The sequence below is a fragment of the Vipera ursinii genome, assembly GCF_947247035.1.
Source record: "Vipera ursinii genome assembly, chromosome: 2".
NCBI lineage: Eukaryota > Metazoa > Chordata > Lepidosauria > Squamata > Viperidae > Vipera > Vipera ursinii.
In genome coordinates, this window is record NC_139513.1 from 137,473,082 (window position 1) to 137,617,050 (window position 143,969).

Genomic DNA, 143,969 nt, shown 5'->3' on the forward strand with positions numbered 1-143,969 from the left:
TTCTACACAACTAGCTTTCCAATGACCACACAACCCCCTCTGTCACCTAAGGACAAGTTGGAAGTGCTACTTTGAAAATATGATTCTTGTTGTCTTCCAGGAACCACAAAGACACATGGTTAAGAATAGGAGCCCCCTCAGTCTTCTGCTAGCCCCTCAAATGGATGATAGACAGGGAGTAACAGTTTACTTCCTTTCTTTCTGTTACCTCCAGTGCTTTTTTTGTATAAGAAAAAGGTGCCGGAACTCACACACGTCATAAAACCCGCCTTGCCTACCCTACAAGGTTCCATCCCAAAAAGGTGCCGGAACCCCGTTCTGAGCGTTCTATGAGAAAAAAAGCCCTGGTTACCTCCATTCCTGGTCTAATATCAGGTAACTGGTCTAATCAGGTAACTCAGTACCAGGCTTTGAGAGATACAGGCAGTCCTTATGACCACAATTGGGACCAGGATTTCTGTTGTTAAGTGAGATGGCTGTTAAGTGAGCTGTACCCAATTTTACGACCATTTTTGCCACAACTGTTAAACAAATCACTGAAGTTGTTAGGTGAATCATCTGATTGTTAAGCAAATCTGACTTCCCCCTTTGTTTCTGGTTGTCGGAAGCTGGCTGGGGAGGCCATAAATGGCGATCACATGACCCTGGGATGCTGCAAATGTCTTAAATACACAAACACCTGCTAAATGCCCAAATTTTGATCACATGACCATGGGGCTGCTGCAATAGTCGTAAGCGTGAGGACCAGTTGTAAGTCACATTTTCAGTGCTGTTGTAACTTTGAATGGTCCCTAAATAAATGGTTGTAAGTTGGAACTACCAGTATTCTTCAGGAAGAGCAATTTTCCACTTGCAGGTGATGTCAGAGGAATCTACCAACTGCTTCCCTTAATTTTTTCCACATTAAATGTGAGAGGTCATCATCAGACAGCCATTTTACCTAATACCCAAGAACCAATATAACCAAGAGTGAATACAGAATAAAATTCCCAATATTGTACATCCATCAGCACATCTGATGAAGAAAGTGAAACAAAATCCAAATCTGAAAGCAAATATTGATTGAGAAACCATTCCAAAATATTCTCACGTAAAAGAGTTTACTGAAAATCTTGATCACTTTTGCTCTTATCTAGAGCATTCTCATCCCCTATAAAACAAATCTGATTCCAATATTTTTAATATACATCTCCCCACCTGTAAATATCATTTTAAAAGCTTCATATTTGATCTTATTGCTTTTCATTTTGAAACCACATATTGTGATGCAACTGCTGCTTTTCTCTACTTGTTACTCTAGTATTGCAGCATGGCTGGCCCCTATGTTCACATGACTAAAGGGGAAAAACATCCTTTTCCCAATGCTTAGCCACACTGATGTAGCATAACTGAAAACATTCAGGCCTCACGAATCTGAGATAAAATTATTTTTAGGTGCCTGAAGTTCCTCTGTAGCTAAGGCTCTGCTAAATGAGTTTCAGACAATTAACCTAAATCAAGAGTTGTAGTATGCTTCATGTGTATGACATCTTGTTGGACATTATTTCTTTTTCTAGTGAATAAATATGGTTGGTTGCACGGTTAGCCAGATGTTTAGACTGGATTTGATATTTTGGGCACTTTTAGTCCTTCCCAAGGGATAGGGAGGGGTTAGGCAGATGCTGTTGTTTGATATTATTTATTTATCAGTAATTATTTAATATAGTAGAATTAAAATTACAATTTTAATAATTTAATTAATTATAAATATTATTAAATATTAATTTGTTAATTTGTTAATTACACAAGGACATAGTGTTTGAATCTACATATATACCATGCCAATACATTATAACATGGTGATGATGATGATGATGATGATGATATACACAGCAACCTGAAATCACAGCTACCAGTTCTTTAGCTGGTGTTAACTCTCATGCACCAGCTAAAGAACTGGTGGCTCTGATTTCAGGTTGCTGTGTATATCAAAATCACCATCATCATCTCCCTATCTAGGTCTATAGGCAGCTAAAAATGCCAACTTCAGTTTAAACATCTGGCTGACTTTGCAAGAAACCATAATAAATTAAACTTGTATGCCAGCTGACTCTGAATGACTCTTGGTGGCTCACAATAAATCGAGAAATTACAATAAAACATTTAAAATGAAGAAAAATATAGCAAGTATGATAAAGTGAGGGTTTCCTCCCTAACCGAAGGCAAATGAAGGGCAAATATCAACATACTATTAAGCTACTTGTCCTACCCATTTTCAAGATCAATTTGGATTTACCTTTGAGTTGTCATCTGAGACCGATTTTTTATTTTTCTGATCACTTGTATTTATCTGTCCATTTGTCTGTGTCTGTTATTTTGTTATTTGTGACCAGATTCAGAGGCAGATTAGACTCTTATGAAAGACCACATTTTGCAATTCAGCTTTTCTTAAACTGTCATAAGCTACAGAGGTGACAAGACCCATTTCTTAGAACTGCTGAAAGTAAACTATCTTGCTCACGTTTTCCATTTGATCTTTCTCAGTGTAATCATTTATTAAATTTTAGTTTGCCTTTTTTCTGAGAACTTAAGGAAGCTATAATTTGGGGGAGGGTCTCTCCTCATTTTATGACCATCACATTTGTGAAGTGGATTTGGCTGAAAGTATGTTTCACCGAAAATCTATGACCATGTGAGCTTTTGTCTCCCTAATCCTACTCATAAAAGATTAGAAATGTAGACCTGGAAGGGGTCATTTAATCTTGCAGATATCCAAATCCAAATGCTCAAAAAACAAATGTCTTTACTTGAACACAGATAGAGAATGGGGTGGAGGGGAATAGGCAGACATTTTCTACACAATATAATTTCAGAACAGAAAAATAACAAGGGAACAAGATTAAAGATGAGTTGTATCTGGTAGGGATGGTTGTATTCCAACATTTGGTTCAGTTTTAAATGTGCTTGATGTACTTCTTTATATTTAGTGCCTCTATTTTTTCCCCCTAGGAAACAAGTTTAACTATTTCACTTCCTCAGCGAATTGAATGCAACGATCACTGTGATCCAGATTCCCTGGGCAAGAACAGCATGGTAATTACGTCTATCCAAAACAAGCCATATTGAAAAGCATAAAAACATCACAAATAGTAAAACATTACTTCATTCTATGTACTGTGATTTCTGTAATCTTGGTGGTTTTTTACTAATTCAAGAACAGTTGCAAATCAGTTAAGACAGTTAAACTGTTTGGTTTTTTTATATATACATTTAGATCATTTCTCCAATAGTGATGTAGAGTTTCTAAAATCATCCAGTTGTAACGGTTCAAAAATAATACTTATGCAGACAGGCATTACTTAAATAATGGCTGAATGATACTAAGAAGGCATTGTAAATTATGGAGATAATTGTACAAACATAGCATAATAGTGCTTAAATTGTGTTCTAAGGAATTTTTTTGATTATGATCATGATTTATCCCTTGTTGCTTGCATGTACACTGAGAGCTTATGCACCGGAAACAAATTCCTTGTGTGTCCAATCACAGTGGCCAATAAAGAATTCTATTCTATTCTATTCTATTCTATTCTATTCTATTCTATTCTATTCTATTCTATTCTATTCTATTCTATTCTATTCTATTCTATTCTATTCTATTCTATTCTATTCTTCGTTATCAAATGTATATGATGCTCCTCTCATCGATAAGGTGATTCTGGAGATTTCCCTAAAAGATGACTTGCCTGATACACACAATAAAGTATTCAGAGTATGCATCTCATTCTCAAAGAGCCTTCATGAGAAGGTCTGAAGAATCTGGCTAATACTAAATCCTTTGTGGGATACTTGCAGGATTGTCCTTTTAGCTGATGAATGTGAAGGCTGCTTTTCTGGGAAGGGACAATGTTTATAGCTGGCAATCGAAAAAGAGAGCCAAAATGGAAGAAGAGATTTCCAACTTTGCACGACAAGAGAAAAATTAGTACATATCTGATCTCATTTCCTTCAATAAGCAACCCCAGTCAGACTTCATCATTTATATTTAGTGGAGGTCTCCAATCTTTGCATCGTTAAGACTTGTGGATTTCAGCTCCCAGAATTCCTCAGTCAGCTTGGCCCATTCTAAAAGATATGTTTTAAAAGCAGCCTTGAGTCTGGCATTTTAAAAGTAGAGGGGGGGCGGGGTGGGGGGTAGAGGAGGGAGATGATCACACAAGTTCTATTCTAACCAGTGTGAGCACAGAGTGGCGGCCCAGAAGATTGCCAGCACCTGTGCTGCTTTTGTCCTGTCTCTTTAAGTTCCCTCCTCACTTAAGCAAAGCAAGGTTGCCTATAAAAGCTGAGGGGGGGGGAGGGAGAAGGGAAGATAAGAGGGAGGGGTGTGGGGCAGGCTGAAGCAACTTGAAAGGGGTGTTTTTTCTCTAGCTGTACTCATAAGGAGTACTAGTAGGAGGAGTAGTTGTGGAGAAGAGTGTTTAATGTTTAATAGTATGTAAGGGCTTGCGTGTGTTGTCTAGGGACCTGTGTTGTTGGCTCTTTTGTGTCTTGAGCCCACCAAATTGGGGACAGTTAAAAGAACCCATGACACAGAGTTCCCCAACCACGTAAGGAGGGCCATACAAGCAAGCCTTTAGCTTTGAATAAGTTCCCTCTATTGAGGGATCTCCAAATTTGGTTGATGGATCAAATTAAAATGACCACTAGCTTTTGTTCTGTCTTAGCTGTGTCTGAGGAAGATTCGTCCAGCTCTTCACCATTATCAGGAACTTCTGACACAGTATTCAAAATCAGATACTACTACTGGGCTCCGAACTGCTGTGACTGATTTGTTGCAGCTCCTTCCAAAGGTAAAGTATGTTTATGAGGCAAAAGGAACAGATTACAGGGACGCTGCAACAATGCAAGTGCAAGGACTGCTCGTCACTTTTTTTTCAGTTGAAGACTACTGGTCAAGAAGGCACTAACAATGTTAGGAAAGGCTCTGTTTTTACAAAGAGAGAAATTATTTCCCTTCCCCTTATGGTTCTCATAGCTACTTTCATAGGGTAAACACAAGAGTTGCACACTTCCCGAAGAGGGCCTATAGCTCCAAATGTCTCCCTTTGGCCCTGTTTAGTCACCAGCTCAGATTGTGCCAAATTATTTTCTCTAACTTGAGCATCCAAACCCCATTGCCAGGATGAGCATTCACAAGGACTGACAACTTGATAGTTGGGTAAAATGCAGATCTGACCTATGTCCTTTTCTAACTACAGGGTGAAAGCAGAAGTGGAGCCAAAGAAATACAAGCATGGGAGGAATCGCATGTGGTGGATGTCATCTTACAGCGCCTACAGTTGTTTGCAATTTTGATGGCACGGGTCTTTGCCCACTGTGCAGCATTGAATAGGAACGTAACTATCTGAGCTAGAACCATGCCATGGTGGGAGAGAGAATATTTCATTACAAACCTTCACATACTTGCACATTATCCATAAGATACAATCCATTGTCTGGGAATGCAAAAATCAACGAGACAAGAGAAGTTGGGGGAAGATGACCTGGGAGAATGTGCTCTTATTTATTTAATATATATTTAATGTACTTATTTAATATATTTATTTTTATTTATATGGCTCAATTCCTGTTAAGCACGGCTGTGCTAGTGACCAAGAATGTATAGGAAAACTAAGTGCCAACCATTAATATCAAAAGTGGGGGGATCATTCAAGAATCTCTCACTTTCATTTACAATGTAAAATGTATGTTCATCCTCTTTTGAGGGATTATGAGAAGTGTTTTGTATGATCGACTGCAATAAAAATTTGTGTTGCTGAAATGTATTCAACAGTTCCATAAATGGAAAAAGGACACAGCGGTGAGAGACTTCTCCCTCCCCTCTAGTATCCTACAGCAGACATGTCAAACTCACGATGTCACGTGACATCACGCAACGTATCAGGACGGTTTTGCCATTGCCAGCAATGGGGTGGGCGCGGCTTTCATGTGACGCGTCTGGCCCATGGACCGTCAGTTTGACACCCCTATCCTACAGGGACAGGGCAGAATGCTGCCTGAACTCATCCAGTGCTGCAATATACAAAATTAGCGTAACTCAGTTGCTTTTGTTGACTTATTTCATACAGTGCTGGGACGATGGGAGCTATTGGGGCATCATCGGTAGTGGGCATTTTCCTGGAACCTTCCCTTTCCCCGGTGGTGTCCCACATTAACACTTCCATTTCAATGTTTTATAGCAAATCTGAATTTGCCAAACTTTGAGAGGGTTGTCAAAATTGAAAGAAATAGTGCTCTGCTGCATCAGTAAGCCAATGTCAATATCCTTACAATTTATTATCGCAGACCTCTACATCTGTATCTACAAACAGTGCCTCATACTTGACAGGACAGAAATATGAAAGCCAGGAATTTGACAATTACCCAAATGTTTTTATTAAAATAAAAAGATTGAATAAAAGGACAGAAATCCCAGAGTTGCAGAAGATAGTAAAAATTACACACATGTATTTCAGGAAAGGATTGGTGTGGATGTAGCTTGTATTTGCTCAATTTTCAGATTCAGATTCAGATTTATTAAATTTATATGCCGCCCTTTTCCCCAAGGACTCAGGGCGGCTCACAACAATAAAAATTAAAAAACATAAAGTACAAAATTTTAAAAAGAATTAAACAATGGGTGTAATAAATAAATGACAATTTAACCCAATAAAAGCCAAATTTAAAACCATAGCCAGTCCAGGCCCGCTTGTTGGAACATCCATGTCTTCAGGTCACGGCGGAAGGACCGAAGGTCAGGGGCCGTCCGCAGCCCCGGAGGCAGTTCATTCCAGAGGGTCGGGGCACCCACAGAGAAGGCTCTTCCCCTGGGGGTCACCAGCCGGCATTGCCTGGCCGACGGAACCCTGAGGAGGCCGACTCTGTGGGAGCAAACCAGGCGATGGGAGGTTGATAATGGCAGCAGGTAGTCTCGCAAGTACCCTGGGCCTAAGCCATGTAGGGCTTTAAAGATAATTACCAGCACCTTGAATCGCACCCGGAGGGCAACCGGAAGCCAATGCAGCTCGTGCAGGAGTGGTGTAACATGGGAGTATCAAGAAACTCCCATAAGCACCCGTACGGCCGCATTTTGCACCAGCTGAAGCCTCCGAGTGTACTTCAAGGGCAGCCCCATGTAGAGACCATTACAGTAATCCAGGCGAGAAGTGACAAGGGCGTGGGTGACCGTGCATAGGGCATCTCGGTCCAAAAAGGGGCGCAACTGGCACACCAGGCGAACCTGTGCGAAGGCCCCCCTGGTCACAGCAGTTAGATGATCTTCCAAGTTAAGCCGTGAATCCAGGAGGACACCCAAGTTGCAGGCCCTTTTTGAGGGGGGCAGTACCTCCCCCCCAACAAAAGAGATGGAGCATGCAATCCGAGATGCCGGTATCCACAGCCACTCGGTCTTGGAGGGGTTCAGCCTGAGTCTGTTCCTTCCCATCCAGACCCGCACCGCCTCCAGGCACCGGGACATCACGTCAAGGGCATCACTGGGTTGGCTTGGGGTATCATCCGCATATTGGTGATACCTCACCCCAAAGCCACAGATGATCTCACCCAGCAGCTTCATATAGATGTTAAACAGGAGGGGGGAGAGAACCGACCCCTGAGGTACCCCGCAAGAAAGGGGCCTCGGGGTAGATCTCTGCCCCCCTGCCAATAAGAACTGCGAACAGCCCAAGAGGTAGGAGAACCACCGTAAAACAGTGCCTCCCACTCCCAACCCCTCGAGCCGTCGCAGCAGGATACCATGGTTGATGGTATCAAAAGCCGCTGAGAGGTCAAGTAGGACCAGGACAGAGGAGCAAGGCCTGTCCCGGGCCCGCCAGAGATCATCTACCAGTGCGACCAATGCCGTTTCTGTGATGTAACCAGGCCTGAAACCGGACTGGTACGGGTCCAGATAGTCCGCTTCATCCAGGATTTGCGGGAGCTCACGCGCCACAACACTCTCAACAACCTTCGCTACAAAGCGAAGGTTGGAGACAGGACAATAATTATTCAGAGAGGCCGGGTCCAGGGCAGGCTTCTTGAGAAGGGGCCTCACCTCCGCCTCTTTTAAGGCAGAGGGGAAGACACCCTCTATCAATGAAGCATTGACAACTGCCTGGAGCCTGCCCTGTCACCTCCCCAGCAGCCGAAACTAGCCAGGAGGGACATGGGTCCAATAAACAAGTTGTAGCGCTCAGTCTACGCATAATCCTGTCCACATCATCCAAAGAAACAGGGTCAAACTCACCCCAAATGGTATAACCAAGACGTACCCTCTCCACTTCGCCGGATTCCACCCAGTCGGAGTCCAAACCAGTCCGGATCTGAGCGATTTTGTCCAGCAGATACTGTACAAATTCCTCAGCCCTACCCTGCAAGGGGTCATCCATCGGTCACTGTTTAAGCAGTGAGCGGGTCACTCTAAACAGGGCGGCTGGGCAGTTATCTGTGGACGCAATGAGAGTGGAAAAGTAAACATGCTTTGCCGCTTCCATCGCCACTAGGTAAGACTTAAGTTCTTAGCTGTGTTTGGTCAGATTCGGATCTGCTGGACCTCCAACAGCTCTCTAGGTCAGACATGTCAAACACAAGGCCCGGGGGTCAGATCTGGCCCGCGAAGTGGTTTCATGTGTCCCGCGAAGTCATCCTGGAAACAGTGAGGGAATGGCCAGGAGCCAATGTACAATTTCGTGGTGGTCATCTATGCTGAAATACATTCAGTCTTAGCTCCACAAGGCCACCTGAAAACAGTGAGGGACCAGCCCCTGCCATGTCGGCACTGCCTACTGGGCACACGCTTGGGGAGGTATCACCCTTTGTGAGGAATGAAGAAATGCACCATCGCCTGGAAGTGGCCAGCACATGGTCCTGCCTACTTCGGGCAGGCTAGGGGCTGGGCAGCGTTGCGCTTCTCTTCAGATTCGTGCCCCCCGACCCAGCTTCTTGGCACTGTGAGGAGAACACCCTGCTGCCTGCCAAAACCGGGCAGGCTGGGGGCTGGGCAGCATTGGGCAGGTAACATCGACTCTCACGCTGCTCATGGCATCCCCTCTCCCAGTGCCCACCAAGCAAGTTATGTGAAGTAGGCCATGTGCTGGCCACTTCCAGGTGACGGTGCATTTCTACTTTTCTCACGAAGGATGACACTTCCCCAGCTGCGTTTCTTGCCTGTTTTTTTTTTATTAAAAAGTTTTAGCATACAATTTTTCCCCTTACAAATCCCCCCTCCCCCTCCCTTCTCCCTCCCCCCCTTCCTCTCCCCCCTCCCCCCTTCCCCCCCCCACTTCCCAGAGCTAAATACAAGGTATATATATAAAAAAGCAAACATAAACAACCATAAGCCAACAACCCTAAACTCTCAGATCTATCACTCTCTAGCTTATATAGGATAAAACAAACGTTAATAATATTAAATATATATTAAAAACAAAAAAAACAACCCCAACATAGAAAGGAAAAAAAGGAAAAAAGAGTTGTTCAAATACTATAATACTTCTTAACCCTATACTTATCCTAAATAGACTCCATCCCTTTTGTCCATTCCATAATATAACATTCTTACAAATAATCTTTCAAATTGACCAAAATCTTCGCCACCTCAACCAAATCAGAAAACTTTAAAGTCAACTCTTCTGTAATCGGCAGTTCCTCTTCCAGTAGTGAGCTATCAAAAGTCTTGCTGCCACATCTATAATTATTCCAAAAAAAAAAAAGATTGCGAACAAAACTTTAACCTCCATTTAAGAATCTTCTGTATATTCCACCAAACTTTCATCCAAAAAGCCTCCACCTTTCCACAAATCCACCACATATAAAAATATATTGCGTCTACACCCAAATCTTTTCCCACCTCCCATTACTTGACTATAAGTACGTTGTAAAAATTCCATAGACTTCTGCAAATCCTGCTATTTTCTCTTTTTGAATCGTTTTGAAGCAGCACGCGTCACCCTCTGTTCTATAGGATCATCCAACGAAGTTGTAACTTGATCTCCTCCAACACCGTTGTCTTCTATCTGACCATCTTCGGCCTCTTGATGTACTCCTTCTCCAGAACCCTTTGCAGCTTCCAGAAGTGTTAATGGCGTTGCTTTTAAAACATTATTGTAGAAATCACGCGCTTGCATCACAGTAACCAGACGGTACCTTTTACCTTCGTGCGTCACCATCAACCCAACTGGGATCTCCCATCTGAACCTTATATCTCGTTGCTTGAGCTCTTGCACAAGAAATGTAAAATCCTTCCTTCTCCTTAAAATCTTTGGAGGAATTTCTTTTAGGACCAAAACTTCTTGATTAGCAATCACAACTTTAGTATCATAAGCAGCTCGTATAACTTCATCTCTAGTTTCCCTTTTTGCAAAATAAACCACCACATCTCTAGGAAACTTTCTCTGTCTAGCAATCCATGAATTCACACGAAACACTTTATCCATACCTCCTTTTATTTCAGATGCTGGCTGTTTCAATACTACTTCGAAAGCCTCAGAAACCAGCTGCTTTAGATCTTCCTTATTATTCTCCTTTAAGCCTCTAATTCTAATGGCAAACTGCATCTGGTAATATTGAGCAAGACTCAGTTCCTTATCCATTTTGTCTTCATTCTCCAATACTTTTGCTTCTAATATAGCATTCTTTTGATTCAAGTCTTCTAGTTTTTCCTCCAATTCTTCCACACACCCAGCCACTTTATACACTGAAGACAAGATGTCTACCTTCATCACTCTAAACTTCTGTTCCATCCTCTCCTCCATTCTCTTCTCCAATTTCTCCAATTTCTCCTCCAGTTGTGCAAATCTATCATTAATTAATTCCAAAATTACCTGGGTGTGTTTTTCAAGAGCATCTTGTAAGTCCTTCGATGTCAATACATCAGGAGGATGCAACGCCTGCAATAATGATTGTTGCACCGGAGAAGTTCCAGCACTCCGAAGAGTTTTAGGGGGTGGTTTAGCCGCCATCTTTTACTTTCAATTGTGACGCACTTTCACTTCAGATTTAAAATTCAAAAAAGTCCATCAAGCTGGAGAGTAAAATATAATAATCCTCTTCACCTTTTCCTCTTGTACCGCTCTGCCTGCTCCTTTAATCCATAGTCATTCCTTCAAGCAGGGGTGGTCGCAGACGCCTGGCTCTGCTCCAAGAAATCAGGAGCAGAGGCGCTGGCCAGCTGGGAGCAGCCCAGGCTACGGGGGAGTTCAATCCTTCAGCCGCCCAAGCCATAAGCTCAGGCGGCTCCGGAGAACTCGACCCCTACCTGGGGGCTCACCCCCTCCTCTTCTCCCGAGGAGGGGGCTTCAAATTCACCCAAACAGCTGATCGGCGCTGTTTCGGGCGAAAATAACTCAGCTGAGCCGCGGGCAGCCCGGGAAGGCTGTCTCCGGCGCCGCGCAGCCACCGGAAGCCCTTGCCTGTTTTTCTTCCTCCCTCATCTCAAATATTTTCCCACCACTCTGTTCTAAGGAAGGAAGCAAGCAAGCAAGCAAGGGAGAGGGAGGGTCTCAGGGAAGTCCTGCCTAGTCCTTCCCTGCTGCCCTTTCACCATCCCCTTGCCCCCTCCTCCTGGCCTATCCTGGGGGGGGGGTCTCCCATCCTATTGCTAAGGAAACTTTGGATACAAAGCCAGGTCTCCTCACATGGAGAGGGACTGGGCCTCCCTCTTGACTTTGCCCTCCTACCCATCATGAGCAACCTGGCTAAGGAGAATAAGCACAGCAGCAGCAGCCTTGAGGAGGAGGTAAGTGCAGTGGGGCGCCCCCTTGGGGAAGTGGGGCTGGGCTTAGTGCCGCAGGTGCTTGATGGATGGGCTGGGCATTTGACCTCTGCACCACCATCCAGGACCCCACACACACACGACCTGAGAGGAACAGTGAGGCTCCTCCAGTGGACAATGCCTTGGCACTTGCCCCGGTCCCATCTCCTGCCAGACCCTCAGATCTGTCACACTCCTGACCAGGCCCCCATAGGCACCCTTGACACGATGTACAGCTGGCCATGCCCACCCAGTAGGCCACACACACTCCAGTCACGCCTACCCAGTAGACCTCACCCACCCTGATCACACCCATCTGCCCCCCCCCAAGGGCAACTGCAATGCTGATGTGGCCCTCAATGAAATTGAGTTTGACACCCCTGCTCTAGGTGTCTTTTCCAAAGTACAGTTTGATCTGGTTGATCCTTGCCACTTCTCCAAATGAAGGGAAATTCCAGAGCAGCTTGACTGGGCCAGCTTCCCATAAAGGATGCAGACAGAAGCCATATTTTGTAGCATCTTTTTATTTACAAATTTACAACTGAGAGGCAAGACAAACAGAAATGAAAGCTCAGTATTACGTCATTGATTACTGTCATGGTAACTCTAATTCTAGCAAACAACAACTATGATATGTTATTTTTCAAACAAACACACCTGCTAATAAACTGGATGGATGCTGAGCCATTAATTCAAAAGGTCCCCAGCTTACCCAATTAACTGAATGAGCACATCGTTTTTATATTTCTGGGTATCTTTTTTCCACTACTTTTCTAGATTCTAGTAAATTATATTTCCTTTTCCCAAACTGGCTTTTTGCAAACCCCTTAAACTCAAAATGAAGATTTCTTTACCTGGTCCAACTCTAATCAAGAGTTAGTCCAACATGTAAGCCTTTTGGAAGTCCAAGTATTTTTTTCCTATATGAGTCAATGCCCTTGATTGTATATTATAGGCAAGAAAGAATGGGGGGGGGGGATAAAAAACATGTAGAGAATTAAGTGTGTGTGTGTGTGTTTATGTGTCTGTCTTTGGGAAATAATCTTGGCATTTCTCTCAGAAGCCACTTTGAATATATTTCTGCTGGGCAGTAGAAACTCTGCCCAGAGATGGGCAGACATATCAATCTGATGAATAAAAAAAATAAAAAGTAAAAATACAAAACTATGGCTGCCAGCTAAATTCACTTATGTTGTGGGTCTTCTGCTCTTTTTATATTCATTTTACAACTAAAACCTAATTACTCTTTGGTTTACACAAAAATATGAAGGGATCGGACCTACAGACCTATATCTCTACCTTAGCATAATCATTCATTAAATCCTCAATATCATTTCCAGAAATGCCATTGCTTGTATTGTCGAGAGGAAGCAGACACTGGAAAACTGGGTCATCCACACGCAGCTGTGGAATCTCAAGGAAGTTGGAAGGTTCCTGGAGCAGTTGCTGCTCTTCATTTAACTGGAAAAGAAAAGGATCTAAGAAAAAAAAAGAAAAGAAGAGAGAGCAAATCAGCCGAACTAAAATCAGAAAGACAAATGAGAGAAATCCAAAAGGAAAGAGGGAAAATGGAAATGAACGGACAAAGAGAATCCTGCAACCATAGTCTCAAAAAAAAAGGATTACTTCTGGGATAACAGTTGCCCAACTTAAGAGGGCCCAGATCCATTACTTACCTTCCTTGGCAATCAGAACATCCTCCAGTTTATACTCAAGATTCCCCGGTTCATCAGCGACCAACTCATTGCTTCTAGGGGGGAGCTCCTTTACATCTGGTGTCTGACTCTCTCCTGGTTGCCTAGACGGAGATGAATTAAAGGAGAAAGGGGAAAAAAAGAAGCATTCCACCACCTTCAGCAACATCCATAACTGGGATGAGAGGACAGCGTGTTCTCTGCCACGGCACCCAAGTTGGGGAACTCTCTCGCTAAAGAGGTTCAGCTGAAACCTCTTAAAATCTTTTTTTTTACATAAGACTGAGGCAATCAGCTCAGATTTCATTTCTCCAATTTTTGAAAGCTGTACTCAGGTGTTTGACACCCCCCCATCAACCAGTTTTCATAAAAAGACTTTGAGATAGCCCCTCCCTGAGTGGAAGGCACAAGCAACAATAGCTTGATAGGGGAACGCCCCGTTCCATTCCGAAGGTGCCCACCTAGCTAGGTTTAAGGACAGAAGGGTTAGCTAAGCTAGGGAAGAACACAACTCAAAGGCTGTGCAGGACATATAACATCAGGAAGGAGTTCCATAAACAAGAAGACCTATTTCCTTTCCTGAACTTTCCTTCCCTGATGATTCTCTCCTCTAGTCAAAACTGCCTCAAAAAGCTGAGGGATGGTTTATTTTTATTTTTTTATTTTAATCCCATTTAATCCCATTTAGGAGTGGGAGGCAAGAAGAAAGAAAGTAACTCCATGAGAAGCGCTGTCTACTTGCATTACTCTGGATCCAAGTTAAGGCCTTTGTAAAAAGGCCTTTAATCCAGCGAGAGGAAACAGGATTCCCACTTTAGCCCAGCGTCTCACATCTATCGGGAGATACAGAGCCCATGAGAAGTGGGACCGCACTAGAATGCTGGATTCAGATGAACCAAAAACAGTTGGGGAGTGATGCACGAGACAATTACGATCACCTGCTTAAAGCAGGAAAGAAAGAAAGAAAGAAAGAAAGAAAGAAAGAAAGAAAGAAAAGAAAGAAAGAAAGAAAGAAAGAAAGAAAGAAAGAAAAAGAAAGAGAAAGAAAGAAAGAAAGAACGAAAGAAAGAAAGAAAGAAAAAAAGAAAGAGAAAGAGAGAGAGAAAGAGAAAGAAAGAAAAAGAAAGAGAAAGAAAGAAAGAGAAAGAAAGAAAGAAAGAAAGAAAGAAAGAAAGAAAGAAAGAAAGAAAGAAAGAAATTAAGAAGGTATTGCTCACGCAGAGACTCTGATCAGGCGACGGTTCAAGTATCTTCTTTGTTCCGTCGTGCTTACTGGAAAGAAAGGACAGGCTATGAAGGACAGAGAAGCAGCAACAACTACCAATACTTTACAATCCTTGCACCAGATTTCACAGAATTTCCTTCATAGCTTCCTTGACAGAGAGCTTGTTCATGACAGTGGTTAAGTCACCAGGCTAGAAACAAGGAGCCTGTAAGTTCAAGTCCCGCCTTAGCCATGAAAGCCAGCTGGGTGGCTTTGGGCCAGCCTCTCTCTGCTTCAGCTGAACCCAGCTCATGGGCTTGTTGTTCTGGGGGACACAAGAGGAGGGAGGTGTCTTTGGTATGTTTGCTGCCTTGAGTTTTTTGTAAGAAAAAATAAATAAAGGCAGGATACAAACAAACAAATATATGAAATGGACAGTGAAATGCCCGAACACTGCACAACCATTACCCGATAGAATACTGGAAAGAATTCCTCAAATGCATATCCTTATGATGGAGATAAATGTTTGCACTATCATTTTATTCAGGATAGCATGAATACTTCAGAAGAACTCTGATGGAAATGCCACGTGGAAAGGTGAATCTTTTGCCTCCACTGTTGAAATTTGCATGACAAAGAAAGAGCCCATATTTATTACTTGTTTCCCATGCCAAGAGAGCATCGCTTGTATATCTGAGGCATCATCTGTCTTTGCCTCCTTGAAATAGTAAACCCTCCGGAACAATTTAGGTTGCTCTGTAACGTATCATCATAATCCATCATCATCACCATCCATCTGACAAAATGTACTTTAAACCTTCCCTATCCAAAAAATTTCATTTACTAAATATCAACTCCCATATACAGCAATTATGGAAATATCAGAATACATATAAACTCATCCATGGAAAAATGCAGCTCAGCTAATAAGAGTCCTGGTGGAGAATGCCTAAGGAGAAACTGCCAGCCGCTAATACCTTTCTGGCGTTTTTTGTAATAAGAGCCGAAAGCTTCATCCCGTGGAGTGTCAGGATACAGGTAGAGGAGTGGATTGTCTGGGATGACCTCCTTAGCCAGGAGTTGGTAGTCTCGGATGATATCAGGTAGGGAAAGGAACTCCAGCTCTTTCCTGGTGTAGGGCTCAACTGAATAGAACTCAGGAGTACCTGCAAAAATGATATGGAGAGATTTCTGTTACCATCCTGAAATTTGAATCTGGGAGGCTGTGCGCTTGATGAGAGGAGGGATTCAGGATAACAGAACAGAGTTGGAAGAAGGGACCTTGAAGGTCTTCTATCCAGTCCAACCCTCTGCTCAAGCAAGAGATCCTATACCAGACATGTCAAACAAGCGACGCCGTGTGACGTATCGGGACTGTTTTGCCATTGCCGGCAATGGGGTGGGCGCGGCTTCCACGTAAAGCGTCTGGCCTGCGGGCCGGCAGTTTGACACCCCTGTCCTACATAACATTCCCAACAAATAGCTGTCCAATCTCTTCTTAAAAATCTCCAGTGATGGAGCAGCCACAACGTCTGAAGGGAAGCCATTCCACTGGTTAATTGTTCTCACCTTCACGAGGGCTTTGAAGATTCTTTTTGTTTTGGAGGTTACCTGTTAACTCTTTTCTTTTAAGTGAACAGATGGTGGGTCGACTTGATAGATGGACAAAAGATTTCCACCTTAGTGACATCTTTTTATGTACCACAGTATTTCAGTAAACATAGATGAGAAAATAATAACTAGTTGTAGACCTGTTATGCAAGTGGGGTGGGGAACGTATCAGATATTTGAAATATATTTTTCAGCATTCAATAAGGCCGGACATTTTAAATTGAATGTTAATGTTAACGATATATTTATTTGTTATACAAATATTATTTATTATTGTTTTTTGTTTGTTGTTTTGGTCTCAGTTGATGTCTTTTTTTTTCCTTTTTTTCCTGTATTTTAACTTTGGAGATGATTTTTTTTTTAAAAAAAAATTAAAGGGACAAACGTCTAATGATAGAAAATTGGCTGTTTCTGAGTGACTTCTTTTTTTAAAAAAAAATTGCCCTCAGTCTTTTACAGAACCCCATCAAGTTTTAAGGAACCCTACGATTCTTAGTGCAGTTTGAAAAATCCTTGTCTATTTTCAGGCCAAAGCTTAATAAACTGGGATAAGCTATTTTCTAGGGCATCACTGAAGATGATGAAAGGTAAGATAGGAATCCAAAAACTCACCCTCCTTGTTAAAGTCTACCCAGGTAAAGGTGATGCCACCACTGGAGGTGCTCTCACTGAAACGTATTAGGAAGGTGCCCGCTCTTTTCTTCTTCAGCAAACGCTGTTCGTATTTGCGGCTCACAAATCCCATGATGAGTCTAGTCAAATTTGGGAATGGGAAAGATATATATCAGGAAAAGCTACTGATTCTCCCTTGCTTTCTAACAGCTTTGGTTTCATCTCTTCCTCACTGCTTCTTTTCAAACCCTGTTTCCTACTTGCAGAGTCACGATGTTTTTGCTGTTCCAGGCAAAAAACCCTAAACACTGTGCTCTTTTCCTGGCTTCTGCAATCTCAGTTAAGGTCATAAGACAGGTTTTTGTTTTTTTTAATAACTGGCAACTTTAAAGTATGTGGACTTCATCTCCCACAAGCCCCAAGCCAGCATACTAGCTGGGGAATTCTGAGAGATGAATTCCACATGTCTTAAAGTTGCCAAGGTTGAAAAACAGTGGTGTTGAAAACCATGGGAAAAAGCTGTATCCCCAGCCTTCCAAGATAGAGTTATGAAATTCTCTTCCCAAATCCAGGAGAGATGCTGCTACCACCCCAGTATGTGGGACTGTCTCCCAAACAAGTAATACAGATAGTCCTCAACTTACAACCACAATTGATCCCCAAATGTCCGGTGCTAAGTAAAACAGTTAAATGAGCTTTGCCCCACTGTATGACCTTTCTTGCCTCAGTTGTTAAATGAATCACTGCAATTGTTAAGTTAGAAAGACACTTGTTAAGTTAATCTGGCTTCCCCATTGACTTTGCTTGTAAAGAAGGTCCCGAAAGGTGATCACTTGGCCCTGGGAGATTACAACGGTCATAAATATGAGTCACTTGCCAAGCATCTGAATTTTGATCATGTGACCATGGAGAGAGTTGCCAGTGTGAAAAATGGCCATAAGTCACTTTTTTCAATGCCACTGTAACGTCGAACGGTCGCTAAACTGTTGCCAGTTGAGGACTATCTGTGTATGATTTGGTGTCTCCCCCAAAGGCTAGGAATAATCCAGATGTCCTCATTTTTATCACTTTCCCTTTCTCCCCAATCATTACTCTTTGTTCCAGAGCTGAAGCAGATGCTCTTGAATCAGCAATAGGATTCCATCAATCCAGGTCCAGAAGCTGAAATTATTCTCCTTTGGGGTGCTGGGAGTTGCTTCCTGGAGAAAAAAAAAGATGACAGATAAATGAGGAGGCTAGTAGCTGGACAGCAAACAACCTCTGGGAAGCTGTTTCGGGAAGAACTGCTTACCTTTGAGAACTTGTCCCATGTGATGGTACTCTGTGAGTTCACACCTGGCCCTTTGATGGGAAGAAAAAATGAGAAAAACCATACAACTAACTTGATAAGGATATGAACCTGAGCAGAACGTTATTTCTTACAACAGTGCTATTCTTGTCTCACTTTACAAGGAGAATGAAAACTGCTGGGAAGCAGAATTGAAGACCTTGGACACAGTTCTCCAATGAATCAGGCATGAATTAATTCTGATTTTACATTCCCAGCTCTTGACCATTTATAAATGCCCATTTTGCCTAAACCTCTCTGCTAAAAAGTCAGAGACAGAATAAGCCCTGGCAGGACTTTCAACCCAGACCTGTCCATGTCAGTGAAATCCCTGCTTCATCTCCCTATGGACAAAATTTCCCAATTTACCATAGAGTTTTTCTCCCAGCATTTTGAGCTGTTGGATGTTCAGGCCTTGCTCAGTGGCTGCTGAGAATTGCCAGGACAATACAGTGGAAAGCTGGGCCCAGGTGGCAGCTGGTGGGTTGGAGAAAAACAGTTGGTTCTAGGAAGGGGGAAAAAAAGCATTAATCGGGCACTTCGTTTTATTTTAAATTGTTCTATGCGTGCAAAGGCTCCCCATGGAATACATACGAGGAACAGTTTTAGAGACATAATTCATCCCCTTGGGCTGTCCAAAGAAACTGGGATTACAGACTAGCTTTTTGCAACCTTTTCTTATCAGTTTCTTCTAGAAAGTTCTGTGACCTCAGCCTTATGAGACCTTTCTCTTATATGACCGGGGGAAAATTAGATTAGGAGGGTTGCTTTAAACCCAGACTTTGGAGAGGTTAAATGTTGTGAGATAAAAATAGATGTTACTTTCCACCCCCAAAGTGATGGTATCCTGCCATATACTGTATGTCTGGCACAGTAGCTAGCTGCTGGAGGACAAGTGGACATCAACAAAGAATGAAACTTGCCCTCAAGAACATCATTCTTCTATTAGGCTCCCTACTCTCATTTATATGATTCTAGAAACAGAGATCCTGAGGGGAGGTGCTACCAAAGAAAGTTTTCAGACGTGGAAGTTAAGCAGAAGCTTTTCAGTTGATTTCGGTGTTCTTGAACTGCATACAAGAGGGAAGCATGAGAGAAATGATTCCTTCAGAGAACACCTAGAACTAGTGATTTATGCAAGCAGAATGAGAGGCCTTCCCCATCCAAAGCAGAGAAAAGTTGGTTCCAATACAAGTGGTAAGAAAACAATAATGCCCACTTCCGAGAAACAGCTGTAAGAAAACAGGTTCTTACCTTAGTATCTGTGCTGAGCATAATAAACCATAAAATGGAAGCCCAAGCGCTGGAGATCTGGTTGGCATTGGAAACAATCACCACAGGCAAGGTCGATGTCTGATGATGAAAAAAGGTTGGAAAAGAAGGAATCAATACAAACGCACCGCAAAGATACTCCAGGGCATTGTACACTACCAAAGACTTATTGCTGTATTGGTAAGTCCATTCAGTGGCAGGAAAGCAAGATGTGCAGACACAATTCCAATCACAATGGATTATAGTCATCCCAGGTTCTTAGGTACCGTATTTTCCGGCGTATAAGACGACCCGGCGTATAAGACGACCCCCTACTTTTAAGAAGTTTTTCAAGGTTTTTTGTCTTATATGCCGGAAAATACTTACATGCCCTGCCCTCCCTGTCCGTCATAATCCAAAATTCCGTTTGGATCAATCAAACACAACTCAGTGATGCCAGACTGGATTTGCAAACAGATCCAAAATTGTCACATTCAGAATCACCATGGTATCATGTTCTCCTAGAGTCCTCCATTGAATTCAACAGACTGAAGTAATGAAGGAGAGGTTTGAATGAAAAATATGCTAGATAGTTTTAACTGGAGTGTTAAATCACCACTCTAACACTCACGCCCACCCTTTCAAAGGATTGTTTTTATGGTCCTGTCTTTCGATGTTCTTATCCCATGTCTTTCCATCTGCAATTTTCGGACAGCTTTTTGTTTAAATAAAAAACGTATCCCAAGTGTCCGACAGAAGCCCGATTCAGCCCCATCTGATGCAGATGGTGCAAAGCCAGACTTACGGCGGGCTGGGGAAGAGCTACCTGTTCCTGGGCCCCGGCCCTAGCTGCGGGCCAGCTCGCCAGCGACCAGACCGACGGACTCCCGGCCGCCAGACGCTGCGCTATGGGAGACGCTCCCCGGCGGATCGGGGAGGGAGCGCCCGCCCGCCGCCAGGCAGTTCCAAGTTTGGGGGACTTCCGGCGGGCCGGGGAAGAGTGTGCCTGCCAGCCCGTTCCAGCCCCTCACCCTCACCCAAGCGGCATCTGACCATAAGCAGAGCACGCCCTGCTACCCGCTATGTCTCCCGGCAGACGCCCGCATCCGGCCTCACAACCAGCCGCAGAAGCCCGCGCCCGGCTTTCCTTACCCCCACCCGCACCCGGCTACCTGTTCCTGGGCCCCGGCCCTAGCCGCGGGCCAGCTCGCCAGCGACCAGGCCGATGGACTCCCGGCCGCCAGACGCTGCGCTTTGGGAGACGCTCCCCGGCGGATTGGGGAGGGAGCGCCTGCCCGCCGCCAGGCAGTTCCAAGTTTGGGGGACTTCCGGCAGGCCGGGGAAGAGCGTGCCTGCCAGCCCGTTCCAGCCCCTCACCCTCACCCAAGCGGCATCTGACCATAAGCAGAGCACGCCCTGCTACCCGCTATGTCTCCCGGCAGACGCCCGCATCCGGCCTCACAACCAGCCGCAGAAGCCCGCGCCCGGCTTTCCTTACCCCCACCCGCACCCGGCTACCTGTTCCTGGGCCCCGGCCCTAGCCGCGGGCCAGCTCGCCAGCGACCAGGCCGACGGACTCCCGGCCGCCAGATGCTGCGCTTTGGGAGACGCTCCCCGGCGGATTGGGGAGGGAGCGCCTGCCCGCCGCCAGGCAGTTCCAAGTTTGGGGGACTTCCGGCAGGCCGGGGAAGAGCGTGCCTGCCAGCCCGTTCCAGGAACTTCCAGGGACTTCCGGCAGGCCTGGCGGCCCTCTCGCCCGCAGACCACGCAGCGGTCCTCGCCAGCCGGCCTCAGCATGGCCGCACCAAGCCCGCCTCTCCAGCGCGTCTTCCGAGCCCACCTGGCTGACCGCCTCCTGGGCAGGGCTTGGCTCCAGACGCGCGGCTGCTCCGTCTGCAAATGTGCTCTTCCACCCACCCATTTGAGAAAACTTCCTGTCGCTGGGGAAGGACGACGAACAGGAAGTTTTCTCGAGTCCCTTGCTGCCGCCACGGCCGCCGCCTCTTCGCAGAAACATGACTCCCGCTCGGCTGGAGCCCTGGGCTGAATGGAGGCAGGCGATGGCGACCCGTGGTTAAGCGGCCGACGGCGAACGGGTGATGGAAGGCAAACTCGTCAGCTTCTGGGGCGGCTACTGTAGCTGCTGCCGTTGCTCGCTCAAGGACTGGCCGTGCTAGTGCCTCCAATGCTTGGCTGTCAGGTCCCCGACGAGAGGACGGGCAGGCGGTCCCCAGAGGCGCCCCGCTCGACCGTAGGAAGGGAGAGCCTTTGCTCCCGCCGAGGCACCGCCTGACTCGCGCTGACCACAAGAATTGCTTGCTCGGAGTGCGGAACTGAGAGCAGTAGCGCAGCAGGCGAGAGAGCTCAGAGACAATAAGGCGAGGCGCCCCTTTGGTGGGAAAGGAGCAAAGCTGGGCCAATCACAGAGCAGGCGGAGCAGGGAAACAGGGAGGGAAACAGGGCAGCGGCTGCTCAAGACGACGGGCGCGGGCTAGTCCTGCTCCTCTCATCAGGGACCTGTCAGCCAGCATTGGAGGCGCTAGCACGGCCAGTCCTTGAGCGAGCAATGGCAGCAGCTGCAGTAGCCGCCCCAGAAGCTGACGAGAGTTTGCCCTCTATCACCCGTTCGCCGCTTAACCATGGGTCGCCATCGCCTGCCTCCATTCACCCAGCGATCCCGCCGCCCAGCAGAAAAAAGATCCGAAGGTGTGTTTTTTCCGGCGTATAAGACGACCCGGCGTATAAGACGACCCCCCAACTTTTGAGGTGATTTTCAGGGGTTCAAAAGTCGTCTTATACGCCGGAAAATACGGTACTCAGCAGTCTTTTGGAGAAGGGGCAGTGTAGTGGCAATGCAGAAGATGATAGTTATTTCAAGAGTTAGTAAGATATTTTAATTTCTCCTTCATATTAAAAAAAGTCTAGAAATTTAGATTCATACAGAAAATAGGTGATAATGTTTGTTTATACAGGTAGTCCTTGAGTCACGAACGTAATGGAGCCTGCCCATTCCATTGGTAAGGATTCGTAGGCATGAACGGTGTACCTGCTTTCGCCCACAACGCATTTGCTAATAAATGCGCGGTTCGTTAAGTGCACATGAGGTATCTAACGGTGGGGAAGGCCATGGGAGCCTAGTGATGGAGCAGGCCACCTGCTTCAGACCACCCAAAGCCTCCCCCCCACTGAGATACCTCATGCCCCCCACAATTGCTTCCCCCCCATCCTACCGCGCCGGGTCACTTACCTTGCGAAGATCTAGCAAGCTGTCTCCTCTTCAGCCTCTCCACCGCACAAGATCACAGCGCCCAAAAGCTTCCAGTCTCCATGCAAAATGTTTGCAAGCTGACGGGAGGCTTTGGGTCAGCGAAAATTCTACCTCAAAGCATCCGGCCAGCTTGCAAACACTTTGGGCGCTGAGACTGGAAGCTTCTGGAAGCTGTGATCTCGCAGGACTTCAGGCTTCCAGTCTCCACACAAAATGTACTTGAGGAAAAGCCTTTGTGGCTGAGAACGGAAGCAGGGAGTAACACGGGCATCAATCTGGGACTCTGTTCTCGGCATCAAAGACTTTTTACAAAAATGGCAAAAGGCTTTGCAAATGGAAGGTAGGCTTCGAAGTTTCAAGCCTTTCCTCCGTTTACAAAGCCCTTTGCCGCTTCCAAGCCTCTGTTTGCAATGAACAGAGGCCTAAAGTACCATGAGCTCAAGTGAGATCAGTAGTGTGAGATTTCGTGCTACTGTTCTCAAGTGATCTTGTGGTACTTTAGGCCTCCATTCTCTGCAAATGCACCAAAGGCCTGAAGCAGCCAAACAGGCCAAGAAACAAAGGCTCTCTAGACCTTCACAAGGTGAGTATCCACAGTGTCTATGGAAACCTGGCGGGGGGTGGGGGGGGAAGAAGGGTATAGCCAGGGTGAACGTTGCAGTGCCTCTGTGGTCGTTAGTAAGGGTGAACAACTGCCATGGTGCTGCAACATTCATAATTTCGAGACTTGTTCGTAAACACTAAGGGGGCGTTTATCACATAATTTTGAACATTCGCTAAGTGAACGTTTGCAACTCAGGCATTATCTGTACATCAAGTTTATATAGCTGCCCATCTCATAAGAAGAACAAATGTTGAGTCATTTGGTTTTATAACCACTGAGTCGAAAGGATGCATCTTATGCCATCACTGATCAGAAACAGATCAGAGGAGAACCTAGTTAACCAGGGTCTCCCCAAATTCAGCCTACGTCGCCCCCATGCCACATGAAGTAATAATAATAGTACAGCTGCCTTCCCCTCCTATGTTTAATGGAATTAGCAAGATTCTCTTACCTGCAGCTGGCACTCGATACCTTGATAGCAGTAGTCCATGGTGAAAGTGATAATGTGCAATTCTTCAGTGACCGGCAATGATCCCTATCAGCCAAACCCCAGGAGAAAATGAACAAAGGCTGATCAGAGCTGCTGAGACTACTGTGTGCTATGCTTTCAGGTTTTACTGCAACACAAACTTACAAGAATCCCCTTTATAAGAAATATGTTCTGTTTAGCGGGTGACACGTTGTGTTTATACATTCAAATAGGTAAAGAAACCAGTATAGGGATTCCTCACCTTATAATGGCAATTAGAAGCACAATTTCCATCGCCAAGCAAAGTGGTCCTAAAGTGCAACTACATTGCTTAGCAATGCCAATCCCTGCAATCCTGGTTGGTGTCCTATCATCGAATGCCATGGCCATTAGGTAAGGCAGTTTCTTGATGGTTTCCCACCACCCAAGTAAGTGGGGGAGTTGGTAAAAAGTTGCGAGTTGGTAAGAAGTTTACCAGGCCTGCAGGCAGGTAAAAATGGCTGCTGCCAGGTGGGAGGCACAGTTTAGGGAGGGTATGCGTCAGGTCCCTGTTGGAACGTTGCCATTCCAGGGGGAAGGAGGATGGCTAGTTGGGGTTTGAAGAATTTGTTGCTTTCGTTTTGATGTATTAGTCCAGACATGTCAAATTCGCGATGTCATGTGACGTCGCGCGACATATCGGAACTTTTTCCCCATTGCCGGCAACGGGGTGGGCGTGGTTTCGTTGTGATGCGTCTGGCCCACGGGTTGGCAGTTTGACACCCCTGTATTAGTCAATGTGGGAAACAGGGAGGGGGGAATGGGCTGCCAGGCCCATCTGGATGGACTCCTTTCTGGCCGGTTTCAGCCTGCTACCAAGGTTGCGGTGCCAAGAAGACACTTTGTTATCACCTTTTCGTCACGGAGTTCTCAAAACACCTTCATGCCTGCGGATTGGTCCCTGATGGACTGGGGTGTTGGGATGGGGGTTGAACAATTCGGAATTAGTTTAACGTTTTCATAGGGGAACTGGCTTCTCTGCAATCACATTCTCTCAGTGAAAGATCCTCCTGAAATAACACTTGTTTCAGGAGTCATGCTTTCCTGAATAGATAGCTGAGGCAAGACCTTACAGCATTTGAATGACTGGTGTAAGCACAGAGATGCTGAGGGGAAGAGGTGGGGGTGGTTGAGCTTATCCTGGTGACTTGTAACCTTCCCTGCTAATTTCTCCACTGACTTTCTAGGCAGAGAGAAGCCAGAAGAGAAGGCTGCAAATGGCAAACATGTGATCATAGGGTGCTTGACAACCAATTTTAAGTGTGAATGGATTGCCAAGCACCCAGATCATGATTATTAGGCTACTGCTAAGCTTGTAAGCCGCCCTGAGTCTTCGGAGAAGGGCGGGATATAAATGGAATTAAAAATAAATAAAATAAAATAAATGTGATCATGGGGTATTGGGACAGCCAGAACTCTGAAGACTGTTAGTAACCACCATTCTTTCTGTACCCTGGTAGCTTGGAACAGTTGCTGACTAAATGGCCATAGATCATGGACTACCTATATACGCAGATTTATACATCACCTACTCCAGAACCTCCAAAGTAAGAATAAATAAGCTTCCCACAGCATAAAAAACAAAGCTTGGTTTATATCTGAATAAGGGACTCCCAGGCCTTAGGATATATTGGGAAGTTGAAAATCAACCTGGAAGAAGGCAATACCACTTCCAAGAAAATTGCATGAAGGAATAGAGCCTTATTTGAAGGGAATTTTACTTTAGCGAAAAATATTATACACAAATGAATATAAATAAACAGAAGTGCAAGCAATGGGGCCAAAGATCAGTGAAGTACTGGAATTTGCAATTATTCCTCATTTTTAACTTGAGACGTATTTTCCAATCTTTAAGCTTGCTCTACCACCTCGAGAAGCAGATCCTTAACATTTTCTGGGGATAACACAGCCTCTGGGTATTATTAAGCCCAAATCTATGGTCAGGTCCACAAGTAATGTAGGGTATCTTTACACTAATAAACCATCACCTGTTGTCTAACTGAAATCTCACCTCGCTAATCCCTTTGTTGCCTTTCCCTGCACCAGAGACTTTCTGCTCTTTCAGCGTCTTGAAAAGAGAAGAGAATTTTTATTAATAAGACTGAAAAGGAACAGAGAGCACATCAAACCAAATCAATATATTGCTGAATCTTCTCCAATTTACTGCCTTCCAAATGCATCACTTCAACAGGTTCTTTTCAAAGAGATACTTATCATCCTACTCAGTTGTATGAACAAAAGGGCTTATCAGAAAACAAACCTAGTTTCTATGATTGTGACCACTTAGAAAATAGTTTTTAAAAAACGCTGGACTTCTTGTGCAAGCACAGCACCTCTCTGCTGTTCACTGAAGCATCCTGATCTTTTTAGTCCTCCAGGTAAGCTTGAAAAAAAATATGCAGCTGCTTTAAAATAAATGAATCACTGATGCTGAACATCTTTTAATGCAACTTTTGCAGCAATGGGGTTTCTCTTACAGACTAACATAGAACATCTGGAAAAAGATGTCCTTACTTTAATGAATAGCAGAAAGCTGATGTGCTTGTGTGAGATCAGAAGCATGTCTTTCAAAATCATTTTGGGTTTTTTTCACCAATTTCAGCTTCTCCTCAACTTCTACTCTTGCATGTTGAATGTTCAACATTGCTTTAAAAGATTACTTAAATAAAAGGCTGAAGCATAGGAAAAAATCACAGCACCATTCATTTATGCAGATGGAAAAGCAAATGTTCTCTGGGGTTGCTTTGTATGCTCCTGACTCACAACTTTTATCAGAGCATCATTATTTTAACACCTTTTTAGAAGAAGGATTGTAGATTATTTGGGGCTTTGATGTGCAATGCCACTTTGCTTCCACAGTAACAGATACTGGAACAGCATACTTCCTGAAATAGTTAAACACTAGATTTTTAATAACCAGATAAACAATAGGTCAAAATTTTAGCCACCTGAACTCCCTACTAAAACAAGCAACCCGGATGGGTGGGGGCCTGACAGGACCTAAGTTGGGAAATCAGTACAAGAGGAAGGGAACAGCTACTGTGTTATCACCTCCTCCCAAACTGCAGCTCCCAAGTCAGCTGTCGATTCAGTCCTTTTGTTATGATCTAGTTCAGTGGGTCTCAACCTGTGATGTCATCACAGAGCATCTGTAAAGGCTTGCAGAAATGTTACGATTTAAATCTTGACTTAAATCTTGTGAGTCTGTGGCCCTGGTCCGTGGCTACAAAAGATACAGGTAGTCCTCGACTTACAACAGTTTGTTTAGAGACAGTTCAAAATTACAATGGCACTGAAAAAAATCACTTAGGATTATTTTTCAGTGTTACCGTCTTTCCAGCATCCTCATGATCACATGATCAAAATTCAGACGCTTGGCAAACTGGTTCATATTTATGGTGGTTGCAGAGTCCCACGGTCACATGATTCCCCTTTTGCGGCTTTCTGACAAGCGAAGTCAATGGGGATGCCAGATTCACTTAAAAACCAGGTTACTAATTTAACAACTGCGGCAATTCACTGAACAACTGTGGCAAGAAAAGTCATAAGATGGGGCACAACTCACTTAACAAATGTCTCACTTAACAACAGAAAAGTTGGGCTCAATTGTGGTCATAAGTCAAGGACTACCTTTATATGATTCTTAGGTTGCGTAACATTTCAGGTGTCGCAATGCTGCTTTGGTTAGCAGGCTCAACAGCTTAGACAGAAGAAAAGAAAAGGGAGAGGGGATGAAGTGCCTCCCAAAAAGGAAGCTATTGCCATTTTTAGTTTGTAGAAATGTGGTTTTCTTTGATCTGACGTGTCATTTATTATTATTGTGCTATGTGCAGTCTCTTAGATTCAGTCAGCATTTTAAAAGCACGTACTAACTTATCAAGTGCAGTGTTTCACTTAACAATTGAGGCAAGAAAGATTGTAAAATGGGCCAAAATTCACTTAATGCCTCACTTAGCAACGGAAATTCTGGCTCAACTGTGGTTGTAAGTTGAGGACTACCAGTATCTAAAGGGGATCCACAGTGAAGAAAAGACCCTCACAGGTCTGAGATCAACTGCAGTTGTGGTTTGGAAGCAGCAGGAGCCCTTTCCTCCTTTGTCCCTGCTCAGCTTCAATTTTTATGGCTTTAGCACCTGAACTCCCCTGGCCCTTTTCACTCAATAAGGCTGATTCACAGGATGCATAAAAGAAATACAAGTAAACAAAATCTAATTTTCACCACGCTTTCGTCTCCCCCAACTAAACTGTAACTATGGAAAAATTAAAATCTGCATGAAGACATGGGGAAGAATAAAAAGGAGAAACATGGTAATATTTTAGGTACGTGAAATGGAAAAAAAATGCGTCCCACATGGAGAACCACTGAATATAGCTTACAAGAAATATAAATAAGATTTCTTATCTATTGCCAAAATTAAGTAGAGTGGGATGACAAAAAATTTGGTTTCTATGTCGGCAATGGTCAGATTTCCCCTTTGAGGAGCAATGTTTGTGGTCCCCTTTTCTATCATTTAAATGGATCCCCTTGCTCCAACTATCTTTTCTCCTTCATATACACACACACACACACACACGTATGTATGTATATGTATGTGTATATATGTATGTGTGTGTATGTATGTATATGTATATGTATATGTATAAAAAAAGATTCAAATCCTCTCCCAATACTCCCGTACAATGTACTTAAAATCACAAACGAGTCCTTTCTTTTGGGGATCGTCCATCATCAAGGTTTTGGTATTGGATGTCAAAATATTGAACCTCCGGAACCTTCAAAATGAGAGACACAGAGTGAGAAGACAGAAATACAAGGATCAATCATAACACATGCCATTTCCTGCTGGTCAAAGATAGATATAGTATGTATTTAGATATAGTGTCTTACTTTAACAGAGAAAATAATAATCTTGTTGAACAGCTGGCAAATTTGGAATTCTGAAAGTAATTTGTGAATGCTTTCCCAAAATGGCTATAATGATTAATCACAAAATGGCTGCCATGTTGAATATACGACTGTCAGAAATACTACTTTTCCAGAAGACAAACTGGGGAGGCTCCTTACCATTCCAAGGAACCTTTCTTCCTGTTGTCTGGGCACCCTTTCAAATGAAACACTGAATTCTAGATACCCATCTTTTTACGTTCAAAAAATGCCCACTGAGCCTATGAAGGATCTAGGGACATTTTTGGGCATTAAAACAGCCCTGGAGACTGGCTGTTTGATTTGTAACATCATCTCATTTAGCAGCGTATAATTTTTAAAATATTCAATAAAGAAATCAGACTGGGAACTGGATAGGAACCTAGACGAGAGCTTATCTACTTCTGCTTTACTCAAATTATAGGGCAAGCACACTACTGCCTTCTCCAAAAGTCTCCCCTTCTCTGTATCCACTGCAGTTTTCCAATCTTAGGGAACTGGAGGCTAAAACATGTAAGGAACGGTTGCTGGAATTGGGTATATCTACTCTAATGAAGAGAAGGGCGAGGGGGGAACGTGATAGCAGTGTTCCAATATCTCAGGGGCTGCCACAAAGAAGAGAGAGTCAAGCTATTCTCCAAAGCGCCCGAAGGCAGAACAAGCATCAGGTGGAAACTAATCAAGGAGAGAAGCAACCTAGAACTAAGGAGAAACTTCCTGACAGTTAGAACAATTAACCAGTGGAACAACCTGCCTCCAGAAGCGGTGAATGCTCCAACACTGGAAGTTTTAAGGAAGCTCTTCAAATCTCACATCTACCAATAATCTATTTATCTCTTTCTAAGTAGGTAGCTGAAGGGTCCCCCTATGAACTCCTCCTCCATTAACCATTAACCAGATAAGTAAAGCTTTACAATCTCCAGATTAAGAATCATGGTCCACTACCCTCCTAGATAGGAAAGGCTCAATATTCCCCATTGCTTTTATGTAGCCATTTCTTACCCAGTCAAATTAGTATCATCCCTGCAAAAGATAAGAACAAGGAAGATCAATCAACGGGTGATGTCCCATATCTAGTCCCCCTCCCACCACAACGCTACAAGCTCCATTAGTAAGTATGGTAAGATCTATAAAGCCTACTACAGCATGGGTGTCCAGCCTTTTGGCTTGCATGAGCTGCATTAAGTGAAGAGAAATAGACTTGGGCCACTTATAAATATATTTATTTATTTATTTATTTTATTTATTTGTTTTTATAAACCGCCCTTCTCCCGAGGGACTCGGGGCGGTGTACAGAGTAAGGTAGGCAAACATAATGAAACAGTACTGAAAAACAATAATCAAAACAAACTGGGACCCCAATTAGAGCTATCAGGCCAGGCCGGACTGCTGGAATAGGTAAGTCTTTAAGTCGCGCCGGAAGGTGCGGAGGTCGGGGGCCATCCGGATTTCAGTTGGTAAGCAGTTCCAGAGGGCTGGCGCACCCACTGAGAATGCCCTCCCCCTGGGGGCCACCAGCCGACATTCCTTGAGCGGTGGCACCCTGAGGAGGCCCTCTCTGTGGGAGCGCACAGGGCGGTGGGGTGTTGACATTGGCAGAAGGTGCTCCCGTAAAACAGTTATTGTATATAAATCGCAAAATAATGTTAACAGTTTACAATCTTGTGGGGCTGCATTATGCGGCCCATGTGCTGCAGATTGGACACACCTGGCCTAGAGGGTTTTTTCTGTTTGTTTTTTAAAACTACTTATTATTAAAGTGTTTTAATAACAACACAAACTGAAATCAGGAAAAAAGAGAAAAGAATAGAAAAAAAGAAATACAAAATTTGAAAGAAAAAAGAAGAGGGGAAAAAAGAAAAACAGAAAAAAGAATATTTAAAAAAGCAACACCCAATCTTCCTTGCAACAAGTACAGGCAAATAAATATCACTAAGATATTAATTTATTTACTTATTTATTTTATATGCCTCCCATTTCCCTGAAAAGGCAACTCTGGGTAGCTTATATTACATACATCTCACTTCTTCCCATAACCTTCCCCCACCCTGGGATCTTTTCACAAATTCAAAAACTGTTGTCATTTCTGTCCCAAGTATGGCAAAAAGTTCATTTAAGGTTTCTAGAATTTTATAAAAATATTTCTTATTTTAACCCTGACCAAACATGTCATTCTTATAAAAGCTAGAGTTTCAGTAGAAGAACGTACCGGTCAATGCCAATCTTCACCTCCACTGAGTTATTTCGATCCAGCAGTTTTACCAATAATCTGAATCATGGAAATAGCAACCAATTAAAATCCATGTGATCAAAACAAAAAAGGGGGGGGGCAGGTATTTATATTTTCAAATTGAATTGTTTTTCTACTAGTCAAAAGTGTTTCTGCAACATCCTGTTTATTAATATTGCCTTGAGGTGTTTTTGCATATTTTTCCTAAATAACCAAACAATATATCGCAGTCTTATTTCAAGTGGAAAGACTACTTTTTCATGATCTTGGCACTAAAGTTTCATGGAGCAGAGCAAATTAATTCTGTTTTACTGTCTAATCTGCAATTAGATTGTCTCAATCAAACACTTGTGATCATAAGAGCATTTAAGAACTGGAAACAGTAACTGTTCTTCAAAAAGCTTGTTGCTACTGAGGTTTTTTTTAATATTTAAAAAGAGGAAGCTACTATTTTTCAGTTTCCAGTTAAAGCTTCTAATGTTAAATGCAATCCTTATCCATTCCCACCATGGATACCGTATTTTCCGGCGTATAAGTCAACTGGGCGTATAAGACGACTCCCCAACTTTTGAGGTGATTTTCATGGGTTAAAAAGTCGTCTTATACACCGGAAAATACGGTATTTGGAAGCTTCAACTGGTTCAAAATCCAGCACACTGGCAGTTATGCATACTACACAATTTGAACATGTCACATCTTTTGTCTGTGAGTTGTAAAGGCTGTCAGTTTGCTTCCAGGCTTAATTCAAGGTGCTGGTAATGATCTACAAAGCCTACATGACATGGGACTAGCTCAGTGGCCCCCAGCTCTTTGGGCACCATGGACTGGTTCCATGGGGGGGGGAATTCTGCAGATCGGAGAGGGCGTGGTTTTGCACGCTGTCTGCATCCCGCGGATGAGGCTTTGCTTGTTTACGCAGCCCAGTTGCTGGCATGCCGTGACCCAGTGCTGGTCCATGGACTGGAGGTTGGGGACCCCTGGACTACCTTATTTGAGAGACTATCTCTCCCTAGCTACATCTACCTATCCCATGAGATCCAGCAGGAGACACGTGCTGTCGATAGAGATGGGTGTTGTTGTTAATTGCGAAGTCGTGTCCGACCCATCACAACCCCATAGACAACGTTCCTCCAGGCCTAGAAATGGGTAGGCCTGGAAAAAAACTGGGGGAAAAACCCAGTTTTTTTTTCTTTTTTTCCAAATGGCTTCAGGGGGGAAAATCCAGAAAAAAACCCTCTTATTCCCCCCCCCCCAATGTTCCTGGTTTTCTTCCAGCCCTTCCCATCCTGTCCACTAAGGAGTTGCCACCTGATGAGGCCTGGGGAAACAGCCTTTTCTGTCATGGGGCCTGCTCCTTAGAACACCCTGCAGAGGGAAACTAGGATAGCCCTGATCTTGCTAGCCTTTCCAAAGACTCTGCAAACATGGTTTGGCCAATGGGCATGAGGACCAGAGAATTGTAGCAGAGCTGGTCCAATGTCGCATTAGTGTGATTGCTAGATACAATTATCTTAGCTAATAAGTTTGTGGAATTTACTACGATGGGAGGTTTTATGTGCTTTTATATTGGTTTTTTTTTAAAAAAATAGTTATATTATTTTTAAATTTGTCTTCATTATAACCCACCCTGACTCATCTTTATGAGACTGGCAGTTATATAGATCTGAATAATAAATAAATGCTAAGTAACCTAGCCCTGTTCTGAGAGAAAGCTGTTTTCTTTAAAATGATAACAATAACAACCCCAACACTGAAAATGTTCTGTGACCCACATGCTTTGATCTGTTCCCTTCTAAAATTTTGTTTTCTGTCCAAAACAGTCTCCAGGAACAGCCACTGTTGGAGTGACGATTCTCTCACCTGGCCCGGACGGAGAACTTGTGACTGGTTCTCAGCACCAGCGGACGTTGATTGGGGACTTGCATCTTAGGCTGTACCTCCACCACAAAAGCACTGGCAAGAGCAGAGTAACATTAGTCTTCCACAGGCGATCTATTCCTGCCCGCCTCCCTGCATCCTTTCCTTACTGACAGAATTCTTCCCCTCCCTTGTCACCTTTTCAAGAGGAAGATTATTTGCTCCTGAAGGCTCTTGAACAGAATGGATAACTGGTTCGGGAAGGGATCATTCGAGTAAGTCAGCTTTTTATGCATCTCAAATAGCATCGTTAATAGGTGCAGCAAGCGGAAGAGGATCTCAGCATTGCTAGTAAACCTGCAATTCAGGGGGAAGATCAGTGGATAACAGGATGCTCCAGGAACAGGCTGTGAAGAGGGGTGCAGAGATCTGCAAGAGTCAAAAAAAGCCTAACTAGTAGCCCTGAGAGGGAAGCCTGAAATTAAACAGACTGCAAGTTCCTTTAATAGGGATTCAGGGAAGAAAAACAGGAAGTGTAGTATAGTACTGTAACATCAGACCACAAGGCACAACCTACCTTGTTATTTTCAACAAGTTGCCTTCTAACAAATCAAAGTTACTAGGGGGCTATTCGGAAAACCAGCAAAGTACACAAATGGCCCTTTAAAGAGTAAATTCACAGGCATCCTGTTCTACTAGAAACTGGGAGATAGTTAAAAACTGGCCTAATTGCTTGGTTATGATCGTGACTGCTTCTGCATTTACTCTTGAAAACTACATGAAATACTGGCTGAGTTTATTCATCAGACTCAGAATTGATAGTTTGCTTAAATTTGTATTAACCCAGCTACTATGGCTTGCAAACCATGGTTTGTTTACTGTGTTGCATGAACCCAACCCAGCCAATTATGCTTCATTCAATAAAGCACAATGGGGGGGAGGGCAGGAGAACCAGCCCAATAAGAACGTGTGTCAGCTTGTCCAGAACAGCATGAAGCCAACTTGCCAGGTGAGCAGAAGATCGGAGAAAGGGAGGGGGGGGAGACAGAGGGGGAAGGAGGGAGGGGGAGGGAGAGAGAGAAGGGAAGCACAAGTGTCTCTGTGTCTCTCCCACACAAACACACACAAAAATAAACTGAGTGGGGGAAGAGGACTGGCAGACCAAGGGCGGAAAGGGAGAGAGAGACAGAATATGAATATATGTGGTTGTCCTTACTGGACTTGTAGTAAAGAATGTTTTAATGAAATATTTTGATGTTTTTTTTAATTAAGAGGTGAGGTATGGGGATAATTATGCTGTATTTAAAGATGATAGATAAGCTACTAAAATTGTTTTTACCTGTTGGGATAAAGGAGAAAGGTTTTTTTCCCCTCTTTCTCCTGTCCTTTATTTCCTCCCCCCCCCCGCAATTTTTTTTCTTTTCTTTGTAGTTTTTAAAGTTTGCACCGGCTTTTTATTTCATAAATATGAGCAGGACTCAAATAGACATTTGAGTATTTTATTTGAAAGTAACCTTTGACTCAGTGTCTTTTTTTTGGAGTTCAAAATGCTTTTGTTGCATGCAGAAATAAAAATTTGTTTTCTTTGTAGCAGTTCATTGATTTCATAAATGCAGCACACTATAGTTTTTTTATACATAGCATAAAGGTAAAAACAATATATGCAGTATTATCTTCATTTTAGATGACAAAAGGGTTTTAAGGCTCCCAGTGTTTTCTTTTTGGTGGGAAACCGGTCCAAGTGGCTCTTTGAGTGTTTTAGGTTGCCTACCCCTGCTCTATAGGTCACTGACTCGGGACTACCTTCTAACTAAAGATCAATGATTCAGACAGATGTAGAACTAGCAATCCTGGCATAATTCACTGCAGTTTGCCTTGCCTTATAAAATGCCTTAAATAGCCATGTTACTTACCACCAAGTACAGGTAGTCCTTGACTTATGACTACAATGGAGCCCAAAATTTCTGTTGCCAAATAAGGCATCTGTTAAGTGAGTTGTACCCCATTTTATGACTTTTTGTCACCGTTGCAGCTGCAATCACTGCAGTTGTTAAGCGATCCTGGCTTCCCCCAATGATTTTGGCTTGTTCGAAGCCAGCTGGGAAAGTTACAAATCATGATCACCTGACACCCCGCCCCCCCAGAGAGTGCAATGTCATAAATAGATGCCCATTGCCAAGTGCCCAAATGTTGATCACGTGATTATGGGAATGCTGCAACAGTCCGAAGTGTGGAAAGCCATCATAAGTCACTTTTTTCAACGCTGTTGTAACTTCAGACAGTCACTGAACGAATGGTAGTAAGCCGAGAACTTACTGCAATGCATTTCTTCAAAGGGATCATTTTATAGAAACCCATATTTATAGAAATGTCTCATTAAAAACAAGTAACTGGACCGATCATTACCACTTACCATTTTTCCAGATGCCCTAAGCTGGTATCACATTTCTGTCCAATGCAAGCTAAACGCTGACGCATTTGCCACGCTGCTACCTCCTCCAGAAGTAAATCTCTTAGAGTAGCAGAGCGTCCAAGAAATGCACGGATTTGGCTCAGCATCTCCTGTTTAAAAACATGCTGAATATATAACTTATTTATTTTATTTTATTTATCAATTTTTAAAGCAGCTTATCTCCCTCACAGAGCAACTCCGGCAAGTGTGCGGATATAATACCAAAATGGGAAAAACAGAATACAAAATTGAAAAAAGGCAACGATGAATTAATATGTTAATAGAAATTTTTTTGTTATCAATCATTAACAGGTGGTCGTCAACTTAAAACTGTAATTAAGCCTGATGTTGCAAGTTCTTTTACATGAACCCAGGACAGTGGGCTCCAAACCCCTCGAGATTCAACAAAAGCACACCTGGCCTCTAGGCAACACACTATCAAGCACTCAAAGGCTAGTACCCACTCAAGCACTACCACTCTTCCCCAATTCTACTGCAACTCCTGTTCCTCCACTACTTCTCTTTATGAGTTCTACTTCTGGAGAACTATAACTGTAACCAGTGCTTTTTTTGTAAAAGAAAAAGGTGCCGGAACTCACATGTCATACAACCCGCTTTGCCTACCCTACAAGGTTCCATCCAAAAAAGGTGCCGGAACTCCGTTCTGAGCGTTCTATGAGAAAAAAAGCCCTGACTGTAACTATTTGCATTAGGCTTCTTCAGGCTGTTTTAGTTTCCCAAACATATACAAACCATCTTCCCTCTCACTCCTGTATCAACCACCACAACATCCACCTGCCTCTCTGCTCAGCTTTTATACCACATATTACAGATATTCCTCAATTTACAACTCTTCACTTAGTGACCGTTCAAAGTTATGGCAGCACTGAAAAAAGTGGCTTATGACCGTTTTTCACGGGTACAACCTTTGAAGCATCCCCATGATCATGTAATCAAAATTCAGACACTTGGCAACTAGTTCATGTTTATGATGGTCGCAGTGTCCTGGGGTCATGTGATCCCCTTTTGCGACCTTCTGACAAGCAAAGTCAATGGGGAAGCCAGTTCCCCTTAACAGCCGTGTTACTAACTTATCAACTGGAGTGATTCACTTAACAATTGTGGCAAGAAAAGTCATAAATGATGCAGAACTCACTTAACAAATGTCTGACTTAACAACAGAAATTTTGGGCTCAATTGTGGTCGTAAGTCGAGGACTACCTGTACTGGATTGGCTAGGGAGAAGTCTTAAAAGGGACAGGACACCAGCAGCTCAGGCGCTGGACGTTTTGCAGCTGCCTGTCCTCTCACATCTGGCAATTACAGTTGTAAGTTGTGACAGTCATAAAGTGGATGACAGGACCAGACTTGATTTTATGACCTTTTTTGCAGTGGTTGTTAAGCAAATGCCAAGGTCATTAAGCAAAACTATTTTTTGCCAGAAACCAGAACTAAAAGACAGTTTCCAACAAAACTGCTGTAGATCAGTCATGTGTCCTCAGGGTGCTGCAAACTGGGTTGGTTGCTGAACACCCAAAATGCAATCATGTGACTGTGTGCAGGGGAGACGAGGGCTACACTGGAACTTGAAAACCGGGTTGTAAGTAGCTTTCGGGGAGGTCTGTCGTAACTTTGAGTAATAGTTAAGTCGTAATGAAGGACTACCTGTACATTTCCATGTATGGTTCTTGTTAAAAAAAAAAAAGGAATTGCATCTTTTAAGACATGCAACATGTTTTTGCATTAGTAAGTTCAAGTCCCATGCTTTTGCATCACTTGAAATTTACTGAAATTAGAAGTTCCTTTAAAAAAAAAAGCTATGAAAGAGGGGAAAAAAACATGCTACTGTACTGGCCAGTACTTATACTCACGCGGCGGAGGGAGTCCAACTTTTTTAACATACTTTCTAACTTTTCAACCATTCTGGTCCGGATAGGCTCACTAGCGGGAGTGGTTCTTTCTGCAAGAAAAGAGGGCCCTTTAGAGGAAGACTCTAACCTTGAACCTGTTCTCATATGAGTGTTGATTGCCAAGAGTGCGGATTCTCCAGGTCAAAGCTGTCTATGATTTTGAGGGAGTCACTGACTCCCTCTGATCTTCCTGTCTGGAAAAAGCAGGCAGGAAGCAGGATTCATATCTAGTAAGGAGCTCTTTAGGATGGGTGATTTGACTATCTAGGCAGGACCTACAGTAGGACCGAAGTATGACATCCTCTAACAAATTTCAAACATCTGGATTGTGGTGAAGCAGCATCTTTCTCTACCAAGCTTAAGTATAGAATCCCAATTTCTGTAATTAGATTCATTTCAAAACTACTCAGCATTCCAGTTCATATATTGGCAACTGGCTGGCCATGAACTCCTCTAAGCCAGGACTTTTCAACCAGTGGTACGAGTACCACCTGTGGTACATTGGCACCTGGCAGGTGGTATGCGACCATCCTAGAAAAGTGGTAGCGGGGGGAGGGAATGAACTGAACTGGTGGCAGCACCGCACAAGCCTGAGCGAGAGACGGCTGGAGCTGCAGGGCTGTCAGAGCTCAGCAGAAGCGCCAGGATCAGTGCTTCTTCAGGGCTGTGGGGGCTCAGTGGAAGCACCAGGTTAAGCACCAGGCTCCAACTGGAGCTTGGTGCTGATCCTGGCACTTCTGCTGAGCCCAGAAGAAGCGCCAATCAGCTGGAATGTTACAGCATCTCCAGGGTCTCCTGATTTACATTCAGAGGCTTGGCAACTGATTCATATTTATGACAGTCACAGTCTCCCAGGGTCATGTGAAGTGACCAAAACCTGCTGCAACCACCCAGCAGACGGGGGGGATAAAAACCAAACAGCCCCCACCCCACCCCCCGCTACCAATCCTCAACAGAAATGCTCACAAGAATGAAAACCTTGGACAGGAGAAAGAGCGCCGCCGGGCAGGCAGGCAGGTGTTTTGCTCAGCTCTGGCTTGGGGGGCACTTTTTTCAGTGCAATTGTAACTTCAAACAGTCATTAAGCAAACTGTTGTAAGTTGAGGACTACCTGTACTTCATCACTTTTTTTTTTTTGGTCATCAAGTTTTTGACAGCTTCCTAGGCGACTGGTGGTACTCGGATGTTGCCATATCCTAAAAGTGGTACAATGGGTGAAAAGGTTGAAAAGCCCTGGTCTAAGCCCATAGATTTGAGCTGGGAGCATGTAGGTGAAACAATGCATATGGTTGCTTGTTAACACCAGCTCTGAGAAGCTTTATGTTGGTAAGTGAGTCTCATCCTCAATCCAAAAGAGCTGCCCAATCTTTCCTTTCCCAAGGACCAACATGGGTCTGCCACAAATGCTTAACTGAAAAAAATCCATTGAGATGGTTGGACTCTCATTATTTATTTATTTATTTATTTAATAATATTTCTATACCGCCCTTCTCCCGAAGGACTCAGGGCGGTGAACAGGGCAAGAATAAAAATACAGGATTACAAAAGTTAAAAAATAATTAAATACATGCCCATATACTAAAAATACATCTTAAAACCCCAATAAAATAACAATAACAACCCCCCCAGTCCCCCATCAGGCCAGGCCAGCTTGTTCAAAAAAGTATGTTTTTAGCTCGCGGCGAAAGGAGCGAAGATCGGGCGCCGTCCGGAGCTCAACCGGTAGCTGATTCCATAGCTCCGGGGCGCCCACAGAGAAGGATCTGCCCCTGGGGGCCACCAATCGACATTCTCTGACCGGTGGCACCCTGAGGAGGCCCTCTCTGTGGGAACGCACATGGCGGAGGGAAGTTGATGCCGGCAGCAGGTGTTCCCTAAGGTACTCCGGACCCCTGCCATGTAGGGCTTTAAACACCATTACTAGTACCTTGAATCTCACCCGGAAGACAACTGGTAACCAATGCAGCTCACGGAGCAGAGGTGTAACATGGGAGTATCGGGAGACTCCCAACACAACTCTCGCGGCTGCATTCTGTACCAGTTGGAGCCTCTGGGTGGTCCTCAAGGGCAGCCCCATGTAGGGAGCATTGCAGTAGTCTAGTCGAGAGGTCACGAGCGCGTGAGTGACCGTGCATAGATCATCCCGGCTTAGATAGGGCCGCAACTGGTGCACCAGGCGAACCTGGGCGAAAGCCCCCCTAGTCACAGCCCCTATGTGATCTTCCAAGGTGAGCCGTGAATCTAGGAGGACTCCCAAGTTGCGAGCCCTATCTACGGGGGGTAATAGTTCACCCCCCATAGAAAGAGGTGGAATATCCGAATAAACCCGGGATGAAGGTATGCAAAGCCACTCAGTCTTGTCGGGGTTGAGTTGAATGTTCCTCCCCATGCAGACCCGAACCGCCTCCAGGCAACGGGACATCACGTTGAGGGCATCACTGGGGTGGTTTGGGGTCGAAAGGAAAAGCTGATGATACCCAACTCCAAAACCACGAATGATCTCACCCAGCAGTTTCATATAGATGTTGAACAGGAGAGGCGAGAGGACCGACCCCTGAGGAACTCCACAAACGAGAGACCTCGCGGTCGACCTCTGCCCTCCTGTCAACACCGACTGCGAACGTCCCTGGAGATAGGAGAACCACTGTAAGACCATGCCTCCCATTCCCAATCCCGAGACGCCGCAGCAAGATACCATGGTCGATGGTATCGAAAGCCGCTGAGAGGTCTAATAGGACTAGAACAGAGGAATGTCCCCTGTCCCGAGCCCTCCAGAGATCATTCACCAGCGCGACCAATGCCGTCTCCGTGCTGTACCTGGGCCTGAAACCCGATTGGTACAGGTCTAGATAATCCGCTTCATCCAGAACCAGAGGGAGCTGATGCGCCACCACACTCTCAACAACCTTCGCAAGAAAGCGAAGGTTGGAGACGGGACGAAAGTTGTTCAATACAGCTGGGTCCAAGGCAGGCTTCTTGAGGAGAGGCCTCACCACTGCCTCTTTCAAGACGGCGGGGAAGCTACCCTCGTTCAGAGAAGCCGATATAACTGCCTGGAACCAGCTGCGTGTCCTCTCCCGGGCTGCATAAACCAGCCAGGAAGAGCACGGGTCCAATAAACATGTGGTGGAGCTCAGCCTCCCCATGATTCTCTCCACTTCCTCCGGAGTCACAGAATCAAACTCCTCCCAGGTAATATCGACAAGACCGCCCGCGTCCTGATCGCCAGACTCTGCCCAGTCAGAGTCCAGACCGGTCCGAATCCGAGCGATTTTGTCCGACAGATGTTGGTTAAACTCCTCGGCACGACCCTGCAAGGGTTCTTCCCTCACCTCTTGATTCAGGAGGGAGCGAGTCACCTTAAACAGGGCGGCCGGGCGGTTATCTGCGGACGCGATAAGGGTAGCGAAGTGGTTAGACCTCGCCTCCCTTATCGCAGCGAGATAAGACCCTAGTGTAGGCTCTTAGTCGCAATCGGTCGGATTCGGATCGGCTGGATCTCCAACCGCTCTCTAGGCCCCGTCTCCAACGCTTCATCTCCCGGAACTCCGCGGAGAACCATGGAGCTCGACGGGATCTGCACCGGGTCAGGGGCCGCAAGGGTACAACTCGGTCAAGAGCCTCAGTGGCTGCCCTTTCCCAGGCTTCCACTAAGGCATCTGCCGAGCTGTGAGCAAGGGAGGCAGGTGGGGACCCCAGCGCCGCCTGGAACCTTTGGGGATCCATTAAGCGTCTGGGGCGGTACCATTTAATTGGTTCCACGCACCCACGGCGGGGGGTGGCAAAATGGAAGACCAGCCGCAGGAGATGATGATCGGTCCATGACAGGGGCATAACAATTGGGGAGCCCCCACCAAGATCATCTAACCACCGTCCAGATAAGAAAGCTAGGTCAAGGGTGTGGCCTCCCTCATGAGTCGGTCCCGAAATTACTTGCGTCAGGTCCATGGCCGTCATGGAAGCCATGAACAACCGAGCCAACTCAGATGATCCTCCCAGCGATGGTAGATTGAAGTCCCCCAAAACCATAAGTTTCGGGAACTCAATCACCAACCCAGAGAGGACATCGAGAAGCTCAGGCAGGGCTGCTGCTGTGTGACTAGGCGAAAGGTACACCAGCAGCAAGCCCAACTGTGCACCAGGGCCGCATCTCAAAAAGAGAGACTCACACCCGACTATCTGGGGAACGGTGGCCTCCCGTGGACACAAGGTCTCCCTCATAACAACAGCCACACATCCGCCCCTACCCTGAGCCCGAGGCCGGTGTAGCACCCGGAAACCTGGTGGGCAAAGGTCAACCAGAGGAATCCTGCCCTCTGGGCCCAACCAAGTCTCCGTGATGCAAGCCAGGTCCGCCTGCTCACCCTCGACCAAGTCGCGGACGAGAGGGGCTTTATTAGCGACAGACCTGGCATTCAAGTACACCAGCCGGAGCTCAGGAGGCTGCACATCCTCACTCCCGGGACCTCGGGGCGGAGCCAGAGGGTCGGAGTGCCTCACCGCTTGTAAGCAGCGGAGAGGCATTCCCTGAGATCGATACGGCCCTCTGCTCCTACACCTGCTGCCATTCCCTAACGTCGTGGGACTAACAGTAAAGCATAATGGGAACTAATCTCCAACAGATCAATAATTTTTCCACTTGTAAAACAACAGTCTGGGTGCTCTTGATAAGGGGCTCATCAAAAAAATGAGCTACCCTTTCTTCCTAAATCAGGTATGTATGATAGGTATAAGCGTAATAAATAGCTTTAGCTATTTTCAGGTAATCTTCAAGGGAGGAGTGTATCATTAAAAAGCTGTATCCTTGGACAACCTTATACAGTATATTGCAGAGCTCTTTAAGTGACTTGTCTGGACAACAAGTCCCTCAAGGCTCCTGAGTGATTTCTTTGGAAAGATTTCACCATCCACCATCATCCTACAAAACACCCTGCCCTTTTCCCATCGTGATTTCCAAATAAAGAAGGTTCACATTAGTTTCCTCACCTAAATGCGAATGTGTCCGATAACAAAAATCAAAATTGTCCTGCAGATCATCATGTTGCTCAATCGAACATTTCAGGCCCTGTGGAATACAGCCAGACATCAAAGGACAGGCCAAGCAAGGGAGGTTTGAAGAAGTACACAACAATTAGTAGGACACACTGAAAAGATAGGACCTCAGGATGAATCTCCATTCTGTGATGCACAGCTAGAACCAATAGCAGGGATGTAATCAATACAAAGGAGGCCAATCAGGAACAGCACTTCACTCCATTTGGAGCATCCCAGTATAAGTGTGTGCCAGTAAAATGTGCAGTTTTTTGGCTTCTTATTCAAAATCAAATGCCTCTTCCCATTTCCACTCTTAGTAACCCCTAAAGAAACCCCGAACTGTTCAGGAGACTAATTTGGACGCACTTCCTGGTATATCTTTCAAAATGCAAATGAGAGATTTCTGGGAGACAAGATGCTCCTGTCTTTATCCTTAAACCCTTCATTCTTCTCTCTGGGCAGGATTCGATTTATAACAAACACAACTAAACAATATGAATATGTCTTTCTAATACATAATTTGAATAGGTGCAAAATTAATTTCCCTTCCTGTATCTATTACATAAATGGAAGTGCAAATGTAATTGTTGTGTTTCCTCGCCCGCCAGTGGATCCGGCAGCTGAGTCTGAGGAATCAGATGAGGAGGAGGGGTCTGGAGTGACATTAGAGTCAGAGGAAGGCTCTGAGGAGCTCCAAGCCTTACAGTCAGACGAGGAGCCTGGCCCCTCTACTTGTGCTCAGGCTGAGACAGCTGTGCTGGGAGCTTGAGTTGGACGGTGATGAAGAACAGTTGGGACAAATCCAGGATGCATGAAAATACAGGCAAGACAAGCGAGTAGGACAGAGGAATGCAATGGGGCAGCTCCAAAGGCAAAGGAGAACGCATTAGGAAGCCACGCCTTGGCTGAATTATAAAAGGGAAGGTGTGGGAGGTGCTGGTTGCCGAAGGCACCCGTTCGTGTTGAGGATCAAGTTTCTGTGGACTGTGTTTGTTTGCCTTGGACAGTGACTCACGTCTGTGAGAATAAAAGAGGTTGTTTTTTTCCTTGCGATTCCTGCCTGTTTCCTGGAAGAGGGGTTTCTCCTTGTGAGCATAACAAGGACTCACGTAGGCTGGGACAGAACAGTGGGAATAGAATGATAATAAAATAAAAATGAAATAGCTTACTTCAAACATCACACACGCTACCATGTTTTGTTTTAACCATGGTTGGTTGAAAAAGCCAGAGGTCTAGTGCATATTATCATAAATCATAATATTTGCAGAGTACTTGTGAATCCAGACTGTGTAGTTTAAAAGCCTTGATTTAAGGTTTAGCATTACATTAACTCAGCCGCTGTTAACTCGAGCACAGTTCAAGCAGACCATGGCTTAATATAAAGTATGATCTAAGCCATGCTGTGGCTTGCGTCAACCTGACATGACATTATCTAGCAACCTAGAATTTTGCGGGAAAGAGTTAAAAAGCACTGCCAGGCTTCCCACTCTCACCTGAATTGTCTTCCGCATCTCCGTTAGCCGCTCCTCAATATTATGCTGATGGGTGGTAGGCACAGGAGAATCACATGGAGGATCCACACTTGACTGAAGAGAGAGGAAGAGAAAATACACAAAAATTGCTAATTCATTTGTATGGATCATCACTGAAACAGCTTTTTCCCCCCTAAGTGGCTGTTGATAAAAGAGACATCATGTATCTTGCTCAAATCCTCAGATCTGTCTCCCTACTTTTATAGCACTGCTATTTTATTTTATATTTTTTTATTTTAATTCCATTTATATCCCGCCCTTCTCCGAAGACTCAGGGTGGCTTACAAGCTTAGCAGTAGCTTTCATTCTATGTATATGCCTGCTTATTAGGGCTTTCACACACACCCCAAGCGGCATTATTACAAAGTCAGCTTATTGCCCCCAACAATCTGGGTCCTCATTTTACCTACCTCGGAAGGATGGAAGGCTGAGTCAACCTTGAGCCTGGTGGGACTCGAACCTGCAATAATTGCAGGCAGCTGGTGTTACTTAAGGAGGCATTAGCCCACTGCTCCACCAAGGCATTTTATATCATTCTTTTATTCCTATTTTTTTTTCTTTTTCCTATCACAGTACACAAGATTTTTTTTCTCTGTCTCTGGATTTTTCCTTGCAAATTCAGTGAATTGCCCAATGAAAAAGTTCACCGAAAGCAAACATAGTCTTCTTCTCAGAGAGGAGAATGTACTAACAATATGCTAGAAGTGTGATGCTGGTGGTATAGAAAATACAGCATTAGTGTTTGTAAACTTCTCCTGTCCTAAGTCCACATTCCCATGAAAAACAAACTCTTTCCAGAACTACAGAAACATTTGGCCATAAAGAATACTGATTAAAACATAGGAGATAAAACTGAGCACCCAGCCAAGTAACACATCAATTCCAAGAAGGCAGCCCTTGATTAATTCAAGAAGCTATTGTCTTTGTAATGCTAGCCTCATGACCTCACCATTCCACTCTCACTGAACACATGACAAGTCAAATACACTGCTATAAACTAACTCCTAATTTTACTGAATTCATCATACGTATACTGTAATTTGCATACAGTCTGTATACAGAGGGAGATGCCTAACCCTTTCCAGGTTTAGCAACAGCTGTCTTCACCACAATAATAACCAATTCACACATTAGTAAAATTAAGGGTTGGTTACTGATATAAAACAAACTTTGGGGGAAATTGTCACCTTGTGACAATTTGTCATCAAGAGTCATCTTGTAGGAGAGATGAGCGGCATAGAAATTTAATAAATAAATAAATAAAATAAATTGGGAGGGGAATTTTTTTCTTTCAACGGGATGGGACGGAATTTAGCACAGGTAGTCCTTGACTTACGACTACAATTGATGCCAAGATTTCTGTTGTTAAATTGAGACATTTGTTAAGTTTTGCCCCCTTATGACCTTTATTGGCACAGTTGTTGTCACTGCAGTTGATAAGTTAGTAACCCGGCTGTTAAGTAAATCTGGCTTCCCCATTGAGTGCTTGTCAAGTCACAAAAGGTGATCATATGCCCCCGGCACACTGCAATCATCATAAATATGAGTCAGTTGCCAAGCGTCTGGATTTTGATCACATGATCATGGGGATGCTGCAAAGGTCGTAACTATGAAAAACAGTCATAAGTCCCTTTTTTCAGTACTGTTGTAACTTTGAATGGTCACTAAATGAGCTGTTGTAAGTCAAGGACTATCTGTAATAAACCAGTTCATATTTCAGTAGAGCTATGGGTTGGTTACTGGTTTAAAACAAACTCTTGGGGAAATTGTCACCTTGTGACAATTTGTCATTGAGTCATCTTGTAGGGGAGATGAGCAGCATAGAAATGTAATTAATAAAATAAATTGGAAGACAAATATTTTCCTTTGCTGGGATAGAATGGGCTTTTAGTAAATCAAGGGGGACCAAGTATTGCCAGATGGAGAAGACTGTTTTGTGACTGCACAAGGCAGGCAGAAGAAGACCAAGCAGGGTTTGTTTGTTTGTTTTTACCTGAGAGGTAGAAGAAGCTTCAGACAGAATTGCTTTCTCCTGTCTCAGTAGAGTATCAATAGCAATGGCTAGTTCCTGGGGATGGTCTTGATACTTGCTCTGGAAGGCAGGGCACAACAAGATAGAAAAGCGTAAGGCTGTAGCTAAATAAAAACTTTTTATATCCTCTGCTGCCAAGAACACCAGACCTTTTTGGAATCACCACCTGCAGGTGACCTGGGTGGCTCTAGTGAAAAAAGAGATATAGTCTTTAATTCTTTGTTTCTAGGTAGATCTCCACTGTCACTAGGTTATTTTTTCTAGCTGAGATATGAAATCTCACCTGGATAGCTATCATGGCCATCATATCAATGTAGGAAAGGTCCACAGGGCAACTAAGAGAGTCCCAATACATGCACACAGATTTTGTCTCTCTTGGCCAGCAAGGATAAGGTTCTAAGCTACCATGGTCAATGCTTCTCAACCTTGGCCACTTTAACATGTGTGGACTTCAGCATGACTGGCTGGAGAATTCTGGGAGTTGAAGTCCACCCATCTTAAAAGTGGCCAAGGTTGAGAAACATTGACATAGGTGGTTGCACTTAAAAAATGTCAACTTCTTTTAACCTTCAGTTCTTCCTCCTGCCTTGGTGTCTTGAAGGGAGGCTCCCATCTCATCCTGACCCTTTCCCACTGTGCAGGCAGCACACACACATACATGTTCTATGCATACCTGTAGATGCAATTTTGAACGGCGCAAGTTGTGCTTGAGTAACAAGTTAGCATTGTTCTCTTCCCCCAATGCCAGACGTCCGATCTGATCATCCAGTAAAGACAGCATGGTATGGAAAAGACAGCTGGCTTGTGATGGGTCCAGTTCTACTCCCTGGCTCCTAAAAGAGCACAATGGAGAAAATGCAAAGCAACACTCAGATGGCCTTGGCTGAGAGAAAGTCATTGCCAAAAAACCGCATTCCCATGTAGTATTGGAGGTGGTAAGGTAACGAGACTGTTGATAGTCAGAAAATGGAACCACAGCAAAGCTGGTCTTATGGCTCTTGGGTCACAGTTTAGGTAATATAAGTCTCTGAGAAAAAATTGGCATCATGGTTAAGACACTGAACAAGAAACTGGGCGACTATGAGATCTGGTCTTGCCTTAACCCCCAAAGCCAACTGGGTGACCTTGGGCCAATCCCTCTTTCTCAACGCTGGGAAAGAAGCAAGGGCAAACCACACTTCTGAAATCTTGCCAAGAAAACTGTTAAGAACTAGTCAAGTCAATTACCAGGAGTCAAGGTCTGAATCATCAAACCCATAATTACGGAATAGCTTTATGAATTTTCTGAACTTATAGCTAAGATAAAAAAGTCTGCCAAATGTACCACTAGCCTGCTTATTTAAATGAATCATAATATTCTTATAATTTTTATATTTGCTCTTCCTCTGACAATGGTGAAGAGAATATAACCTACCAGATTTTTAGATTAATAAATGTTCTTAGATCTTGAAATCCCCATTTTTAAGGATCTATCTATCTGACAGAACTTTTGGATGGGCTTCTCAAATTACTACTGTACTGTGATTCTTTCAGGTGACTGAATAAATATGTAGTTGTTACAACATCTAGGTAGTGCATTTCATTTAAACCAGGAAATTGTTTCCTTTCCTCTGTAAGTGCATGCATTTAATAATGTTAATACAATCAGTAGACTTCAAAATTTTGTATAGATAGTCCAACTTACGATCACAATTGAGCTCAAAATTTCTGTTGCTAAGTGAGACTATTGACTTTTGCCCCATTTTACGACCTTTCTTGACAAAGTTGTTAAGTGTGTCACTGCAATTGTTAAGTTAGTAAACACAGTTGTTAAGTGAATTTGGCTTCCCCATTGACTTTGCTTGTCATGTTACAGAAGGTGACCACATGACCCTCAGACACTGCAACCGTCATAAATGAGTCAGTTGTCAACCATCTAAATGTAAACCATGGGGATGCTACAACAATTGTTAAGTGTGAAAAATAGTTATGTCATTTTTTCCCCAGTGTGGTTTTAACTTTGAATGGTCAGTAAATGAACTATTGTAAGGCAAGTAATATTTAACATTCTATCAGGGTCTATCATTTCAGAGTTAGCTGATACCACACGATGTATGTCAGAAAGACCTTCACACATAGTTGGGGGGGAAACATTGTACAGAAAGCGACGTTGATAATAAAAACCAGCAGATCAAAGACAAATTGCTTTCATGGAAATGACTATGACAGAAATAGCATTACCAGTTCTGCTCCTCAATCCAGTAGGCTAAATACTGACGCACTTCCATTGGTAAGCAGTCATCTGTGTAGAGACAATCTATCTGGTTCATGTGAATCTTGTCCAGCGTTTGAATTTGTTGCCATTGGGACATGTTGGAAGATGCTGCTGAACTCCACACACCTAAGCAAGCAAAGACATCAGGAACCCTTTGCTAGCACACCAAGCAACTGGAAAAAGTAATCCTTTTGTATCACAAATGTTCTCGTTCAAAAGAGAACATTTTTATTTTTATAAATACATTTTGCATGGGGTTGTCATATATGACAGCTTGTACGTGGCATAAGTATGAAAAAGATTCAAAGGAGTTGCTAAACTAAAGCCCCTGATAACCCTGGAAAAAAAGGAGAAAATAACAGAAATGAGACCGTGATTTTTCCTTCTGTGTGAAGGGAGGCAATAAAATACTGTAAATGCCATTGCGGTTAATTTCTGTAATTAGGATGGGTAAGAGTCCCATTAATAGGAAAAATGTAGACATGCTGAGGTAGCCAAAGTAAGGTCATCCCACTGCGTTATCAGATGCGACATTCTAGCTGTAAAGTCATAGTATGATTTAGTTTGCTTTATCATTCCTATGTAACCTTTGTAAAGGAATATAATAGCAATAGCACTTACTTACATACCACTTCAGAGTGCTTTACAGCCCTGTCTTTAGAGTCAGCCTATGGCCCCCAACAATCTGGGTCCTCCTTTTACCGACCTCGGAAGGATGGAAAGCTGAGTCAACCTTGAGCCTGGTGAGAATTGAACTGCTGGCAAAATGAGCCTGTAATAAACACTGCATTCTAACCACTGCACCACCACCTGCTGCCGGCGTCAACTTCCCTTCGTCCAGTGCGCTCCCACAGAGAGGGCCTCCTCAGGGTGCCGTCGGTCAGAGAGTGTCGACCGGCGGCCCCCAGGGGAGGGCGTTCTCTGTGGGCGCGCCAGACCTGTGGAACCGTTTACCGGTTGAGCTCCGGATGGCTCCCGACCTTCGCTCCTTCCGCCGTGACCTAAAAACTTACTTATTTGAACAATCCGGCCTGGTCTGATGGGTTTGGGGTATTTTAATATTAATTTTATTAATTTTTACTGTAATTGGGCTTCAATATTTAATTTTATCTTAACTTTTGTATACTGTATTTTTATTGTATTTATTGCCCTGTACACTGCCCTGAGTCCTTCGGGAGAAGGGCGGTATAGAAATTAAATTATGATGATGATGATGATGATGATGATGATGATGATGATGATGTAACCCATAACCTTGCTTAGTTCTGGGCTCTCTCGCATTCTTTTGGCCCAGTGCACAGTTCATACTGTAGCTGTGCATGCCAGTGAAAATTTACTTTGCTCCGTCTATTACTTAAAGTTTTGGTTCCTTATGCAAGCGCCAGTAGCTTTTTCCTTTTTTCAGGAAGTTCTTTGTTGTCTTTTCTGTGACTGAGAATAAGAGAGCAAAGAAAAGAGAGCAAAGAAAATCAAATGAAAAAAGATTAAAGAGAGCAATGCAAATCAAATGAAAGCCTCATGAATGTAGGAAATACAAGGTTTGTTCTCTTTCCATATGCTGTCAGCATAAGGCTAAAATAACTGCGAGTTTCATAGCTGAATGAAAGCAGAGGGGATGTGAAACAAAGGGGGGAAAATGTCAGAATGAATCAAATGTTGTAAACAAACAAAGCAGGGACGTATCAGTACAGTTTTAAAAATCAGGAGGTCTTGACAGCATAACTCAGCTCAGTCCCCAAAATAGTGAAAAGCAGAAAGCCTTTGCAGAAATACAGGGGAGATCCTTGGTGCGGTTGAACTTAGATTTTAGACTTAAGATTTTACTAAGGAATTCCCATTTTCCTTGATTATTTAAGGGACTAATAGGACCCAGATTGTTGGGGGCAATAAGCTGACTTTGTAATAATGCCGCTTGGGGGCCCCCAAAAGCCCTAATAACCAGGCATATACATAGAATGAAGGCTATTGCTAAGCACATTGGTTTGTGCTTAAATTGTAAGCCGCCCTGAGTCTTCGGAGAAGGGCGGGATATAAATGGGATTAAAATTAAAAAAAAATTAATCCTATAAGAATATTGCACACAGGCTATTGGAAATTGCAAACCTCCTTCTTTGTAAATGGAAAGAAAATCTAACTAAAAATATTACTTCTGGAATGCAATAGGCTTTCCAATGTTTCTAATGGCAAAATAGCAAAAAGAAATATTGGTTGGAACATGATGAAATCATTGAGAATCTACACAGGATCCTTCTGCTAATATGCCCCTACAGAACTGTTAACTGTGCCTGGTTTAGAGCTACGATACATTATCATGAACTTTGGAAGTAATATTAGAACCTTTGGGTTCTATTTAGATTAACAATCAATTAACAGAACAAACCTATATCTATTTAGCTAGATATAATTCCTCTTGAGTTCAAAAAGGTTTTAACCAGGACTTTCCTGTTTTAGAATTTTCTCATTTCTGCCAATGAGATAATTGTCTTATAATTGCTTTTCTGTACAATATTCTGATGAAGTAGAGTCTTAAATTGGGGGGGGGGGGTTGAGTGATCTTTGATACTTATTTAATTTGATTTTAATATAATCACCTACTCCAGAAAACGAATTTTATTTTTAGATTTTTATCCTGCTTTGATAACACAAGGCAGCTAAATACATAATATTCCATAAAACACAATATTTTAGTTGATGAAGGTAGCAATCGTGTTTTTAATGGATTTTGAAATGTCATGGGTGATTGGGCATCCTGTTTTCCCTTATGAATAAGTCTTTAAATCTTGGCCTTATTTGTATTATTATCAGGGCTGGAAACTTTTTTATGGTATAACATTTACAGCATAAAAAGATCTTACGTTGGAATTTTTATGTGTCACATAAATTTTCTGCTTTCTTGCTTCTAACATTTTTGTTGGTTGCTTACAAAAAAAGAAAAAGTAAAGGAACAAAGAAAGTGCACAAATGTATCAAGTTTCATTGTTGTTGTTAGTTGCAGGAAATCCTGTCTGACTCATCATGACCCCATGGACAAAATCCTTAGTGTTCATACCGAACACTAAAATATATATTTACTGTAAGCCATTTGAAGAGGATTGTATGGGAATCAATATTGAAATATATAGAATACCATACAGCCCACATGGTGTCTTGGTGATGGTATTGAACTAAAAGCACAGAGATCCAGGTTCTAATCTTACCTCAGCTCCAAAAGTACCCTGGTGTCAGGCTCAAGCTCAGGGTCAAGACAGTGCAATCCAATTGAATTTAGCCCTTTATTTGCTTATGCCTAATGGACAGAATCTTGCCAAACTAAAGCTATAGCCTTCTAACCTACTAGATATACTCTGAAAATTCTGAACCTCTTCTGCCCTCCCTCCTCCAGCTCAAACACAAAAACAAATAAATAAGAAGAGCTATTGTGATGCAATGGTTGAGGCTAGAAACCAGGAGATCATGAGTTCTATTCCTGCTTTAGGCACAAAATTGGTGAGTCCTTAGGGCCATCCCTCTCTTTCAGTTCTAGGAAGAAGCCAAAGGCAGACCATTTCCTAAATCTTTCCAAGAATAACTATGTGGAGCCCAGACAGTTGTCAGGAATCTGACTGGACAGTCAGAATCACTAATTGTCCTATTTCCCACTGGGCTCTAATGTGGACATTGTTAGCAAAACTGCTAAGTTTACAGACAAGACAGTTCAGCTAAGAATCTGAAGAGACTGGGGTACTGTATAAAAGCAATGCATTTATCTAAACATTCTTTTTTATTTAGCACATATGTATTTTTGTTATTGTATTTCCTGTTATCTATTTTATCTTGCAAATAGACCTCATATTTTATTTTATTGCTTTTGAAACGGCTCTGAGGCTAATCAATGATAAACTAAAGCTGACTCAAAGGTAAACAGACACAAAAATTAAATACATTAGTAGATGTCAGAGACAGTCTGACTGAGAACAAGCAGAGAATGGGAAGACCAGTTAAATGGAACTGCAGCTCAATGTTTTCTTTTTGAAAATTAAATCTGAAAGCCAGGAAAAGTGTTTAATATTGGATTAACTGGCTCACAACACAAGTCTGATGCAGTTTGCTGGCTCTGCCCAATTTCTTGAAAACGAAACTTAAATTCGCCACAGCTCCAGCTCCTCGTTGAAACAATTCTTTTTGATCAACCTATACCAGGGGTAGGCAACCTCGGCTCTTTTATGACTCAGGGACTTCAACTCCCAGAATTCCTGAGTCAGCATAGCTGACTCAGGAATTCTAGGAGTTGAAGTCCCTGAGTCATAAAACAGCCGAGGTTGCCTACCCCGGACCTATACCCACCAGGAATATCAATCAGACAAATCCCAATCTTTTTGTTAGTTTCACCATCAAACTCGTCTCTGGTCCTTAGGATCAAGCAAGCTTGTAGCCCTGCCTTACCCTCCCCACATCCAGAGGCTCTATGCAGCATCCTACAATCGTGGTTGAGAGTAGCCGACCTTTCCAGCATCCCAGCTAGCAGGAGCTTGACTGAACTAGAAGGGAGGGCGCCTTCACAACCCCTGGTTTCCCGACTTCAAACTTCCGCTTTACTGCGTCGGCTTGCATCTTAGTCAAGCAGAAGCATACCCACGACGTCGTGGAACTGTGGATGCAGGAAGCGGGAAAAGAAATGGAAAAGCAACCAAGCCCCCACTGAAGCGGAACCGATCAGCTCGATCAAATAAGGAAGCCGCCAGGCGGGCGGGAGACGGGATATTCAGGGAGAAGCAAGCAGCCCAACTTCGAAAGAAAAGACAGGGCGGTTTTCATCAGCGAATAATAGCCTTCGTTTGCCGCTTTTCTCGAGAATTTTGCAAAGGCCTTCGGGCTTAGCCGAGATTTAATTCCACAATCTCTTGCTCCCTCGAAGGCGCACGAGGGAGGGGGTCCAACTTGGTTTTCTACGCCGGATTTTCGATCCCCGCGTTTTTTCTTACTTTATATTGGCTGTTTCCCTCCGAATGGACACACCTTCCTATACACGCATTCACTGCCCACGTTTAACAACCCCAGAGTGGCCACAGATCTCTTGAGCCCTGCAAGTCCCCGCCAAAACCGCTACCTGCCAAAGGAAGCCGCCGCTCTTCCTCCCGGGAGTGTTATCGCACAGCTCGCAATTAAAGCTCTTTGCGGAAAAACTGACACACAAACACACAAACACACGCCCCGCTTCAGCACCCAGGGTAGCCCCGCCCATCCTTTCCGTGATTGGACGAAAGTCTGAGCTTTCGTCTAGAAGCGGAGGGAGTAGGTGCTGTCAGAAGAAGAGCCGACTTTCGGACCTCGGAGATTTCGATTTCCCAGGACTGATGTCAGAAACGGAGGCGGGACCTGAAAGGATTATGTAAATGAAGAGGACGCTGGCTATTGGCTGACGGAGTGCAAGCGTGTTGACTTTCCGGGTTGAGTCTGCGTGGTTGATGTTCGGGGTGTCTGAGTAGTGGGGCGGGGGGGGGGTTCGCTGACTAGAAATCTATCGAATTCGGGTCTAGAGGAAGGTTCCTGTTCTGAAAGGAATTAAATGGGTATTTTGGCTCTCTTCCCTCATGTGAGCATAGGATTCCCTGGTGTTATATAGGCTATATCACCGATATATATATATACATATTTGGGATTGCTATTTGGGATTGTGTGTGTGTATATATATATATATATATATATATATATATATATATATATATGTGTGTGTGTGTGTGTGTGTGTGTGTGTGTGTGTGTGTGTGTGTGTGTGTGTGTGTGTGTGTATATGTATATATATATATATATATATATGTATATATGTATGTATGTATGTATGTCTATGGAGATTCAGCCATCCAGGTCATGGTTGTCCCAAAGAGGCAGCTGGACTTCCTTGTTTTTCTTTGAAGACATTTCACTTCTTGTCCAAGAAGCTACTTCAGCAGCTGCTTCTTCTTCTTCTTCTTCTTCTTCTTCTTCTTCTTCTTCTTCTTCTTCTTCTTCTTCTTCTTCTTCTTCTTCTTCTTCTTCTTCTTCTTCTTCTTCTTCTTCTTCTTCTCCTCCTCCTTCCCCTCTCTCTCTCTCTCTCTCTCACACACACACACACACACATACACACACCCTTAAGAGCAATAAAGGCATTGACAAAGAAGTTAGCATCGTAGTGACTTGCATGGTGTGCGCTATCTTTGTATTCCTACCCAAGGAGGAGGACTTTAGGTATAACTGCACTAATGCAAACTGGTCATATTTTTGAAGGAGAAAGTGTAGGGTCTAGGGCAGGGGTCCCCAACCCCGGGTCTGTGGCATGCCAGCAACCGGTCGGCACAATTAAGCAAAACCACATCCATGGGATGCATTCTCTGGTCCGTGGAAAAACCTTTCTCCACGAAACTGGTCCCTGGTGCCCAAAAGGTTGGGGACCTCTGGTCTAGGGCATGTTTCGCCACTCTGAGATTCATCCACAAAAATGAAGAATTCCTGGAAAAAGCAGATGTCTTGTCTACAAACTGAACACAGCAAGGAAGAAACAACTACTAGAAGAAGTGGGGCCCTAGAAGAAGAGAGATGGCAGCATGTCACTCAGAAGCAAAAAAGAATGAGAAGACTATCCTTGCCACTGGAAGAAAACAAGGCACTATCCCTTTTGAGAGGATTTCTGGTGAGATTCTTGATTAATTGTCAGTCTTCACATATAACATTATATAAACTTTTATACACATTCTCCCTCCCCTTCCCCCATTTTTTGTCAAAGATAGGAGACCTATAATAAAATATTCTGCATGAAGCTCAGAATTCTGCTTGGGTATTCATTATGTATATCCCTCTGAGGATTCCCCAGCCCATCCAACTACAAAATGCAAAACCCCTATGCCCAGCTGTGTTTGACACAGTGATTTGTAAAAAAAATATCACCCCATGCAACTGGGCATCTAAAAGCCACTGGTTTGGAAAAAAGAAAATAACAAAGCATCTGCCATTTTCTGTCACTTAAGTACCAGCACATATTTTTAAAATACTGATATAATTTGTAATATCTTCAATAAAGAGTTCTCAAACTTAGGGTTGTGACATCCCCACTTTGGGGGGCTGGGGACGTGGGAAAGATGTAAATGAAAGGTGTTGGAGTTTTGTTTGAGAAAAAAAACTATTCAGACTTGGATAAGCAAAGGTTGAGGGCTGTGAAAATTAATATATCAGTCTTTGGTCCCTGTTCTGGTCCTTGGTTAATTGCCTGAACCTATTGTTGGGAGGAACTCCCCAGTTCAGGCTCTGCGCAGAGAACAACAATAGAACGTGAAGCCAGCTATTGGAAAGAGAGGTTTAATCAAGGAGATTAAAGTGGAGTAACAATTCAGCATGAATCCCTGGCTAGCTAGACAGAATGGCCCTCAAACCTTTTTATACCTTTTCTTGGTTTTCAAAACTGTCATTTCTGATTCATGGGTTTAAAACTCTCATTTCTAAATTTGTCGAAGAGTGTCTATTGATGGGTTGATTTCTTTTATCAAGTCTGCCTAGGGAAACATTAATCTTAGCACCAGGAGGGATCCCGTGTAATTTATTTTATTATTATATACTTCTTAGTGTTTCTGTTTTAATCCTATCAATCTTAATTGTTGATAGCCGGTTCTGCATTCCTGTGTTTTAGACTTGATTCAAAAGCAATAAGACTTGATTCTTTGTAGCCTGGTTCTTCCTGTATTTGCCAAGGATTCTCCCTTTGGGGTGAAGGGTGGTGGTGGTGGTGTCCTGTTCTCATCACTATCTAGTTCAAGAATCATAGTAATTATATAGTAGATTAAAATTTAATTATTTAAGTGATATATTTATTTCTTGCTCAGGCTTAACTGCAACAGCATCAATACAGAAATTTTATTGGATGGGTTGCACATACTCATTTGTTATTTGATCATACCAAGTGCAAAGTCTGAGAATGCCTGGATTAGTTTTTGGCGACCGGAGCAGAGACGTTGGTGGGGACTGGACAAGGTGGTTGCTTTTCCTTCTGATGTTCGTCAATTAAAGCCTGTATACCTTTTTTGAACACTGGTTTCACTGCCATAGCAACCCCCATCCTAAAGGGAGTCGCAGCTCCCCCAGACAGAGCAACCAAGGAATCAAAACCCAGGTCTGTGGCCCCCTCTACAGCACGCTCCTTGGCCAAGTCAATGCAGTCATAAGCATAGTAGTATATGCTGGTTGCAAAGTTATATAGAGTGCTGACTCCAGGTATGAACCCCAAAGCGTTGTGTACATTTTGCTCTGTTTCATTTACACACTCTTTTGGTGATGAACGTTGCATTCGTGCATGCCTGTGGCACTGATGAAGCCAGGAATGAGAACCATGCTGTGGCCAGAAGTAGCTGCCATTTCTAAGCACCACTTGGAAGAATCTGCTGCTGTTGGTGACCACTCCACCACAAACATTCCCCAAATTGTGACAGGCTGCAGCAGCTGTTGGAAATGATTTGTATTCATGGTACACCTGGCCATGCAAGACAGCTCCATTGACCTGCATCAGGCCTCGGCAGTACCTAGCTTGTTTCTGGACTAACTGGTCCAAATTGTACTGCAGGGCAGCAAAGCTTGTATTTTCACCTGTAGATTTAGCTGTGTCCAGGACCTTTATCATTGTCAACAGGAGGGCACTTGCATCTTTCTGCCCTAGTTCCTGGTAGAGGTCTAGCCCAAGGGTTTCGGCATGTTGGCTGCAGCTTGCATTTTGCAAGGCAAGAGTCAGGGCAGCTTGAATCAAAATCTGGGCTGGTCGAGGCACACTGTTAAAATGTTCGAGGTTAGCAGGCATTAAGTCGCTGCAAGAAAGCTCCTTTCCAGGCAACTGGATGGAATTAGAAGAGATGGAAGTGAGCAAAGTGCGGAGAGAAGCAAGGCTGGAATCTGAGGCGGAATTTTCAATATTGTTTCTTGAATCAATTGTAGTCACCAGATGCCCTCCCAATCCATGATGTGGCAGGAGGCCAAGGAAAGTCAAGAGCATCAGAGACGGTGATAAATTCATGTCAGCTTCTCTGGGCACTGCTACAATGGGAAGAAATTTATTTGTTAGTTCATTTAAATAATATAGAAAGCCACCCACCCCTGGGCAACATACAAACATTTAAAAAAAACAGCAGTTAAAAACAATAAACCACGATCCTTGAGTTAAATGATACATTCCAATGCTAAAATCCCATCTACAGTAGAAACGAGCCTTATGAAAAACTAATAGGGTTGTGGCCATCCAGGCATAGAAGGCAAAGTTCCTGAGTCCAACGAGATGACATCATTTAATGGAAGGACCTGGAAGCTGCGCTATCTGCTAGATTGATGGAACAAGCAGAAACAATAGAAGAATGCCAAGTGGTGGAGGGACAGATTTATAGATAATGACCAGCACATTGAATTGTACCTAAAAGCCTCAGAGTACTGCTGTTATATGGAAATAGTGAGAGATACCAAAAACCGCTCTCAGTGCTGCTTTCTGGATCAATGGCAGCTTCCAAATGCTCTTCATGAGCAGCCATATGTGAAGTATGTTGCAGTAATCCGACTGTAAAAAAAAATGACTAAGGGCATTGATTGATGTGAGCAAGGACTTCCAATCTAGAAATGGGAACAATTGATGCACAAGCTGAAGAAGTGCATCCCAGGAAGAATTAGAGATGGAAAAATAACCAAATCATAACCACTCAGCTTGGCAGGGTTGAATCGTATTCTCCCCTAGGTAGATCATCACAGTCTCCAGGTATTGGAAAGCTCTTTGAGAGCATCACTTGGTTGGGGTAGAGATGTACAACTTGATATCTCCAGCGTATTGATGATCCTGCACCCCTTACAAATGGATGATTTGACCCAATGGCTTTATGCAGATATCAAACAGGACTGGCAAGAGTTTTTGTCATCCTTAAATTCCTCAGGACAAGAGGGGGTCACTACATTCCTGCAGCTCCAAGCCAATAGAACAACGTCTCTTGTATGGTGCCCAGATTAGCAATAATGGTTGGCCCCTTTTCCAATTTTGTACCATTGGAACTTGTTCAGGCCAAATTTCCAAGATTGGCCCTTCAAGTCCTAAAATGTGTCTCCAGTGTCACCCTAAGACTAGAGACAGACCTCATGAAAATGGAGGCTAGAGTGTGGGTGACCACGTTTAACTATGAGTTTAGATTACCCGTTTTTCCCTTTTGTTTTGCCCCACTAAGGGATATGAAGGATAAATTTTAGTCCATATGGAAAAAGTCAATGACAACTAAAACATCATCCTTGTGATGGAATGTAGTCTGGATTCCCAGGAGGAAGAGTGTATTCCAGTGGAGAACTCAGTTCAGATAGATGTGAACTCTCACACTAAAGGTGTGAGAGAAAGAGGGAGAAGATTACTCCTCCCTAATAGTTCCCAGAGTACATGCTTTATGAAGATGGTAGCTTGCTTCAGTTTGCCAAGATTCTGTTCATATGTGAGGAACAAAACAAAACAAAAACCTGCTTGAGAGAATCACCTATCTTTCTTTGTCTGGGGAGCCTGAATTCCTTGAGCTTCTCTCCAGGTCTTCCACTCAGCATGGGATATGATTAGGCCAAAACACTCATTAAACAGTGAGTAGCAGACACAGGCCTAGTCAGGTCTCCAACCATTATTGCCAATGAATCCAACAGATACTTGGCATCCCCTAAGGCCTACTTAACTAATCTTGAGGTATTTAACTATTAGAGGGCCTTTACTCTAGCACATTGATATGCCCTCCCTTCAGCTATCCTTGAAGGTCAATAGAGGAAGATCCCCCACCCAGAGAGACAATGCCCTGTGATTCTCAACTCCCAGAAACAACAAAACGTGTATTTCTCTAAAACAGAGGCATTCGTACCTGCCTCATCTCACCATTATTGCATAAATACCAAGGTCCACAGGACAATTTTACACCTCTCTCCTGCTTTCAGGTACCAACCCTTCTACAACATGTTGCCCGGTTCTGCACAGCAATATTTAAAATCTGTCAGAAAATTTGTGCCATAAACCAGTTTTAATGAAGAGCTAGTTCACTATTCCAGAGTGCTCTATACTGTGATAGGTCTAGTTTGCCATGCTCCTTTACTTACATGCTTTTAATGCTCCTACCCCTTCTTTTAGATTGTTCTGGTAGATTTTTTTTAGCTTTTTATATTTACTTTTTTCCATACCATCCCGACCTTCTCTGCTCTCACCTGAATGGAAGGGAAGAGCTTACGGGGCAGATGGTTCCATACCTGCCCACCCCTCTCTCACCCAGGAGAAAAACAATAACAATGCTCCAGAAAACAACCTCTTTGAAAATCCTCACCAAAAACCTCTTAAACCAAAGAACAAAGGCCCAACTCTGTACGGATACTAATTCTCCAAATAACAAGGGAAGGAAAGTCCTGAAAGTCCTTGTAAATCAGTTTGTTGAGCTGTCATGGCAGTCTGCTAAGATGGACGAAACTAGCATAAAAAAGTGAAGATGACAAAAAGGCCTCTATTGCATGTGGGCAGTCCAGTGGCAACCACAGGACTAATCTAGGTGGAACTTGGCTTGATACAGTCAAGTTGCTTCCTAGCCACAGTGAAAATGCAAATTCAATCGATTTCATAAGCTGAATTCAGTTTAAGGGCAGACTTGCACACTCAAGAGACATTAGGCATCTATCTTCATTTAGTTGGCTGAGAACTTACTCTTCCAGGCCATCAGGCTAAAAAGCAGGAGACCATGAGTTCAAGCCATGAAAGATAGCTGAGTGACCTTGGGCCAGTAACACACTAGATTCAACACTGGTTAATAGGGTTGTTGTGGAGAAAATAGGAAGGTATGATGCATATGTTCACTGCCTTCAGTTATTTGTAAAAATAATAAAGGCGGGATATAAATGGATAAAACACTACATTTTCCAAAATAAGGAACCATAATCGTCATGCTCAAGCAATGAACATGGTGCAACCTTTCACAAGATTGTTAATCTACCAATCTAGGGTCACCCATTCTAGGGCCCTCTTACCCTAGGTAAGGGTTGGCCAGCCTTGGTAAGGGATGGCCAGAACATCTACAGAACTCGATTGTGGAAACGGTGGGCTTCCCCCAAATCAGAAGTTAGGATTCAGTTGTCTGACTTGTGCCATAATTCAAACAAAAGACCAAGTTAGTGCAGCAAGAGCCAACTGGCTCACCGCATTTCAGCTGCTTTCTTGCCACTACCAACTATGTTAATGCGCCAGCATGGTTCTACCTTTGATGCTGATCTCCCACTAAAGAAACACAGGCTTGACAGCGTGACACATTATTCTTACTTCCAAATTAACCCATTTCTTTGCTCATATTGACACCTATTCTATGCCTTGTCTCCCATTCCTTCCCCCGGGAAAGAGAAACTTACCTGCTTTAGGAGGCAACACAAACAGAAAATGCTTCAGAGTGAACTGAGAACTGATTAAAGTTGGTCTTTATACACCCTTATCTCTGGCAATCAGTCTTATCTGCAAACCTCATTACAACACTCTGTGCCCCTGTAAAGTTCTGGCCTCTTAGTCTTCTGCCAAAGCCCTCAGGGTTACTTGTCTGATTAATGCCTATGTTTCATGCAGTTTTCCTTTATTTTATGGTGAATGGGGTAGAAATTCCTGAGTAGCCCACAGGTAGAATCATAACAAGAGGGAGAAACAGGTAATGCTGAGTAATGCATTAAGGGGAGAAAAGAACAGCATATCAGTTGCTTTGTTTGTATAGAACAAACATTTATGTCTACACATCTGGAGTTACAATGGAATGAGCGATGGTCAGCCATCCTGATCTCTAATCCTCTATCAGACATTTTTGGTTAGTTCATTCAGTTAAGAGCCTCTTGTCCGGCCACCCTTCTCTTCCAACCTCTCCCATCTTAAGACTGATGTATCCTACTGTCATTGCATTTACAATTAGGAACCTGAATCGCAACCCATAGTGGCTTAAACTCTGCATCAGAATAATAATCAGAAACGGCAGCAAAGAGGCTGTTGTTTTGTCCTGGCAGCAAAGTTCCATGTGACGTAGCACAGAGCCTTTACAACATCCGACACAGCCTGAAATCTAGACCACCTTTGTTGCTTTAATTAGAGTAACTCTGTTTTAACAAATTAACACCAAAGTGAGCCAATACTTAAAACTGTGGCAGTTTGGTTTATTGATTTATTCATGTGCCTGTGGAGGTCAGCTACAAAAATGAATGTCCCCTTTACCCTGAAGGGGCAAAGGAGTGAGCTTCCCTCCACAGAAAAAGAAGCATGGGATATAGGGCATGGGATGGGGAATAGTTTCTTAACTGCAATGCTAATGACAGCATGCATGCTAACTCATAACTGACTTGCCAGTGTTACTGAGAGGAGCTAATTGAACTGGGAGTAAAACAATCCAATTTAAGGAACATAGGTGGGCTTAGAAAAAGGCACAATGCCAGCAACTGCCTCCTCATACTTGTTCCCTAAGTAGGAAATAATGCTCACAATCGCAATAAGGACAAACCCTCCCGCGCCCAAACATACACACTTTGAACCTGAAAATACTAGGAATTACTACAATCACCCTGTTTCTGTTGAAAGCAAAAGAGAAATATCAGTAGGAGAATCCTTTACAATATTCTCTCATGTCTGGCGAGCTCCCAAATCTTCTGGCTGTTTTAAGCAGTCACGCCCAGGACAAAGGCAGAGAAATCTCATCAGGATATTTTATACTTTATTTTTTAGAATCAATCAATGTTCTTTTTTTTAAAAAAAAAAATCAAAAGTACAACAAAGACGTGCACAAATGTCCACCATTGTTATATATCATCCAGCTGACACTGGGCGGATTTCAGAAGGATAAAATGTAAAAACAACCCTTACCAAAGGAGGCAAGGCAGAAATATCAGAGATGCATGCAAACTACAACTTTAATATCTCTTGTATCATTATCCCATCACTATTTTTTTTAGCAAGGTTTGGTGATGGTTTACTTCCAGTTCCTTTTTTTTTTTTTTTGTTTTGGAGAAATTTCACAAAAGGAAAAAAAGCAGAGGAACGAAAGAAACCAATACTGATGTGTTCAGGTAATTAAGGCAAAATGTGACATATGTGCCCATGATCTCTAAGCCGAACCGGAGACAAAAGAGGCAGATCCACAAACAGACCAAACACTGTGAAAAGCCAGTATGTCACATTTTTGCTTGGCAAACCAGATGGTAAGGGCGATTCTTAGTGACTCTAAGCAAAACGAGACTAAGGAATGCCAGGAAAGCAAGGGCAGGCAGGCAGGCAATAACCCGGAGCGGTTTGAAAAGTGATTTATCACATCAGCATTAACAACAACCGCATCTAATCATAGGGCAGAAGTTATGAGCTGTTTACTCTTTTTTTTTTTAATTCTACTCCCTTCACATGGGTGATCATACAGATTTTTATTGCTATATAAAAGTTTAGTTTCTGTATTCCTTCCCTAATGTTTTCCCTGGGGATGTTGCTGACTGCTCTCAATCTTGCCCAATCCGGCCCCAAGGCTTGGTTTCACTGGTCATTTTGACATGCTAAGGGAGGTGTCTTCAATTCCCTCCGTCTTCGTCGTCTTCTTCAATTCGCAGGCACTTCCTCTTACTGGAAGGACGTGGTCCATCCTCATCACTGGAATCTGCAGGGCCGAAGTCAAATGTGAAAATAGGGATAGATTAAAAAGTGGTGCTTAGAAATACTTGCTGTCACTTATTCCTATATTCTAAAATCATAAAGCTTATTGAAGGTAAGGCACAGAGCTTCTCTATGGCAGGGCTTTTCAGCCTTTTCACCCATTGTACCACTTTTAGGATATGGCAACATCCGAGTACCACCAGTCACCTAGCAAGGTGTCAAAAACTTGATGACCAAAAAAAAAAAAAAAAGGAAAAAAGTGATGAAGTACAGGTAGTCCTCGACTTACAACAGTTCGCTTAGTGACTGTTCGAAGTTACAATGGCACTGAAAAAAGTGCCTCCCAAGCCACAGCCCAGCATATCTGTTGAGGATTGGCAGCAGGGGTGGAGTGGGGGTGTTTGGTTTTTATTCGCCCCGTCTGCTGGGTGATTGCGGCAGGTTTTGGTCACTTCACATGACCCTGGGACACTCTGACCGTCATAAATATGAATCAGTTGCCAAGCATCTGTAAATCACAAGACCCTGGAAATGCTGCAACATTTCAGCTGATCAGCGCTTCTTCTGGGCTCAGAAGCTCCAGGATCAGCTCCGAGCTCCAGCTGGAGCCTGGCGCTTGTTGTGATTCAGGGTCAGCCTGTGGGTTCGGCAGTTGGGTCGGATGACTCAGAGGAGGAGGAGGGGGGTGTTGAAGACCTTGCTGAGGGGGTTGAAGATCTTGCTGATGAGAGCCCTCAGCCAGACCCCTCCCACTTGGTCACCACAGAGACCCAGCTGTGTGAGCCTGACAGCGTGGATGAAGATGACCCACAGCTGGCCCTGTTCAAGGACGCCCGACGCAGGAGGCAGTCAATTAGGACTAAACAGAGGAAGGCAATGGGGCTTCTCGGAAGGAGGCAGAGAGAAGCCACGCCCTGAACTCAATATAAGGGGAATGTGTGGGGAGGGCTGGTTTGCTGAAGGCAACCGCTTGGATAGTTCGTGTTTCTTAAAGCTCCTGTTTCTTGGTTCGTGTCTTGTTTGTTTTTGTAGCTATAAATTTGGCAGGCGTAATTCCAGCCTCTTGCCGTTTGTAAAGGGGTTGTCCCTGCCTTTTCTGCAGGGCCGGTAGCAGGCTGGTACAGAACAGCGCTGATCCTGGAGCTTCCACTGAGCCCTGACAGCCCTGCAGCTCCAGCCATCTCTCGCTCAGGCTTGTGCGGTGCTGCCACCAGTTCAGCTCATTCCCCTCCCCCGCTACCACTTTTCGAGGATGGTTGCGTACCACCTGCCAGGTGCCAATGTACCACAGGTGGTACCCGTACCACTGGTTGAAAAGCCCTGCTCTATGGAACACAATTCAATCTAGGATTCAACCATGAGAAACTGGAGAGACTAGGCTTATTAAGAAAGGTATTTCAGGTAGCAAAATGTGTGACTAATTTTGTTCTATCTTTGGAGGCAAAGCTTATGCAAACTTAAAACCAATGTATGGTTATGTGGACCCAGATAATGCCACTTTCAGCCTCAAGGTCTGATATATCTTAGGCTGACAGATGATCTTCACTCTTCTTGAAAACATCAAGTGAATGACAAATAACACAAATTGGGATTCTCAAGTATGATGCTAATGTACCTGGAAGAAGAGCTGGCAACAGTAGTTCTTAAAAGAATTATTGACATAGAATTATAAACAGAATGTCTTTTATTTATTTTTTAATGTTTTATATTGCTGTTATGAGCCGCCCAGAGTTGCTTGACAGTGACATGGGCTGCATATAAATTTATTAATAAATAAATAAATATCAGGATGTCATTTAGAGCTCAATTATGGCACAGCAAATGTCCTTTTAAACCAGCATTATGTTTGATCCAACTTAACGAATAGCCAACATTACATTTGTAGCTTGTAGGACTTGGGCACTGTGACAGCAAAATAGGCTATGCATGACTTCAGGTCTTTGTCATGATTTTTGATCTGACCCATCGTAGTCTGCATTGCATATTGGCTTTATTTTCTAAACAAAATCTGGGTCGGTGACTTGTAACAGTTTGATTTGACGCATCACGAAGACTAGAAACAGATGTTTAAAACCCCAGAATTAGAGCCAAGCATACCTTGGCCATGGTTTTTCTCTTCATCAACCAAGCGGCTTCTTTTAGGGCCCAAAGGATGCTGGATATGCTCTTCTCTGCAAATAGCAAGAAGAAACAGCTTGTCAGGACAAACCAAGAGAGGGGGATCAAGAATACAAATTGCTTGCTACATCCACCAAGCCCATTTCTCTTACACTTTAGTCCTTCCCAGTGCTTTTTTTGTATAAGAAAAAGGTGCCGGAATTCACTTGTCATACAACCCACCTTGCCTATCCTACAAGGTTCCATCTAAAAAAGGTGCCGGAACTCCGTTCTGAGCGTTCTATGAGAAAAAAAGCCCTGGTCCTTCCATCCTCAGAACATTCTATAGAAAAAATCATTTCTAACAAGTCTCTGCTACCATATTTCCATTTCCCAAGTGCAGACCAGTGTTGAAACCAAAGCTGACTCCAAAGGAAGAGACCACTGAACTGATAACCAATTGATTGTGTGCCATCAAGTTATTTTCAACTCCTGGTGCAGCTAGGCAGATTTTTTTCTCTATGATGATCGATTCCTAACCGGTTCTTTCAAGTCTCCCAAATGGCGCATTCATGTCTACCGTAACTCATAAATGTAAACTATCAGGCCAATGTCACTCCTTAATAATGACTACAAACTTTCACATCTATTCTAGCTGAAAGACCTACATTTTTTTTTTACAGGATTATATACACGAAGACCCGCGTGGCTTCTCACCTAAAAAGACAACTAAAAGGTAACATAAGGGTAATTTTGAATATAATTGAACATTTACAACAACGTAGTGACAAAGAGGTTGCATTAATTTTTCTGGGCGCAGAAAAAATGTTTTGACAACTTGAACTGGGCCTTTATGATTAAAGCAGTGGAAAAGATGGACTTTGGATCAGGCTTTATACAAGGTCTGGAGTCCATCTATACACTCCAGAAAGCTCAGATTATGGTGAATAGAGATTTGACAAAACCATGTGAAATTTAGAAAGGAACAAGACAGGGGTGTCCTTTTATTATTTATTCTGGTGTTGGAACTGTTAAATAGAGGTATTAGACAAGGCAACAGAGCAAAAGGGCTACAACAGACATGTCAAACTCGTGACATTGCATCACATATCGGAACTTTTTCCCCATTGCTGGCAATGGGGTGGGCGCGGTTTCCTCATGACGTGTCTGGCCTGCGGGAGTTTGATACCCCTGGACTACAAGTTAAAATGCACAATTACAAACTTAGCACATTGGCTGATAACATGGTATTGATTGTGCAAGACCCGCTAAAGACCTTTGAATATGTTATGAGGAAGATCAAAATGTTTGGAGAAATGGCAGGTTTAAAAATTAATTAATTAAAGATGGCGATATTGCCTAAGAATATAAATGTGGAAGATCAGAAGAAATTGGAATTTAAAACTGGTTTTAAAGTTGTGGAAAAGATACAGTATTTGGGGGTGACTCTTACTGAGGAAAATTCTAAGCTTTACAAAATAAATTACATTAAAATATGGAAGGAGATAAAATTGGATTTAAATAGATGGCAAAAATTAATTTGTCATTAATGGGAAGGATTTCAGTAATTAAAATGAATGTACTACATAGAATGTTATTTCATTAGAGATTCTTCTTTTAAACAGTGGCAGAAAGATATATCTAAATTTATTTGGCAACATAAAACACCAAGGTTTAAATAGAAGCTGGTACAGGATTCTAAAGACAGAGGAGGTTTGGGTTTGCTGGATCTTAAATTATATTACAATGCTTGTTGTCTAGTATGGCTAAAAGATTGGGTAACTTTAAAAAATTCAAAGCTGTTAGACCTTGAAGGTTCTGATTTGAGATTTGGGTGGCATGCTTATCTGTGGTATGACAAAGTAAAAGTTAACTCTGGTTTTTTAAGATTCATGCTATTAGGCAATCGATTGGGCATGTATGGTGGAAGTACAAAAGAAGATTAGCTGATAATATACCACTTTGGCTATCACCTCACAAAGCACTACATAGAACAGGGATGTATCGGAATGTAAATGTATGATATATCGGGACTTACTGATATTTGGAAAAGAGGTATTCAAGATAAAAGACAAGAGAACAATTACTAAGTGAATGGTTTTTGTTTGTGATTGGTTTAATTATTATAGTATTTTTGAAAGATTTAAACTGGAGAAAAAAGTTTTGTTTTCACAGGAACAAAATCTGAGCTGGATATCCATTTATGTTCTGGAGGTGCCCACTTGATTGCTAAAGAATATAAAATGTTACTCGAAATGTAATTAAAATCCAGGTTCATTTTATCATATGTGGTGGTCTTGTAAAGATACTGGATAAACATACTGGATAAACATAATTATTATAATAAAGAAAAATATTTAAGAAACAAATATTAATGAAACCTGAAGCTTTTATGGACAAACCAATTGAAAAACAATTTGGGGTTCTATTCCTTCACATGGTGACTTGCTGTGAAAATCATACCTACCAAGCACTGGAAAGAAAAAGAGATGCTGACTATTGAAGAATGGATTTAAAAATTAACTAAATTAGCAGAAATGGCAAAATTAACAGCTTTGATTAGAAATAATGGACTAGACAGTTTTATAAGAGACTGGAAGCTGTTGTGGATTTTCTACATGTTACATACAAGAACAGATGGTTAACACAGGAATTTGAAGATTAGTGTAATATTTAGTTTTAACATGTTGTCTGTATGTATGTAGGTAAAAGGGGAAGAGATTTTTTTTCAGCATCCAGCCAGGGTGGATTCTATATTTAATGCTAAATTTACTTGGTATTTGGGACAGCTTTTTTCCTTTTGTGCACACCAATTTTTTCTTTTTTGTTGTTGTTAGTGTTGAATATACGTCTTTTTAATTTTGTTTGGTTTTGTTTGTTCTTCTGTTTGTTCATCTGCAGGTTTTCAAGGCCACTGGCTGATCATTACATGGCAGAGTTATATATAGCTGAGTTACATGCTCAGTTCAGTAGTTCTTGACTTACGACCACAATTGAGCCTAACGTTTGTGTTATTAAGCGAGACATTTCTCATATGTATGAACCAGTTGCCAAGCATCTGAATTTTGATCACATGACCATCGGGATGCTATAACGGTCTTAAGTGGGGAAAAACAGTCATAGGTCACTTTTTTCAGTGACGTAACTTTGAATGGTCACTAAATGAAAATTGAGGAGTGACTGTATTGGGCAACAGGTCAAAATCTCACAGCCAAAGAGGAATCCCTTTCCTGTGACTGCTCAGGATGTAGTCACTTTCCAGCTGTTGGTTAGAATTGTGGGATGGGCTGAGGATCCTGTCTCTACAAAGTGGATATGTAATTCTGAGTTTGAGGGGCAGCCCTGCCCAGTTCCAAGATCCCCTAGAAATAGGGGAAAAAACAAAGCTTTGGTAAATGCAGGTCATAGTTGTCTCAAAGGTGGGTTTTTTCCCCCCAAAAGGCAACTGGACAGTTTTTTTCCTTGAGGAAGAAGAAAACCTTTTGCTTCTCATGCAAGAAGCTCCATCAGTTTCAACAGGAAAGCTTTGGCAAGAAATAAATACTAACAAAAACTCAAGAACATTCAATTTCTTCTTGCCTATCCAGCAACTATTTACTCTGAAATATGTAAGATTGCTTTAACCCTTCCTGTCACTTTCTTCCTTCTGCAAGACATTTTCCCCTCATTCTGAACTTCTCTTCCCATCTCCCTGTTCTTACACCCAATACTCACGTTTCTGCTTTCAGCCCTCTTGGCTCCATTCCTTCAGGATGATCTTCTTCTGAGTGATCTTCTGAAATCAACAAGAGGAAGAAAGCACATCAACTGGGAAAGGCCAAAGTACCACAGGAAAAGGCTGGACCAATTTAGTATTAATGCTGGGCAGAGTAATTCATCTTTGATGCTCTCTGTCTGTTTGGGTAAGAAACATCAAGCATTTCTTATGGCACTGAAACATTCGGTTATAGCAAACAGTCAACCATTTACAATATTCTTTCTTATGGCTGCAGAAAAATCTCACTACAAGAATGGATGAGTATCATAGTTAGGAAACATGGAGAAACACCACCTCCCCCTTTTAGGCTACTTGCACATCAAAATACTTTGTACTACTAGAGAGACGAACAAACAGAACTGTTTATCAGTTTGTGATTCACTCTGCTTAATCTGTATTTTTTTAATAAGTAGGACTTTTTAACTGGGGTTTTATTGCAAGGTCTATATAATCTTTTTAATTGATTTTAAGTTTTGTAATTGTTTGTATTATTTTTTAAAAGAAAACCTTGTGAACCGCCCTGAGTCCTACGGGAGACGGGTGGTATATAAATTGAATAAATAAATAATAAATAAATAAAATCATTGACTGCTTGTGTTCCCATCAGCCACATGCTTGCCAGCCTTCTATGATGCAGAATGAAAATATATCAAGCCACCATACATGTCTGGGGGTTTGTTTGACAGCTAAGCAGGCCCAGGAATACGCCACATCCCAATGTGAGATTTCCAAGCTGAGAATGAGGACCAGAAATCTAGTTTGAACTATGTGCCTGTGGGTGGGATTTGGCAAAAGTTTTCCTGAATAGGAAAATGGGATAGTATTAGAAGACAGCAACCTATTTCCTACAGTCATGTGTTTTTTGAGAAACGAAAGTTAGCAAACACCACTCCATACTAAAAATGTTTTTGAGACAGCAGGGGAATGACAAGATGACCTGAAAAGTAAACTGGGCAAGAGATCAGCAGTAGTGAGAAAATGTTTCGGGTTTGATTTTGCAACAAGAAGAGCTGACCTTCGGTGTTAATATGTAACCCTTTTTTGTCTACTGCTTATTGAAGTTATAGATACCTAAATACAAAAACAAATAATTCAAACCAAGTATGCACAATTACAAAGGCAGGGACAGACAAAACGGCAGCGTATAAAGATACACCATCTTACAATTGTTCCTGTATATCACTGTATTCCAGGGATGGGCAACTTTTTATCTTATTGGTGGAGGTCTTCTGAAGATGACTAAGATCTGGTAGTGACATCAGCAAATGAGACCAGGCCAACATTCTTGTTCCTTCGGGCCTTTTGTGAGAATGGATGGGTTGCTTAAACTCAAAAGGGAGGTGCTTATCAGAAGCTTATAGTACAATTAGGGGGGGCAGGGGAGAGGGGAAGAGATGGTATAGAATTAAATAATTAAAAATAAAAAAATGTACTTCTCAGAATTGGAACCTGCGTGAAATTCAGCAGTATGAACCTGGGGATGGGGGATGTTAGATGGAAGCCAGCTGCCGCACACAGTTTGCCCATCTGACTTGGTGAAGTATCAATGAATGATTCCAAACCCTTTTAAATTTCCCTTCTCTTTACACAGAACTTACCAGCTTCCTGTTCTTGAGTCTCCCCCTCCATTTCTTCCGAAGCAATGAAAGCAGCCATGTGGCGTAATTGTTCTGGGTTGAGTTTAGCAGGGATGCGCCAGAAGGATTCCTGCAAGAAAAACAAATGCAAAGAGGGATCATTCCTGACCAGGAGATTACAACCTGCATCTGCTACTGTTTTTTTTTATTCCCTTGCAAATATTTTACCACACCACTACTAAAATCAAACTTTAAGTTTTAATTTAACATTCTTAATTTTTTACTCTTTTTAATTCTGTTCCTAATATTGCTTTAGCTTTGTCTCTTTTTGTGATTTTTATTCATAAACCACCCAGAGTCATTGGGATGAAGATGGATGGTGTAGAAATATGATCAATTAAATAAACTGCAAATGAGAACAGTTAAATTCACATCAGCCTAAAGGAAAGAATATCATCACTAGAAAATGTCATTGGAGGTCCAAATGAGAAAGAATAGATACAGTGGTACCTCGGTACTCGTCATTAACTGGTTCCAGGAAGCCCAACAAGCACCAAAAATGACGAGCACTAACAAATTTATCCGTAAGGATGACCCTTTGTTTTGACTGGAAAGGATAGCGATTCAGGAGGCAACTGACATTGACAAGTTCTAGCTTGCGCGTCAAGTACCAACAAACGAGTACTAGGACATTTTTGTGTCAAAATGCACTGAGTACCAAATTCGACATATTTCACAGCAGTCGACTATCAAGGTATGACTCTAGTAGGATAAAGAGCTAACTGCTCACAGAACATATACAGTAATAAAGATGTTACCAGCCATTTTAGTGTAAAAAATGGAAATTGCTGAATTACCCTATTGTGAAGGTGAGATCAGTATATAGCCAGACCCTATAACCCCAACCATTTTGGTCCCGTGAACTGGCAGTGGCGGGGCTTCAGCAGTTTCGGCTGCGGTAGGGGAATGGTTTTGTGCACACAACCTAAACCCTGCGCATGTGCAACTGAAGCTTCGCACACTTGCCTGCCACTTCGGCGGCCAGGTTCCAATGGGCCATGGCCCGGTAGTGGGCTGTGGCTCAGGGGTTTGGAACCCCTTCTGTAAGTATTTGAAAATGTTGTTCTTTGGAACTGAGGAAGAAAGATTGGTAAGTTATTCTCTTTTGCTTTTTCCAGCATCTAGTTCTATATATATTTCAACACATGCAAAAGAGTTTCTCTCAACAGAAACTGATATACAGTTAAACCCAATTGAAAATATGATTGCATCAAAATAATCTAAGCAATTCCTCTCTACTGAGCTCTGTAGTTTATCGATTTAATAAAGAAGAATATTAATGGTCAATAAATGGAAGATCTATCAAGCAGATGAAATCTTTCAAATATTTAGGCATTTACTTTAGTTCTCTACCAGCTGGGGCACTCAAGCAAGGGAACTAACTATACAGGCCGAAGGAGTATTTCTAGCAATTACAAAGTTTGCAAACTGGCCTGGGAATAATTTTGTCCTAGTTGCTATTAAGCTATTCAAATCCAAAGTTCTGGGTATGCTGCTTTATGAAGCCCAGATGTGTGTCTTCAGACTAAGTTTCTAAACACAATAACGTGCATCTCCCCTTTAATCTCTAATGTTGCATCACCGTTAGAACTGGGTTTACAGCCTACGCAACACTATGCCACTTTAGATGACGGCCAAGGGGAATCTTCTGACGGAACCTCCTTGGTTCATCTGATCCTGAATGACAGTTTTGTATCCACTTGAAAAGCCAAACTGAACAAAACCCAATATACTGTAGTTTGTCAAGAACAGGTCTACTTATTTTAGGCCTTGATAAAATCTTAGCAGATCTTAAATGGAAGGCCTGGGACAGATGCTTAATAAGGCCGGGGTCAAGTCTCCCATCTTAGAAAAATTACCCCATCTTTCCTATTTTTTAAGATCATGCATGCTCCATATAGGCAGCCTTTTTTTTCTGACCCAAATTGATAACACTACTTTCAGTGACAACTGAAAGATATTTCAACCTCCCATGTGAAAATCATATTGGTATATATTCAGATATGGAGATTGAATCAACGCACACTATGATCTATTAAAATATCCACTTTAAACATACTGCATAACAGCATTTATACAAAAGTTTAATTTCCCTCATAATGAAGAGGTCGTTGCTTTCCTTGTGGCATAATATTTAGGCAAAAAAAAACAGAGGTGGGAAAAAAACCCCTGAGTTTTCCCATTTAGAAAAAATAATACAAATAACACAACTGTTTCATGCCATGATAGACATTTCCTATAGTCTCTCCCTTTAAATTGGGAATGCCCAACCTTCCTTGGGCTGAGGGATTCATTCCAAAAATGAAAGGGGCCAAGACAAATAATTGTCTGATTTAAATTAAATTAAATTAATTAATTATGTGTCACATGATTATTCCCTTTATATTTCATTTTTCCTTATATATCAGAAGAGATACTATTCTCAGCCCAACCCATTCACATGGTTGTTGGGGGGGAAAATAGGAAGATGGAGTTATGTTTGCCACCATGAGTTAATTATAAAAATACTAAAAGCAGCATAATAATTATTTTTTTAAAAAAATGGTGCAACTTTTGGAAGCATCTAAGATTTACACTGAAGGCACAGAGAGGTCAGCTGTAGTCCCTCACATCAAAATCCTCACCTGCTCATTGGCTGGGGATCGCACCCCCAACTTCCACAACAGTTTCTGGAAATTTTTGTGCTCCATGGCATCCTCACTTTCTTCAGTCAAAGGCACCAAAGGAACAGCCTGGGCACATCCTGGGGAAACAAAAATCTATCCAGCTATAACTAGAACAAGTGAAGATTGCCCTTCTCTGTGCTGAACTTGGGATAAGTAGTTCTTTCCTGCGAAGAAAACTAGAGCGTAGACCTGAGCATTACTTTATGAAGATTGGCTTAATTAGTAATATGAAATAGCAAACTTTTCATGCTGGATGTAGGAATGACACTTCCCAAATGGACTAGTGTAGAATACTCTACATGGGCCTGCCATGGAAAAGTATCCAAAAGCTTCAGCTGGTGCAAAATGCGGCAGCTCAGGAAATTATGAGCTTCCCTAAATGGACACATGTTATACCTCTGCTCTGTGAGCTGCATTGGTTGCCAGTTTGATACCAGGTCCAATTCAAGGTGCTGGTTTTGACGCTATTTGGCACTGGGCCCAGATTATCTGAGGGACCACCTTCTCCCTATTACAGTGACCTGTCCCATGAGATCTGGCAGGAGAGGCATGCTGTGCTTAGGTCTGTGAAAGAGTTCCATCTGAAGGGACCTAAGAGGTGAGCCTCTTCTGGAATATCTTTGCTCCTGAAGTGAGGCTATCCCCAGCCCTTATGGCCTTCCAGAAAGCCTTCAAAATGTGCTTCTTTCAGCAAGTCTGGGGATCTCTTGATAATAGGGAAGCCTGCATGCTGATGGCATTGTATGTTAAATCCTCCCTCTCGTGATTTCATTTTATCTCCTCTTATTGCTTTAATGCGTTTGTAAAATGTTTTAATTCCTGGTTTTATGGTCAGAGTCACTTTTGAGTGAAAGGGGCAGCCATGTAAATTTGTCAAATAAATAAATATGACAACCCAGTTTGTTTCTATTTACCATCCTCTCCTCGGGCAGCAGCTGTTCTGTTCAAGCAGTTTTGAAGCCAGAGCAAGGGGCCAGCAAAACCTGTGGGGCGAAATTGCATGGGAAAATGAGCAAGCCCAGAGATGCAAGCAAACAGCAAAATAATAATAATAATAATAATAATAATAATAATAATAATAATAATAATAATAATAATAATAATAATAATAATAATAATAATACAGGCTCAATGATCTAATCTTACAAGATGCCCCAATTACATACTGACTTCAGGATATCAGACCCCTTTGCACGAATATAATCACACAAATTGAAAATCCCTCTTCCCCCTTCTGATATCCATCAGCAGTCCTCCTATACCAAAGATTCACATTATCGTATTCCTGAATACGATATTCCTGTACACCGAGAGAAGGAAAATGTCACGGAACAAGGCAGTCCCATTTCAGAAGAACCCGAAAACAATAGCACACTTTAACATATCAAAGTTCTTAGAAACAGGAATACCAGCAAAACTAGAAAACAGACTGTTGTAGAGTTTCGTGACCTGAAGCCCATCACAAAAAAAGCTCAATTTCAAAAATTGCTCCTAGGAGTTGGGCTTCTTATTTGCAAGGATAATGGGGAAGGAAAAAGTGAAAAGCAAATTCAATCAGAATAGAGCTGGAAGGGACCTCGGAGGTCTTCTAGTCCGGTCCTCTGCTCAAGTAGGAGACCCTTACAGAATCACAGAGTTGGAAGGGACCTCGGAGGTCTTCTAGTCCAACCCCCTGCACAAGCAGGAGAACCTTACAGAAGTACAGTGTGGTTTTTTTTTTTACAAATTATGAAATTACAAGAAGGAACGATAATCCCACTTGAGTCCAAGAAATAAAATACATCTAACAGATGTGGCTTAGGCCCCTATCAAAATATGGATAACACATGGGGATTATGGGAGAAATGCATAGGAAAAAAGTCCCCGCTACGTCAATTAGTGATCTCCAAAAACTCCCACCCCGTATCGGATTACTTATTTCTCCTGGTAAAACCCTTCTACAGCCACAGTATGCAGAGTTATATAGTTTGGAAGCTAGAGAATTTGGTTATCCCATGCTCCACACCATTCTGGGTGGTTGTGCAGGCATATACATAGAATGAAGGCTACTGCTAAGCTTGTAAGCCGCCCTGAGTCTTTGGAGAAGGGCGGGATATAAATGGAATTAAAATAAATAAATAAATAAATAAATAAATAAATAAATAAATAAATAAATAAATAAATAAATAAATAAATAAATATCTGGATAATTTTTTAAGAGATCATTTGAAGGGGGAGAAATTCTCCCAAGTTCAGAAAGCTGAGTAATTTGTGTCCCAGCCCTATAATTTTGTGACACTAGACAGCACTGTAGTTCCTCCTTTTGCAGCCAGGGAGATCAATTCCTCACCTTCTTGTCTAAGACTTTGTACAAGTTTTCGATCTGAAGCGCCTCCCCACATTTTCTCAGACCGCCCGTCCCAGGATTTTTGGTCCTTGTCATTTCCAGGATCCTCCTTGGCCAGTTCTTCTTCTTCTTCTTCTTCTTCATAATCCAAGTCATCCTTTTCCTCTTCATCTTCCTCTTCCTCTTCACCATCTCTCTCAGCCAGGTCAGGCACCTCAGAATCTTTGGGGAACGAGGCTTTATTCTGAAAGAAAGAAACTAAGTCCATCTCTTAAGAGTACAGAACAGCAGGAGATGCTAAGTTAGGGTGTTCCTCCTTCGATAATCCACACTAAAGAGAAAAAGAACCATCACTTCAGATGTAATAATGGCAGTCTTATCAACCCCAGTATTTTTGGCTGACTCAAATTAGTCTCTTAGAGGACATTTAACATAAAAAGAAAGATAAGATTTTGGAAATCCCTTGTGCTACCTTTGTTTTAACTGATATTTTGAAAGGCTCAGTTAGAAAAGATTGACAGATTGAAGGAAATGTCAATTTGACTAGAACAGGGGTCTTCAAACTTGGCCCTTCCTTTTATGACTTGTGGACTTCAACTCCCAGAATTCCTCAACCAGGTACACTGGCTGAGGAATTCTGGGAGTTGAAGTCCAGAAGTCATAAAAGAGCCAAGTTTGAAGACCCCTGGACTAGAACAACAATTCTGCTCTTGGGGGAAAGAATGGATGTTCAAAGAAGTAGAGCAGAAGGAAAGAAGAAAGCTCAAAGATCAACTATGGAGATTCCTAGTCATCCAGGTCACAGTTGTCCCAAAGGTGCTTTTTCGAGAGCAACTGGACTTTCTCTGTTTTTCCTTGAAGACGTTTCGCTTCTCATCCAAGAAGCTTCTTCAGCTCTTGACAGTTGCCTCTTGAAAAAAGACCTTTGGCAGAAAACTCAAAGATCATATCTGAGAATCTGCATCCGTGAGAGCAATATATATATATATATATATACATCCCTTCCCTCCTACTATTAAATAAATCAAACTAGCCCAGGATTTATCATGCTGTAGATGGATATATGTGGGCGTGCTCAAATTGTCAAAGTGAGGTGTGCAGATAGAAAAAAGGGTGGTGTGTGTGTGTGTGTGTGTGTGTGTGTGTGTGTAGCATACCGCTCTAAGGGAACCAGATTTGCGCTTGCGCTTCTTGTAAAGTTCCTTGCGATCAGACACCAGCCCTATGCTAAGCATCTTCTCAATAACGCGGGCTTTGGATCGTTTCGCTGTGATGTGCTTCATTACATTGGATAGGATATCTACAGAGGGAGAAAAGAGGCAAAGGCAGTGTGAGCAAACAGAAGGAGTATAGCAGCATATTCAGTTCCCCATGCTGGCTTCAAGAGACTACCTGTAATTATTTCAGAGAAGCCAGTTCAAAACTTGGTGATGGGGAGACAGAGACTGACAAATAGAGATGAGTAACTCTTAGCTTTAGGAGGCTCACTGGAAAATAATCCCTCCGCAGTAGAGAATTCACCACCAAAAAAAAAAGTGTGTGGGTAGCCTTAAAGAAGTTTCTGGTCCCAGCTCCTTCATCCCCAGCCAGCTTATCTCATTCCTCCAGACACAAGAGCTCTACTGTGTTGGCTGTAGATGAAACTGCTGCCAGCCAGCCAGGCACTCTCACCATCGGAGTCGCGGAACTCCTCAAAGAGCCTGCGAAGCTCTAGCTCCTGATCCTCGGTCCATAGCACAATGCGAGCCCCTTTCCTGCTGAAAGAAATAAACTGGGCTTGTCACTACAGTACCGATTAAAACAGCCTGCCTTTGCAACAAAAAATGCCCAAGAGTTGGGTTCATCTGTCAAAGTGTAGAGTCTTGTTGTTTTTTTCCCAAAGGTGTCTCTAGAACGCAATCTTCTAATTGAGAAAGGCAATATTTTGGCTGCTAAGGGCCCGTGTTAAGTTTGTTGGGCAACATAAGCCACACTGGACAGAATGATAATAACAGCCAAATGAACGGGGCTAGGATTTCTAGGGAGGAGGCAAAATGGGGAGGGGTATTATGGTCTGTTTTGTTTTCTAAGTCAGAGGTCCCCAATCTTTTGGGCACCAGGGACCGGTTCCGTGGAGAGAGGTTTTTCCGCGGAGCGGACGGGGGTGTGATTTTGTGTGCTGCCTGCATCCCGCGGATGGGGCTTTGCTTCTTTGTTCGGACCGGTTGCTGGCATGCCACAGCTCAGTACTGGTCCACGGACCAGGGGTTGGGGACCCCTGTTCTAAGTGGGTCAAAATTAGGGTAGTTCTCATTTAACTAATTTCCAAAGCAATAATGGCACTGAATAAATGGTACTTATGATTTATTTATTTATTTATTTATTTAATTAAATTTTTATACCGCCCTATTCCCGAAGGACTCAGGGCGGTTTACAGGGCAGAATAAAATATAATATAAAAATAGTATAAATTAAAATAGATTAAATTTCATAAGCCCAACAATTAAAACAATATTAAAAGCTAAAACCCCTTCAGTCCAGGCCTGATAGATCAAAAAACCAGGTTTTCAGATCCCGGCGAAATGAACGCAGATCGGGGGCGGTCCGAAGTTCCACCAGTAAATCATTCCAAAGGACAGGCGCGCCCACAGAGAATGCCCTCCCCCTGGGGATCACCCGCCGGCACTCCTTAACCATCGGCACCCTGAGAAGGCCCTCCCTGTGGGAGTGCACAGGACAATGGGAAGTTGATGCCGGCAGCAGGTGTTCCCTTGATCAGTCCTTGAAGTTCCAGTTGTCCTAGCATCCCCACGGTCACATAATCACAATCTGGGAGTTTGGCTACTGCCTCACACTTACGATAGCTGCAGTGTCCTATAGTCACATGATCATCATTTGTGATGTTCCCTGGCAGCTTCCCTCAAGTAGTCAATACGGAAGCTGGCAGGAAAGGTTGCAAGTTGCTCTGCCATGTTACTTGCCTGCTATCTTGCTTGGCAGCTGCCACCCCTGACCCGGCTGCACTGTAGCTGCCTGCAAGTCACTTGGGATTCACTTAACTACCCATGATCCTCATTTAACAATGGCAAGAGGGATTGCCGGGATTGCCGTCACCAAGTGATGCAGTCCCACGGTGTCACTCTTTATGACCACATTGCTTAACAATGGAAATTCTGGTCCTAATTACCATCGTTGACCAAGAACGATCTGTATCCTACAACTCATACTGTATATATCCTTGTTTTATTTGTAAAATACATTTTAGAGCCATCCATCTCAAGAACATGACTCTGGAGGGCTCACGATAAAATAAATAAATAAAAATGTATACAAATACAAAATAGGAAATAAAACACACAGCAGTTGAAGCATCATTAAAACCCATCAGCAAAACCAGGAAATGAGCTCCATCAATCCCCAGGACACCAGGCCTAACTGCATGTCAGGAAATTACACCAATTTATTGTCTTTAAAGCACTCGAATAACTTGCAAGCCAGGATGCTTATCCCTATTCCATGTACGTACTCAGGAGTTAAGCCCTGAATGAAACTTTGTTTGGAGTATGTGCTAAGCTTGCAGCTCCAGTGTTAAGTGCGTTAGTGAAATATGGAAACAAAATCAATAAAGTTCCACGGGACTGTTCTTAGATATACTTCCCACATCTCCCTCGCCATGTTTGGAGAGGCCAGGGGCTGAGGACAATGCTGTCCCAGGCCACTCAGGCACCGGGGAGGTGGTCGACCAGAGGGAAGAGCTGCCTGCCCTCACAGACGCGGGGGAGGATCAGCCGCTGACAGGCGGTGGTGCTGATAGGCAGCTGGTCTCCTCTGATAAGGGACAACTGCCTCCTCTCCGCTTGATCCAAAGGCAAGGAGAGCAGAGCAGAGGCAAGGCCAAAGAAGGGCTGCAAGGCTACTCGGGAGGAGGCCGCCCCACCCCCCTCCTCACAAGGAACACCAGGAGGGGATTAACTTAAGGAGAAGCCACGGGGAGTTAATCTTTGCCAGGAACAATTGTTTGCTTTGGCTTACACTCCCCTGACTTCGACTAGCATCTGTTGCCGTTTGCCTTGCCTTGTTTGGAAGATTGCTCTTTGCCCTTTGCCTTGGACCTGGCCCGTGTTTTGTGGACTGCTTCTAGCCTTTCCTTTGCTGTGCCCTTTGAACTGCTTCTTGCCTTGGACCTTTGCTTTGCCCTGAGCACGGCACTGTCTTGTACCTGGATTCCGCCTTGTGGTCTGGACTTGGAACCCTGGGCCTTGCCCTGTGATCACACACTCCTGCTCTGCAGACCTTATTTGTACTACAGGAGCTGTTGTCTGGGGGACTGAGGGTGGCTGCCCTGGAGGTAGCATGGTGGTGGAGCCGTGCCGGTTGTTGGAGGGCCGTTTGCTGGATCATTTGTTGAGAGAAATAAACAATTTTCTAGAGGCTTGCCTTGCCTTGACCACCTGAGTCACAACACGTCCATATGCATCCAAATTGATTCATGCCCATCATTGTTTGTTTTTTTAAAAAAATCTGTTTATGAAGAGCCTGAAATCATGAGAAGTGTTAACGTGACCTACCGCTCCTGAGGAAAGTCTCGCATGCTGCTCACCAACCCCAAGCGCACAAGTTTCCTGGCCACCTGCTTTCGTCCCCGGTGATGAGAGCTGAGATGTGACAGGATGTTGTCAAGCACATCTTCACCTGGGGTTGAAAAACAAGACTTGAGAGGAACAGAAGGCCTGGTGCTTGGACTTTGGCTGAGGTGGTGGAGAGAAGGAAAAGACCTGGGTTGGGCACTGAAAAAAGTGACTTATGGCCACTTTTCACACTTACAACTGTTGCGGCATCCCCACAGTCACATGATCAAAATTCGAGCACTTGGCAACTGGCGTGTGTCTATGTGGTCCCCACTTGTTACCTTCCTAGCTGGCTTCCGACAAGCAAAGTCACTGAGGGAAGTTGGATTTGCTTAAATGAGCATGATTCACTTAACAGCACTGATTCGCTTAACAGTAATGGCAAAAAGGTCATAAAAGTAAAGGTAAAGGTTCCCCCGCACATGCGAGCTAGTTGTTTCCAACTCTAGGGGCCGGTGCTCATCTCTGTTCCAAAGCCGAAGAGCCAGCGCTTGTCCGAGGACATCTCTGTGGTTATGTGGCCGGCATGACTAGACGCCAAAGGCACACGGAACGCTGTTACCTTCCCACCATAGTGGTCCCTATTTTTCTACTTGCATTTTTACGTGCTTTCGAACTGCTAGGTTGGCAGAAGCTGGGACGAGTTACAGGCGCTCACTCTGTTACGTGGCACTCGGGATTCGACCCGCCAAACTGCCGACCTTCAGATCGACAAGCTCAGTGTCCTAACCCACTGAGCTACCGCGTCCCTCAAAAAGGTCATACAATGGGCAAAACTCACTTAAGAACTACCTTGCTTAGCAATGGAAATTTGGGACTCCATTGTGATAGTAAATCGAGGACTACCTGTACACAACATGTGCCTAGTTATGGCTCCGAGAGCCATTTGTAGCATTTATAAGGATAATCCTCCTTGGTTAATTCACTTTCAGTCACTACAATCATTCTTGCTGACCAGTAGCTTTTAGGTTTTCTGCAATACAGCACCAGTTTCAAAACTCCACCTCCCGTTTTTACACACACACACACACACACACAGAGAGAGAGAGAGAGAGAGAGAGAGAGAGAGAGAGAGAGAACAAGAACAAGAACAAGAACAAGAACACACACACACTTCCTTTCCCTTATTTTCTTTAGGAGAACAAAATGTGAATGATACCTTCATGTTTAAAGGTGCATTAACAGACCATACTCTGACAATGCAGCCTGACATGCCAAGATAAAAGCATCATGCTAATGCTGCCTTCTATTCAACTATGGAAAAACATTTATTAATTTAGATTATTTATACAGCTTCCCATCTCATAAAGCGACTCTGGGAGGCTTACAAGATTAAAAACAAACCCAGCAGAGAATCTAAACCCACAGGACCAGCACTCACCTGCACCTTTAGAACAGTGGTCCCCGGCTTTAGAGCAGGTTGGAATTTGAGAACCTATCAACTGAAGAACGGCACCTTGGGAGATCAACCCAGAGATTGCTTCTGAAAAAGTTTGGAAATCTCTTCTCTCAGAAACTTCTCTTTCATTTCAAAAGTAGGACTCCAAAAAAAGAGGAGTCAGGAATACACTGGAGACTGTTCTGCAGTGGGCCACCAAATAAGTGTCTTCCTCATGGGGTCCCAAATTTTTCTTATAAAAGTTTCAGCTCACCCCAAGCGCTCAATTACATTTTCACCCGCCACAGAATGGAAAGGCCCTTCAATGAGCTTTGATCTTGCACGCTTATTAGCTGGCTTTTCTTCCCTGCAACTAGGTACCCACCTTCCATTTCTTTATACTTGTGGTAGAGCTCCTGAAGTTCTTCCTCCTCCTCTTCAGTCCAGTGGGAGGCCTTGCGCGCATTAGAACTGCGAAGGAAAAGGATATCCTAGTGAGAAAATTTCCCCATGAAATATTATCTAAAATTTGAACATTTCTGTAGACAGAAAAAGCATTCACTGGGTTTCTGATTTATGTAGAACTGATGGCATCCAGCAAAAATAACTTAGTGATTGTTTGATATGGCTTCCTATATGTTGATATAGAGGGACGCGGTGGCTCAGTGGGTTAGGACGCTGAGCTTGTCGATCAGAAGGTCGGCAGTTTGGCGGGTCGAATCCCGAGTGCCGCGTAGCAGAGTGAGCGCCTGTTACTCGTCCCAGCTTCTGCCAACCTAGCAGTTCGAAAGCACGTAAAAATGCAAATAGAAAAATAGGGACCACTACGGTGGGAAGGTAACAGCATTCCGTGCGCCTTTGGCATCTAGTCATGCCGGCCACGGAGACGTCTTCGGACAAGCGCTGGCTCTTCGGCTTTGAAACGGAGATGAGCACCGGCCCCTAGAGTCGGAAACGACTAGCACGCATGTGCGGGGGAACCTTTACCTTTACCCTTTACCTATGTTGATATAAAGTTAACCTGTCGTCTGCCAGGTAGGGTTTACAGGTGAAAACCAGCACCCTGATTTGCACCCATAAACCTATCACATGCACATCCACACACGTCCTTATATCCTGAAAGCCTGTTTGATCAAAGAAATTAGAGAAGCTGTCTTTTTTCCCCATCACAACTTTAGCATCCTGGATATGAGGTAGCAACTCCTGGTTTTCCTTTCTATTTTTCTAGGTCAAATCAATGGCTGAAACAAAAGCAGCTTTTGATAGGACTCTGGCTAGCCAACCCCCCCAACCCCCGGCCTTTAAAATGCACAACTTTCTTAAACCATGGTTCCCCTATTTTGAGAACAATGTATAAATGGCTGAAGGTACTTCCTTCTGTTGTTCAATTCTTAACTACAGACAATACTATGGGGGTAGCAATCCAGCATCCAGTGCAACAGTTCTCAAAATGTCCTCCACCCCTAGAAATTAGGTGCTAACCAAAATCCCAAAGCTCACCTTCCATCTTCCTGTAATACCGTGTAGCCTTCGGTCATTTCTCGAACCACAGCTGTGCTTTTCCAGAATAACAGTTCCATGTAGGCTTTTTTATTGGTCGATGCCAATGCGAAAAATTTGCCCACAATGTATTTGGCAAAGGTCACCAGCTCCTAAAATTTACAGGTATTTTGTTTTGTTTGTTGTAAGTCCAAAAGCTCACTTAACGTTTACTCTTTCAGTGACAATACAAAGTTTCAGTGAAGCTGAATAACGGGGACTTAAAATAAGACCTCATAGTTGTAATCATTGGTGCATCCCCACATTGTAATCATTGCTGTATCCCCACAGTTACATGGTCATGGTTCATGTGCTTGGCTACTGGATCGTAATTAACAATATCACAGCATCCTGTGGTCATCTGGTTTCCATAGGCCAGACATGTCAAACTCGCGATGTCACGTGACATCATGCAACATATCGGGATGTTTTTGCCATTGCCAGCAATGGGGTGGGCATGGCTTCCGGATGACGCTCTGGCCCGCAGGCCGGCAGTTTGACACCCCTGCCACAGGCAATCTTCACTGCCAGCTTCAGATAAGCAAAGTTAATGGAGTTGTAAATGCTGTTCACATGATTACAAGATGTTGTGACCACATGGGATTCACCTACCAATGGCAAGTGTCATACAGAAAGTCAGAGAATCACATGACATTGTGCCTTATGATCCTGTCGCTTAGCGACAGAGTCCCCAGTCCCAGTTATTCTTAATAAGGGAGGGCTAACTACATTTCTACAGTCAATATTTGGAATCATTTCATTAAAGAAAATTCTTCTTTTCTAAAGGATGTGGGCAGTTCAGAAATGTGAATGAGTGAATGAATGAATGAACGAACAAAATGTTCCCTTGCCCTCCCAGTGAAGCAGATTGCTGACCTGTATTCTGTATATTTTTTTAGTTTTGCTGAGGGATATTGTACTAGATGGGAGAAAGTAGGATGCATGTCCAAATTAAGAATACAGAAAAAGGTTTTTGAAATTTGGAATATACATTTATTTATGTGTGTGTGAGGATTCTGGATTAAAAAGACATCTTTTCCACAGGTGTTGTGGTCTGATTTCCATATTCAAATAAGGCTTTGAAAAAAAGCTGCATGGTTAGGAATTCTGAAATCTGAAATCCCAATATACCTATCTTTCTCCACTGGAAGAAGCTTATTAGGACTGCAAGATTCTGTGTTCTGCCCTTCTTAAATCAAAGATGGTATCCTGCAGCTTCAGAGCTGCAAGTAAGCCCATGATAGCATGGTTCATATATTTTAAGCTGCAATTGAAGTCTTGAAATATCTTTATAGTTTTTTTAAAAAGCACCCACTTTGATCCAGGCAATTTATATTACAGGTAGTCCTTGACTTAGAACTATTCATTTAGTGATTGTTCAAAGTTGCAATGGCACTGAAAAAAAGTGACTTAAGACCGCTTGGCAACTGGTATGTATTTACGATGATTGCCGTATCCCAGGGTCATGTGATCCCCTTTTGCATCCCTCTGATAAGCAAAATCAATGGGGAAGCCAGATTTATATCTGCGTTACTAAATTAACGACAGCATCACTTAACAACTGTGGCAAGAAAGGTCATAAAATGGGGCAAAACTCATTTAACAACTGTCTTGTTCAGCAATAGAAATTGTTTCATGTGTGTGTGTGTGTGTGTGTTTATTTAATTGGTTTATATGGCTGCTTATCTTGTAAATGAGACTCGGGGCAGCTAACAATGCATTAAAAAAATAAACACATATGCAAAATGAAAAAACCCCACAAATATGTCATTAAACATGAATACAACAGAACAGAAAAATAGAAACTACTCAACGGGCCATTTAACTTCCCAACCCTCCAAGCACTGGAACATATCCAGGTCTTCAGCGCTTTATGAATCACTGGCAAAAAAGACCAGCTCTATGGAAGACCAGCAGGGGCCAATCCGATCTTGGAGGTTGTGGGTTTTTTAAGAGCGCAAGCGCTGCTACAGAAAACACATGCGATACAGGTAGTCCTCAACTTACAACAGTTTGCAAAAACTTACAATTCAAATCTAATCTCTAATCAAACTCATAACCAACCACATCCTATTCCACCTCACCTTATAAGCTCCAGCGGCAGGGTCGCTGAGAAGACGGTTGAAAAGGCAGAAGACTGACAGCTGAAAGAGTAAGGCCTCCATCTTGAGGTCATAGGCAATGCGGTGCAACATCTTGACCACGCAGTGATTAGTGTGGGGAGTGTTCTGTTGGTAATTTCTGAACAGCAGGATGTAGGCCTTGACTACATTAGCACTAGCAAACCTGCACCACAGGATACAGACATGAAGTCATGTTCTGGGAAACAGCAGGGGAAGATTATTTGTGCGCACACAGGCTGGAATTCAGAACATCAAGGGAATAACAACATTCAGCTTCTTCAGTAGTTTCAAATGCATCAATTACCGTTTCTAGTAGTTGTCGACTAACGTCGCTTAGCAGCCATTCAAAGTTATGACAGACCAGGCAAAGGGGGCCTTAAGATCCGATTTTGAAGTTCCAACAATTGGGCTCCTTCCATGGTCACATGACTGAACTTCGAGTGCTCAACAACAGGGCCGCAGGTATGCTCATTTGCACCGTCCCACGGTCCCATGACCAAGCTTTACAATGGTTTTGCCAAAACGGGATACATACTTCCAGTTTTTGGCAAAAACCGCACCCAGAGAAATCCTGCTTCGCTTAATGAGCAGTGTTCATTTTACAACAGTGGCACTCCCTTAACGGCGGCCGCAAAAAAGGTCACAACATACGACTGTAATGGGCAGACTCCATTACGGTCGTTTGTCAAGGGCTGCCTGTATTATGGGTAAGGTAAGAATGCACAGACAATTTTTGTCATCTGAAATACTCCTTGCATAGAAAAGAGGGAGAGACGGAGAAAGAACTTACCGCTTCACATAGTCTAGGAAGCTGAACTCTTTTTCAGAGACCTGCACAGATGCCAACTCTTCCTCAGCAACTTCCTCATCCTCAGCAACCTCCTCAGGCTCATCTGGGTCAGTTGCTGCTTGCCCTGAATACACGCAGGAGGTTTAAAGGAAACTGTCATTAATCCAGCTCAGAAACACAGAAATCTTGCCTGAGAAATTGTGTGTCTGTGCGTACATGCATGATACATTGTTGTTATAGCAATATGAGAAATGCCACCTCAGGGATCTGTAGTGTTGTGTTGCTGTTTAAAAAACAGTCCGGCCAGAAAAAGACCAAAGTAACCTAAACTGTTGAAAGAATCCATGAAGAGCAAGTGATGATGATGATGATGATAACTTTATTGTCACTTTGAATGTACACCAATCGGCATACATCAAAATGAAATTTCGTTGCATACAGCTCTCAAAGGGTCACCACCTCCAATATATACTCCTTGTAGAATCGTGGCCCGCTCAAATTTCACATTGTCCATTTTAGTCTCTAGGGAGTGAACGATGGCAAACAGGACAGATGGAAATGGGGCTTCATGTGGATTAGCCCTCAAGTTAGCTTGTAAGTGTAAGACAAAGTCTTAGCAATACCACTAGCAATAACACTTAAGACTTATAGACCGCTTTGCAGTGCTTTACAGCCCTCTCTAAGCAGCTTACAGAGGTCAGCATATTGCCCCCAACAATCTGGATCCTCCTTTTACCAACTTCGGAAAGACAGAAGGCTGAGTCAACCTTGAGCCGGTCAGGATGGAACTGCTGGCAGCTGGCAGAGTCAGTCTGCAATACTGCATTCTAACCACTGCGCCACCAGGGCTCTTTGAAAGTCTTAGTCTGAGGGAAGTGGCCTACTCATGAGGAAGTATACTCACGAGGGAGGTTGGCAAAGAAGATTTGCTTCAGCAGATCCATTTCTTCAACTGGATCAACGGTGGATGATCCAAACACGTCTCCTTCAGGCCACACCTCCCTTATGGAGCAGAAGAAACGAAACTTAGCTAAGTGCAGGAGATGGGATAAATTTCTCCTCAACATCAAGCACTGCAGATACTGCAAGCAAGGTTAAACACAGAGCTACAAATATCTATCTACTACTTAGCAACTATTATTGTAAAAGTTCAGAAAATGTAACTGATTTGGGGGTGATTTATAAATCTCACATTGATACTATTGAGAAATGCAATATGTTATGAAGAAGTGGCTTCTGATCTTCTTAATAGCAATTATCAGTACATTTATATTTTATCCTGTTTCTGAAGCTGTATCTTAACTTTTTTATTTCTTTCCACAATCTACCCTTTCAAATCATCAAATCTGTAAATCATAAATTCATTTTTCTTTTTTTCAGCAAAAAAGTCCATAAAGCTTTTCCACTCACTGATAAATTTAGTAGTTGTTCTTTCTTTAAGCAAACAAGTTGATGTTGCCACTTCTGCTAGTTCTGTCATCTTCACCAACCATTCCTCCCATTATAGTACTTCACAGTCTTTCCATTTTTGCACATAAAGTAGTCTCACAAAACTGATCGTATATAAAATAATATTCTATGGCTCTTTGCTAATTGTCTGTCCATTAATCTCAATAAGAAAAGTTCCGCTTTCAGTTGAATGTTAGTCTTTAAAATGTTTTGTGTCCCTGTATGCATTTGGACCCAAAGTTTTCTAGCTTTTGCAAATCCACCAGGCATGATAAAATGAGCTTTTATGTTTTTTCACATTTCCAACATGGATAGAAGTGCCTTTATACATTCTAGATAATTATTCTGGAGTCACATATTAATGGTACACCAATTTATAAAATTTCTCCTTTTAAATTATAACAGTGTGGATTTTATTCCTTTCAACGACATGCTACCCCACTGTTCCATCAATATGTTATATCCAAAGTTCTTTCCCCATTTTAACACACACTCTTTAACTTGTTCATTTTTATAAATGCCTCAAGACAGGGAACATAACTAATACTCCATCGTTCTCCTATTTTCCCCTCAATAACAACTCTGTTAGTGGGGCTGGGATGACTGACCCAGTCATCCAGATGGCTTTCATAACTAAGGCAGGACAAACTCACAGTCTCTTGGTTTCAAGGCTGGTGCTTTTACTACTACAACAAACTGGCTCCTCTGTTTCAAATTTCAACAAAGGTTTTAGCAATTATATGTACATCATTTGTATATAATGCAGCGTCAAATTCTGTCTCCTGCTGCTCAATTGTCCTAATGTCTACTTTATATCTTTCTTTTAACTGTGCATATAAAAAAAACCATTGAAAGTTACATCCCTCTGCAGTCAGTTGCTCTCTTGATTTCATCTTATTATAATAGTCCTGTTCCTTAAATAAGACTGTCAACAGGATTATTTTTTGAAAAAATAAATAAACAGTCTTAGAGGATGATGTTTTGAAGAATCATGAAGCTGGAAGGGTTCGTTTGAGACCACTGAGAGTCTCTTCAGTGCAGGAATTCAGAAAATTTGCTTATGGGTTGATGAGCAGACTCTCCTACCCAGTCATTCTCCTGGTCCCATTTCCAGTTGCAGGAGAACAATAACCTGGCTGAATCAGGATAAGATGTTGCTCTGAAGTGTTGCGTGCAGACCTACAGATTTTTATCTGCAAGCTAAAAACACACCCACAGATGCATCTTTGAAGTCGCTCTCTTACCTTGCCGAGCGCAAGAGTGAGAGCGCTTCTGGTGCCTGGCCAGTTAATAAGCTGTCCTGGATCCGTATCATGGCCTCGGCTCGCTGCTCCTCTAATGGAACCTCTGATGTGGCATCAAAAGGAATGACGTCATCTGGAGGAGACTCAAAACCCTGGCAAGAAACAGATATTGTATGGAAGCCTGTGACAGCAAGATCCCTTCCACACCCCCCCCCACTGGAAAAGAAAGAAATTTCAGCAGGAAATGTTACAGATCCAGACAAAAGATTCTGAATTTTGCTACAGCCAACCCAAGCAAGCTTTACACAGGTGTAAATTAATCAAAGGCTAAGCTGGAAAGGCATGGAATCCACATGAATGACTTGAAAAGGATGGAAAAGGCAATTCCAAGAACCATCATTCCTTCTAGCCTGCATTCTGCCCACTTTCATGAAGTTTTGAGAAACAGGGCTACCCTGTAATTATTAGGAGGAACCATTTTAAAAGATCGGTTTGTTGTCTCAAAATGGGCTTGGAGGATAAAAAGAAGGGAAGAAAAACCTGGCGTGGAAAGCAGACTAGCTAGAGGCTACTAGAATGAACTGTGTGAACAAAAAGAGTAATACCACCACCCACCATCCCGTTGCTTTAGAGAAAGGAGAGAAAAAGTGCTATTGATCTGGTGTTCATATTCCTTCTACAAAGGTTGACCTGGAAACAAGGTATCACAACCTGCAGAATCAGCAAAAAAAATAAAATAAAATAAAGATATCCAGGAGAGCTTTTCCTTTGTTTCACAGGGACTGTGTGCAATTGAAGACTTTTTTTTTCTTCCAAAGATGTCACAATGGGTCTTTTTCTATACCCCCCTTACGAAGAGCTCATACAAGGGTTTGTGTGACTTTTTAGGCGAAGGCCATAGCTTAGCAACAGAGTATTTGTGCTTTGTACACAGAAGGTAACGAATTTCAGCCCTAGGTACCTCCAGGCAGAAGAAAACTCTTCTCTGAAAAGCTAGCCTTTACCAATCACCTCAAGAAGTACCCAGATGGCACTTTCTGCAACACGAATCCTATCTTGTTTTACAAGAGAACATGCCGGAGAGAAGAAGGACTTCTGCTCATTGTGTGCAAGATGGAGCCCAGAAGTCCTGACTTCTGCACTCTGAAGAGCTTCCTTCGCCTATCCGGTTGGCAGGAAGCCCTCTTCCTGCCAACTAGATTCATCTTACCTTTATGCACTTATCAATTTGCTCCACCAGCTTTGGCCACACCTTCTCTAACTCTTCGGGAGTTTGGGGTTGCACACCAGGCCCAGCAGAATGAGCCTTGGATTTCTTTTTCCTCCTGTATTTCTTGCCCTGCAGCAAAACAAAACAATTTTTGAATCATGCTTTGAGAAAATAAGAGCCTTGGTGGAGCAGTGGGCTAATGCCTCCTTAAGTAACACCAGCTGCCTGCAATTAGTGCAGGTTCGAGTCCCACCAGGCTCAAGGTTGACTCAGCCTTCCATCCTTCCGAGGTAGGTAAAATGAGGACCCAGATTGTTGGGGACAATAAGCTGACTTTGTAATAATGCCGCTGGGGCCCCCCCGCAAAAGCCCTAATAAGCAGGCATATACATAGAATGAAGGCTATTGCTAAGCACATTGATTTGTGCTTTAGATTGTAAGCCGCCCTGAGTCTTCGTAGAAGGGCGGGATATAAATGGGATTTTAAAAAAAGAGAATGCTGACTATAAGCATTATTTGCCATGTTGATTGGGGTCACTGAAAACTTTACTTCAGCAGCACCTAGAGGACCAAAGATCCTCCAGCTTTAATCTAGTTAGATTCAAACTCAGCTTTCTACATGACGTTGGCTAAGCTGCTCTCTCCTAGACCAACCTGCCCCAGTTAGGAAAGAAAGGCCCTCCATTCCATTTGGGTGAAGTGATAGTTCTTCTACTAAAGGTTGCTGGCTGTAGTAGAGTCAGGCTAGAACTAAGATTCCTGCGCAAAAGGTTACAAATTTTTTCCCCTTCCTCCCAGCCCTCCCCCCTTGACCAGTTAATCTTCATCCAACGAGGAGCCGCATAGGTGTTTTGAGAATCGCTGAAATGTTTGGGGCAATCCACATTCCATTCTCAGGGTGCGTGGCCTTGAGGACTGGCACATAACTGGACCCATGCTTTCGTGGTCTTCATCAAGCTGTCCTTCCCCCCTCCTTATTTCCCATCACATCCCCATACATGTTTATTGCCCATTTGTCCCCCCTCGTCCCTCCTCCCTCCCTCCCCATCTTTGATGGCAGGATGGCGGCAAGGCGCCGAGCCAAAGATGGCAGAACTGACACCGACCACTTATGGGGAGCATAATAACGAAGAAAGGAAGCAGTTAGCATCTTGAAGAAAAAAATCGGGTAACAGTGAAAATAATAAATATGTGCACTGACCAAAAGATTCCTAAAGAAATAAAATGGAAATTCAAAGGAAAGGAACTCAATTCCCATACCCCAAGATACCTGCACTACTAGGTTTTTCCTCCCTTTGCAAAATTTCTCCAGCATCTTCAAGAAGAGATGAGTTGTCTCCACCAGATCTCTCAGGAATGACCTGGGTTGCTTTTTCTCATCAAACTTACGGAAAAGAGTGAGGAACAGCTCCCGATATTCCATCAAATAGAAAATGTTATCTGGAGGAAGGAAGGGCTTGGCATTAGTTTCATCCAAGTAAAACCAACATTCTCTAAATAATGGAGAGGGGAAGTAATAATAAAGTGGGTAAGATTCCCCCCCCCTGCCCATGTAGTTTAATTTTGGGAGCTGAAAGGCCACTGTTGCTTTTCTGTTTGTTCCTTATTTGCTCAGCAAATAATACTTTTATTTAGCCTTTCTGATTAAATCTGATAAGAAAAAGATGGAGGCTCACTACAATATTTAGTGATATTTAGAACAGACTATCTGTTCAGAAGACTGCAACTTCAATTTATAGTATGGTCAGGGATGGTTGGAAAACTACTCAAAATACTTAACATGTTACCCACGTTAACAATTCTAGACTAGCCAGACCAAAGGTTTGTCTATGATCCTATCCCTCCAAGCAAATGTAATTCTAAGCCTTTCCCTTGGAATTGGTACAGATTACAATTGGTTTCTCCTTCCAGCAGGAAGCCTAGAATGTTATCCCGGGAAATCACTTGCTATATAATGAAAAAAAATCTTTACTTTTAAGGATGTGGCTGCTGTTGCGCACAGCTTCTTCCTGGGAATGGTCCATTTCATGCATAGTCATCAGCAATTCCTGGTAAGCCTTGAGAGCCAGATGCATCCTGAGAGACAAGGAAAAGAAGTTGAGAAGCAGGAATTCCTCTGACTTTCCATAGGAAGGTGAGATAAATGTCATTATTTAAGTCTGCGCAGGCAAAAAAATAAAATAAAAAATAAAAAATTCCACAGAATACTCCATTGTGAGAATGTCCTCTCACCTTTTAGACCAAGAGGTGATATCCTTCTTATCTACCAGGCTCATTTCATAGTAGTTGGTCAGACTCTGTTCAATGAAATGGAAGGTCCGAACACCAACCGTCTCAGAAACCAGCTGAGGCTGGAAAGAAGAGGCCCGGTTGAAGGCCATGAAGAAAGCCATAGCCCATAAGTAGTATGTCTCATCATGCTGTTGGGCCTTTTCCCTGATCAAGTGATCCTGGGGGAAAAGAAAGAAAGAGAATGTCCAAGGCCATCTATGATCTCGTAGCCTCGGCTCTTTTGGCTCCCTGTCAGATGCACCCAGCTTCAGAACACAAGCAGATCTGATAGGCCAAGGTAATTTAAAACCCTAAAATGCAAACAGTGGAGATTAAACATGCATAAAATAGCATTTAAGAACTTAGAGCAGGGCTTTTCAACCAGTGGTATGGGTACCACCTGTGGTACATTGGTACCTGGCAGGTGGTATGCAGCAATCCTAGAAAAGTGGTAGCAGGGGAGGGGAATGAGCTGAACCGGTGGCAGCACCGCACAAGCCTGAGCGAGAGATGGCTGGAGCTGCAGGGCTGTCAAGGATCAGCAGAAGCGCCAGGATCAGAGCCAGGCTCCAGCTGGAGCTTGGTGCTGATCCTGTCACTTCTGCTGAGCCCAGAAGAAGCGCCGATCAGCAGCATCTCCAGGGTCTTGTGATTTACATTCAGATGCTTGGCAACTGATTCATATTTATGACGGTCAGAGTGTCCCAGGGTCATGTGAAGTGACCAAAACCTGCTGCAACCACCCAGCAGACGGAGGGAATAAAAACCAAACACCCACCCCACCCTACCCCTGCTGCCAATCCTCAACAGAAATGCTCACAACAATGAAAACCTCGGACAGGAGGAAGAGCGCCGTCAGGCGGGCAGGCAGGTGTCTTGCTCAGCTGTGGCTTGGGGGGGCACTTTTTTCAATGCCATTGTAACTTCGAACAGTCACTAAGCAAATTGTTGTAAGTCAAGGACTACCTGTAGTTCATCACTTTTTGGGGGGAGGGTCATCAAGTTTTTGACACCTTGGTGGTGCAGTGATTAGAATGCAGTATTTCAGGATGACTCTGCCCACAGCCAGGAATTTGACCCTGACCGGCTCAAGGTTGACTCAGTCTTCCATCCTTCCAAGGTTGGTAAAATGAGGAGCCAGATTGTTGGAGGTAATAGGCTGACAATGCAAAATACCCAGAGTATGTTGTAAAGCACTGTGCAGAGGTATATAAATCTAAGTGCCATTGCTATAAATGAATTTGAGCCAATTGAATCACATATTCCTTCAATAGTTGTTTAAAGGAATGGCAGAATTGGGGGAAAAATATTTGATGCCCTTCTAAGAAAGAGAATTTCTCATAGGAGGGAAATTTACAACTGGGCAATGTCATCAAGAAATTCCACTTTTTTAGTCCCCAAACCTATCTCCAAAGATGGCAGAACATATAACACAGCCTTAGATATTGAACACAATGTAAATGGAAGGGATCCATCAAATATGCTGGTCTTTAACTTTAAAGGGAATAAGCTGCATTTTAATAGCATCCAAGAACTTTCCACCGTGGATAGGGAGTAATAATGTTCTTATTCTTCCCTTTGGCACCAGAGGAGGAACAAGAATCATTGAAAAATTTGACTTGTAATATCTCCAACCTGAGTGCAAATGGGCTAGGAAAAGCCACCCTAATCCCAACGAATCTGACTGCTGCCCAGTCCTATAAACAAGGGTCATAGATGGCTAAGACATCTCCCTCTTATGGTATCCTGCAATTGGCCAGCTCCACACCTGAAACTCCTTCTCACCTTGACCAGGTACATGAGGCGATTGTAGCAGTTCTCCAAGAACTCCACACAGAACTCCTGGAGGAAGCGCCGCACATTTAGGGCAGAGCGGCGAGGAGGTCCTTCACCATCACTGGCGAGCTGCTGCCTTTTTGGCACCCGCCGTACCTCCTTGCACAGATCATGGCTGTAGTTTTTCACCTGTCCAGGAATGGGGCAGAATGTGAATAAGATGGAAGTGGGGGGGAGGGAGAGGGGGGGAGAGGGAGGTTGGAACGTGGATTCAACTCCTACCATCTTAGTTCCAATACCACCAGATGGAAAGTTTACCACAGCTATATGGTTTCCTGCAGAAGTTTCCATTTCATAATAAAGTGCAGAGATAACATTAGACAAACTGGTCAATCACACTGTTTTTCCAGTGATTGTCTCCAGTGAGCATGCAACATATATAAATGTCATTAATCAGAACATTTTTCTAACACACATTACACAGTTGCTGTAAAAATTAGCTTAATCTAGAGGGTCTAATCCAGTGGCCCCTAACCTTTTGGGCGCCAAGGACCGGTTCTGTAGAGGATGGTTTTTCCATTGAAAAACCGTGAATGTGTGTATGTGTTTCGCGTGCTGCTTGGAGCTCAAGCATGTGCGGATAGGGCTTTGCAGTCCATGGTCTGCTGCTGGTTCGTATCCTGGGGGCTGAGAACCCCTGGTCTAATCTAAACGTATATGGTCTACTGGGCCTGGAAAATATGGTTGATGATGGTGCAATTACTTCTTTACAATTGTGGATTGATCTACATTATAATCTGGTAGTTTTATGAGCTAGCGAAAAGAAGCTCTCAAAATTGACCTCAACCAACTATGATATGCTAAGAAAACCGGAAGCCAGCTTACGAAAAAGCAGTGAGCTGCTCTGTCAGAGGCCTGCACTGGTAGAGGATGTCCACCAACACCGGCCAGGATTTTCTGAAGACATAAATGATGGCACAAGGGTCTAGGAAACCCAATAGCCATAGTAGTCTTTTATTAAACTCTTCAGTGACAAAGACAGGCAGACTTGAGGACAAATAAAAAAAACTACATGATTCATGTGCCCATAACATCCCATGCTTTCCTTTCTCCGTTTCCTGTAAGTGCAGAAAGTAGCACCACTCCTTTGAAAAAACACCCTCAACACTATACAGATGTGCAGATGCTGCATCCTGAAAAAACCCACTCTCTCCAACCTTGCACACAGTAACTTGAAGTGACTTACATTGTGTAGCCCCTTGTGCATCACTACATCTCTTTCCCCAATAGCTTTCAAGCCCTGAATAACATAGCAGCCACCAAAACGAGAGTGTCTAAGGGAAAACAGAAAAGTGTGGTTTCACATGAACAAGTCCACTAATTTATGAATCATAACATCAACCATTTGTGAAGAACGATACCTATCTACTTATTTCAAAGATAACTCCTCAGTAATAAATAATTTTTTCCCAAATACAATGGATTCTGCTGAAGTCTTAACATATACAAAAATAGGACTTTGGATGTCAACTTGAATGAGTCAGCTTAGAACTCCTTGTTGAATAAAAAATAATTTTGGATATTATTTGGGAAAGCCATCAAAATTAGATTGTAAAAATAAATTGCAAAAATATTGTAAAAAAAATGATTAGCGACAGCAGCTGTTCTAGATTAAATTTATGAATTTAGCCAGAGAACTAAAAAGTTACACAGACTAAAGAGCCTTCTTTTGTAATGGAAAGCATAATTCACACCCCTTAAGCTGCATTGAAACAATTAAAGACTTTCTAAATTGTACAGGGAGAGTTTTAATCAAATCAACACTTATTTTCATCTTTAATGATAATGGACACTTATTTTGGTCTAAGGCCTTTTTGGAAAGTGGAAAAATTGTACAATTTCAATAACTAATGCTAGTGCTGCTTTCCATCCAATTTTTCCAGTTTTCTCAAAGTTTGCAATATTTTCTTTAATGTTTCATTTTCAGTGTCATTCTTGTGTTCAAAAAGATGCAGTGTTGTTTGCAATGGTTTATACACCATAAAACAAAGGAACTCAGAATCTGGATCAAGTAAAGGGTATTTGATTCTGGCACGTGCATCTTTTTCGTTGTAAGAGCCGCTCCTTGGGTTTGTTTTTTTTTGGAAGGGGTGGGTGGGTTTGTAGTAAAAAAATGATTGCACACTGTTGTTACCTCCTTAGCTCAAATACACATTTCTGTGAGCCTCTGCAACTGTTCATTGGAGGATAAACTGCTAAGTTCCTTTGCCACTGTGTATTTTATTGTTCTATTGTTTTACTTCTGTTCTGTTTACACTCTTTTCATTTTTCTGCCTTTTTATTATTGTAAGCTGCCTAGAGTAGCCCCATGGTGAGATAAGTGGCAAATAAATTTAATAAACAAACAAACAAATAGGTAGAAGGAAGATGCCCCGAACAGATGGAAGCATCCCTGTCTGCTCTGAATCTGAATATTGTGTGAGAAATCATGATTGGGATAGTAGTAAATTATCTTTGCAAGAAAGAAATGTTTTTTGGAAGGTTGCCCAACTTAAGAGACAGTATTTACAAGGAAGGGGAATGGCTTTCTTTGTTAAAGATTACAGACTCAATTCTTGGCATTTAAAGGATGACATAACTGGGAACAGAGAGGATCCTTTTCCCCCCCAAATCATCGTTAGTGACAGTGATTGGCTGGGAAAGCCAAGTGGAAGACCTCCAAGTTCACTTCCTCACCTGCTACTTCGCTGGAATATACGAGTCTTCTTCTCAGCCTGTTCCTTCTGCCTCAAGATTTCCAGGCCTGCCACATCTATGCTCTGCTCCTTGGCTGAACGGGTCTGCCCTGTGGTTGCCAACAGCTCTGGATTCTATTGGGAACAATTTTCTTCCAGCAAAGAAAGCTATGTTTATTCCCTCCCTTCCCTTAAATCCGTGCACCCCAGCAGAAAGTAAACCAACAGAGACTGCACTGGGTAAGGAAGCTTTTGCCTCCCCACAATGCTGAAACTTTAAATGTTAATTAAAAGTTTAATTAACGTTAAATTAAATGTTAATTTTAAAAGGGTTAATGACAAAAACTCTTCTTCGTTAATGAACCACAATATTCCGACTCTGACAGAGGCCAGCCAGAACCAGAGGATAAAATTATAACATGGGCTAAAGAGCCACATTTTCTAACAAAAGTACAACTGTCGATCTTGTCAACAGTTCAACCATCTCTCAACCTTCCTTTTTCCTCTTCTACTTTCTGAAGCTGTATAGGTAAAAAAGTAAAAGTTTATCTGCGGGTTTTTACTCTGCTAGTCATAACCGACCTTAAGGCATAGTGTTCACCTCTATTTCTTAAGCCAAAGAGCCAGTGTTGTCCGAACATATTTCCGTAGTTGTGACATCACCGCAGCACAGAGTATGCGGTGAAACACAGAAGTCTGTTACCTTCCCACATGCTTATATGCAGTACCTATTTGTCTATTTTGCATCTGCATCCTTTCAAATCGCTAGGCTGGCAGGAGCTGGGAGAAGTGATGGTAGCTCACTCCATCTTGCTGTACTCGAATTGCTGAGCTGTAGACCTTTAACAGTCTAAGGCAGGGATTCCCTAACCCACAAGCTGTGGCCCACTACCCAGCCGCAGCCTATTCAGAACCGGGCTGTGCAGGTGGCGGGCCGGCGTGCGCAGCTCAACTTGTGTGAGCCGCAGGCCGATGCATGTGCACATGCATGCACAGTTCAACTTACACAAGTTGAGCTGTGCGGGCCTGTGCCTGCATGCCAGCCTGCTACTTGCGCGGCTCAGTTCTCTCCACCACCCCCAGCCAAGCTGCCAAGGTTATGGACCGCTGATCTAAGACTCAATGTCTTAGCCACTGAGCCAATGCATCCCCTCCTGAAGCTGTAAGTTTCAGAATTCCTGGAAATCTCTTTGGAGTCCCAACTTAGAAACATTGCATCCTTTGCTTCTTTCTGCCACCTGCTGATATTTCCCACGCTACCCCAGCGTTCATTTCTGACCCAAACAGACTTGCTTGCTTACCTGGTCACGGAACATAAGGGAGATTATCTCCAGCACGTGTAGACTCCACTGCTGTTCACTTGGGGAGCTGGCCAAGAATTTGAGCAAATCATCCATCCCGCTGATGTGCATAGCCCAGAGTACCCGGTCATGGATGTTGGCATCATCGTCAATGTTCTATGGGAGAGATCAGATGGGATTAACCATTAGAATATGGGTAGCCCTCAAGTTATGACCACAACTAAGCCCAAAATTTATAATGCTAAGTGAAATATTTGTTAAGTGAGTTTTGCCCCATTTTATGACTTTCCTTGCCACAGCTGTTAAGTGAATCAGCGCACATGTTATGTTAGCAACACGGTTGTTAAGTGAATCTAGATTCCCCACTGACTTTGCTTGTCAGAAGGTCGCAAAAGGAGATCATGTGAACCCCAGGACACTTCAACCGTCACGAACATAAGAGTCAGCTGCCAAGCTTCAGAATTTCGATCACGTGACCATGGGGATGCTGCAATGGTCGTAAGAGAGAAAAACGGCCATCAATCACTTTTTCAGTGCCATTGCAACTTTGAGCGATCACTAAACGAACTGTTGTCCATCAAGGACTACCTATATGGAATTTTAAATCACAAGAAGCTATAATATCCATTTTGCTCAGCCTCATGTCACACTACACAACAGGCAAAGTGTCCCACTGACACACTCATATTCTTTGGGAATATCGTTGATAAACAGGATGAGGAAGAGCCACAGCCAGGCAATAGTCATATAAAAGGCCTATCAGTCCACAGAAGAGATTGGGGGGGGAGGGGAGAGAAGCATCTCAGAAAAGTCCCTCCCTAATTCTCTGGAAAGTTCAGGCAAGGGAAGAGAGATGTGCTTGCAGACTTGCAAGAATTTATTACTGTTAATCTTAACAATAAGTCCTGAACTACACTGAAGGGCTGACAGAACAGACACCTCCCACGCCTGTCAGAATCCATTTATATCACATTCATAAATGTATGTTTAAAACATTATCCCCGCCCCCCCCCCCCACTATGGATTCTGCCATCTCCCGAGGAAGGTGGAGCATATGTGGATTCAGCCTGCCTTAGGTTATTTCAAAGGCCAAGGGAACCTTTTGAACTGGGGGGAACAAAAGGGAGGGTTAGAGAAGAAGGCATCTGGCCTGTGTCTTCTTTTAATTCTGGAGAGGAAGAAGCCAATAACCATAAAGATTCGAAGTTCCTTTTTTTTCTTTCCCACGAAAGGGATGACACGAAGTAGAAGGATGGGGGCTGACCAAATGGCGTTGAGGGAAGGGGGGGGGTTGAACCGGGTACCCTTTATAAAATTTCAATTTGTAAAACAATACTAAGTCCTGTCTTGTATTCCCACAACCGAGCATGTCCTAGTAAAGATTCCTTTTGGACTAGAACTGACTCCCAAGAGTTTTTGTCTTCCCAAGACGTGGATTGGGGTGGGTCCTGACAACGTCCTAGAAAAGAAGAGCTGGCAAGACAGACGTAGCAGTAAAGACCAGGTTCCCCTCAGAATGTAAAGAAAAAAAGGGAAAATCACAGTGAGAGTGTTCTGGACAGGAGCAATGTATCCCACGGTTTTCTTTGATTCTTCTGCTGTATCACTCAGCTGAAGTCTATTGGCTCCCTAAATAACAATATCGAACCCATACTGGAAGCAAGGCATCATTTATTAAGCTTAAGACATTCCCACCCCCTAAAATAACCACGGAGAGTTATTCAGCAGTACTGCAGTGAGTTGTTGAGATAAAGCAGATGAAACACTGAATAGGAAACTTCCGATTATCTGAATATCGTTAATATCCCTGTCAGACCTGCCCCCACGTCTGCCCTTGCTAGTCCCTTATTGTCCAATTAGATTTGAATAAATTGTTTTGGGAACTGTCTCTTCAATGGGGGGCTGATTGGTGGGCTGTTATATTCCATGCCCAGCATTTTGACCCAGAGATGGTGTCTCTGGAAGGTATGATGAGTAGTTAGCCTTCCCCCCCTGCCTCCCGACCAGCTCCCTCCCCCCATAGTTCTTGGCAGACTGGCAGCTAGCTAATGCGAAGCTTAAGTGAAGGATGGCAGTCCTGACAATCACCTACAACAGTACCAGTTAGTATTAACTCAGTGGGGGAGGAACTTGGGAAGCCCAGCTTCCTCTTATCTGCAGGTATATGCTTGTATGTTTACTCCATGCATCATTCAAGGCTGGCATTTACCAGCCCAAGGCCAGCCTTTCACATCAATACCTTCTCTTCATCAGGATCAGCTGGCACATGCAGCACATTGCGCACCAGAAGCAAGATGCGCTCAATTAGCAGGTTATCTTCTTCCTGGCGCTGCTCCCAGTCCTAGGATGAGAAAGGAGAGCATACACACACACACACACACACACACACACACACACACACACACACGTATTGGAAGCACATGAAAGAGATGAACTCAAGGAGGAGGCTGTTGTCTTCACTGCTCCCACCCTAGTCTTGTTTGTCCAAATCTTGTCTCTTTTCGCAACCCTTTCTTGTCCTCAAGCCGCCACCCCCACCCCCACCGCCACCCCCTTTCGATCTGGGAAATGATTCCAAATGAAACTCACCAGCTGCAGCAATTCGTACAGCTTCTCACTCAGCACCCCAAAGACCTTTTCACTGGCAAATGCCTAAGGATTGGAAAAAGAATGTACCGTATTAGGGTCCCATGAAGACAGAGCAACCCCTCAAAGCAAGCTACAAAGACCTGGTATTGGAAACTACAATCTGCTTCTTCCCTTCATTATCTGCCTTTTGTTTATTTTTTTTTTTAAAAAAGTTCATCCCCTTGTGGTGTTCTTCAAATTAGCTGCCATGTGGTGGCGAAGATGCAACGTATTTTCATATATGGTGGACCTGTAAAAAGGTTAAGGCTTTTTGGATTAAATTCTGGTGGAATATGCAGAAGATATTTAAGCAAAGGATAAAGTTTTGTCCGCAATTGTTCTTATTGGGCATAATTACAGATACTACTGTTGTGGACACCAAGTTGATGTTGAACCTAATTACAGCAGCAAGACTTTTAGTAGGTCAATATTGGAAGAAGGAGGAACTCCCTACTATAGAAGAATGGACTCTAAAAGTTTCTGACCTGGCGGAAATGGCAAAGATTTTGGCTTATTTGAAAGATCATTCGCAACAACGTTATATTATGGAGTGGAAAAAGTGGATTGATTATATCCAGAACAAATATGGGACTAAAAAGTTTCACTTAGCATTTGAATAAGTTTTTTTTCTTTTTTTTTAATGTGATATTAGTATTGCTTGTAGTCATTTCATATGAGCTAGAGTGCGATAGACTTAATAGTTTATTGTTGTTAGCATATGGTTGTTTATGATTGTTTTTTGCTTTTATACCTTGTATTTAGCTCTGGGAAGTTGGGGAGGGGGGAGGGGGGAAGGGGGGGAGGGTTAGGAAGGGGCGGGCGGAGGGAGGGGGGGATTGTTAAAGATAAAATGTATTGTAAAACTTTTCAATAAAAAAAATAGCTGCCATCCCAGAACCAACAGTCAGTTCTTCTTACCTTCAAAGATCTTTAGTTTAAGCCCAGCAAAACTTACTGTGGAAAGCTTCAAGCGTAACTACAAAGAGCACCCTGGCTCAGAAAAGCAGAGTCTATTTCCTCGTAATCCTGTTATTCCCCCAAACAATGGGACAAGGACTAGAGAGCACCTCCCAACTCACTTCTTTATAAGCCTGCAGGTAAGAGACAATCTGCAGAAAGTGATGGCGGAGGTTAATGTCCTGGGGAATTTTTCCAAAGCAGAGGATAGCTGGTTGAGTTAAATTCACCATTAATCTAGGAAAATAAGAAACAGAGACTTTGTCAATGATTATAACATAAAGCCAGCTTGTGTTGTCATTAAACCACTTCAGTATTAAAATACTTCACAAACATCTTAAAGTTATACTAACTTCCCACTGACAAATTTAAGCAATGAATATATTTCTACACTGGTATATTAGTCCTTAGCTAATTCATTGTGATGACTTCACCAGTATTTCATTTTTGGTAAGTATTTTTCTGTAGTGAATTCCTAATTGCCACCTATATTACATATAGTTCCAGTTCAGGATTTGGTTCAGGTTTAAATTTAAGTGGATAATGGTTTGACCTAGACTCAGATCACCATGTGAGACAAGCATGGGATTTAAAAATAATCTGGAGATTCTTTCTTTAAACCCATACTATATAAAGAGTTTAATTTTCTAAATAGGCTAGACTTCTTTTCATTCTAACATTCAACCTAGATTGCCTTCACCTCCAGAGATAATAAAAATTGTTGTAATAGCTGCATTGTACACATTTTAAAATTTGGTTCTTTGAAGGATATTAGTTCCTCCTCCCAGCACAATTAAAGTATTGATTTAGCTAAAATTTAGCTAAAACTCTCAAGTCATATATTTCAGAGATATGCACATTATTCAAACTGACCGTGTTCAGATATTTTAAAATTGCCAGAGCATAGACACCCATCACTCTCATTTATATCTAAAGTCCTCAATTGTTTCAGACTAAAATTATCATAATCTCTTGCCACTGATCAGAGAGTTAGGTCTTATGGGATAGGACAAGACCAGGGCAGGGACTGTTCCCTGATCTCTGTAACACACACTCCTTCGTTGCTGTCACTGATATTCTTCATACTTAAAACCTATAACCGATACTCTTTCCTTCCACCTTCTTCCATCCTGCCATTCCTACCTGATGACAGCATCAAACAGCTGTTTGTCTTGGGGGTACTGGGTGATAATAGGGATCAGGTCATTTTGCAGAATCTGAGCAGCTCCCAGCTGTTGCCGAATATCCCGGGTCTCATCCTCATGGCGCAGATAGCGGATTAAATCTTTCACACTCTCTGGAGGAATTCGAGCCAAGTAGAAGACAAAAATTCAATGGGGTGCAAAGCTAGAGCTCACAAAATTGCTATCTCAGGATACATATTAGTTAGGCCAATATACCAAAGGAGGAATGGACTACAACTCTCATCACAGCTGGCTAGGACTGATGAGACAGATTGATAAAGTTGTAGGAATAGAGAATAAAACTGTTTTGTTGTGCCCTGGAACCATCCAAGGAAGGATGACAAGAAGATACAGTATCTCCAACTTTTTCAAAACTAAAGCAAAAAGTTAGAAAGTGCCTTCACAGAACTCAAATGTTTCCTACTTCACGATTTAGTTGCCTCCATCTGACAATCAATAGCTTGAGACATACACAGCCCTTACACATCCTCTAATATATACTTCCCAGTCTTGATCACTCACCTATACAGTCTGGTTCTTTATGGTAGGTGTCCCCTTCTAAGTATCCAAGGGCACTGCAAGTTGCTAGGAGTTCACAATTCATCATGTACAAGTCCATAAATCTCAGACTAAGAAAAAGAATGGAGCCTGCAGAGAACAGACAGTTTGGTTGTACAGTTGAATATTCATAAAGTAATAGTCATCATTTGATGAAACAAATGAGTACTTGCTTACTATCTCCGATGGAAGTCTGAAAAAATCCAAAGCCGTTGTAATGTTAGTTTTTAACTAAAGTCAAGGTATTTTAAGATTTTACATAGGTTTATCAATTGTTGGTGTTTAAAATTCCACATCTGGCCTTAAAAGAAATGAGGGAGGGCTAAGCAAACTATCTAGTCTTTTAACTGTTTATTGCTTAAATTAAAATTATTTTATAAGATTACTTTTTAAAAAAATGTCTGGGATAGGCTGCAACAAGTTAGTCAGTTTCCCATGTTCATGGATTGCAGACATGATTAGTTACTACCACATATACCTTCTGCAAATAGAACAAGTTCATAAAAGAAGTTTGAGGTACCTGGAACACGTATTTGACCTTGAAGGAACATTCACTTCTGGTAGAAATCCCAATTTGCAGTTAAAATACAGTACTGCCCAAACCAAAATATCATAAAAAAACCAGCTTCTTTTATGTCTCTACGTATAATCCAGTTTCCAAATTATAGAGGCAAACAGCAATGTGAGATGTATCCTAGTCTGGAGGTCTACACTGACATTCTTACCTGAATTTATCCAAGCACATTTGCTTATTCTGACTCTAGCCACTGACTTCAAAATCAAGTCCCACTAAAATTAACCTTTAAAAATGCTAACTACTGTACAGGTAGAATTGTACAATACAGCTGAAAACATGTGAATTTTCTGGAAATAACTACCATTGTAAGTCAAAGATCTAGAACAAGGGTTTTCAATCAGTTGAATCCTAGATTGAATTGTGTTCCATAGAGCAGGGCTTTTCAACCAGTGGTACGGGTACCACCTGTGGTACATTGGCACCTGACAGGTGGTATGCGACCATCCTAGAAAAGTGGTAGTGGGGGAGGGGAATGAGCTGAACTGGTGGCAGCACCGCACAAGCCTGAGTGAGGGATGGCTGGAGCTGCAGGGCTGTCAGGGCTCAGCGGAAGCGCCAGGATCAGTGACCAAAACCTGCTGCAACCACCCAGCAGACAGGGGGGAATAAAAACCAAACACCCCACCACCCCACTCCTGCTGCCAACATTGCTCACAACTGTGAAAACCTCAGACAGGAGGAAGAGCGCCGCCAGGCGGGCAGACAGGCGTCTTGCTTGGCTGTGGCTTGGGGGGCACTTTTTTCAGTGCCATTGTAACTTCGAACAGTCACTAAGCGAACTGTTGTAAGTCGAGGACTACCTGTACTTCATCACTTTTTTCCTTTTTCTTGGTCATCACGTTTTTGACACCTTGCTAGGCTACTGGTGGTACTCGGATGTTGCCATATCCTAAAAGGGGTACAATGGGTGAAAAGGTTGAAAAGCCCTGATCTAGAAACTAAATCAACTGAACCTACAGATGGGGAAAAATCAGAACTCATTGGATTTATCCAACCTGATTTTCTTTTCCCCAAAGCATGTTATTAACAGCAAACCTTTCCATTCAAGAGACATAATACGATCAAGCAATAACGTAGCTCCATGCTGTTTTGTAGAATTCTTCAATGTCTTGGGTTTGATTTCAATAATGCCCTTTGAAGTGTATAGGAACAGGAAGGCAATGCCTGTCTCTAATTTTTGAAAGCAGTTCCCTATTCCCCCTGCACCTACAACATGACCTAGGAACAAATGCAGCTACCTTCAAAAGCTTCAGTGTGTTATCTTTGTGCCCCTAAATGCTCAGAATTATACTTTGGAATCCAACCCAAAGCATGCATATCTCTGCACTTTTATTGTCATATTAATGCAGAGCAAATTAGATAAAAACCTAAACACTAATTCATTAAATGTGCAACTGGCTATTTGATAAACATGATGAAACTCCTTCTTTGAATTAAAACTATACATGAAGCTTATATCTTCTGTCCACTTATTGTCCTAAAAATTAATTATGTGCCAGATACAACATCCTTATTCAAATCCCCTTGCAAGTGACAAATCTCAGAAGGCAGCTACTGGATTTGTGTAACACATCAAACCAGAAATGAAAGATTTGCATTTTAACCTTACATGACCATAAATACATACAGTTGGTCTATGATTCAGTGTATCATCATGTGAACACAGAAAACTATAGGTAAGAATGACTTTTAAACGCAGTCAATACATTTACTTTTTTTTCCCCAAAAAATAAATTGTCCCTCCTAGTCTTTGGAGAGAAAAGGGTGCATAATACTTACTTTTTCCTGAAACAAATAAGCAAAATCTCTCCACTTCCAAAGATAAAGGCTGATTATCAAGCCAGCTCAGCCCACCACCAGTTTAATGAAAACATGTCAAGGACTAAGGAAATCCCGTTTCAAGTCTACTTTCAACCTCGGGTCTTTATTATAGCAATTACAAATCAAAGTTAACAGTCTCAGCCACTGGAGATTTAGGACCATCATTCTCTCAATGCAGCTCTTCTCTCAAAACTGCTATTATGGGGGGGGGGAAATGGAGGAGGAAATACCATGCTATGTATGTCACCTTCTCCTGGAGGAAAAACAGGATATAAATCTAACAAACAAACAGATACTAAAGCAGACATCACCTGCAGGACCCTAACCCCTGCGAACCTGCCACTCCGGCTGCAACAAACAATGGCTCCTCCATTCTCTGCTCATAGATTCTCTAATGAACAAAATAAAATGAAATCAGCAAACTAGGCTTCCATGCTGATTACAAATTACCTGGACTTGCACAGATAGTAGGATAACTAAGCACATATATATACGTATTTACATTCTATGTCAAGCAGCTCAGCCAGGATCCCCAAACAAGCCTGAAATTTAGGGCAACCCACAGCCTAAAGAAGGTTGCAAGACAGCCAATCATTATTGAGGGCTGAAGACCATAAGCAATAGACTTTCCCCCATCAACTCCAGAAAAATCACTGCACAACTTATTTACCAGCCAAATCTCCCTCCTGTGACTTTCATGCACACAAACTCCTCAGATAAGGTATGGCAGCAATCCTTTCAAGCTTCCAGGGCCTATGAGAGAGGGCAGCCAAACAGAGAGAGAGTACTGAGGACAAGAGGTTTGACTGCATCTAGCAAAACCCCGACCCCTTAAAAAAGGCTGTGTGGAGATGGGGGAAGGGGATTACTTGTTTTCTCCACCCACCTTTGACAAGGCAATTCACTATTTCCTACGTCTTAGCTCCTGCTTTGTTCACACTGCTCTCAAGACGACAGCATAACCTGGTTTATATAACTGGTCCACTTACCCAGCCGGCTAAGGGGATCTAACCTACTTTCCAACAATCTTGGAGGTAATGATGACCAAGGTCACTATGCACAAATGTTGGGAGTACGGTAAATGCACAGATATACAGCAGAGTGTCTTGTTAGAAATACATGAACATTTGGAAGATGAGATATTATTAAGAGGTTAAGAGGTTGAATTGGGAAACTAAGATTCAAGACCCTCTTAAATCAGGGGTGTCAAACTGCTGGCTGGTGGGCCGCATGCATCGTGCGGAAGCCGCGCCCACCCCATTGCCAGCAATGGCAAAACCGTTCCGATACGTTTCACGACCTCACGTGACATCGCGAGTTTGACATGTCTGCACCAAATAATTTTGGGCCATTTCTCAATTTTAAAAAAAAAACCCTCAACCATTGTGAGGGAAAAATCAGGATACTGCCATTTGTTTAGCGACCGTTCAGTTACATCCCAGAAAAAGTTACTTACAACTGGTACTTGCAATTAAAATGGTACTTGCATCAAAGCCTCCCTATGGACACATGGTCAAAATTCAGGCATGTATTTAAGGCAGCTGCAACGTCCATTTGCAACTTTTACAGCTGGCTTCTGACAAACAAAGTCAATGGGGGAAGCCAGATTCACTTAACAACTGCCCTAAATACATGCCTGTTGTAACTCAAGGAGTATCTACATTAGGCTTGCATACTCCTTTGTAAATCATTTGGAATATAGGCTCAAATGAAGGCAGGAGCAGTGATGTTTTTGACCAGAATCATGCAGCTGCTTTAAAGAGTTGCAGGCAGGATATAGTACAATACAGATGTGGCACTAATTACCCCTTTGACATCATCTTCTAAAACCTGTGTATCATAGCCATAATCACCAAGAGGTTCGTAAAACTTAGCAGCACTGTATTTTTCTTCACAAAAATGCAATCTATTGGTACAATCACCTTGGTTTTAATATTTGACAGGCTTTCAAGATTTAAAATAAAGTAACTAAACTAGTAGACCAGCGAAATGCTGTGGATGTAGTATACTTAGATTTCAGTAAGGCATTTGATAAAGTAGACCACAACCTACTCCCTGGTAAGCTAGAAAAAGGTGGAATAGATAACATCACTACCAGATGGATCTGTAGCTGGCTGGCAAACTGTACTCAACGAGTAGTCCACAACGGCACTACATCCACATGGAGAGAAGTAAACAGTAGGGTATCACAAGGCTCTGTCTTAGGCCCAGTACTCTTCAATATCTTCATCAATGACTTAGATGAGAGAATTGAAGGGGAACTCATCAAGTTTGCAGATGACACCAAACTGGCAGGAGTAGCCAACACCCCAGAAGACAGACTCAGGATCCAAAAAGATCTTGACAAACTTGAACAACAAAATGAGTTTCAATGTGGAGAAAAGCAAAGTTTTACATTTAGGCAGGAAAAAAAATCAAAGGTACAAGTACAGATTGGGTGGGACCTGGCTTAAAAACAGTAACTGTGAGAGGGACCTTTGAGTCCTAGTGGACGATCACTTGACTATGAGCCAGCAGTGTGCAGTAGCAGCCAAAAAAGCCAACACAATCTTGGGTTCTATAAACAGAGGCATAGGATCAAGATCACACAAAGTATTAGTACTGCTTTATAAAACCCTAGTAAGACCACATCTGGAATACTGCAGCCAATTTTGGTCACCTTATCACAAAAAAAGATGTTGAGAGTTTGGAAAAAAATTCAGAGAAGAGCAACTAAGATGATCAAAGGCCTGGAAACTAAAACATACAAAGAACGGTTGCATAACTTGGGTTTGGTTAGTCTAAAGAAAAGAAGAAATAGGGGAGACATGACAGCAATATTTCAGTATTTGAGGGATTGCCACAAAGAAGAGAGGGTCACGTTATTCACCAAAGCACCAGAGAGCAGGACAAAAAGCAATGATTGGAAACTGATCAAAGAGAGAAGCAACATGGAATTAAGGAGAAACTTCCTGACAGTCACTTGTCTGAGATAGTATGGGTTCTCCTGCTTGAGCAGGGGGCTGGACTAGAAGGCCTCCAAGGTCCCTTCCAGATTCTATTCTATTCTATTCTTTTCATATTTGGAGGGAGCTAAGTTAGGAAAGATTGACAGAACATATTGACTAAGAGTCTGGGCTGTGAACCATCCAAAACACTGGCTGGTAATGAAGGTTTCTTGGTTAGTTTTTCCTCTCTATGGAAAAAAAAGGATCACCTTGCTTTATAATTTGCTTTTAAGATCACCAAGAAAATGTATTTCTATGTGATTCAAACATTATACAAAAGGTTAAAAGCAAACAAGTAAACATCAATTCAAAGCAATACCTGCAACTTAGAAGAAAGAGATAACTAACAGGAGAACAATTAAGAAAAGCTGAGATGTTTTTAAAAGGCATTGTATTTACACAGTAAATGCTTAAAAACATATGAACCCTTATTTTTCCTTTGCTGGCAGGTGAGGAAAGCGAAAACCATGATGAAAATGCTTTTCGGCAGTAATTGGCCTCAATCAGAACAATGCAGCTGCATTGATCCATGACTCTCCTGTGAGCCCCCAAGTGTTCAGGAAGGACAACAATTCATGTGATGTGCAGGAGGTTGAAACCCAGTTCCATTCAAGCTTCTGAGAAAAGAGGTCCTCTGGAAATGAATGAGGTAGGCGAGAGCCTATCGGAAGACGTAGGACTGAGTTACACAACAAACCTCATTCTCAATCGCACACCACAATGCTCTGCACTAACAATGCCAGAGAAATTTTTTTAAAAGTGGGTCAAGAAAGAACCCCTTCCCACAACATTTCCAGACTGGCATCATATCTTTGAAGAGGAGTTTACAAAGTGCTAAAAGAATTTACAAAGTGCCTAAAGAATGTTTTCTTTTGGGTCCAAATTTGACCAGGTGCAAGAAACTCATAAAGCCTGGACACTGCTCACTTGTGCAGTTCTTTACTTTCTATAACAAAACTTTGATTTAATGAACTATTTGGGGCGGGGGGGAGGATATCCACTAAACCTGAATTTATCTTTTATATAATTTATATAATTTGTTTAATTACAGTTCATAATTTAATTTATGTAATTATATAAGTGACTAACTTAATCAAATGATATAAATAAATTGTAGCAACTACTTCGTTGCTTTGGGATGAAGTCCAAAGTAAAATTTTATCCATTGCTTCTGAAGTCCCCTGTACGGATCTTAGGACCTTTCATGAATATTTTCCATTAGCACAACAATTTATCTTTCTGCAAATCAAATTCTAAAATAAGGGATTAAATTCAAAATGTTTCTCTACTTATAAGATATACAAATGCACACACTCCTACACACAAAAGCAAGAAATCTATTTTACATGTACTAATCATGTGAATAATTAAATTAATAACATGTTTTTAGATGCTTTGAATTTTTAAATGTTATAGATATCAAATATCATGGTTGCAGCACAGAACCCTGTGAATTGCAATGATATCCAGAAAGTAAATTGAATTATATGAAGACACTCTAATAACAATATAGCTAATCCTCCTCGTGCAGAATCCTCTCAGACATGTCAAACTCGCAACGTCACATGACGTTGTGCAACGTATTGGGACGGTTTTGCCATTGCCAGCAATGGGGTGGGCGCGGCTTCCGGATGCAGGCTGGCAGTTTGACATCCCTGCGTGAACTCCCTAAGTCAAATAGTTAACCTAATGACTTTGCATGATGTCAATCACTGCCAAACACTTCCAGGGTGTATAAGATTGGATACCAAAACTTTTATTCTGACATGGATACGGTCAGAATGAAAAAATATTTTTTCTAGTGCAAAAAAGATTGGTCCTTCTTCCTTCCAAATGCAGAGTAGAAACTCAATTCCATTTTTAAATGCGGGGTATTATTATATATCAAACATTTAGATGTGAGGTAATTCTACTTATCGGAATAGCTAGAAATTCTAGCAAATGCTCCTGTCAGTTCTGATTCAGCAGTCTTTTCAAATGTCGATGATTGTCTAAAAACCTAGTTAGTTGACTTATAATTACATGTACATAAGCATCACTTAACCCTTTTTATAATATTATATTCTACAATATTCTTGTGATACTGAATTTTTAAAAAAAAACTAAATCAGATCTTAAAATAAATTGATTCAAATTTATCTATTAATAGTCTCCTAATCCCATGGACATTTAAACTACCAACAGTTTGGTTTCTCTCACAGATTATCATTGACATTTCAGGGTAAAAAGTGTACTTGGAAACCATGAATCAATTACTCTGACCTAACCTCTTTTAATGATTGAAAATCTGATAAACATTACTAAGCTGATTGGCCAGCACAAATTGTGCTATGGCTTTCAAACATGCAATTTTTTCTGTATTCATGCTGTGTAAGGAATCAAGCAAGCAGAGCATGCTGTAGTTTTCTGCTAACATTCTAAAAAGATAGCTGCATTAATCTCTATTTTTAATGAAAAAAAGGAGGTCTGTGGATCTAGCTTTTCTGGGCTAGATTATACTTCCTAAGAAAGCTTGAATTACATGTGAATAAGTGATACATGCATATTTTTCAGGGTGTGAAAAGCATATGCAGAGACATTTGGGGAGGTTGCAATACAGGATACAGTACTGTAATAACATAATGGTGATTTAGATGTACTTTTATTGATGACTGATACATATTTAACCCTACTGAAGATACCGGGAGTATGAAAAGAATCGAATCTCTCGATGAGTTTTACTTTAGCTCTTTCGTGTTGGAGCCTTTGTTCTAAAATTGCCACCAGAAGGTCAATGCCCAAAAAAAAAAAAAAACCTGGGAGGGAGTTAATATCTCACCAACTCTTTCTTAACATTGTCGTATTTCCTTGCAGTCTATTAAAAAAGACACAAAACTATAAATATGTCCGCTAAACAATTCAATGTGGTATATGCCATAATTTACCAGAATAAAAAGTACCATCCTGTAAAAACCTGTTCATATACGAGTTGAAACAAAATAATTAGGAGCTGGTATGCAGTAGTGTCAACTTCCATCATCATTGTTGAGATCATATCTTTGTCTACATGACTGTATTTTACCTGTGTTCATTTCATTACATATATTGAGTTTGACTCCCCCCCCATGTTAATATTTTATTTCTGTGACTGAATACTTCTGAACATAAACATTTCTGCCTTTTCAGAGGATAAAGTTTTGTCCGCAACTTTTTTTGTTGGGAATAATTACAGATGCTACAGTTGTGGACACCAAGCTGATGTTGAATTTAATTACGGCAGCAAGACTTTTGATAGGTCAGTATTGGAAGAAAGAGGAACTGCCGACCATAGAAGAGTGGACTTTAAAGGTTTCCGACCTGGCAGAGATGGCGAAGATTTCGGCCTATTTGAAAGATCACTCGCAAGAACGCTATATTATGGAATGGAGAAAATGGATTGAGTTTATCCAGAACAAGTATAGGGTTAAGAAGTTTTATGTCGCATTTGAATAAGTCTTCTTTCTTTTTATTCTTTTTTTATTTTAGTTTCTTTATATATATTTAATATTACTAAGGCTTGTTTTATCCTATATAAGCTAGAGAGTGATGGATTTTAGAGTTTATAGTTGTTAGTATATGATTGTTTATGATTGTTTTTTATATATATACCTTGTATTTAGCTCTGGGAAGTGGGGGGGAGGGGGGGAGGGGGGAGAGGTAGGGGGGGAGAAGGGAGGGGGAGGGGGGTTTTAAAGAAAAATTGTATGTTAAAACTTTTCAATAAAAAAAAACATTTCTGCCTTTTATGATAGGGGAATGGAGGATGACCTAAACTTATTACTCCCTGCAATAGAAGGCTCTCAGCAGTTCACAGTAAAAACAACCACAGTAAAAATTTGAAAGTACATATTTATAATATATGAACACTATAGTATAGTCAGCCTAAGTGTCATGAATCACTCCATGGCTTTTAGAGCAGCCCTGTTTTCAATATTTACAACAAGGACAAACTATGGCAACTTTAATTCATGTGAGCAGCTGTTTCAAAGTAAAAGTGCTGCCATAAAATAGCTCCCTGTGGAACATCTTGGTTCATAGATATAGAGCAATTAATTAACATATTGTTTATGATAATTAACCATTATCTATTATTTCTTGTTAAACACATGAACCCAGACATTATGCTTTTTGCTAAATATTGAGAATGTATTTGGAAAAACCCTAACCCCAACCCCAACCTCAACCCAAATCCCACCTCATTCCTAACCCTATAAAAACTAATAAAATTTATACAATACATAAATTCCCTATACCATGTCAGCAGTTTGTCTCAGACTCACATATTCAGCAGGTCAATTCTAGTTGGAGAAGGTGGTCCTGAAGATACTTTGATACCAAGTTATATATTCATGACTAATGTCATGGTTCCAACAAAGACAATTAAAACAGAACTCTGAGGTTTGCAAATTCCTCAAAGAAGATGTTTATTCTTACAATGTATCGGCACTTCAAAAGTGAAACCAAGACTAAAGAGATACATAACAATTCCCCAATACAAAGTTAGAAAACCCAGCCCCGATTCTATGCAAATAACTACGTTTCTCCATACAGCTTGTTGGCAGGCTTTTCATGGCACGCCCAGCCAGCAGTCCCGGGAGGAGAATATAATCTTGGTCGGGGTAGACAACCTCGGCTCTTTTATGACTCATGGACCAACTCCCAGAATTCCTGTCAGCATAGCTGACTCAGGAATTCTGGGAGTTGAAGTCCATGAGTCATAAAAGAGCCGAGGTTGCCTACCCCTGACCTTGGTTCTCACCAGAGAAAGCCCAAGAATGAGAAAGTTTATTTTGACTAGCGAAACACCTGCAACCCCCCTCCCTCCGTGCTGAGTGTGTCAACTAAAAATGAGAAAGGAAAATGGCCACAGCCATGCTCATTCAAAGTTGACAACTAGCAGCTTGAATTGCACTTGGAAGCTATATGGAAGCCAGTGCAGAGCTCAGAGCACAGTTTTAATCTGTTCATGGTTTCAAGTGCCAGCTAATAAATAGGACATCATATTCTGGACTACTGAAACTTCCAAGTAGTCTCCATGGGCAGTCCTATGTACAGCGCACTGCAGTAATCCAACCTTGTGGTGATGAGGACATGAGTTCCAATATTGTGAGGTGTTTCCACTCTAGGGCACATCCTTGTTAAACCCTGTCACCCTATTCAAAACCTGAAAAAGACTATTCTAGCCACCCAACTATAAGCCCTGAGGGATTCCAAAATTATGGATCTCTTTTTGGGGATACCATTATTCCCTACAGAGAGAACAGCGCTATTAGACACCGCAATGAACAAATAACAGTTCTATCTTGCTAAAATTCAGTTTCAGCTTCTTTTATTACATTCACACCCCATCACCTCTAACTACACAATAGGTTTTTGGCTAAATTATTGGTCTTTCCCCTTCCATCAAATGTATGTTTGCTCAAATGACTGTCCTGAAGTTTTAGAAATCAGATACCCCCTCTGCCTTGGGTTCCATTCTTAGAGAAGTTACTTTTCTTTCAACTTCAGGAAATGGATATTGTGGATCAGGCAACTGCAGCACAAACCTCTGAGCAACAAATGACACTTCCACCCCCAAGAGCCTACAACAGACATGTCAAACACAAGGCCCGGGGGCCGGATCCAGCCCGCAAAGTGGTTTCATGTGGCCCGCGAAGCCATCCTGGAAACAGTGAGGGAACGGCCCCCACTGCCTTGGCTCTGGCCCAGAGACCCTCCTTCTGCCAGAGACCCTCAGATCTGTCCCACTCCTGCCCAGGCCCCCATAGGCACCCTTGATGTGAACGATGTAGAGCTGGCCATGCCCACCCAGTAGGCCATATGCACTCTAGCCACGCCCACCCAGTAGGCCACACCCACCCATGCCACGCCCACCCGGCCACTTGAGGGCAACCGCAATGCTGATGCGGTCCTCAATGAAATTGAGTTTGACACCCCTGGCCTACAACATGCATATAAAATTCCAAGCGGGCCCAATACACTGAAAAGGCTGGGGAAACCATTTACATTAGATGTTCTTTAAGGCATATCTCAAAGTTCTTCATGTTTTTTTTGTACTTAACAATCAGCAAATGTCAAGCATTAATCCTACAATTCACCAGTTTCTCCCTCAGACTGCCACTTGGTTGCTTTTTCCCTGCCTTGCTATATTCCTTGAAAATAATTAAGTTGAAAGTATTTTATTAAATATTTTATGTTAGTAATATAATTACTACTTGACCTAATAGCACTATATAACAGTAGCAAACAATGGTAATACTGCAATTAAAATATGAAAAAGATTTAACATGCCTTTACTTAAACTATTGATATCCACTTCACCCTTAGGACCAAGGACTAGAATGCAGCCATGCAGCGACCCCAAAAGATAAATTGACCCCAAACAAACTTCCATCTTTTATTGACCACCTATTGGCCCCCATTTACTGATCCCTCTTTGACCTCTAGCCATTTGACAGTTGAGAGTCAATATTGACCACTTTGAGGAACCCCACAATAGTTTAATGGATTGCAGATGATGGATTAAGCCCCTGATTTTCTTGTGTTTGCTTTTATTATTGTTGTGACTTGCCCATACTGTTGTTTTTCTTACGAGATTGCTGGCCACATAAATCTTATAAACAAATTGACAAACCAATAGCAGTTCAGATTAGAAATTGTAGGAGTTGTAATTCAGATACCTGAATGGCACTGGTCAGGGGGAAAAACTATAATTGTTTATAAACACTAATTTGTTTATTTATAAACATTACTACAATAAAATTCCCCTCTCTCACTTCAATACTATAGTTCTACACCAGAAGCTGAGAAGATGGAAGAAATGGTAATTGGCTCCGATGTAACACAATGACTAACATCAAAGCTAATCCTGTGGGTGACAGGGACAGGCATCTGAAGTTGCAGGGATAGGAATGATTGATGGGTAGGAGGCACCCAACACTTCTTAAAAGTACTTGGAAATAAGAATTGAAGGTTTCCAAATAGTAAAGGATTACAACTCACTCTATTGGTTCAGCCAAGTTTTAACAACCTCACTGCGATGTGTTTCTATGGGGCCCACCCTAAACTCGGCACCTCGTAGAGCCGGGTAAAAATCAGCTATCCTCCTCGTAACCGTTTCCACACAGATTATTCAGCAATCACTCAATTTACTCAACCCGCACCCTCTCACAAAAAGCCAGTTTTTCTAAGCCACGTGTGGCTCACCCTGCTCACATGGCCCAGGCGGGGTTCTAGAGTCCCCAAAACTGTTCCCAAAAGAATCATGCAATGGAAATACCCAATCCGCTTCCTGCCGTGCACACAAATTGAGGGTTTCCCCTCCCCCCACCACCGCCGCCGAGGCAAGCTCAGGTAGAAGGCGCGGATCCGACCCGAAACAGCCGGCAGACCCACTTGAGCAGCTGAGAACAGCCGGCAACGCAGCCGGGCCAGAGCAGAGACAAAGGCGGACGCTGGCCTGCGATCACGCGCACCTCCTGTCACGAAAAGGAGGGAAAGGGTGGATACAAGCCGGCTCACATGGCCCCTGCAGGTGTCGAGCCCTGAAAACAACGCATTAAGGATTAATACCATGAGAGCACATGCAGCGTTGAGGAACTGGAGCACAGTCTCGCTTTAAGAAAAACATCCGCCCCGCCCTAACTAAATGTCAGTGTTGTAGACTGCTGCCGCCTTCTCAATGCAAGAATCCAAATTAAAGCATCGTCTCAGACAGATGGCTGTGTTGCAGCAGGGGGGAGCACCTCGTGGATCGGGCTAATCTCAAAACGCTAACGCTAAGTTGCAGGGACGGCAAGTTCATGGGGTAGAGACCATCAAGAAACACCAAGGCTCTTGGAAGCTAGAAAAACACCGGAGGAGAGAGCAGCAAACTATTGTCATCTTGTTGACAAGAAAATGCAATGTTTAGATCCATTCAGGCATCAGGCTCAAGTTCCACCCAGGTTCTTACTGCTGTGGCAAATGGCTATGCAGCCTTTGTCTGAAGACATAAAGTGAAGGAAGGCGTGCTTGTGTGCTCCTTGATAATGGTGCCACTGATGAACCGCTATTACTGTTTGAATGTTAGGAGAAGATTTCTAGCTGGCTTCTTGTAACTTAAAAGATGATTATCTCGTGTCCTGGAAGGATAGTGAACAAGTCAGGGCCTCTATAATATTCTTCCGTGTCCTGTACTTAGAGGCTGGGTTCATACAACACGCCACTGGGTTTTATAGTCTGGTCTATGGATCAGTACAGACAACGAAGCAACCCAAAATGAACCAATCTAAATTATGAAACCCTAATTATGGGGAGATGGGTACATAATAGAGTTATTAAGTTACACTTTCTCCCAAACTTTCAACACTTTCCTCTATACTGAAAATGACAATTTCAATTGAAACTATTTGTGCTGTTGGTCTCATGGAATACAAAGGCTTATGAATGCCGGGAGTAGGATATAACTTCATAAATATTTCCAGTGTTATAAATAATCAGGTCTGACTCTAAAGAATAAAATGCAAAGTGATATATATATATATATATATCTAGATTGCCAGTGTGGAACTGCAATAAGTAACATTATTTGAAAACACACTGGAATCTATTTCCTTCAATAATGTACCACTGAAATGCATTTAGCTGCTAAACTATTACCGGTAACTATTGTTACCAACTGCACATTTGTTAAAAACAAAATATGTTTTGGCATTTCTTGGTAACTTTTTCCTAGACAGCATACTTAACATGCAATTCCAGTTATAGACTCTAGCCAACATTTTCAGGGTGGATTAAATGAGAGAAACGGGTAGCACTACAAGCAACAGTTCATACAATAGCAGAAGCATGTTATCCTTTACCTCAGAATCACCTTGAATATAGTACCCAATTGAATGGGAAACCTAATTTCCTATACTGAATCTATCTACTATTGCTATTATTGCTGTTATTTTTATTATGTTTATTACTATTAAACATATATCTTCCTGGACTCTGCAAGAGAAAATACCCCACTGAGAAACTGTAGAATCAAAACACAGAAAGTGGGGCTTTGGATCTTAAAACAGTCATCGCTGTGTCCCTCGAACTTAACAAGCAGAGTGGCAGCCAATGAAAAGCTACAGGAGCTAAAGCAAAGAAGCAGAAGGTTCCCTCTTCCAGGGTAATGTGTAACTCGGATAAGGGTGGAGTTCCACCTTTCCATTACTCTGACATTTGGACTGCTTTGACACATGAAGGAGCACCAGCAGCATTGGAAAGGTCTCATCCTATACCAGGGGTAGGCAACCTCGGCTCTTTTATGACTCATGGACTTCAACTCCCAGAATTCCTGAGTCAGCTGACTCAGGAATTCTGGGAGTTGAAGTCCATGAGTCCATGAGTCATAAAAGAGCCGAGGTTGCCTACCCCTGTCCTATACTTTCAGCAGTAGGACATATGCATTGTATAAAGGGTGCAATTTTGCCCCTCATGGGGCTACTTGAATCCCTTCACTTTGAGTTTAAACAACCTACCTGGATGTGATTTATTGCTGCAAGTGACAGAGATGAATACAATCACTCTATGTTCGTGTAGGGTAATACAATGAACCATGGTTGACTCAATTACCCGGAATTGTCAAGCCTAACTATACAGGGTAGTCCTTGAGTTACAACCACAATTGAGCCCAAAATGTATGTTGCTAAGTGAAACATTGAAGTGAGTTTTGCCCCATTTTACAACCTTTCTTGCTACAGTTGTTAAGTGAATCACTGCAGTTTTTAGTAACATAGTTGTTAAGTGAATCTGGCTTCCCCATTGGCTTTGCTTGTCAGAAGGTTGCAAAAAGGGATCACAGGACTCCAGGACACTGCAACCATCATAAATATGAACCAGTTGCAAAGCATCCAAATTTTGATCATGTGACCAAGGGGATGCTACAACAGACCTAAGTGTGAAAATCGGTCACAAATCACTTTTTTCAGTGCCGCTGTACCTTTGAACGGTCACTAAATGAACTGTTGTAAGTCAAGGACTACCTGTGCTTGCTGGATTCACACAACACCTTGAACTATAAACCCATTTAAGTAAAGCATATTCTGTTAACTCAGCCAGAGGGTCCACTATCATCCTACTGGAACGACATTAATATTTTTCAGCAATACAGATCCAACTCTTAATTGATCTAAGTCAGAAGTAGGAACCCACTAGATACTTTTTCTACAGATATCTTCAGCTTTCCCTTAATGGCCCAAAGCCATCTGATTCGACCTCAGAGAATTCTGTGGCTGAATTTGCACACTCTAGCTCAGAGATCCCCAACCTTGGCAAGTTTAAGACTTGTGGACTTCAACTCCCAGAATTCCTTAACCAGTTTCACTGGCTGAGGAATTCTGGGAGTTGAAGTCCACAAGTCTTAAAGTTGCCAAGGTTGGAGACCCCTGCTCTAGCTTCCCTAGAGCTACCCCACGGTTTACTCTATCCAGTTTCTCAGACCTTTAACTAGAATTGGGTGCCAGCAGATGTAACAGATGCTTGGCTAACAGGCAGTCCTGTATGATTTGCAACACAGCCAAGAAGATTTACAGTACTTCCAAATACTCTGTAAACCTGGACGCAGTGAAGTCTCTCCTCCCCGGCTGCCTTTTGAAGGAAAAAAAAAGTCCAGTTGCTTTTTGAAGAAAGCACCTTTGAGACAAAGTATGACCTGGATAAACTGAGAATCTCCATAGCCCGTTCTCCCCAGTAAATATAATGCGGGTGCCATAGCTCTTGTCATCAAATTAACTAACCTAACCAAACCTTAAACCAGGGGTCTTCAAACTTGGCCCTTTTATGACTTGTGGACTTCAACTCCCAGAATTCCTCCGCCAGGCACATTGGCTGAGGAATTCTGGGAGTTGAAGTCCACAAGTCATAAAAGGGCCAACTTTGAAGACCCCTGCCTTAAACCTATTTTAGGCTTATCAATATAATTTAGTCTTTTTAGGCAATGATTCCAAAGCTATTAAAACAGAATTTAAGCGCCAAAAAATTAACATTCGTTCCCTAATAAATGGCTGCTGAATGGGACGTATATCGTTCAGGAGGGAGAAGCCCCTTTAGGACTTTCTCTCCAATAATCCCTGCCCTCACGCCCGTGCACAGATATACCCAATTTACCAAGCTCTCCATTTGTGCTTTTAGCTCCTGCTTTCGCTGCAGCGGAAAAAGCAACTCGATCCCGACGTCCTCCCGTCTTCTACTGCGATTCCCGCCACCAAAACTTGAAATGGCGCTCAATCAGCTTTAGCTCTTTAAAGGGTCAATGCCGACAAAGCAGCCGACTTAGAAGTTGCTCATTGCCGAGACAAGTCCATCGAAACAATCGCCTTCCTTGCCCGGGAAGATCGTTAATAGGCTTGCGGATGCGCCCGACTGACTGTGCTGCACCCCAAACCTTGCCGAATAAATCACGATTCGCAATGGTCACGCAGCACATTAAACCATAGTTTATAAAAGCAGAATAACTGCGTTCATTCGAAGCGCTGAAATCACAGAGCCGAATTGCGGTACGGAGTGTTTATTAGGTTCAAGCTACAAGGCATTCCAAGAACCCCGGGATTTGAATTAATTCCGTTATATTTGTTTGCCCATCCGATTCATTCTTTTGGGGGTTTCATTGGCCCACGACGCGGCAGTTTTTAGCTGCAATCCCTGACGCCCTTAAGAATACGGCAAAATGACTGCCATATTGCTAATGGAATGTTTTGACCCCACTTTTCCACTGTGGTTATGGCATCGCCCTTTTAAGCGAAAGCTACCCTCACCAGCTCAGTGGGTGGAGCAAACTAAGACCGGGAAGTTCATATACATACAGTATTCCAAGCAAGGAAGCCCCCTCCGCTGGTCGTTCCTGCACTACAATGCTTGCTTATTTTGCATACTGTATTACAATACCTGCTTATTTTCTACACTAGCAAACTATCAAGTCAGTCACCGGGTTTTTAAGCCGGTTGACCCGAGACACTTAACACCCATCAAATCCACGTCATAGTGCAAAGCAGCAGAGAGACTTGCTTGGACCAGGGCTAGACTGAATAGAACCGTATTTGATTATGGCAGGAAGATGGAAGAATCAGAAGCGCTGGGAAAACCCATGCGCTGAGTTTACTAACCGAGAAGCCTTCTGGTTTCCTAAGGCAGAAGTACAGTTCCCTTTAATCACGTTTAGCGGGCGGTACCGCAGCGAGGCCCCCAGATCAGAGAGGACTGCTGGGAGACGGCAAGTCATTGGCTTTTTGTGTGGCTGAATAGAAATGATCTTTCGGAGTCAGAAAAAGCGGTGCAACAACAAAGGGTGGGCAGGGAAGCTGGTGCTGGCTGGAAAGGAGGCCTGTAAATTCCTATGTTCTATGTTTGAGGGGGGGAAATTCTGTTACAATACTTGCAAGGAAAAGGAAGTTTTTTAAAAAAAATACGCTTCCGGTTTTTTAATTAATTAATTAATTAATTAATTAATTAATGGGACTTGTATCCTGAGGAGGCCCTCCCTGTGTGAGCACACGGGGCGATGGGAAGTCATTCCTGGCAGCAGACGGTCCTGCAAATATCCCGGGCCTAAGCCTAAGCAAATATTCCGGTTGCACATGGCTCCGCGTTATGTGGTCCCTTTGCGCTGAGTGAGTTTGCTGTGTATTCAGTTCAGAAGCTCTACATACCGGTTGATAAGATCAACAGGTGATTTGTGTTTTGTTTTTTTCTTTATAGGAGTTGGTGTAATATTGGCCGATCTAATAAAATCATGGAATTCTGACATTTCTTTTGTTATTCCTTTCATTTATTAAATTTATGCCCCATCTTCCTTCCAGAAACTCAAGGCATCTTATACTATATAGTATCTTATTCTGCAACAACAAACCAGTCAGATAGATTGGGCTGACAGTGTCCTGAAATTATAACTTTGTTTTTTCTAGATGTTCGCAGATCTGTTTTTTGATTATCTTTTCCAGTATCTTTCCAGGTATTGATGTTAGGCTGATTGGTCTGTAGTTTCCTGGGTCTGTTTTTTTCCCCCTCCTTTTTTGAAGATGTGAACCACATCAGCTCTTTTCCAATCCTCTGGTCGTTTCCCAGTGCTCCAGGATTTTTGAAAGATATGGTACAGTGGTTCTGAGATGACATCTGCTAGCTCCTTTAGAACTCTGGCATGTAATCCGTCAGGTTTTATATTCTTATTTTTATTTTAACTTTTATTTCTAGTCTGTCTTTTTCAGTTATGTTTTTGGTAGATTGGGCTATTTCTTTGTGCGTGAAGACAGATGCAAAGAATGAGTTAAGCAACTCTGCTTTCTCTCTGCTGCCTGTTACTTCCTTTCTCTCTTGTGGACCAACTGTTTCCTTGATTTTTTTTCTTGTTATTTATATGTTGAAAGAAACAATTTTTTATTATTTTTGACATTTGTTGAAAGTCTTTGTTCATTCTGAGCCTTTGCTTTCCTGGCTTCTTCTTTGCAGATTCTGGCTATCTGCTGATATTCACCTTAGTTATATGTCCCTTTTTCCATTTTTTGTACTTGTCCTTTTTGTCTTTGAGTTTATCAGAGAGATCTTTGTGCAGCCATGCTGGTTTCTTCTTGGATTTCTTGTTTTTCTTTTTCAGTGGTATTGTGCTGGATTGGGCTTTCATGATCATATTTTTCAGAGTTTCCCAAGCTTCTTGAGTTGTTTTCCCCTTCAGGATTTTCATTCAAGGAATCTTTCCCAAGTTCTCTCGGAGTTAGTTGAAATCAGCTTTTTTAAAATCTAAGACTCCGGTATCATTATGTTCTATTGCTTATGTTTGCATTATATTGAATTCCAGTATGACATGGTCACTCTCGCCCAAGGTTCTTGGAGCTTCAATTCCCTCTATCACTTCTTCTCAATTTGTGAGGATTAGGTCCAGTATGGCTGTCCCTCTAGTTCCCTCTTCTACCTTTTGGACAAGAAAGCTGTCCACTAGATTGGTCAAGAATCATTTGAATTTCTCACTTGGTGCAGAATTAGTCTTCCAGTTAATGTCAGGGTAATTACTATTGTAGTCTGTTTCCTACATATATTTGTTAATTGATGAACAAAAAGTACATCTTATTTTTTCTTCTTGGTTGGGTGGCCTGTAGTATACACCTAAGGCAATGTCATTCTTTTTTTCTTTTATATTGACCCATATGCATTCTAGGAGGTTTTTGTTTTTGATCTTGTGCATTTCTGTAGCAGTATAGTGGTCTTTTACATATAGTGCAACTCCACGTCCTCTTTTATGGGGTCTGAGTTTTTTAACAGTTTGTATCCTCCTATTAGTACATTCCACTCGTGGGTTTCATCCCACCAAGTTTTGGTAATTCCAATTATGTCATATCTACCTTCATGTATTAATAATTCTAGTTCACCCTGTTGTTCCCCAAACTTTGTGCATTTGTATATAGGCATTTGAGATCTTTTATGTCTGAGTCTGAGTATGCTTCCTATGTCTAATTGTTGTTTGAGTTTGTCTTCCTTCCCATCCCTCCTTACCTCATTTGATTTGTTTTGGTTTTTGCTTGTAATTAGGTCCTGGAGATCCTAAAGATTGGTCACCCTCCCCCCTCAGTTTTAGTTTAAAGCTCTCCTGATAATTTGAGCCAGGCATTTTCTGAAAACATTCTCCCCAGTTTTTGTGAGGTGCAGTCCATTCCTTGCCAAAAATCCATCATGGAGGTAGTGCAGTGCATGGTCAAGGAATCCAAAGTTTTTGACGACACCAACCCTTTAGCCAGTGGTTCACTTCTAGAATCCTTTGTTCTCTTACTTGGATGTTGTCCTTTCATCGGCAGTACAGATGAAAAAACTACTTGTGCACCTAACTCCTTGACCTTCTTGCCTAGCTGTTCATAATCACTCAATATTCGTTTCAGGTCCATTTTCGTGTCATTCATCCCTATGTGTAATAGTAGAAATGGGTAGTAATCTGTGGGTTTTATTATTTTTGTTAGGTTCTCAGCCACATCTTTGATTTTTGCTCCAGGGAGACAACTTACCTCTCTGGATTGATTGTCTGGTCTACCGATGGCTGATTCTGTTCCCTTGAGAATTTAATCTCCTATCACCAACACTTCCCTTTTTTTTTTCTTAGGGAGTTTTGGGGTATTTTTCTATCTAGCACAGAAGCACTTGATGTTGCTACTATTTTAGGGACATTTGATGATGCTTCTTTTCTAGGTGTCTGCATGATTTCTTCCAGGGACAGTCTAGGAAATCGATTGCTCAGCACCAGTGGGGCTGCATCAGAGTGGGTTGGGTTGGACAGGGTTTTTTTCTATGAGTGACATGTTTCCATCTCTCTTCTTTTGGTCCAAAATCACCACTTGGTTTGTGCCTTAGGTAGGTTTCAAACCAAGCACCTGTACAAATGTTACTGAGATAGGTGCAAAGCTGTTGGAGACAGATGCAGACTACTAACAACAGCTTGAGGCACTAGAAGTATGAATGCCTTCTTATCCCATTGAATCATCATGAACAAGTGCTAAAATCAATTAATGGAATATTATTTGTAACTTGAAAGAGGGCAACACTGTGTTACTGGAGGACAAAGATGTTTATATACGGCAATGGGCAGGGTCTTAAAGACGCATTTGTTCACCCTCTCCTCAAGAATGCCATTACTAGAGTTAACCATACCAGAGAACTTTCACCCAGTATCTAACCTTCTCTTTTTAAGGAGGGCTGTTGAGAAAGTGATCGTGCAATAACTTCAGAAGATCCTGACTAAAACAGATTTTCTGGGCCCCTTCCAGTCAGGTTTTATATTTGAGTATAGGACTGAAATAAGGGACGCGGTGGCTCAGTGGGTTAGGACGCTGAGCTTGTCGATCAGATGGTCGGCAGTTTGGCGGGTCTGCCACATAACAGAGTGAGCGCCTGTTACTCGTCCCAGCTTCTGCCAACCTAGCAGTTTGAAAGCACGTAAAAATGCAAGTAGAAAAATAGGGACCACTATGGTGGGAAGGTAACAGCGTTCCGTGCGCCTTTGGTGTCTAGTCATGCCGGCCACATGACCACGGAGACGTCCTCGGACAAGCGCTGGCTCTTCGGCTTTGAAACGGAGATGAGCACCGGCTCCTAGAGTCGGAAACGACTAGCACGCATGTGCGGGGGAACCTTTACCTTTACCTTTACCTTACATAGGACTGAAACAGCATCGATCATGCTTGTTGATTATCTCTGGCATGATTGGTATGAGGACAGTGCAACCATCATTGCTCATCTTGATCTCTTGATGGCTTTCAATATTATTGATCATGATACACCTGTGGATCAGCTTAGGGAGCTGGGAGCAAACGGTACTGCATTGTGCCGATTCTCTTTCCTGCAGGGCCATCTCAAATTGATTTTCATTGGGAATGATAAATCTTGCCCTCAACCCCATTTTGCTGGGTTCCATAGGGTTTGGTTCTCTCTTCACTTCTGTTTAACATCTACAGCAGAGGTCCCCAACCCCCGGTCCATGGACCAGTACTGGGCCGCAGCATGCCAGCAACCGGTCCACACAAACAAGGAAAACCCCATCCACAGGATGCAGGCAGCACACAAAAATACACCCCCTTTGGTCCGCAAAAAAACCTCTCTCCATATAACCGGTCCTTGGTGCCCAAAAGGTTGGGGACCTCTGATCTACACGAACCAATGGGTGAGATTCTCTGTCACCATGGTGGGGTGGGGGGGAGGTATTAGGTGATGCTGCTGTTGACCTGTCTTGGTCTTTGGAGCCTCTGGATGTATGGTTGGGGAAAACAGGTTTCAGCTGAATCCTAGCCAGTTTAGTGGCTTTTGGTTTGGGGTCTTTTTGATTTCAGTGACTTGCCATCCCTTGTTCTGGATAGGGTGGCATTGCACCGAAGAAACCCTGTGTGCAACCACAGAATTCTCCTAGATTCATGATTCCTATTTGAAGAACTTCATGTTGTGCACCAGTTTTGCCCATTTATGGACTAGAAGGCTTCACTCTTGGTCAGTCACATTATGGGCACCTGCCAAATGGATTATTGTACAAGTTGTCTTCACTTAATGAGCATTCATTCAGCAACTATACGAAATTATGATGGTACTGAGTGAAGGGACTTATGACCCACGACTGAAATTATTTATTTATTTTATTTATTTTAATTCCATTTATATCCCGCCCTTCTCCGAAGACTCAGGGTTGCAGCCTCCCAATTTCAGGTGATTGGAATCTGGATGCTTGGTAACCCGTTTGCACTTAACAGCAGGTTGCAAAGCACCTGGCGATTATGTGCAAACTTCTCTGCCATCTTCCCCAGAAAGTCAACAGGGAAGCTGGGTAGGGAAAACTGCAAGCTGCTGCTGCTGCTGCCTGCCCAGAGAACTCCCTCTGGTTTCTGGATCTGAAAAAGATCCATCAGAAAATCCTGCTTGAATTTCAGGAGGCTTTTTCACCCAGCCTCCCTTAAGAGCAGAGGGGGTAAAATCCATCCATGATGTTGTGCTTTTGCTATCAAAGAGGCCGGGTGAAAAAGTCCCTTTCTGAGGGACCTGGTTCTGCTTGCCCAGAAACTCCAGCCAGGTGCAAAATGCAGCCAGGTGGGTAGATCTCCTTACATCTCTGTTCTACAAGCTGTATTGGTTGCCAGTTTTCTTCAAGGTTCAATTCAAGATTTGGATAATGACCTATAAAGCCCTATATACCATGTGGCGGGTTATTTGGTGGACTGCCTCTTCCCAGTTACATCTGGCAAGAGTAGCTTTTCTACTAAGGAGTGTTATCTGACCAGGTCCAGAAATACTTTCAGAGGGACATCTATCCTGGCTCTGACCTTGCTGGCTTCTCAGAAAGCTCAGGCTTCAGTTGTGGAGCAGAGGCCTTCAGCGATTATGCTAAAGGTGGTAAATGATGCTTATACCGCTGCTGCATAGGCTTTATAGTTTTAATATAGTTTTATCATAGCTTTACATGCTTTGATGGTTTTTATTTCTATTTTGCTATTTGAAAAGTATTCCAATTAACAAGCAGCTAGAAAAGAACAGGAAAGATGGGCTTTATTCTGTCATAATAAAAGGAAAGAAAGAAATGTGATTACAGGAATTAAAAGGGATTAACTGTTCTCACGGTAGTGATCCATAACGTCTTATAGTGCCACTCAGCCACTGCTATGGCGATATAAAGCATTACTGGTATGTTGACATTACGCTAGCTAGACAATGCTATAAATAACTAGAGTAGAAATGACCATTTGCCACACAGGCAAAATGGGGTACTTCAGTAAGTGGATTTGGGAACCAGTATGTATATCACATACAAAAATTAGTTTTCCAGCCGTAATATCAAACGGGAGACCATAGAAATAGAAGTTAAATGAAGGTATCTGTCTCCTCTAAAGGCTGATAGTCTACCTTAAAGATGCACAATTATTTAGAGGATATGGAGATAAACATCACTAGAAGAAATCTAGGAGGTTTTTTTTTTTTACTTTTTTGATGAAAGGGAAGGGAGGGTGAGGGGATGACAGGGGCAGGGAACCTTAGCTTTTGAAACCTAATAGATTCTAAAAAGAAGCAAATGGTATGACCTACATTCATATCAGAGTTCAGGGGCTGAACATATAACTAAAAAACACCCCACTATATGATTTGACAAATCATACCATGATTTGTTTAGTTACATGTTTCTGTCGTGTTCTTGTACCATAGTTAAAAAGCCCTCTGGATTTATTTATATATTTATTTGATTTATTGTATATAGCTGCCCATCTCATACAGGTGACCCAAATGCCTGGGGGGAAAATCCCCAGAACCAGGGGCTCTTAAACCCACAGTTTTTCTGTCTTGCCAGGGTTGAACCTGTTTTCAGACCCTCACAGCATCATTTGGTTGGTCCAGGGAGGAGATGTACAACTGGGTTTCATATGTGTACTGATGACCCTACACCTCCTGCTAATGGATTATCTCATCCAGTGGCTTCATGGTAGATATTAAATAGGAGTAAGGAAATGGTAGAGCCTTGAGGCATCCCACAAAGCAGGGTTCTCAAGCATGACCTCTCCTACCAACAACAGCTGGAATCAGCCCTGGAGCAGAAGACATAACACAATGCTTTCCACTCCCAATCCACTGAGCTGGAAATATAATGAATAATGGTATTGAAATCAACTGGGAGATTAAGAGAGTTTGGGGTAGATGCATTATACCCATCTTGAGCTCGTCAGAGATAATCCACAAACATGATCAGTGCTCTCTCGGTACTATAATCAGGTCTGAAGCCTGACTGAAAAGGGTACAGATGGATCTCTCTCTCTCACCACCTAAATATAGACTCAGAATATGTGTGTACGTGTGTATATATACTCCCTGACACACATATTCTTTTATTATTTATAGCATCTAGCATGCTAATGTTACACACATAGCTTTTAAATGTACAATTACAGGTAGTCCTTGACTTACAACCACAATTGAGCTCAAAATTTCTGTTGCTGAACTAGACCTTTAAGTGCACTTTGCCCCTTTTTAATGACCTTTCTTGCCACAGTTGTTAAGTGAATCACTGCAGTTGTTAAGTTAGTAACACAGTTGTTAAGTGAATCTGGCTTTCCCTTTGCTTTTCAGATCACAAAAAGTGATCACATGACCCCCAAGACACTGCAACCATAATAATTATAAGTCAGTTGTTAAACATCTGAATTTTGATGATGTGACCATGGGGATGCTGCAACAGTTGTGTCAAAAACAGTCATAAGTCACTTTTTTCAGTGCTGTTGCAATTTCGAACAGTCACTAAATGAGCTGTTGTAAATCAAGGACTACGTGTATTTTATCATCCTCCCAGCAGACACTGTTAAATATACAAGAATAATACAGTGTAAGAGAACTTGCAGGAGTGCAATGCATGGCAATAACTATGGGAATACTATTCATGTGTTCATGCAAGGCACACTTTATATTTGCCAAATATAAATATTTCCATGGGAATTCACGAGAGTAATAAATAATTGGATGCATTAAAAATAACAGACAATGTTAGTATAAATGAGAATGGTGCATTAAGAGACCTTTCTCATTCCCTTTAGTTCTCTCTCTTTTTTCATTTCATTTAATTCATTATATAATATAATTGTGAAAGCCTTTACTGGGGTTTGTGTGGATACACAGCATGGAAGTACTAATGTTTTGTTTGGGACTGTCAATTACTGGTGTGTTTTTTTTTACCTAGCAAGATTTTATAAATTGACATCCTTAATCATGGAGGTTAACTTAATTGTACTATATAAAAGTCTTTACAAGAAAATTTTCTGAACATACAGCATGGAGTAATGATGTTTTGTTTGTCACTGTCAATTATGTATTTTTATCCTAGCAACATTTTACAGATTGAACTGCTTGATCTTAAGAGACTGAGGTTAAAAAATTAGGATTGTCATTTCCTAGGCATATAAATCAAATGGGCAATACATTGGAATTTAATTAAAATGGCCTCTTTTTATATTCTATTTCTGATAAGCCACATGTGTGCATTCAGGACAGAATATAAACTTTATGTGCCTATTTTAAAATACACTCGACTCTACTTTGCAATAAAATTCAGTCATCCTGGCTTTGAGGCAGCTTTTTATCTTCCAATTTCAAACATAACCGACATAATAAGAACTCTGCTAGATAAGAAGCAGGATCTTAATGTAGTATTTTGTTTCTGGCACCCACAAACAGCCATGGAAACAATCAGTATCTCCCCAGTAACTGTTGATGCTGCTGAAAGAAACACACAGCCAGCTGTACATTGGACAGCCTTTGCTTGCAAATACCAGGGTGGGCCAGGATGAATGTTGAATAGCTGTTTTTCCGTTCCATTCCATGCAGTGAGGAACCAGTTCCTTTCCTAGTATCTGCTAGTTGTGTATGTGGAACACAAGAGGGAATTTTGTTCTCCTTTCACTTACATTCAGAATGTATTTAGCTGACCATCCACAATAATTCTGAAACTGAAAGGTTTAGTAGTGCATAGCTCTATTTGTAGGTTTAGTTTCCTATACAATTCCCTAATATTGTAGAATTGTACTTTTATTGTTTTAACTAGGGCAACTGTTTAATCTCTTTTTAATGTTTGTATTTGGTATTTTATTCTGCCCTGTGAACCGCCCTGAGTCCTCAGGGAGAAGGGCGGTATATAAATGTTATTAAATTAAAATTAAATTAAATTAAATTAATATAATTGTATTAAAGAAGAAAGCACCACTATATTCAATGTAGATTTTGGAATCGGTGGAAATCTCTGTATTTTGAAGTCATATGAGTCCTTAGGCCGAATAGAGACTCGTGCGATTTAGACATGAACGTATAAAATATTGCATTACTTTTCTGCTTCATGCCACGTTCCTCTTCCTTACTGTCATCGTAAATTTGCCAGATTTCTCTGATGCAGAGCTATTAGCAAAAAATTGTAGCATTTAATTAAATAAATAAATTACAACACAACAACTAAAGAGTAATTTATACCTGTGAAACAGAAAGTTAAACAGCTCATTGAAAAAAGATGAACATCTTGGCCACATGAGTGGCAGGAAAAATAAAAGCAAGACATAAAAAATAAATTGTCATATTCTGTAAATAATCTGAATGGAACAATTTCTAACTGCAGTGCAAATCAATCCAAATAAAATTACTCTGGTGGAGTGATTCCAAGTTAATTTTGTTGACTGACTTTGAATTTACACCATTTTTGTTATAACAGTTGTAGAGAGATTGGGGGGAAAAACAGTTCACACCAAAACGTCTGAAAATAGGATCTACCTCAAATATTAATACTGCAGAATTCATAAGCATGCCCCAGGCATCATCTGCACCCCTATCACTCACTATAACCCCCCTCCCCACTTTTAAGATATCGGTCACCATTTTTTTCATTCCAATAGTTTTTCTGTGAAATCTCTTAAAACACATCTACTATTAGAACTTCCTGACCAGTAAATAAACCACTTTGTAGTCACATTTTGGCCATTCTTAATTTGGCCCCCTCCGATATATTGGATTGCAACTCCTAGATCTTAGTAAGCCCAATGATATCTGGGAATACTTTGGAACTGCACTTCCAACCTATTTGGTTGGAAAAGCTGCTGTTAAATATAAGGAGCCAAAAAAACCCACCGTGCAGGGTAAAATAATAGTTCACCTAACTACGAGAGAAATTCTGCTGGACCAAATTAGTTGGCATCATATTTACAACATATAGCAACTAGAAACTTTTCGAAAGTCCAGAAATGCAGCATTCAAGGCTCTTACTCAGGGGTATATAGTTGTTCTATCCATAAAGCAAGATGATTCAAACTTCCTCCCATCAGATGTTGGCCTCCTGCTTTAAATAGCTGAGTATACGTATGCTGATACTCTCCCCCCCCCCCAAAAAAAAATAATAGATCAGCCAAAAGCTTCCCTAGCCTTCTAAAAGCCATACTCATTTTTTGTCAGCAAGAACATTGTCCCAATGTGGGGTGCCTGTGTTCCCTGAGCTTGCAACCAAGCTTAGAGACCACCAAGGACCTCACAGTTCAACCCTGAGCTACAAATATTCCCTTCTATTGATTGTTCTAACCTTACTCATTTTTTTCAAGCAATTTTTCTGAGCTTTTGAAACAGATGCTCCAATAACAGATGCCTGATTTCCTGACAAGGTGTATATTTTTTAGAAGACCAATAATTTATATGTGGATCTTTTAATACTTGCTGAGTTTGTACACTGTACTAAATCATAATGTGGTTACTTCAGATTTGACACAGCATGATGTTAGAATCTAGTCGTTCTAGTTTATAGCATAGGATGATGTATGAAACCAATCACTGGACAACAAATTATGCTTTTAAAATACAGCTTAGCCTGCTGTGTAAGCCAAGCCATAAGAGGTATAAACCTGACTTCCATGGAAGCAAGGTGAGATACAAATGGAAGATTACTTTGTATTACTAAGCATGCTGATTAGACCAGAGATTAGTTTTCATTAATGAAGAAGCTGGATTTAGGGGCTCTTGAGTGTGTATGATGTTCCATTTGTTGATTTAATAAAGAATAGTAGTTGTTTGGTTTGTTTTGATCAGAGTTTATGCTCTTCCTTATTTTGAGCATCTGAGCAAAACTTTCAGTTCTAAAAATCGTCATCTTTTATAGCTTTATTGATTCTCCACATTGAGGTCCTGGAGCAGGGGTAGGCAACCTCAGCTCTTTTAGGACTCATGGACTTCAACTCCCAGAATTCCTGAGTCAGCTGACTCAGGAATTCTGGGAGTTGAAGTCCATGAGTCCTAAAAGAGCCGAGGTTGCCTACCCCTGTCCTAGAGGATTCTACAAAAAAGGACTATTTCCATGCAGGGTCTTGATAGCAAATAGGAAAAGGGAGGTGAAATGGTATCAGAGAATGTGGTGGAATAGACTAAGGTAGCAATGAAAAATTGAGCCCATAACATTTCACAAGTTCTATGGCTAAGTCTACAGTTTAAAAAGCGATTCATAAGATGTGGTTTGGATGAGAAGATTATAGAGATTTATATTCAACATCGTCTCCTTTGTGTTCAATTTATTCTTCTCACCTCTTGCCCTAAATTTGCCTTTGAGGATGAAGTCACAGGGCTTGAAAGTTTAATTTCAAATTAGGCTAAACTCAGACTGATGGAATAGTTTCAAACTGCTTAAAGTAGAATTCCCATATGTGTGGTAGGCTAGCTGACAATTAGATGGCAGCAGAGAGAAACATAAAACACTTGGTGCCATCTGTTGGCTGCCACAATTTCTGCAGTCCAGATATGGCAACCCTATCCTAAAGACAAGTGAAACCATGCCCTAATTCTATTTCACTTCATTTTTTTTAGCACTGGGATAAATTATGTGGGATAGTGAGAAAAATGAAACAGCGGTAGCAGCAGCATCTGATGGAAAGAAATGACAGAAATGTAAACACATCAATAAATACTTTAAGTAAAAAGTGAGATACTTCCCCCTCCTTAGGAAACTTATTTTGATTTAGTGATTGTTTAAAATGGGTGTTATAAGGTGTTCCTACTTAAGCTGCTAAATCCCTACCTGGCATTTTGAATTTTATAGAGGAGCTATGTATTGCGTAGCACAAAAAAATCCAGAGCTGGCACTAGCAGCAGGTCCAAGATCAGCACTGAGCATATTGAGGTCACTACCCAAGATGCCAGGAATTGAACTGAGACCTTCTCTATGTAAATACATGCTTTATTCAGTGATGTTTGTTCCCTGCTGGGGTTCTGGCTCTGGCTCTGCATTTGCTTCCGCCCAGAATTATTTCTCACGTATGCACAAGCCAAAATTATATATGTATATATTCTACATGGCCACAAGTCACTTGCTCTTTCTCAATACTCTCACCATCCTATGTCAATAGATAATCTGAGCATAATTCCTCCAAGGGGGAAAGCTACTTTCATGGAACGAAAGAATTGTTCCTCTTATTCAAGTCCTCAAACCCACTTGAGCCAAGGGGTCATACCTTGCTGGCACAGCCCACAAAACTGGAGCCAGAATATTAAAAGCAGCAGGGGAAATGAAACATGCCAATGGCAAACTCACAAAGAATTCTAGCAATCCCACACTAAACAATCTGTCTCCCACAACAACTCAGGAGCAGAAAGGAGAGCAGCGAGGTCTGCAAAAGGTGACTCAGCACAACAGATGTGAAGGGAATGCAAGTTTTGCAAGAATTCAAAGCAGAGTTATTCTTTTATACCTTTGGTTTCCCCCCCCCCCACAAAGCAGTTTTTAAGACTTCTCACTGCAAAATAAATCGTTTAAAAATCAGGCAATGACATAGTCCCCCTCCCCTCCCAACCGCACTCTCTGCATTCTATTATCCCATTTTTTATGTGTCTGTTATTTTGTTTTTATGAGAGAGAAAGACTGGATAACATATTTTCCTCCTCTGATTTGTGCCTCCTTTGTGCGACCACTTCCCGCTGGCCAGGAGCAATAACAGTCTGTATACTGGGCCAGTTATTCTGCCCCATCTCACCCCAGAGCAGGGATGTGTGTATGTGCTATGGTTGTGCCACCCTATGGTCACTTTTTATAGTGCTTGGGTCTTCAGCTCAATAGGATCCCCTGGAGGTTCTCTGGATGTACTGGTCTCAATAGGCCGGTCACCTTTGAGAATAGACAGACGTTCTGAGATACTACGCATCCGAGGGAATAAGATGAAGTCGTACAAAAAGGCACCCATCAAACCACCAATAATTGGTCCAACCCAATATACCTGGAAGAACAAAAGACAAAAGCATGGGAAGGGGGAACAAAAAGATAGGTCAGGGATACAGAAACAGCTTAGGTATAGCATTGCAGGGGAAAAATACTTCAGGGTATTAATGCTAGCAGATTAAAGTCCTCTTCACCCATCACTGATAAATCATAAAGTACTGGCAGCCCAGCCAGCACCTCTAGTCAGCTAATCTCTTCTACTTTATTAGTTCCACTTCATCATTGAGCCTGGAAATGGATTCCTAGGCTCCCAGAGGTGACAAGCAAAGCAAAGACTCTTCCGTAATTGCCTGATCTCTAATTCCATTGATTCAAGATTGCTCATAGTTTTTGCCACCAAGTTTAGATTCATATGTTGTCATGCACCTGATAATTAGTAGAATCTTAAAGTAAGGTTATAGAAGTTTGACATTCGGGTGCTCTGACATCTTTGGTGCCCTCTCAACATTTTTTTTCTTTCTTTTTGAGTTGAGCAATTGCCTGGAGAAGTCCTTTTTGTTGGCAAGATTTCAGAAGAGATTGCCATTGCTTCCTTCCCAGGGATGAGAGAGAGGAACTGACCCAAGGTCACCCAGTTGGCTTTGTAACCTGCTTTTAACCACTACACTAAATTGGCTCTCTCCTCTCAACTTACCAACAGAATAAAAATTGGAACTGAGCCCATTTATTTGGGGGACTATTTAAAAATATTTACTTTTATAGAAAATTAAAATGCTCCCAAGTTGCCTCTGCTACGTTCTCTCCTCAACCAAACAATATTTTACTTAGGACTTCCTGGGAGTCAAATTTCAAGAGTTCAGATGCTGGTTGGGATACAGATATAAAAGACTCTCCCTTCTGAAGTTGGAATTGTTTCTCCAAATTCAGAGAGGGAAAATCAAATAATAATTCAGCCCCTGGACTGTTGTTTCAAAGAACTGTAAGATGTCATCATTTCTTATGCTTACAAACCCCTCCCTTACCCAGTGGTTGGTGAAGTTACGGGTTATGACAGCTGGGGCAAATGATCGGGCAGGATTCATGCCAGCTCCTGTGTAGTACATCTGGAAAAAAGAGTAGGGTTATGATAGGGAAATAATTTTTTTCATCATGCAATTCAGGTTTCTAGTCCTAAAGGGTCCAACTCCCTGATTTATATGTTTGTTTAAATATTAGCAATTATATAGTGCCATTAGGCACATGCACAAGGCAAATAGTAAATATATAATAAAGCAACAATAATTTCATTAAAGCACCAAAATCTAACTGAAAAATAATGTATACTAAAAATGTGTACCTACTGAAAGTTAGTTTAAATGATGCAGTTAAAATAAATTAAAGGGACAAACTGTTACACTGAGTAGATTCCATATAGCAAACTGGAAATCTTCACCTGAATTCCAAGGAGCCCCAAACTTATTTCATGTGGCCATAGGCTTAATTTCAAAAGCCTTCTTCAAATCCATGCCGGGATAAAAGTAGCGCCAGAAAAAGGCATGACCATCCCCAAAGATTCCCTTTGAAAGATTGGTGTGCTTGATGGGAAGAAAGATTCCCTCCCCCACTCCTCTACTTTGTAGATTCAAAATAGTTAAACAGAAGAAAGATCTGAAGTTAAACTGCTAGATGAATAGGATGCGGTTAAGAATGAAGGGAACTATTGGAAGTAAACCTCCATCCAGGGCAGATCAGGTGGCTAATACAGAGACCGCCTAAATATATTACAGCTGGCTATATGTTAGTGCATCTTGCATATTGAATCATTACCCCAAAGAGGTGTCCAAGTGTGAGAGAGAATCCAACTGCCAGGGCCACCGATCCCATGCGTCCATTACGTCTCTCGTCGTAGGTGGCAAAAACACAGAGGACAAACTGTAGGGTCAGGATGATTTCCACAATGGTAGCTTGACTTACATTTATACTAGGGTGTATCTGTAGCCAGGAAGATAGGTAGAAGGATAGAACTATGAGAACAGCAAAAGTTATAATTCATTCAATACCCAACTATACCTCTTAGGGCACTGATGGCGAACCTTTTAGAGACCAAGTGCCCAAAAACCGCCTTGCCCCCGCTCTGCCTGCCCACCCCTGCCTTGGTCCGCCCTCAGGGCCATCCACGGCCCGACGCAGATCACCCAGGCGGCCCAGCAGTGCCATGGTGGCCACGCCCTCCACCTGCACCCCGCAGCATCATCTGCTGCCCAGCTGCCATGTGCTTGGCTGCGCTGCTCCGTGCGGGCCACACCCAGGGTGATTCTCTGGGGGGGCTGCTGGTGAGGAAGGGGCTGCGGGGGAAGGCAGGGGCTGGGGCAACAGCATGCATGCCCACAGAGAGGGCTCTGAGTGCCACCTCTGGCACTTGTGCCATAAGTTCACCACCACTGTCTTAGGGGCTTTGGTTTGTAGAAATTATTTATGCATACTAGGAGGGAGCATTGATTGCACTTGCATCTAGCATAGGTTTGTAGAATGAAGATATTACATTTTAATAGTGCCCATGTGATTATCTACCAGACCAAACTTTAGTCAAGCTAGAGGTTCAACAAGGTGAGGCAGGGATAAAGGAAAGTAAGATAGGTCTATAAAGGAACAGGAAGTCTGTAGCCAGGAAGAGAGCTTTAGACATGCATGGACGAATGAATGAGACAAATCTTGACAGTCTATTATTTATATCAAGTGGATAAATCAAAAACAGCGGCATTTTCTAATGTATGCCTGTCTCTCACATATAGCTGATTTTCTTCCTTCGGTTCTCTCTTGTCCGTAGGGTGGAGGCTGGACAACTCCCAGTGACATGCTCATCCAGTTAATTAATGTTGATGTGCCTTTAATTTTTATAAATCATCCTGATTTGGTTTTTGGAACCTGAGGTAAACCTATATTTCAATCATTAATCTTGGATCGTTTAATCACTCCTAAAAGCTATCTAGTCTGACTTTTTTTACACTATATCTCTAACCAATGAAGCAATTGTTTATTAGTACATTAAATATTTTCCTCATCTAAGACCTGAACCCCAGAATTTCCCCACTCCTTTGTTTATTTCACCATATACATGTGTTTATGTGTCACTGGGTAAACAAAGAGGGAAAATGTAAGAAAATGTAAGGGACTCTTAAATCTACAAACTCCATTTCTGACGTCAACCAGTTTTAGCCAAATTGTGTCCCGCTGCCGCCACCACTGCACTCTTCAAAATTAGGAGTTGAAGGGGGTTGCATAGAGTAAGCCCCAGTAGTAAAATTCAAGCACCAATTTGTGGGTTGTGAATTTGCAGACTTCTAAATCATAGAGTCCTGTTTTATTCACAGCTGACTAGGTTTCAGAGTCAGTTCCCAGCTTGAAGTGTGTTTTGATGGCCACCCATCTTTGCTGACTAGTGGATTTAACTGAGGGGAATTTAACAGGGCAGGGATTTTAATTTCCCACAATGCCATCCAAAGTGAACTTTTGGCAAAAATTAAAATGGCAGCTAGACACTCCTTTTTGGAACTCAAAGCACAAAGGAGTGAGGTAAAATGTATCTAGCTAATCCCTGCTAGTTTTCCTTCAATCTACTGTCTCTCTGGCTTGTTGTCTTCCTTTTATGACATATTTCTTTTGAGACTGTACTGGAATTAACATTCTGTCAGATTGCAGTCTCTCACCAAAGAGCCCATCTCATGCTTAATGCACAGGGTGCATCCCACCCACCCCACCCCACAAATTTTTGACTGCCTCTGGATGAAGCCTGGGGTCCAGTGGCATACAATTTTCTCTTCAGAGTCAAGGTCTTGGGAACAGCTGGTTAGAACAACTCGTACTGAAGAGGTTATATGTACAGTTTGGAGGTGAAGATGATACCCTCTTATCATGTGTCAGGAAAATCAGTAAAATGGTGGAATTTTACTGATTAAAAAAATAAAACACAGAGAGACTTGAAAATAATAATAATAATAATAATAATAATAATAATAATAATAATAATAATAATAATAATAATAATAATAATAATAATAGATGTTACCTTAGGTCCTTGGTTAGGACTTGAACTGTTAAGTTTTTACCAGTCCCAGACTGTGAATTGAACTGAAGGTTAATAATCATAATCATAATTGATAAATAAATAATGCACCTGCCGAGTTTCAAAGCAGCAACACTTGACTTACAAGGCAAAATTTATATTGACTACAGGTGGTCCTCATTTAGTGACCACAGTTGGGAAGGGCAACTTTGTCATTAAGCAAAGTGTTTGCTAAGTGACAACTGTGCTTATGATCTTATTTTAGCTTTCCTTTGTTTTACAGACCTGTGAAAGTCATAAATGTGAGGATTTGTTACTTTTTCATCACTGTTGTAACTTTAAATGCTCGCTAAAGGAAGCAGTCACAATTAGTGGTCTAAAAGCCACTAGAAGTCATCCATTGGCTCAGCTAAAGGGCCAGTGAAAATTGTCCATGGGACGCTGTAGCTCAATGTGTTATAAGGTAGAAAATATGGTATTTTGATGCAGAGCAGAGAAATGTGCCTTGAGGTTATTTGGCAGGCAAGTGAGGGATTAAGAGACCCCCTCCAAAAACAGATGCCTGCCTATTCTGGAAGCAAGACAACCAAGCAGTGCTGAGAGCAAAGGAATTGGTGGGTCTATTTCAGTTTTTCCCATAGCAAAAATGGGAGGAAATCAGTTTAGTTTAGGACTTCTCACTAGAAGACACAATGATGTAAATGCGTTACAACCTTGGCTTTTTTGGGGCACTGCACCCATAAGGTTGCCTTCATTTCATCCCCAGTCTGTTATATACTATTCATTACTAATTGGGTAACATCATCAGTGACATTATTTAGTTGGGTAATGAAACATCTGCAAAGAAACAACCAAGCTCAGAGAGGATCAAGTACTTCAAAGTCCAACCTGAACTATAGAAATTCTTTTGTATTGGCATCCCCAGCCTGTGAGTGAGAAAGCGCTGGTGTTAAAATAACAGTCTAAAAGCAGCCACATGATGTGTAAAATGTTAGGCTGTTAGGCCGCTACAGACAAACCTCTAAATAGAATTAAAATAATTTCATAGTCTGTAAGAGAAGGATGAATACAGATGCCTTCCATTCATCTAGAACAGAATTGTATCACAAGAATTCATCTAGGAATTTGAACATCCATTATTGCGAACCTCCAAAATCTGATATGTGAAATTAGATCACCAGCAAAATGTAAAAATAAGTACAGTACTAACAAAGGATGTATTTAATACAATCTAATTCACTCAGACTTTGATTATTCCAAGATACATTCCTAGTATAATTTTCATTCTGATAATTGATATTTAAATATGCAGCAATTATTGCTCAAATCCAAAATACGTCAGTTCAAAATCCATAATTAAAACGCTTTTAAACTCAGCTGAAATGGTGGTCTGAGGGCTTCTAAAATACAGTACTTTTGCCTCCTAAAAACAGTTCATTTACTACAAAAAGGAAATTTACTATCCAAGGAAAGGTTTTGCTATTCAAGGGAAGTTTTTAATACGCTGTGCCATTACCCTATCTAATGATGAGGATCCTGAACTTTATCTTTCATTTGAAATGTTCCTGTGTTTTTGCACAAATTCTAACTTTCTCTTTTTACACAAAAATAAGTTTCACAATTAGTAATAGTGATAATATTCGCCGATGGTTACACTGATATAAAATTCAATCATATTCTCTTTTATGCTCTACAAAGTTTTATGTAGACTATCCTGGGCAATCTGGCGTTTACCGAGTAACTACTCCAAGAGACTTGTTGAGACAAAAATAATTTACCTATGAAAACATTTCAATTCTTGTTTCAGGTTCTATGCTAGGAGATTCATCTTTCTAGATTTAAGGTTAACAAGCCTTCCTACATGGGATATACTTTATACCTTCATACTTCTGGTTCCCAATAATCTCCCTAGTAATCCAGATTTTAAAGGGCACAGTGTGCAACCCTTTAGAGAATCTCCTATATACAGCAATGTTAACTCATTGCTTGTCTCCAGCTGTAGGGATACCCCCCGCTCTTAAAAACATTTCCAGACAGCTTTGCATGATCCCATTACCGTGTTGAGTGCCAGGTTACCCCGTAGTGCTGCCGGGGTGACTCCATAAAGCACAGCTGCACCGGCCAGTCCTCCCAACACCTGGGCCACCACGTAGAAGACAGCACGGAAGAGGGAAAGCTGCGAACCCAACAGAAAGGCCATGGTGACAGCTGGGTTGATGTGGGCACCACTCACGTGGCCTAGAGACTGCACCATGGTGGCTGCTACCAAGCCAAAAGCCAGGGCCACTTGTAGAACGTTTGAGGGGCCAACAATCCAGCGAAGGGAAGCCCCCAGCCCAAAAAACACATAGAACATAGTCCCAAAGAACTCAGCGAAAACAGCTCTCCAAAAGGAGGATAAGCGTGCCTCCCACATGATGGGTCAGGAGGAGTACAGAGACTGGACAGGGTGCAGCAGGATGGTCTTGAAGCTCACTGCTGCTTGCTGCACCACCCCTCCACCTAAGCCCCTTGTTTTCTATTGTGGCTGTGAACTTTATAAGGTTTGCTAGTATAGTCCAGCCCAGGAGGTGGGAACTCAGATTGACTGATTGGAGTCTTTTAACTCTTCATTGTCTGACCTAAAGGTCTAGGCATAAGCCAATTCCTAGCCCCTGTGGCTGCTATCAGAGCTTTAACTCCAATAATTTGAACTTTTTCACTTCCACTTTTCCCTTTTCCTTGCTCAAATGTTTTTCCTCCTAGCAGTTATTGTAGAAAGATTGTCTTCTTTCTGATGCAAATGGCTTCAGTGGCATTCATTGGGAAGTAGGGGAGATGGTACGGAGTCCTCCTTCACAACCCAAACCAGAGTCTTGGAGGGTAGGGGGACACTTGCATGTTCTTCCCAATGCAGAGGTGCAGGAGAGGGAAACTGCCTAATTTCCAACGTTAGCAAGCAGCCAGAGTTTTTGACTGCTTGTGACATGTCATTGTTGGTTCATGTGTGTGATTGTGCCAGGGAAGCGTCCACTGCTATCACAGGATATTGTCTCTTGATTTTTTTTCCCATTGCTGAATTGAAGAGCTCTCAATTAATTCATGAGTTGTAAGAATGGAATTTGCCATTTTGATTTGATTTTGATTGATCATCACTACTATATATCTATGGCCTTTGAGTGCATCTCCACTGCCACCTAAGTGTGTCCAGAAAGTGCTGAACATACAGTATGTCTTTACATGTTGCCTCTGTCTCATTATCAGCCTGCTGTTAGGGGAGCATAAGATAACTGGAACAGAAGCACTGTTTTCAAAGTTATGCCAGCAGAAGACCTTCCATGTGGACAGTCTTAGGAATATGGAAAAAGCTGCTTGGGATGATGTAGTCGGGGTTGATCTGCCAGGTTTACATTCGGACTTCCTCCTTTCATTTGGATACTGTCAACTGAAATGATTGCTTCCTGAGAGACTATAACCCAAAGCATCTGACAGACAGACATGATTTCTATTTCTCAATATCATTTCCATGCATGTTGGATGGGAGTTGGGCAGAGGGCCTTCCTCTGATTTTCTATTGCTCTAATTATGAGGAAGATTGGAACCCAACTTCTGCAACTGCTGCAGTTGCTGTGTTTTGAAGAATAGGTTGACTTGTCCACCTGCACGCAGATGGAAAACCCCATTTTCAAAATCCAGCTCTTTAGCTATACTTATTCAGTAGATCCCTCTCAGTTGCACAAATCTGGTTGATTTCTAGATGGAAGCCAAGATTTCTCTCTTGCCACTTAAGATCAGTAGCTTGACAGATCAATAGAGTAATCATTTTGGGGAAATGTTATGGCATGTATTAAAGAACCACAGACTTTAACACTTCTTTTACATGTACCCAGTTCTTAGGAACAGTATGTCAGCGGTCGCAACTGAGCAGCACAAATCAGGAGGATTGTTGTGTTGCAGTCAAAAGAGACAACTCTTCATTGTCAACTAGTGGTCATTAGACCAACAGATCAACAGTCCTTTTGAAAAACAAACAGGGGAAAAATGGATTGGGCAGAGCGCTAGGACCTTACAAACCTTGCCCCAGAATATATATCCTATACAGTGATTAGGGAATGGTGACCTTCAGATTTTTGGCCAGTGGGGAATCCAATCCCTGCCTATACAGCATTATGTAGTACAGATGTATAGTCAGCAACATGGGAAGGTTCCATTGTGGATGCCCAATAAGGATGCATTCTGGGGCAGCAAGATTTAAGGTGATAAGATTTCCTCAAGGTTCCAGAAGAGAAGGAAAGCACTACAGAAACGGATGCATGGAGATGTTCCTGTCACTTCTCTGCTGCGCCAGATTTGCTTCCAACATCATACCTGCCATAACAGCCTGACAGAGAACTAGTTTTGTGTACGGTTAAATGGTTACAGAGCAAAAAGGAGACTGAATTAAAGTTCTGACTTAGACATGGAAGCTGGCTGGAAACTGAAGGCATGTCAGATGTTTTACGATTTTATAATTTCTGTGTTTTTCCTCCTAGATTCAGCAGCCCATAGGATACAGTGAGGTAAGAGCTGTTCCACTACTTCCAGCCTAGTTTGAGCACAGAACCATCAACATGTCATTAGCAGGTTAAAAACATACCAATATATTGCTTTGTTTTGAAGCTCTGAACCAAATAATTTCTCTTTATATCATTGGACATTTTTCTCCTAGAAGATAGAGTGGACAGTCCTATCATGATCATTGCATAAAATCAGATCGGACTCTGAATGTTTTTGCTTCTGTACAGGTTTGAAAAGACCCTCTGTTTGAAAAGACTCTTTGTGACATTGTTTTGACTAGCACTGAAAACTGGATGCACGTCTAATGTTGTATGATGTTCTTGTGTTTTCTGTACAGTATTTCTCCCCAGCTGATTTTTTTTGAAGCAATTCACTCATTATCAATCCCAGAATCTATAGCATCTTTAATACAGGATTGCACAATTGATTGCACAGTTTGGTTGAAATCAAATTTCCATAATGCTCGTCAAAACAGTGAGTTGATGAAAGGTGGTAGGAGCTATCAATATAAACCACATTAGTTTATCTCAGGGATTCCCGCAATTATACACCACCCATTTCTCCTCCACTATCTCTCTCTCCCCCGTGAGCTATTTTTAGACTGAGATCTAACAATCGTGGGGATAGCATTACTGAACTATGAAGGATGATAGCTATTAGCTGTAAATATTATTATTGCTATGGTTTAAAATAGAACAAAACAAACTGGTACTCACTAGTTAAGATAGAGTGGGATGGGATGGGATGAGATAGGATATAGTCACAACAGTCAAGATATAATGAGTACTAGTTTGGTGACTAAGGCTTAATTTAGTTGTAGGCAGTTGCTGCTGATGCTACCCTGCTAGCTGACGCCATTGGAATAAGCAACAATAAGGAGCTGTTGAGAATGCTCTATAGTATTTCAGCCTTCCCAAACCTACTGCTCTGCTGATGTATTGAACTTCAGCTCCTACCATATCGCCAATAATTCCTACCAACCAAATACGTTGCAGATAAATAGCTCTTTGTATTCTATACTCCATCATCATCCCTGGGGTTCAACTATTATATTGAATGACACCACAGATCTCTCTGTGAACAAAAAAATGCCATCGCCTGCCATAAAGCAAGGTAAGCGGGCTACATGAGTCTCTGTCACTTGGCTGAATGTCTCTTCTGCAACCTCAAAGTGGTATTATCTACTACGATTTTTCGGTGGGGGAAAAAAAAAACCCAACGTGGAAGCCCTGCCAAAGGTAGTCTTCAACCCACACAAGTTACAGATAAGGAAAATAATGTCTGGATCCCTATAACATTTCTGAATGAGGCAAGGTAATTGTATAATTGAAAAAAATCTTAACAGGAAGCACTGGGGCAGGGGTAGGCAACCTCGGCTCTTTTATGACTCATGGACTTCAACTCCCAGGATTCCTGAGCCAGCATAGCTGGCTCAGGAATTCTGGGAGTTGAAGTCCATGAGTCATAAAAAAGCCGAGGTTGCCTACCCCTGCACTAGGGTGTATCAGGAAATACCTTGGCAGAATTGATTCTCCCCATCCAAACAAGCTGTCGAGAGAGAGAGAGAGAGAGAGTCTGTTGCAGGTCTTTTCTCCTCCCAAGGTACACAAGAGTATGAATCAGGTGACAGGCCTTCTGAGGGATGGCCCCTATTTTATGGAATATTTTCCTCCTGGAGGTCCAAGTGACCCCGGCGCAGCTTAAACAAGCAAAAACAATTCTAATCCGTGTTATGTTCAGCCCTTAGATTATTCCTGTAGTTTTATAGGTTTCTGTGATCTTTTGTTTTCAGATGGCTTACTATAATTGTTTTATTATTGGGTTTTATTATTCCTCTTGACCTTGTTATACCTGCTCGGAATCCACTGGAATTGATGCCGCTTATAAAAAA

The 143,969-nt window shown here is 42.3% G+C and overlaps 4 protein-coding genes across 6 annotated transcripts; all 4 read right to left on the reverse strand.

Moving 5' to 3' along the window:
- Positions 1–12,272: 12,272 nt before the first annotated feature.
- On the reverse strand, positions 12,273–53,286 carry STAT2 (signal transducer and activator of transcription 2). 3 transcript variants are annotated; one of them, XM_083356165.1, is made up of 24 exons: positions 53,155–53,286; positions 48,035–48,194; positions 46,488–46,647; positions 45,776–45,874; positions 43,744–43,836; positions 42,203–42,281; positions 37,178–37,266; positions 35,268–35,416; positions 33,053–33,211; positions 32,858–32,950; positions 30,977–31,036; positions 29,770–29,790; positions 28,523–28,616; positions 25,855–25,911; positions 23,787–23,870; positions 19,467–19,565; positions 18,582–18,717; positions 18,177–18,226; positions 17,978–18,084; positions 16,886–17,025; positions 15,640–15,828; positions 14,676–14,730; positions 13,441–13,562; positions 12,273–13,242 (listed from the first exon to the last, which is right to left on the reverse strand). In XM_083356165.1, the coding sequence occupies exons 2-24, from the start codon at positions 48,163–48,165 to the stop codon at positions 13,052–13,054; spliced, it is 2,457 nt and encodes an 818-aa protein (XP_083212291.1). In that variant the 5' UTR covers positions 48,166–48,194; positions 53,155–53,286; the 3' UTR covers positions 12,273–13,051. The 3 variants fall into 3 exon arrangements, with proteins under 3 accessions (XP_083212291.1, XP_083212292.1, XP_083212290.1); XM_083356166.1 differs by lacking the exon at positions 53,155–53,286 and adding an exon at positions 51,266–51,346; XM_083356164.1 differs by lacking the exon at positions 53,155–53,286 and adding an exon at positions 48,690–48,917.
- A 2,573-nt stretch (positions 53,287–55,859) lies between these two features.
- APOF (apolipoprotein F) lies at positions 55,860–61,743 on the reverse strand. Its single transcript, XM_083353029.1, has 2 exons — positions 61,621–61,743; positions 55,860–57,094 (listed from the first exon to the last, which is right to left on the reverse strand). Exon 2 carries the CDS (start codon positions 57,072–57,074, stop codon positions 55,998–56,000), a length of 1,077 nt encoding a protein of 358 aa, XP_083209155.1. The 5' UTR covers positions 57,075–57,094; positions 61,621–61,743; the 3' UTR covers positions 55,860–55,997.
- A 10-nt stretch (positions 61,744–61,753) lies between these two features.
- On the reverse strand, positions 61,754–119,508 carry TIMELESS (timeless circadian regulator). The gene is made up of 30 exons (XM_083353028.1): positions 119,454–119,508; positions 102,891–103,016; positions 102,328–102,481; positions 101,307–101,421; positions 100,189–100,251; positions 99,839–99,940; positions 97,600–97,755; positions 96,300–96,433; positions 94,810–94,897; positions 93,573–93,752; positions 91,749–91,966; positions 91,489–91,592; positions 90,787–90,956; positions 89,517–89,645; positions 88,307–88,458; positions 86,518–86,615; positions 85,614–85,737; positions 84,785–84,986; positions 82,662–82,813; positions 81,547–81,632; positions 79,724–79,847; positions 76,848–76,933; positions 76,334–76,476; positions 75,180–75,420; positions 73,765–73,833; positions 72,809–72,927; positions 70,146–70,254; positions 68,505–68,565; positions 64,791–64,864; positions 61,754–62,697 (listed from the first exon to the last, which is right to left on the reverse strand). The coding sequence occupies exons 2-30, from the start codon at positions 102,985–102,987 to the stop codon at positions 62,612–62,614; spliced, it is 3,636 nt and encodes a 1,211-aa protein (XP_083209154.1). The 5' UTR covers positions 102,988–103,016; positions 119,454–119,508; the 3' UTR covers positions 61,754–62,611.
- A 13,864-nt stretch (positions 119,509–133,372) lies between these two features.
- MIP (major intrinsic protein of lens fiber) lies at positions 133,373–139,958 on the reverse strand (the record flags this gene model as incomplete). Its single annotated transcript, XM_083356889.1, has 4 exons — positions 133,373–133,558; positions 134,523–134,603; positions 135,307–135,471; positions 139,599–139,958. 4 exons carry the CDS (start codon positions 139,956–139,958, stop codon positions 133,373–133,375), a joined length of 792 nt encoding a protein of 263 aa, XP_083213015.1.
- Between the last annotated feature and the right edge of the window lie 4,011 nt (positions 139,959–143,969).

Excerpts from the sequence above, each read along its gene's own strand:
- STAT2 (XM_083356165.1), bottom strand. The coding sequence starts at position 48,165 with ATGTCCCAATGGCAACAAATTCAAACGCTGGACAAGATTCACATGAAC. Across the intron at positions 43,837-45,775 it reads AAGCTTCTTCTACCTCTCAG|TCAAGTGTGGATCCTCCATG; the intron begins GTAAAAACAAAC and ends CTCTCTCTTCAG. Across the intron at positions 33,212-35,267 it reads TTAGGGCATCTGGAAAAATG|GTTTACTAGCAATGCTGAGA; the intron begins GTAAGTGGTAAT and ends CCTGAATTGCAG.
- APOF (XM_083353029.1), bottom strand. The coding sequence starts at position 57,074 with ATGAATTTATCACCGTCTCTGATGCTCTTGACTTTCCTTGGCCTCCTG.
- TIMELESS (XM_083353028.1), bottom strand. The coding sequence starts at position 102,987 with ATGGACTTGTACATGATGAATTGTGAACTCCTAGCAACTTGCAGTGCC. Across the intron at positions 96,434-97,599 it reads CCCTTATGTTCCGTGACCAG|AATCCAGAGCTGTTGGCAAC; the intron begins GTAAGCAAGCAA and ends TGTTCCCAATAG. Across the intron at positions 76,477-76,847 it reads GGAGTTCCGCGACTCCGATG|ATATCCTATCCAATGTAATG; the intron begins GTGAGAGTGCCT and ends CTCCCTCTGTAG.